The sequence below is a fragment of the Dendropsophus ebraccatus genome, chromosome 11 (assembly GCF_027789765.1).
Source record: "Dendropsophus ebraccatus isolate aDenEbr1 chromosome 11, aDenEbr1.pat, whole genome shotgun sequence".
NCBI classification, from domain to species: domain Eukaryota; kingdom Metazoa; phylum Chordata; class Amphibia; order Anura; family Hylidae; genus Dendropsophus; species Dendropsophus ebraccatus.
The window spans coordinates 62093305-62237483 of record NC_091464.1 but is presented as its reverse complement, the minus strand read 5'-3'; the positions used below and the strand labels follow the sequence as shown (position 1 = coordinate 62237483).

General features: G+C 44.1%; 1 long non-coding RNA gene across 1 annotated transcript; it reads right to left on the bottom strand.

Annotated features, from left to right (window-relative positions):
• Positions 1-31904: 31904 nt before the first annotated feature.
• On the bottom strand, positions 31905-114728 carry LOC138768003 (uncharacterized). Its single transcript, XR_011358904.1, has 3 exons — positions 114644-114728; positions 105226-105347; positions 31905-32530 (listed from the first exon to the last, which is right to left on the bottom strand). It is a non-coding gene; the product is annotated as an uncharacterized lncRNA (long non-coding RNA).
• Positions 114729-144179: the final 29451 nt, after the last annotated feature.

Sequence of the window (144179 nt, the reverse complement as noted above, 5' to 3'; positions counted from 1 at the left end):
TGGTCAGCGGTTGGATGCAGGCTCTGTCATTTCGCTTGCTGACCACAGGTTCTTATTGATCACTTTTAAATTGGATTATTGTTGGGGGTTAAAAGCGCCTGAACAGCAGAAAGTGGTTGTGGTAACTGGCAAACAGGAGATTGATGGCGGAATAAGCAAAGAAAGTGACAAGATATGAGACTGAATTGATCACTGTCATCGGCCCAGTGGTCAACTGTCTGCCCTTTGCTGCCCAAACCAAGCATCAGAATAATGTTTAGACAAACCTATTTGATTTCTCTAGTAATGGGTATGTCAACCAAATTACAGTCCTCACAAAGGTCAAAGGGAGATCATTTTTCAGGCTCTTGGAGGTATTAATGCATTACATTTAGGGCAGAGCTCCTCGTTCCCTCCTCCTCCGAGCAGGCCAGGAGATGAGGAATGGCTGCCGGAGTCTTGTGTATATAAGCTGATTTCCTGAATATAACATGATGGGGTAATGCGGAGTCCTGCTCTGCCCCCAGCCCCATACCCAGTAATGACTCTGCATGACACTGCAAATAGAATGGCCAAAGCTGTCTCATATATTAAGTATTTAAAAAATTAATAGTATTTATTACTATTAAACCTGTAGATAATCTGTGTACAAATATAAAAATATAATACATGATGAGTGTTGTGTAGACTACATGTAGTGATCTTATATTGTATATACTATCTGTAATATATGTATGTGTGTGTGAGTGTGTGTGTGTGTGTGTGTACTTTAAATCCTGCATATTATGAGTGCTGCATAGATTGTGTGTAAGTATTGAGTATTTTATGTGAGATATTGTAAGTGCAAACTATAGTGTAGTGAAAAGTAAGTGTATATTGTATATGGGCTGTCCCACCACGGGTGTTTCCAGTGTGGGCACCTGTCGCAAAGGTCCTGTACTACAAAGTATAAAGTGGTAATGAAGGTGCCTTCTCAGGTTTTACCACAAGATGTCACTGTATATATTTATGTATCTTGCACAGCTGTAGTAAGTCAATGGTTATTATTGTATCTTGTGATTCTGTGCACCAATGACAGATGCTGTTCTTTTTTCTACCTATCTCTACCCTTTTCTCTTCTATACAATCTCTTCTCCACCATTCACAGGAGCTGTTACACACACACTGTAGGAGGTAGTCACATGGGGAGAGGAAGTGTAGGACCACACTTAGTCAGTTCTTCTCTGATTCTCTGAGGAGTAGGACACACAGATCATGCATCCCTGCTGAACTTATTCGGGAGCCTGCCTCTGCCAGGTTTCCTGTCTGGACAGACCAGCTGTAGTGGACACATGTATGGAGAACACAGGGACTTTCTTTCTCAAAGCAACACTTTTACTAAATATGCAGTGCTAAACACTAAAGAGAAGACAAGTCAAAGAACACCTCAACACACGCCGTGAACATCTCTAAAGGGGTAGGGCGGTATCCTAGACAGAGGAACTGACCTGGATAGAGCAAAGCAGCGAAGGGCCAACGTAATCTCGCAGCGCAGGTGACACCGGAAAACTTTGGACACTTTGCTTAACTCAGGTAACTAGGACTGGGGCTTGTTTTACCCTCGTAGGATGGGTACCCCGACACTGCAGGGCAAAAGCTGGTTATAGCGACAAAGGTCAAAACAAAGGCACAAGTATACTTCTTTCAAGTATCTCTTCTACCAAAGTTCCAGCAGAGCGCGGTACTAAACTGGGTTAGGGCTCTCCCGACAGAATCCTCTACTCTCCTGACAAACTCCTCTCTACTGTTCTGAACTCTCAGCACCCAACTAAACTAGCACTACCATTCTACCTCAGCACTTTGGCAACTCTCAGTACAGATCCAGTGAAAGCAAGTCTGTATCAGTCACATATTATTCTACTATCCTGTATTATCAGAGATTTGTCAGTAAAGATCAGTTTATTTATTCAACTGGGGCTCAGTAATAATTGCACCAGCACCTGTTAACACAGGTTACACCATCCTTGGGTCACATTCCCCTTTCTGTGTGTGGCGGTACCGACAGTCCAGGTGGGTCATATCTCCACTCTGGACCACTGTAATAAGAGCCCAAGGGACCCATCATAGCCCAGCAAGTCACTGACCATTGGGGATCAATATAGCCAGCCACACACCAAAGCAGGTATACCATCCCAACTGTGTGCTGAACTAGCACTGGCGTCACAACAGAACAATAACCGTCTGAGCTATATTCCACCGACCAACCACCATAGAAGTGACATCGACCGGAACAACTTAACAGGTGACCGGTCGCAGAGATGCCACATATAGGCTATGTTCACACTACATATTGGACCGGCCGTTCTGTGACCCTGCAACCGGCCGTTCCGCCTCTGCAAAGATCATCCCGGCCGGTACTGCAGTACCACCTGGACTGTCGGACTGCTGTCTCAAAACGCCTTGGAATGTTTTTTTGTTATTTTTTTGTTACTGGGGACCACCTATTACAACTAAAGAGCACACTTTGAGCTGGACTTTTTGTATATATTTATGGATGAATATACGCCACACAACACAGCCTGCTTGTGAAAGAGCCACACTGGCTACTTTACAGAGAAAATGCAGAATAAGATGGCGGCCATATATACAATATTATGAATCTGCTATGGTCCATTGAAAAAAGGGGACAATAGCTGATCCCATGCCTTTGCTTCTCCCCTGAGGATCTGTAGATCAAACAAGGGGCTATTAATGGTTCATGTAAAAATGGGTAAAACTATGCCTTGTGCCCTAAGTGACAAATTCTACAACATAATTGGGTGCCCATTTGTTATGAAATTCATGAAATACATGGACAGGCTACCCCCCCCCCCCTCCTTCATTATCAACACCATCACAACCAACACCATCACCACTACCACCATCACATTACCACTGTCATCACCACTGTCACCAACACCACAATCACCACCACCGCTGCTGCTGCTAGCACCACCACCCCCACAGAGGAGATACTCTTGTAGGGCCTATAGACAAGGGTTGACTAGATGACACACACCCTTAATGTCAATGTGGAAAAAAGTTGATAGCATATTTACCAAAGACAGTTACTTTTTTTTATTGTCCATGAAGACAATAAAATATTCCTAGATTTAGAGTTACATTTATACGTCTTATAAAAAGTTGACTTTCGAGCCGCCTCTGATTGATTATGCAATTTCATTTGTCTTTTTACTTTCCTCTGAGGATAAAATCACTTTGTACAGAGCAGAGCGGGCGTTTTGTCACAGTCCGGGCCAACGCACGGAGCGAGTGTTGTTCCTAATTATGAAGAACTGTTTATCACGTTGCCTCGATGTTAAGTTAAAAGCAGCAATACGATAATGAAATCTGGAGGCTGCCAATTATGGATAAATGAGTCTAAATTCAATAAAAAGACGCTCAGCTCTAGACGCAGCATCTGGGAAGGATGCTCGATTATCAATGGTTGTTTTACCATGGTTGTATTCCATTTAAAGTATCATCAAATATATAAGGACTCTGGGTAAGCACCTCACTTACAAGCACCTACACCATGCTGCCAACCTATCGCCATACTTTCCTCTACTTGAGTTTGACGTACCTCCAGGGGAGGTAAGACAGGGGTAGAGACACAGCTGCCGAGGGTCGGAAACAGAGGGGGAGATATGCAGCTTTCTGACCGTGCTTAGCAGGCTTTTCTTGCCATGGTTTAATGTGGGGGGTTTTTTTGAGTGGGGGGGGGGGTAGGCGCAAAAGCACAAGAAGAAACGCTCCAAATAGCCCCTTGTCCCATTGAAATCAATGGCAATTTTTCTTTTTTTTTTTTTTTTGCTGTGAAAAAGAGCGCGTTTTGTATGCAGTTTCTACTCCAAAAAAGCCTCCAAATATACCAAGTAGTGCAGCTAGTTTTGTTGTTTTACTGCGGTTTGTTTATGGTTTGGACCAACCAGAATTTTATGCCAAAAATTTGCGAACCTGTCAAATCGAACTTTTAAAAAGTTTACTCATCTCTACTGGTATTCCTGCAGAACAATGACATTACCCAGTGGCATCTCTATCAGGATATATGGCTGTGGTTCTGAAAGCCAATGGGGGGGGGGGGGGGTCTATCACACTACTAGGTGGGGGCTGTAATAAAGTAGCTATAAATGAGTCTGTAATTAATAGGGGACATTTTAGCCTTTTTTTTTTCCCTTGATGTGACTATGAAGGGTTAATGACTTAAATGTGTTGTAAGCATTAAAAGATAAGAAGGAAATACCTTCAGACAAAACAAAGTGTGGAAACTTTCTGGCGTAGTAAGGAAAAGTGTCAGAGGTGAGAGGAGCCGGTCCGCTCAATCTTCCCTCTAATTAGCCAGGATCTTGGAATCACGTTAATGCTTGAATCAAGGAAAACGGTGACTGATCACTCCTCAATGTGATAGAGCGCAGGGCAGGAAGAACACAAGACACAGAGAGTACAAGAGTGTTAACCACTTGTGGTCTACACACAGACCTCCTGGTACGGCCAATGAGAAGAAAATCCATTACGATACTTTTAAAGTTGAAGTCAAGTTAGAATGATGTTTGATATGATAGAGTAAGGGTCCTATTCCTCAGAGCAATAATCGGCCAATCAGCACTGGTTTACATTATTGATTGGGCCCCCATCGGCCCGTGGAATAGGACCCTAAGAAGAACTAAGGTTGACACCAACTGCTCTCAACTCCATTGGAGAAAACTGCCAGGGAAATTATTCACGCCCTCTGGGGGAGATTTATCAAACAGGTTGTAAAGTTAAACTGGCTCAGTTGCCCTAGCAACCAATCAGAATCCACCTTTCATTTCCCAAACAGTCTGTGAGGAATGAAAAGTGGAATCTGATTGGTTGCTAGGGACAACTGAATATGCAAAAGAAGAGCCTGTGGAGCCTCATCAAAAAGTCTCAAAACACAGGACTAGCCAGATAGCCCTCCGGGAAGGAGCCACCCTTGGCTGGGTCCTTCCCGGAGGGATATCTGGCTAGTCCTGTGTTTTGAGACTCTTTGATGAGGCTCCACAGGCTCTTCTTTTGCATATTCATGTTTCCCAGGGTGCAATGCTTTGAGCGCTTTTACTAGCAGCCGGCAGTGTTGTCATTTGGCTGGTCTCCCTGAGATCAGCAATCTGTTTCTCTTATGGCTCTACTAGGCATTGTTTCAACCTAGCCAGAATCCTGCTCCAAACTGATGAGGGGCAACACCCCGAAACAGCTGTATGTGGATGGTTACCTAGCCTTGGTTTTTCCCTTGTCAATACATTGACTTATAGGGCCACTTAATATGGTGGTTTTGGTGGTTTCCTTATAGGAGCCACCCCTTGGCTGGGTCCTTCCCGGAGGGATATCTGGCTAGTCCTGTGTTTTGAGACTCTTTGATGAGGCTCCACGGACTCCTCTTTTGCATATTCATGTTTCCCAGGGAGCACTGCACCTAGGACTACACTGCTTTGAGCCCTTTTACTAGCAGCCGGCGGTGTTGTCGTTTGGCTGGTCTCTCTGAGATCAGCGATCTGTTTCTCTTAGGGACAACTGAGGCAGTTTTACTTTACACCAGTTTGATAAATACCCCCCTCCCCCCTTTTTTTCTCTTCAAATACTGATAATGGAGCGGGCACAAAGACTCCTCATCTTCATATAAGGGCAATTTGGGGGCAGATTGAGTCGGTCAATTCATGTAGGCAGGCCCCCCAGGAGTGTCCCATAGCTAGGGACAGAGTAGGGCCATGTTCACACAACGTAAGTTTTGTATTAATTACGTCCGTTGTTGCCGATTTGCAACAACTGCCGTGAGTAATACAAAACTTGCGTGCACTGCATTCAGAGGGAATCCCAGCTGGAGTGTATACACATAATATAGGATTATTGCTTCCAAAAGAAGGCATATCCTAGTACTGACTCTTAATTGCAGAAAGGATCACTATTGTTCAATGAATAGGTCAGTGGATTGCAGACAACTACAGATGAAGTATGGTCCATAATTGCAGGTCAGCAATAAGGATAATGTTTTCTTCCTACAGTACAGCTCAAAACTAGACAACTGTGTAATATTTATGAATTTTTACATTATGAGGACAATTACCTTATATACATACACTGTCCTGTGTGTAAACATGAGGAGTAGCATGTTTTTTGGCCATTATAATTTGTTTAATGTATTTTTTCATCGGTTTTCTCCTCTACAGGTTTTACATGTTTTTCTGATAAGATATATTTCATTGTTTCTTACATGCACTTGTACTACAAAGTTTGTTAAAATGACATTGAGCATTTCCAGACTGTTATATATGACCCTCCCTGTCTACAGAGGTTAAACTGCGTGGGATGCAAGGATACAATCATACATAAGCCTAAGGGGGAACAATATGTCCGCTGCTTCAATATACTGGTACTATATAAGTACTATATACAAGTATTATAAGTAACAAGTAGTACATGGGGCCCTGTAATGTAAGATAATGTCTCAGGCTTTATACGAATTACCTCTTCAAAGGGTTAATAAGAATAAAAACTGATTATTTTTCATAGTGAGAACCAAATGATCCACTGCGCTAAAGTCAGGTAAGCAAAACATCCTAGAGACTGATCTTATCCTATAAAGGCTGCGCGTAGCTAGAGAGAGGCGAGCAAAGGGTTTCATACGGCTCATGATTAACCTAACAGCGCCACCTAATGGTCACAGACAGATATTATGAGCTCCTATGGGAGCCCTATCACACTTACTCATCCCCAGGACAGCACTTAGAAGACTATTCTCTATGATCAAGTATGTCTCACGGCATGAATAATTTATCCGCTCAGCAGAAGTGCTGTGCATTATTTCAGACTCGACAAGGGGTTTCGTCGTTTGATTTGACATCACTTTGCAACCCATCTGGCTTTATCTGAAAGTTGTACAAGATTGTGGGAAAGAAATTCTTAGCCATCTATAGACATTTACGTAATTTATTATGTTTAAACCGATTCGTCTGGGGGTCCTGCAATCGTCCCTTTTTAATAAAAATGCCACTATGGTTACAGTTAGATCTGCTCCGGGAAAATGACAACCAGTGTGTGTGCAGCCCCCACTGGGGTTGTCACTGTGGAGTGTAAAAAAAGGAATTCTAGAATTTTCTAGAATCTATTTATCTCCTATCTATCTATGAATCTATCTATCATCTATGTATCTATCTATCTCCTATCTATGACTCTATCTATCTATCTATCTATCTATCTATCTATCTATCTATCTCCTATCTATCTATCTATCTATCTATCTATCTATGAATCTATCTATGATCTATGTATCTATCTATCTCCTATCTATGACTCTATCTATCTATCTATCTATCTATCTATCTATCTATCTATGAATCTATCTATCATCTATGTATCTATCTATCTCCTATCTATGACTCTATCTATCTATATATCTATATATCTATCTATCGATCGATCTATCTATCTATCTATCTATCTATCTATCTATCTATCTATCTATCTATCTAATCTATCATATATGTCTCTTGTCTATCTAATCAATCCAAACATGTCAGGCATTTACAGCACTTTTCCAGTCAAATCAATAGGAATTACAGGAACCTACAAGTGGGGGTCCCAGGTGTTCCTAGCCATCCCCTTGACCCCTCTGGCAGGACTGATTGACTTCATCGGAATACTCCTGTAATGACTATTTACTCCTTCTGTCAGATCTGATGACAACTGCTCTTAACCACAGATCTGCCTTCCACACAAGTGGACCTGCAGAGCGGAACAGCAGATTGTATCAGAACAGTGCAATGTGCAGCCTGTGCCTGCAAGAAATTATGGGAATTCCATTAGCAAATCAGGGTTGACAGGCATAGATTAATCTTTCACCTCTGGGAGAATTTGCTGCTGTAAACCATTCCACTGCATCCAGAATAACCTCCAGAAAATAAGAGGTTCTTGTAAGTGGTGACATTTCTTTAATTACCAGGAAAATAGTGTGAGACTGACAAATATTGATAATGTATTATAGAAAGTATTGGAAATCTTATGGTTATCTATCAATTAAGTTAAATATATATATCTGTCTTAAATCTCAGTCATATCTAACTCTCTATCTAAAGTAATGAGAGACAAAACATAATGCCAAAACTATATAATATATATCTGAAATTAGGATATAACAAAAATCTAAGTACTATAATACTACCCGCTATGTACAAGAATAAAACTACTAAGATACTACTCCTGTATACAAGAATATAACTACTATAATACTGCTCCTATATACAAGATATAACTACTATAATACTGCTCCTATATACAAGAATATAACTACTATAATACTGCTCCTATATACAAGATATAACTACTATAATACTGCTCCTATATACAGGAATATAACTACTATAATACTGCTCCTGTATACAAGAATATAACTACTATAATACTGCTCCTATATACAAGATATAACTACTATAATACTGCTCCTATATACAAGAATATAACTACTATAATACTGCTCCTATATACAAGAATATAACTACTATAATACTGCGCCTATATACAAGAATATAACTACTATAATACACGAACTGGAGAGAATGGAACGGCTGCACATCCCATCTATGGCTGATACTAATGCCGCTAGGCCTATATTAAAAATCAACACCAGAGTGTCTGTATATGAATTGATCAAGCCATATTGCCCCGTGTACCACCGCGCAGGTCCTCTGGTCCACACGGGTCCCTACGCTAACTCCACACCGTGTCGGTCAGCGACCGCCAACCCCGCAAAGCGTGCACATGCAGGGAAGGGAGGCCATGGAACGGCCCTGCAACCCCAATGTCACAGGACCAGACCCAAAAAGCCCCACCAAAACCCAGCCAGCACCACCGGCGGGGAAGGCTGCCCCCAAACGACACCAGTATGGATATGGTATTACACTTACCATTGCTGCTCTCACAGAATGGGGAATACATAAGGTCCAGACATGTGAGCACAGGCATATCCTGCTAATTTTGGTCATGTGGGTCTTATAAAGGAGTGCGAGCTGTTCAGAGAGGGAGAACTGTAAAACATGAACTGGAGAGAATGGAACGGCTGCACATCCCCTCTATGGCTGATACTAATGCCGCTAGGCCTATATTAAAAATCAACACCAGAGTGTCTGTATATGAATTGATCAAGCCATATTGCCCCGTGTACCACCGCGCAGGTCCTCTGGTCCACACGGGTCCCTACGCTAACTCCACACCGTGTCGGTCAGCGACCGCCAACCCAGCAAAGCGTGCACATGCAGGGAAGGGAGGCCATGGAACGGCCCTGCAACCCCAATGTCACAGGACCAGACCCAAAAAGCCCCACCAGAACCTGGCCACACCACCGGCGGGGAAGGCTGCCCCCAACGATAACTACTATAATACTGCTCCTATATACAAGAATATAACTACTATAATACTGCTCCTATATACAAGAATATAACTACTATAATACTGCTCCTATATACAAGAATATAGCTACTATAATACTGCTCCTATATACAAGAATATAACTACTATTATACTGCCCCTATATACAAGAATATAGCTACTATAATACTGTTTCTATTTACAAGAATATAACTACTATAGTACTGTCCCCTTTATACAAGAATATAACTACTATAATACTGCTCCTATATACAATATAAAATAACAGAATTCAAACATGCCTGGGAAAAACATGTCTATCCTAAGATAATAAGAATGGAAATACTAAAAGGGAGACTAGATGGACTCAGTGGTCTTTTTCTGACGTCAATCTTCTATGTTTCTATACAAGAATATAACTACTATAATGTCTAGTTGGTAGATAAATCAGCACTCACCCGGTATCTTGTATCAGCTCACTTTATTCCATATGCCACGGGTAGCCGGGACGCTATCACCTGGTCTACAAAGGGGGCGTGTCCCTGAAACGGCCGTCCCAGTGCACGTCCACACCTCTCCCTCCCCGCTACCCGTGGCATATGGAATAAAGTGAGCTGATACAAGATACCGGGTGAGTGCTGATTTATCTACCAACTACACATTGTACCTCTGCTTTACCGTCCTGCACCCCCGGTCGTCAGCCATGCACGCCGCGGAGTACCCTGCATGCTCATATCCGTGGATTCTTGGGCACTGGAGCTTGTTCAGCATTGCGGGTCAACTGTATCTTCCTCTCGCATAACTACTATAATACTGCTCCTGTATACAAGAATATAACTACTATAATACTGCTCCTATGTACAAAAATATAACTACTATAATACTGCTCCTGTATACAAGAATATAACTACTATAATACTGTTCCTATGTACTGTACAAGAATATAACTACTATAATACTGTTCCTACTGTATATACAAAAAAACAATTACTATAATACTGCTCCTATGTACAAGAAAATAACTACTATAATACTGCTCCTATGTACAATAATATAACTACTATAATAGAAAAGGAAAAGATATTGGCACCACTGTAGTAGCAGAGCAGCTAAGTGTAAAATGCGAGTGTCAAGTACAGTAGGCTAATGCGGAGGTGCACCAATGTGACAAATAAGTACAGGAATTCAGGTAATGCATGAAATATACATGGGCATTCACTAATATAGTTGCTTGCTTTATTCAGGTATGGTGCATAGCAGGGAGGGAGGACAGGTGGAACAGTGGGCACGTACTACCCCTGAGGTAGTATGTGCCTGCTGTTCCACCTGTCCTCCCTCCCTGCTATGCACTGTACCTAAATAAAGCAAGCTACTGGATTGGTGAGTGATCATGTCTATAATACTGCTCCTATGTACAAGTCTATAATATAATACTGCCCCCTACATACAAGAATATAACTACTATAAAAGATCAGGGTCAAGAAATAGAGTCTCGCACTTACCGGACTGAAGCTGCAAGTGGTTTATTTCCGATACATCAGAATAGGCTTGGCGGGGAGAGGGGAGATGGCAGAGCAGGTGTGTTCAGCAGGAGCAGCAAAATGTTTCACGCCTACAGCGGCGCTTCTTCAGGCTAGGAACGTCTTGTACGTGCAGGGGAGGTGCTTAAGTAACAATGCAGTTAACAATAAAGTTGTTGAAAAACAATCAATAAAGTTGTTACAATGAACATAATAAAAAACAAAGACAAGTATACACGGAGCTCAGTTAAAGCAAGGTATTAAGATCATTCCTCTCGTTGAGGCCGCTTGGCCCTGTAGTGTCTAAGCGTAGAATCCATCGGGTTTCTCGCTTGAGGAGAAGTTTTAATCTATCTTCCCCATTGCTGGGGGGATCAACTCGTTCTAAACCTATGAACCGTAGTGACTTGGTGTCACTATTGTGGGCAGTACATATATGATCAATTAGCCTAGGGACCCCCTTACCCGTGCGGACAGAGTACTGATGTTCTTTAAAACGTGTCCACAACGGACGTTTTGTTTTACCGACATAGTACCTGCCGCACGGGCAAAGGATGGCATAGACGACGTGGGTCGTTCTGCAAGTTATAAAGTCGCGGACAAAGCATTCTCTGCCCCCAAGGTTGACATATGCTTTGTTCAACAATTGGGGGCAGTAGTGATAAGTGCCACATCGCTTGTTGCCTTCCGGCAAGTTGCGATCCAGCCAGCTCCTGTTTTGGGTGGCTCGATTCTCAGTCAGAGAGTCAGCTATAGTAGTGCTTTTTTTGAAAGTGATAAGAGGCTTACGGTCAACCACGTCCTTAAGGTCACTGTCATGTTGTAACAAGAACCAGTGTCTTTTAATGATATTGGTCACCATATCATTCTGGTTGCTTTTCTGCAACGCAAAAGAAAACCTTTTGTTGCTAGGGTCCAAGACTTTTTTAGACGGGATTTAGACGGGACTTGTTTGCGGGATTTAGCAGATAAGAGAGAGGTTCTAGGGAGGGTATTGGCCCTGGCATGTGCCTCATCTAGAAGGTGGGCAGGATAGCCTCTATTAAGCAAACGGGCTTTGAGATTGGCGGCTTGCTGCTGAAAGCCTGCTTCTGTGCTATTAATGCGTTTTAACCGTAACATCTGGCTAAAAGGTATTGACCTTTTGGTCTGCAATGGGTGGGAGCTATTAAAGTGTAGTGAAGAATTTCCGGCAGTCTTTTTGCGGAAAACAGTGGTGGTCAAACCTTGGGGTGAGGCTTCAACTAAAACGTCAAGAAACTCAAGCATATTACCTCCAAAACAATGTGTGAAAAACATATTACGTGAGTTATGGTCATTCAGAAAAGAAACAAAGCCCTGAAATTCCTCCTTGGTGCCATTCCAAACAACAAAAATATTGTCCACGTAACGGTGGAAAGAAACGATACCTGTGATGTAAGGATTGCATGGAGCAAAAACTAAATCCATTTCCAACTGTGCCAGAAAGAGATTGGCATACGTACAGGAGACCGGCGTGCCCATTGCCGTGCCGGTCTCCTGACGGTACCAATCTCCTCTGTAGGTGAAACAGTTATTCCCCAAAACAAAAAGCAAAGCGTCCCGCACAAAATTACGAAAATTCAAAGGCTTCTCGAGGTGACCGAGGATGCGATCGACAGCCTCCACACCCGCATCGTGTGGGATGCGGGTGTAGAGGCTCTCTACATCCACGGAGGCCAGAGCAAACTCAGGTTGCCAGTGAACATCGGCCAGAACCTGCAGGAAACCGTTAGTGTCCTTGAGGTATGTGACAAAACACTGTAGGATAGGGCGAAGTGCCCAGTCTAAGTACTGAGAGAGACCCTCGGTCACTGAGCCGACCGCCGAGACGATGGGACGACCCGGCGGGCGGCTCAGCGACTTATGGATCTTGGGGAGCAGATACCATTTGGGAATACGGGGGGACTCGGGAATGAGCCGCTCGGCCGTTTTACGGTCTATGGCACCGGTCTGCACGTGAGTGTGCAGCAGGGAGCGCAACTGTTTCTTGATCGAAACTGTGGGGTCTCTACTCAGTCTACTATAGGTAGTAGTATCCTGTAGTTGCCGTGTAGCCTCTAGGTGGTAGTCTTCCTGGGTCATAATGACGGCTGCGCCGCCTTTGTCCGCACGGCGGACCAGCAAGTCGGGCCTAGATTTAAGCCACATTAGGGCTCGATGTTCACGGTCCGTCAAGTTGGAGGAAGGTGCCGGATAGGAGAGTGCCTTGACATCCCTCAGGACAGCCTTATGGAACAAATCCAGTGGGCTTCCTGGGGTGACTTGGGGTGAAAAAGTAGAGGGGTTTCCCCCAGTGAAAGGGGCATCTGTGGACACCGTAGCGTTGGGGGTCAAATCGGCTTCGATGATGTTATCTGTCATAGAGACAAGGTCCGCAAGGCATCCCTGTTCACGGGTATCGAAGGTGGTTGGAGGAAAAAACCCCAGTGGGCCGATATGATATTGTATGTCGGAGGCACTGTTGGTGGGGCCTGTTTTCTTCTGCGTGGCGAAGAACTTGTGGAGATTGATTTTGCGTATTGCTTTATGCAGATCGCTCTCAAAGGTTGTAAAAGAGAATTTCTCGTTTATGCCAAAGTTAAGTCCTTTGTTAAGCAAAGATTCACAGCCGTCCCGGAGGGTGATACCTGTCAGGTTGACCACCATTGGAGGGTCTATTGTCGCCGCCATGAGACCTGCTTCCTTTTGAGTGGACCCCGATTGGGGCCGTCTCCTCTTCTTCCCACCCCTGCAGGTCGGCCGCCTAAAGGGGCTGACGTTTGGGGATGATTCGAACCACTATCAGACTGGCTCGACTCGGAGTCGGTTGTCCAAAAGTCGGATGTTCTCCGAGTCGGTTTTGGCTTCCTTTTGCCTTTTGTGTTCCAGTCAAAGATCCTCCCCTGGTCGTAATCGGCTTTATCTCTCACAAACTTCTCTCTTTTCCGGTCCTTGATGTCTGTTTGGAGAGTTACTAGGCGTTTCTCGAGCTTATTCAGAAAGACCGTGGACTCGTTATCAGGGAGTCTAGTGCGGTATTCCGTTTTGCTTTTTAGCAGCTCAGTGGTGATCCGTTCATATTCAATCTGGCTCTTTCTCAGCACAATTTTGGTGAGGTTCAGAGCGTGTAGGTGATGTGCCTCTTGCCATTCTCTCAAGAACGCATCGTCATCCTGGTATTGTGAAGGCGACTTGTAGGTGCGAAGTCCGCGAGGGACTCGGTTGCTATCCACATAGGACTGCAGGGAGTTCACTGTCCAGAATGATTTAATTTCCTTTTCAGCTAAAGAACTGATCCGATTCTCCAAGGACCTAAGTCCTATGACCTGCACCTCCTCCTTGCTGTTACAGGAGGTAAAGAACACACCTGCGCCCACTCTCCCTGCACTTAGAGCCTCTGTAGAGCCACTTGCAGCTTCAGTCCGGTGAGTGCGAGACTCTATTTCTTGACCCTGATCTATATATCCTGCTTTACTTGCCTCTGCACCGCCGTTCTACGGTTCGGATACAGCTTGTGTGCTCTAGACTTCAGTCCCGGGTTTCCTACATTGGGTGTACCTTGCAGTTAGTGCCGGCCGGAACTCTCACCACGCCAATAACTACTATAATACTGCTCCTATGTACAGTGGAATTTTATACTCACCGTAAATTCTCTTTCCTGTAGTCCGAAGCAGCAGCACATAATGGGGAAGATTCTATCTTCCTGCAATGATAGGACAGATGGTAACAAGCAATAAAGAGTTAATTGCCCCGCCTATAAGGCCCTATGCTGACCCAGCCTCCTTGTGTACGTCTAACGATCTAGGAAAACATGGCCCAAAACACTCAAGGTATGCTGCATAAACTTTTATAGGGAGGGTTAGTTTGTGCTGCTGCTTCGGACTACAGGAAAGAGAATTTACGGTGAGTATAAAATTCCACTTTCCCTTACGTCCTAAGCAGCAGCACATAATGGGGATATAGCAAGATCACATAAAGGGTGGGAGAATCATACAGCAGCCATGAGAACAGGTTTACCAAGATTGGTTGCCCAGAGGTTCTAATGTCCAAAAGCATAAGAAAACCACAATGCAGTTCTGCATAACTGATCAATGAGAATGCACATCTCCTCCACCCAGGATGTAGACATTGCCCTTCTGGTAAGGGCCTTAATGGATTCAGGTACTTGGACTCTCACCTCTTGGTAACACACAGAGTCTACCGTATCCATCTGGATAAAGTGGCTTTTGAGGACTTCCAATCCTTGTTCCTTCCTTAAGGGTAAAAGACAAAGTCCTGAAGGATAACAAGATATGGTTCAGTGGCTCCTAATGTCTGAACATACTCCTGCGTTTAGCAGATGTAATAGCTACTAGGAAGCATACCTTGAGGGTCAGGTATTTTAACTCAAATAAAGATAACTCAAAACAGAGCCGTGCAAGGTGATTAAGGACGAGTCCCGGATCCCACCTGGCAGTTGGATCCATTACAGTTGCTTTAATCCTTTGCGTAGCTTTAATAAATCTCTGTATTAGGGATTTATGGAACAGTCAGCTGTCTGGAAGAGCATAAAGAGCAGAGACATGTACTTTGACGGTCACAGCTTCAGCCCATTCTCAAACCCATCCTGGAGAAATCGAAGGATCGCCTTTATAGACAGTGATATTGGAGAAGTCCAATTCTTCACACCAGGATAGACAATGTCCTTCACCCTCAGGGAGGTTCTCTTTGTGGGTTCTGCTCTTAATAGCAGAATCATGTTTACCACCAATTCTAAAAAGCCTCAGCTCATCAGGCCTGTCAATCTTCAGGCCGTCAATCATAGGTGGTCCAGACCCAGACACAATCTGCCCTTCTGTGACAGTAAGTGACGATTCTGGGGAAATCTCCAAAATGTCCTTTTGGACACATGCATCAGGAGAGAACAACCATGCCTTCTTGAGCTATTAGGAGTAATGAGGCATGATTCTGTCTTGTCCTTACAAGACTACTACGGGTTGTTGTCCCTAGCAGTTTTAGGGAGTAAAAACCACGTATTCTGGCGTTATCCGAAATGGCCATTAGGTCCACGTAAGGGTCGCCATAATATCTGGTGATTTGCCAGACATAATCCGTCCTCATGGGGCAGTAGGTGAGGAATCTGGGCAAGTCTCCAAAATGTCCTTTTGGACATATTCATCAGGAGAGGACAACAATTACCACAATGACCTCTTGGGCCAATCTGTGGCTCTCAGGATTAATGAGACTGATCCTGTATTGTCTTTTTACAAGACTTCTACTTATTGTTGTCCACAGTAGTTTTTAGGAGTTAAAACCACGCATCCTGGTTTTACCCGAAATGGCCATGGGACCAATGGGTCGCTGTAATATCTGGCGATTCACCAGAACATCTCCTGGTCCAGAGACCATTCTTCTGTCAGGGTAATATAATGGCTTTAGCCTTTTACATTAAGGTATTGTGACTTCCCTTGTTGCTGGATAGATCTCTTGGTCCATGCAAAAACAGCTTCTGCTTTTAACAGTAATGCTACTGGTCACATGCAGCTCTGAAGATCGATATGCACCACTGTAGATGTGTTACTTACTTCGATAGCTTCCCCATAGATGGATATGCACCACTGTAGATGCATCCTTGAGCTTACTCCGATAGCTTCCCCATAGATTGATGTGCTGAAGTGGATTTGAGCTTACTTACCGCACTCAAATCTCACATGTTGGATGACAGCCACTTCTGTTAGGAACAAAGTCTTCTTCGCCTGTATCACCCATTCTTAGATGGATCGGTGGTTGCCTCCACCCACTTTGAGGGAGAGATTGGTCTGCCACTGACTGAAGAAAATGTTGAGGCCCTTGTATCTGTGGGTATAAACCATAACCCAATGTAGGCTGTTTATTCTTTGGTCCCATACTGACAGCATCTGCTGCAAGGGGATACATATGCCAACCTGCCAATTCAATTCGTTGCTTGCAGACGTCATGAGACCTGACAATCATCATTGGGTGAAGATACACCAATTGGGGAGTTCTAGGACTCCTGACCCAGGAATGGTTACGGGTAGGTGAAAATATAGTACTGTAAGTTTTTGACAATTAACAATCACTCGTGCAGGAAGGAGACAATTGTGATCTTGGATTCTCTCCAGATGGTGACTACAGCTGACATAACATAGAAGAGTGTCCCATCTACTTCCCTTCTTATCTTAGGATAGATATATGTCATCCCAGACCCGGCAGGTAACCTTAGTGAATGTAAAGGGAGCTGAGGTGATTTCAGAAAGATGCAAAGGAATATGCAGTCTTCTCTGTAGCCAGGTATATGCAGGTGTATGCAGTCTTCTCTGTAGCCAGGTACATGTAGATATGTGTCTCTCACAACTAGCATGGTTAGTCTCCTTTAGGAGGGGGAACACAAAGCATATGTTCTCCATATGGAACCTTCTTTGCTTAGAACTGTAGATCTATGGACGTTCACCAACAACTTACCTTCTTTGGATCGGAAACTGTCGAGAATATGGCATCATAAGGTAAACCCAAGGTTGCTGCCAGAGGAGCTTTAGTCACAAGCTTCTTTGTCCCCCATCCACAAGACCTCTGAGATGGATGATCCCTTTTAGTGACTGATCCATCATTTCTTCCAGTACCTTCAATGCTGGAAACTTCTATAGAATGGGGAACAAGGGAGGATTTCCTTCTCCTTTTCAGACTGGGGCAGAGATTGTACCTTTCTGTAAGGAAGAGTCCTTCCTCAGAGTGTTCCCAATCCATTCAGGTGGATTCTCATGGTACAGAGAGTATTATTAGAAAGAACATCCATCTCTGGCAAAGTCTAATGCTCCTTTCCAAGCGTGGAGGGGCCATGGATCGGGAAGCCAAATGTGGAGTGACACGCATACTCAGAAGCAAGCACTATCTGCTTAAGATATAGCATCTTCTGTAATGGTTTACAATGAAGATACAATCTACAAGCAAAAATAAATTCCACTGCCATCTGGATGTGGAATCTTGCAGGATACACACACATAAGTGACTGAGCTTTCCCAAAGGTTTCCTCACCCTGAAACCTTGGACATTAGATTCCTGCATTAAGTGAGATAAAATGATAATAAACCTGTGCCAGGTAAAGAGGCAACAGACTGCTGTGTAGTACAAGAAAACCAGATACTCAGAATAGCTGATACACAACTAGCAATTCTAAGGTTGTGTTCACACAGTGCAGCCTCATTGTTTTAATGGATCATTGTTTCAATAGCAGAACTAATGTAAGACAGCCACCAGGTATACTCGGTACACAACTAGAAACTCTAAAGTTGTGATCATACCCTGCAATATCTTCGTTTTACTATTTTAAAAATAGCAGTACTATACATGTAGCAACTCTAGGCGTGTGTACACACAATGCTGTTTCATAGCTTCAATGCAACATTAAAATATCGGTAACCATGCTAGAAAAGACCCCAGATGCACTCAATACATAACCATGAACTTTAGGGTTGTGTTCATACAATGCAGTCTCATAACTGCACTGCATCAAACAAAAAGCAGAGCTATAGATGACATTAAGGCGCAATCAATACACCACTAGCAATCCTAGGGTTGTGTTCACACAACGCAGTTTCATAACTTTACTGCCTCATTCCAGTGTAAGAAAGATACCAGGTGCAATCAATATACCCACGTGCAGCCTGGCAGCGGATGGCACCATAATACTTACTGACCAGAGCATAGAAGCCTAGCGATCACTGAGATGGCGGCTGCTTCCATAAGAAAAATAAAATCTTTGCTCTGTACACAACAGGGCAGGATAGAAAACCAAATACATATACAAAAAAACTCTCCCTCTCCACACGACCATGTGGAAAAGAAGAATTACTGGAAGGAGAGCAGAGAAACACACATAGGCTTGCTCCCTGCTCTCCTCCTACCACCTGTCCCACAGAAGGACAGAAAAAAACACAAGGAGGCTGGGTCAGCATAGGGCCTTATAGGCGGGGCAATTAACTACTATAATACTGCTCCGATATACAAGAATATAACTACTATAATACTGTCTCCTATGCACAAGAATATAACTACTATAATACTGATCCTATATACAGGAATATAACTACTATAATACTGTTCCTGTATACAGGAATATAACTACTATAATACTGTTCCTATATACAAGAATATAACTACTATAATACTGCCCCCTATGTACAAGAATATAAGTACTACAATACTGCTTCTGTATACAAGAATATAACTACTATAATACTGCTCCTGTATACAGGAATATAACTACTATAATACTGTTCCTATGTACAATAATATAACTACTATAATACTGCCCCCTACGTACAAGAATATAAGTACTACAATACTGCTTCTGTATACAAGATTATAAGTACTATAATACTGCTCGAAAATACAAGAATATAACTACTATAATACACGAACTGGAGAGAATGGAACTGCTGCACATCCCATCTATGGCTGATACTAATGCCGCTAGGCCTATATTAAAAATCAACAACAGAGTGTCTGTATATGAATTGATCAAGCCATATTGCCCCGTGTACCACCGCGCAGGTCCTCTGGTCCACACGGGTCCCTATGCTAACTCCACACCGTGTCGGTCAGCGACCGCCAACCCCGCAAAGCGTGCACGTGCAGGGAAGGGAGGCCATGGAACGGCCCTGCAACCCCAATGTCACAGGACCAGACCCAAAAAGCCCCACCAAAACCCAGCCAGCACCACCGGCGGGGAAGGCTGCCCCCAAACGACACCAGTATGGATATGGTATTACACTTACCATTGCTGCTCTCACAGAATGGGGAAGACATAAGGGCCGGACATGTGAGCACAGACATATCCTGCTAATTTTGGTCATGTGGGTCTTATAAAGGAGTGCTAGCTGTTCAGAGAGGGAGAACTGTAAAACACGAACTGGAGAGAATGGAACCGCTGCACATCCCATCTATGGCTGATACTAATGCCGCTAGGCCTATATTAAAAATCAACACCAGAGTGTCTGTATATGAATTGATCAAGCCATATTGCCCCGTGTACCACCGCGCAGGTCCTCTGGTCCACACGGGTCCCTACGCTAACTCCACACCGTGTCGGTCAGCGACCGCCAACCCCGCAAAGCGTGCACGTGCAGGGAAGGGAGGCCATGGAGCGGCCCTGCAACCCCAATGTCACAGGACCAGACTCAAAAAGCCCCACCAAAACCCAGCCAGCACCACCGGCGGGGAAGGCTGCCCCCAAACGACACAAGTATGGATATGGTATTCCACTTACCATTGCTGCTCTCACAGAATGGGGAAGACATAGGGTCCAGACATGTGAGCACAGGCATATCCTGATAACTACTATAATACTGCTCCTATATACAAGAATATAACTACTATAATACTGCCCCCTATATACAAGAATATAACTACTATAATACTGCCCCCTATATACAAGAATATAACTACTATAATACTGCTCCTATACACAAGAATATAACTACTATAATACTGCTCCTATATATTAGAATGTAACTACTATAATACTGCCTCCTATATACAAGAATATAACTACTATAATACTGCTCCTATGGACAAGACTAGAGATATAAGCCATAGGCAGACATTCATATCTGACCATCACTGCTACTTACACGTGAAACAAACATTATACCATATACTCTACTGTATATAATGTGCTCGGGCTCCATCAGACAGTTATTACTGCTCATTGCCCCCAAAATAACACAGATTGCATTACTATATCAGACGCACACACCTGGCTCTTCTTCAATTAGCATTGCTGGAAGATCAGGAAATGGACGATTCTTGGTTTGAGACATCAATAATTGAATAAAATAAGTCATAAAAGAGACTTGTTCTTCCTGCAGTGTAAATGAATGGGATTCTAAGTGTATAGTAAACACACAGTAATTGCCTGTAAATTAACCTTCAATGAAGATGAAGAGGAGAATCTGTTTTCTTTCTCCGGGTTGTAGAGTGTTTCCTACTAAAGTGATTTTATTGTCACCCATTAAGAGCTGATAATGATAAGCTGCACTGTATGTACTGTACGCATTTGTGGTGACCTGCATGTCAGTAATGTTATCCTGTATACGCCGGTCTCCCCTGTGTTAATGAATAATCAGACTCTTACAACATTTAGCAAACAGAACAAAGGGGGGGGGGATTGCAAAAAATCATCTACAGCCTGTGCATATGGTTAATGGATATCTTTCTTTAGTTTGTTCACTAAATGATACACTAATAGATATTCTTCATATGGTAATCCCCTTTAACCAGACAGGTTTCCCACATTAACCTATTTAGCCCCAACATGTTTCTCCCTCATTGTATATGGAGTCAGCAGGGGACAAATATTCAGGAACAAAGATAAAATAATGCTAAAGCAAGATAGCAGTAGATAATGTTGTTTAGACAGTTCTGCATCAATTACCCATATGGGGTGACTCAAGGATCCTGCATACCAACTTTGTTAAGACAGTAATGAATCAATTGCCCTTGGTGGGGTAACTTAAAGATCATGCATGCCACTGAATGTTATTCACTTTTGGTTCTGTTTTGCAAGTTGCTGCTCCTCTTGGGCCCACACTCTTGGGCTTGATGGTCTTGGTATTCTGGGGGAGGCTAAGATGGTTGGCGCCTCTTCCAGAAAGTTGCACCCAAATTTACAATACCTGTAAAGAGGGATGTATGGTGTGAGGGGCTGTTGACACAGTTTTGTAGGGGCTGTTGACAGAAGTTTTGTAACGGAGATTGGTGAAGACTAAGCTGAGAAAGAGTGAGAAAGCCGCCTGTATGTTGTAAAGAAAGTGAGGTGCCACTCTGGTGCTCCAGATACTGCAAGAGTCCTGTAGCAGTAATGTGTGTGAAGGGTGTGATAAAGACAGCTAGAGCATTATTAAGCCTGCACCTGCTCAACTCAGCACCTTAATGCCCCCACTCAGTGTTAATGCCTCTTTAATTCCTAATGCCCCCATTATTAATGCCCTGCCCTACCCTCATTTAGTATTACTGTGCCCCCACTCAGTTGTAAAACCTCATGTGCCCCTACTCAATATTAGTGCCTCCTGAGGCCCACTTAGTATGCAATTCCACTGTGCCCTCACTGTGCCGTACTAATGCCCCACGTGCCACCCACTAAGTATTAATGTGCCCTCCCGCTTAGTATTAATGCCTAACCCCCATGCAAAATTAATGCCCCCTGTATTTCCTTCTGTTTCCAACCTCACTGTTATGTATTAATGCCCCTTCATCATTTGTTTCCCCGATATTGTGACAAAATAGAGAAAAAACACTCACCTCCATTTTCACAATGTTGCTCTTCTTCTTTTTACAATGTTAGCCTAGAAAATGCTGGAAGGGATCTCTGGGTAGGCCTGATGATGTCATATTATCATCATGCCCATTAAGGGAATCTCGTCTTGGTCAAAACTCTGTGTTCTGCTATTGGATTCTGCTTTGTCTTTCTTGCACGCACACAGCCCTGTATAAGGAGTTAGCTCCATGTGGGGGAAAATGTGGGGAGTTAGTTGTTGGAGGTCCTTGAGGACAGATGTAGGAGAGACTAGTTCTGACATAGAGTTCCTCTAAAGCAACCACTATTTCTACTAAGCAACAGAAGGTGCAGAGAGTGGCCACCAAAGAATACCCTAGCCCGTGCCAGTAACTCCTCAAAAACGTGCAGGGCAGACTCCTGAAGTAAAAGGTGCCCAGTAGGACAAAGGTACCAGTATGAAAAAGGTCTACGTATCCTACTGCGCAGTGCTGGCCAACTAGGAAAATTCGGGCACCTCGCTACACCCAGATAACCAACGACTGAGTCTTGTATTAACCTAGAAGGACAAGTAGCTCGCAACTGCAGAGCAGAAGGCGGTCAGACACAGGTCTAAACGTGAATGCGAGGATTACTTCACTTCTTATATATCTCCACTATAGTTCCGGCAGAGTGCAGAATCTACACTAGGCAAGGGCAAACTCCTCTCCTCTTCTCTCTACTTTTACCAAGCACTACAACTACTTTTACTCAAGCTTATAATCTTTTCAAGCACCTACTTCTAAGCACCAAATCAGCACTTGAGTCTGTGTCAAGATTTATACTGCCTACAGAGCGTGTACTGTTATTTTGCCAAGTTCTACAGTAAACTGTTATATACTGTTATATGAAAATAGGTGTAAATATTAATAGATAGTGAAATGAAGGTGCCCAGTGGGATAGGTCTCCTGGCATAGAGGATTAATTTAATGGAATTTGTTTTGCCTCTTGACTCCTGTGTTGTGAGCTGTCTATGAAAGCATTTAGACAGATACAGTGGTGTCTTGGATTACGAGCATAATTCGTTCCGGGAACGTGCTTGTAATCCAAATCCACTGTTAAACCAAAGCAAATTTTCCCATAAGAAACCATAGAAATGCAGACAATTGGTTCCACACCCCAAAAATAATGATTTATTATTCTGAATAAGATAAAACAGATGAAACAATGAAAAAAACAGCTGAATATGTGATATTACAAGTTACTGTACAGTAATGGAGAGGATGGGAAACACAAGGGCTGACAGAGACTGCAGGGAGCATGAAGGAATGAGCAGGGCAGATGTGGGCACAGTATAGCAGCACTCTCTGTCTGGGGAGAGAGGGGTTACAGCTATGGAGAGATTACCCCCACAGTCCTGTCCCCTGATGCAAGCCCCAGCTTGAAGTGGATCTGCTATGATTTGGAAGGTGAGGGAGACTTCTTGGGTCAGAGTACAGTGCTGTAGACTCCTCTATGGAGACCATGCCCCTCCTCCACTCTCCCTCCCACCCAGTACAGGGAGCTCTTAAACCAAAGCAATGCTCTTAAACCAAATCACAATTTTGAAAAACGGTGAGCTCTTAAACCAAAACGCTCTTAAACCAAGTTACTCTTAAACCAAGGTACCACTGTATATCGGTGGACTAATGATGTCGTCTAGGTTGTGGCCTTTTGGTCGGTCCTTTTTGTATTGATGATTATGTGATTTTTAATATGGTATGAAAATTAAAATTTCTTAAATAAAAAAAAACTGTCATATTTTTATACAAGACGCACAGCACCTACAAAACACCCACTACCGCAAACCTTGGGTAATTTTTTCCCTTCTCTGTGGGTGGCGGTACTGACATCCCGGGTGGTCAGTTACCACTCCAGGTTGCTGTGACAAGAGCCCAAGTGACCCACAACAAACCCGGAGGTTACCAACCATTTGGGCACATAAACCGGCCATATACAAACTGGTACCAACATCACACCTGTGTTCTGAACTAGCACTGGCATCATGACAAATAACATCTACATCACTGGCCGAGTAGAGCTGTGCTACCACAATGGTCTTTGTAACCTTCCATGTACAATTTATGTTACTGTCATCCTATGTAGAAGAGGGGCTCCTTCCTCTCTTTATGCCGCAAGGTCTGGATATCTACCTGCTGTCTACAGCTCCGTTGTATGACCATGTGCATAAAACCTCAACTTGTCGCCTTTACCATTGTTCTGCTTTTATGTTTTTATTTGTGATATTTCTTTTTTATTTACACTATTGTTCCCATCTGTGGTATCTTCTCCTTATCATCAGGGTCCTCCGTCCGGGCCTGGTAACAATCACAGTCTCCTGAGATATTGCTGAATAAGCCACTTTTACATTTTCATTGTTTCCTGGAGTATAACTTTTTTTTTTTTTTTTTTTCATCCCTGACAGGGACATCTTTGTAAAAGCTTTGAGTTGTGTCAGTGATTTTTTTTTTGTCATCGTAATAGCTGGATCCATCTTAGTATATGTCTCCCATAATTGTCTCAAGCCGATTCCTTCTAAATGAATTAAAAATGCAAATCTAATCCCATAATTGTGTAATATGATAAGGTTGGCAGCTCAATCAATACCATCTACCTCGGTCAATAATAGGTCTATGATGCATGTTTGTCAGAACTGACCAATCTCACTTTATCACTGGCTCTGCGGCCCGTCTACATCTATAAGAAATGACATTTTATTGCCAGCCTCCTATCAATCAAGTCTAATTTTTGTGTATCTCGGAGACTCGTGCTGTCATCCTGCAGGCTGCTGGCCCTGGCTTTGCTCTTTGTAACCAGGCTTCAGTAACACAATGCGGAGTATATTCTATCAAGGACTCTTAAGTGCTGCACCACAAGGATTATCCCCACCATTCCCAGGTCTCTCGCCATTCCTCAGCCCATCTCAGAAACCACACGGTGGTTACAAATACAGCTCTAACTGTTACATAAATGCAAATAATTACTTAAAGTGGTTTTCTGAACCCCCTAACCCCCCCCCCCCCAAAAAAAAGGGATTTAAAACATTTTCCTAATATATTACAAAGAATTCCATATCACTATTTTTTAAAGGGGTTCCTCTAATGGGAATCTCAGCAATCAGCTGTAACCTATGGGATATCCCAGTAATGACTGTTTAAATTCCCTGCAGTGCCTCCACAGGGGAGACTGAGCATTACACTGTTCTCAATTAAATCAGTGGGATGTTTGTGCAATGCAGGGCAGGACAGGACCTCCAGCAGGGGCGTTGCTAGGGTCCTAAAACATACAGGGCACGTGCCCTCTGAGCGCCATCACAAGCTGTTGGGGAGGAGCCCAGTGCAGAAGCTAGTAACCCCAATGATCGCTCTATTAGCCCAGCTCTATTACCGCCACTCATAAGAATTGTGGCTAAGCAGACACAGGCCGTCACCTGCCCTTGGCTCCTGACAGGGTCACGGTCATCAGTAGTGGTGCAATCCACTGCCCAGGCAGCTCCTTCACAGCTCCCCGTGTACACACAGCTTCTGGGAGGTCTGCCCTAACTCCTATCCTCTAGGCCAGTGTTTCCCAACCTTTTCTACCTCGGGGAACTCCTACCAGATAACGTTCTATAAAATGCAAAAACCTCATTCAGTGACTCACAGGTGACTTCTTCTTTTCTCTTTCCCTTTTCCTCTCCATCCGGCCCAGACCTCCATGATGATTTCTTCCAGCTGCAATTCATCTCCTCAGAACCTGCCAGACAAACATATTAGGCTACGCAATTTTCCTTCAACCTCCTTCCCTTTTCCCCTCCAATAGGCTGCCAAACTGTAGTAATGCCACTGCTTGGTGTCAGTGGATGGATGCCTAGCCTTGGTAACCCTTGTCTTATGTCGTTATACTCGCCACAGAGTTAGACTTTGACTTACAGGGGCCACCCTGGTGTTTCCCTATTTAGGTCCCAAAGCTCGCAACAGAGTGAGGACCTGAGGGACTACGTATCAGGGTGGTTTGGTGCTCTCCCCACTAGGAGGCACCCCTTGGCAATGGGCTTCCTTCTCTGAAGAGAGGGATATCTGGCTATTCCCGTGTTTTGAGACTCGTAACTGAGGCTCCACGGACCCCTTTTTTGCATATTCAAATTTTGTATGGGACAATCAATGGAGACATCGTAAATGAGTACTCCATTGGAATTTTTCACTGTTCTCCCTGAGTTCAGTGATTGTTGTGTTTTGTAAGTGTGTTGCCCCCTGTATGTAGGATCTCCTGCTGTGCCCCCATATAGTAATAATGTCCAGCGTTGTGCCCCATAGTAATAATGCCTCCTGCTGTGTTACCCCACATGTCCTCTACTGTGCACCCTCATATAGTAATAATGCCCCCAACTGTGCCCTCCATATAGTAATAATGTCCCCTGCTGTACACCCCCATGTAAAAATGTCTCCCGCTGTGCCCCCTATATAGTAATAATGTCTCCTGCTGGGCCCCCATATAGTAATAATGCCCCCTGCTGTGCACTCCACAGAGCCTTGCGATGTGCCCCCATATAGTATTAATGCCCTCATATAGTAATATGTCCCCTGATGTGCCCCCATATAGTAATAATGTCTCCTGCTGTGCCCCCATATAATAATAATGTCCAGTGCTGTGCCCCCTTATAGTAATAATGCCATCTGCTGTGCCCCATATAGTAATAATGTCTCCTGATGTGCCCCATATAATAATAATGTCCAGTGCTGTGCCCCTATAAAGTAATACTGCCCCCTGCTGTGCCCCCATTAGATAAAAATGTCCCCTGCTGTTCCCCCATATAGTAATAATGGCCCCAGTGTTCCCCCATATACTGTAGTAATAATGCCCCCTGTGTGCCCTCCATATAGTAATAATGCCCCCTGCTGTGCCCCCTTTATAGTAATGATGCGCATGCTGTACCCCCATATAGTAATATTGTCTCCTTCTGTGCCCCCTATATAGTATTAATGCCTCTTCTGCTGTGACCCCTATATAGTAATAATGTACCTTCTGCTGTGCCCCTATATAGTAGTAATGTCTCTTTTGCTGTGCCCCCTATATAGTAAAAATGTAACTTCTGCTGTGCCCCGTATATAGTAATAATGTAACTTCTGCTGTGCCCCCTATATAGCAATGATGCGCATGCTGTACCCCCATATAGTAATAATGTACCTTCTGCTGTGCCCCTATATAGTAATAATGTCTCTTCTGCTGTTCCCCCTATAGAGTAATAATGTAACTTCTGCTGTGCCCCCTATATAGTTATAATGTACCTTCTGCTGTGCCCCCTATATAGTAATAATGTGCCCGCGGTACCCACCATAGTTCCCCACCTGCCTGCAATTAACCTGACTGCCATCCACACACACACACACACACACACACAACCCCACCTGATTCCACACACACACACACGCACACTACCCCACCTGAACCCCCCCCACACACACACTACCCTACCTGATCCCCCTCCCACACACACACACACACACACACACACTACCTCACCTGAACCCCCCCCCCCCCCCACACACACACACACACACACACTACCCCAACTGACCCTCATTCCTTCACACTACTGCACACACACTACCCTGGCTGGGCCCAATCTTAACCCCCCCCCCCCCCAACACACACACGCAACCTTACCTGATCCCCTCTACACACACATACTACACCACCTTACCCCGTCCCCTACACACACACACATTACCCCACCTGGGCCCTATCTTAAACTCCCTTCCCCCAACACACACACGCTACCTCACTTGAGCCCCCCCCCCCCCCTCGGGTTATAATAGTCACCAGTGTCCAGGTCATCCGTGTCGCTGTAAGGCAAAGAAGTGCGGCGGGGCAGAAGTTCAACACTTGTAGAACCGCCGCGTGACTTCTCCGGTGGCAGGAGAGAGGCTGGGTAGGAGCGTGGCGCGGCTGTGGCCAGCTGCGGTGCACGCATCCAAAGCACGAGTGACGGGTGACGTCACTGATGCACTGTCTGAGTGGTACGTGAGTGCTGACCCGCACCTTGCCCACCCTCACATACTGCTCAGTGCATCAGTGGCCAGGGATCAGAGGCCGCAGTTGCTGTTCATCGGCACTGGCAGGCATGAGTTGGGACCTAAAATCTTTCGGGGCTAGGCAGAATTTATTCAGGGCTTGGGCCCCGAATCATAATGCCTGGCGACCCACTGACCTCCAGAGAGGGAAACACTCTAATAACCACTCCACTCTCTGGTGAAAGAGACGAGGGTCCTAAACTGAGTTCCCTTATGGAAGTTATTCTCTTACCATTTAAACCAGTGATGGCATGTTGCCCAGTACCATGTGGCCATAGAAGCCATTTGGTAAAAGCATTACATAGATCAACAAAAATCTATGATGTTTGACCCTTCTGTTGATGGAGAGTTGGGATGCTGCCATATACCTTAGACAGATATCTGAACCCACTAATGGCTGTGGTTTTTGATGACTATAATCTAAGGTTTATTGGGTACTCTGGAGGGGGGGGATTAAATCAGCTGATGTCAAAAAGTGATACAGATTTGTACATTACTTCTATTTTAAAAAAACTCACATTTTCCAGTACTTATCAGCTGCTGCATGTCCTGCAGGAAGTGGTGTATTCTTTCCAGTCTGACACAGTTCTCTCTGCTGCCACCTCTGTCCATGTCAGGAACTGTCCAGTACAGGAGAGGTTTTCTATGGGGATTTTCTACTGCTCTGGGCAGTTCCTGACCTCTGGTCAGCAGAAAGCACTGTGTCAGACTGGAAAGAATACACCACTTTCTGCAGGACATACAGCAGCTAATAAGTACTGGAAAACTGAAGATTTTTAAATAGAGGTAATTCACAAATCTGTATAACTTTCTGACACCAGTTGAATTAAAAACAAATTCTCCAGCGTATACCTTTACATATAAGGCTTGCGAGACAGACCCCTGTCTGTGTTACACCACTACTTACACCAAACTCACACAAAATCTAATTATGTATCACAGACAATAATTTTGACATCTTCTACCTATAACATAAAGGGGGTATCCAGGATTAGAGAACTGTAGCTGGTGTTTTGCCAGAAACAACACCACTCTTGTCCTCATTTTGTGTGTGGTGTTGCAGCTCAGTTCCATTGATGCGAAATAAAGCTAAATTGTAATACCATATACAACCTAAAGACACAGGTGGCGCTGTTTTTTAAAAAAAATTGCAGCTGTTTTTTAAAATCCTGGATAACCCATTTAAACCACTGTGCTCTTATAAAGGAAGAATGCCGGACATCAGAAGATAAGAATACATGATCCATCTCCTGACATGACAATATGCCACCAAAATAAAGAAAAATGTCATAAACTACTAATGAAAAATTGGTAGCGTAAGATACACAAGATATGTCATCCTGTCTCATCCCAGCATTGAGTTTCCTTACAGGATACAGGCGGAGTAAGCCAACAAAAGGAATGTACATGGAGTAAATCTATTAAGCCATTACATCCAGACTCATCTGACACAATGACCAATGTCTGAAGGAACTGAGCAGGAAACTGAAGGAGGGCAAAGGAATCGGGGAAAAAGAAGAATCTCTTAGTGCGGCGGGCATTTCCCAGTGTACAATATGGGATGACCTTGAGGAGAATCTAAGCCACAATGTAATTGAGAAAATATATCAATCATTGTGAACTAAGATACTCTCCAGGGGGAGCAAAGTGTAATTCAGAATATCACTGGATTTAATGGTTTTCTATTAAATGATGGAAAAATTGTGATAGTCAAGAGTTGGCGGGTATTGTGCCTGATGGAACGGTCCCTCGCATCAAGCACATACAGTGTTTAGGGAGGATAAGCAGGGCTTTTATAAGAAAATACCTCATTTATTAAATCTAAATAACTTTCACATTTTGTAAAGATTCTTTTTATCATAAATCTTTCTTTATACTAATCAGAGTTTGTTTGTTTTTTATATGCAAAGCTTCAAATGTTCCATTTCCCTCTCGACCGCCATAGGGTTATATGAAAAAATATAATGACTTACAGCTGTCTCTAGGAGGAGCTCTAGAGCATACTAAAAACTTACAGCTGTCTATAGGAGGAGCTCTAGAGCATGCTAAAACAGATTTATTGTTTAGGGCCGGTTCACACTGAATAAACACGGCGCAATTCCGTGGCGGAGCTCTCCGCTGCGGAATCCCGCCATGCTCAGTGTGCTGCTTTGAGTGAATGGGAGAGCGTGCACCTGTCCGCTGCCGCCTTTCTCCACTCAAAGAATGAACATGTTCATTCTTTGAGCGGAGAGGAGAGGAAAAGGACGAGCGCGCGCTCTCCCATTCGCTCAAAGCAGGACACTGAGCACGGCGGGATTCTGGAAATTCCGGGAATTGCGCCGTGTTTACTCATTGTGAACTGGCCCTTAAAGAGCAACTGTCATTTAAATGTAATTTTCAGAAATCAATAAATATCAATAGTACAAGAGATTTTACGAAACTCTGTAATAGGTTTTATTAAGCAAAAAGGTTTCCTTCTCAAAAAGCTCTTTTCCTACCCCCCCCCCCCCCCCTTCAGTAGAAGCAGGATTTCTGTGTCAATTACACTCTATGGAGAGGGGAGGGGTAGAGGGGGTTGAGTGAGCCCAGAGAGGAGAAAAGGCCGCTTTGCAAAACACAACATTCTGCAATCTTCTCTCACCAAGCATCCACTGTTTTATATGCCCGGACAGTCTTCAAACTGCTGGGCTGCTTCTCCCTGCTCATTTATCCCCCTTGACCAATCCATAGGTTATAATGGACTCAGCAAACCCGTCTTCACTTTGCTCCTCTGCAATGAAGATGACTTTACCTGATAATGGGCAGATAAGAAGTGGGTGGTAGGGGGGAAGCTGGAAAACAGCTTTTTGAGTACAGAAAGAGGCTTTTTGCCTAAGAAAAACACAGTTTCTTAAAATCGCTTGTACTATTGATTTCTGCTAAAAAAAAAAAAAAAAAATTAAGACTCCAAAGTTTGTTTGTTTTCAAGTTTTTTATTAATATTTTCAACAGTTTAACAGAAAATAAGTAAGTGTTTTTTGTTTTGCATTTTTAAGGGACAGGTTCATTTTCATTTAAACGGGTTCACCAGGATTGGCCTGTGCTTAAGTCATTAATGTCTCATTCTTGGCTCACCTGCCAATTAGAGCTGGCTCAGGCAAGAGCTGCACCCTCTTCACTTCCCACCAGATGCAGCTCCATACGCAGGGTAACCGATGGACCTGGCATTGTAGATTGTACCATTGAAGTCACAAAAATTGAAAGAAGTGGAAAGGGGACAAGCAGCTTATGAGATGATCCCTTGTCAAATATTTGCGGTGAACATGCCTTTGGATTGCCTTGGCTCGATCAACTTGTCAGCAGACAGCATGACTAGCTATGAACAGGGTTGCTGCCTCTGAATGTTGACAAGCACAACCCCTCTACCATTCCAGATCAGCCTCCCAGGTCTTGAGGATGTGTGCTGTCTTCGAAGAGGACTTCCTAACAAGGCTTAAACCCAAGCTAAACCAAGCTGTTCCTTTGGAGGATTCTATCACATCCTGGTGACCCTAGTTCTAGACCAGGGGCGTCAAACTCAGGCCCTCCAGTTGTTGCAAAACTCCAATTGCCATCATGTTTGCACAGCTAAAGCCTTAGTTTTGGCTGTCCATGCATGCTAGGAATTGTAGTTTTGTAACAGCTAGAGGGCCTGAGTTTGACACCTGTGTTCTAGAAAGAGCAATAAGAAAAAGAGAACTATATCCATAGACAACGAGTGTGGAAAAAGTAGGGCATACCCAAGACTAACCTAGGACCCTTTAGGGCTTCAAGCTGGGCCTACAAACCAAGGTGCAGCCCCAGCTATACTTCTTCAGAAGCCTGCACCCCACAGTGGGCATTGCAGCACCAAAGTGAGCAAGCACTTCTTCAGGAATTCAATGGGAGCCAACCAGTTTTAGTATATAAGAGAAGAGAATCCAGGACTAGGGCTGCAGTCTGGGTGTTCTGGTTTTCGTTCATTAGTATCCATAACCATAACCAATAAGCAAACCCACAAGTGTTCTTCCCATCTGCAATATCTGTGCACCCTCTGGGACCACAAAGTGGTCTTACAAGTTTTAAGAGCATCTAAACATAAGATAGTTTAGATAGGTATCATATAGAAAACTGTTTGCATTTCCTTCTTTCTATGATAATTGACTTTCCAGGGTTCTTCGGCTACGACTTCAGCAACATGGAAGCACTTGTGAAGATTCAGAGGTGAAATACATCTTCACTTCCATTAGTCTCTAGCATTTACATTGATGGCAATGTTATTGGACAGACCAATCCCGTACATTAGACGTGCTCTGGAAGGTAAAGGAATACATATCGTAAAAGGCAACTGGGAATATCAGATGTAAATATATTTTAGATTTCGGCTTTATCAATTATAATGTGAGTCTGCGAGGACAGGATGACCAACATAAGTGAAACGGAAACGTATTTTACATTGAGCAGTGGGGATCACTTTCCTCGCGAGTCAATAACATTTACTTCATGGAGCGCATCACAAGAACATTAGCTGCAATGTTGCCATTGTGTTTGCACACAGTTGACATTGTAAAACCCATTAAACTCCATCATATATCTCCAACATGTATACAGAATATATTTATGGGAATTCTTTGTATGTTTTGCAACATTTTGAAAGTGACAGGGTATTCCAGGTTGTCACCTATCTACTGCATAGATGGTGACAGCTAGATTAGTACGAGTCTGACCACCGGGACCCCCACTGATCACTTCTTACTGTCCCATTTCCTGCATTAGAATGGAGCAGTTGTTGATACTGGGCCTTTTTGCTTTGCTCAAAGACTATGGGGTAGATTTATCAAACATGGTGTAAAGTAGAATTGGCTCAGTTGCCCCTAGCAACCAATCAGATTCCACCTTTCATTTTCCAAAGAGTCTGTGAGGAATGAAAGGTAGAATCTGATTGGTTGCTAGGGGCAAATGAGCCAGTTTTACTTAACACCATGTTTGATAAAACCTCCCCCAAGTGTCACGTCCGCAGCGGCATTCCCGTGCTCCAGGCGCTGCCGAATCCACTTTCCTTGTCCTCTATTTTCTTTCGCTGGTACCAACGTGCCTGGGCCCGGCGCCACTTCCTCTTTAGCCCCAAGGGCTGCCCCGCACTCCCCTCCACGCTCCGGCTCCTTGCTGTCCCAGTCGGCACGTGCATCCCCGTTTCTTAGGGCAGGCGCTCTGGCTGTCACAGATTTAAAGGGACAGTGCGTCCTTAATTGATTAGTGCACCAATCACCCTACCCTATAAATGCTACTCCTGTGCTGACATTCCCTGTTGGAGCCTCTGCATGCTTCCTAAAGTGTGGCCCAGCTCACCTGTGATTCCTGCCGTGGTTCCTGCTGCCCTTAGTTCCTGCTGCCTGTGGTTCCAGCCGTGAGTCCTGCTGTGTTCCTGCCCGCCTACCTGTCACCAGCTGCACCTTGCTCGCCGCCGCTAGCAAGCCAAGCCAGGGGTAGTGACCTGGGGGTCACCCTCCATAGCAAGTCCATCCCGCCTTGCGCTGGGCACTGGTGAAGACTAGCGTCCCATTAGACTCTGCTCCCTATTGCGGCTTATGTGCAGCTAATTCTAAACATTGAATTATTTACACTCCACTGTCAGCATTCTACAGAGAGCACTGTGAGGACTCCATTGTGATCATTTCATTATGTGTCCCCCAGCCTTACATTTTGACCACCCTGCATTGTATGCTCTCCATTGTGGGCATTCGCATTACCACATTCAAGATGGCGACCGGACTGAGTGATGATGTGCGCATGTCCGGGATTGGCGGGGTCCCGGGACACACTGCGACTGGCTAACGGCGCAGTGCGCCTGACGTCTCTTCCAGTTGCGCTCGTCGCACCGTGGGTTCACGGCAACATGGAGGACATTGCTCCCTATAATCATGCAGCCCAGGTGTGTTGTTATCTGCAGCCAATCGTGGCATGTATGGTGCATATAAATTGTCCCCTGAGCCTCCCTGAGGAAGCGCAAGCAAAACTGTGTTGGAGTGAGGTGGGAGGCCAGCGGACTGGAACTCATTATATCATGTATAAGTGATTATTTTTTTGCATGTGGCTTACTGGATTGCATTTTGCATATACTCTGTCCAGCGTACTGTAGCATTTGAGGTGTGGCACTTGCACTTAATTGTTATTTCATGCATTTATGCTGATGAGTTTACAGAATGCTTATTCAGGGGCAGATTAACTTTACCATAGGCCCCGGGCTGTTCACCAAGCCTGGGCCCTCCCACCCCACTGTAACTATGGAAGCACTAGCCTGGCGTTCATAGTACAGGATAGATAATGTCATGATGTCCTGATTTGTGCAAAATTGCCATAAAAAAACTGTGATTTTTTGCAAATCATGGCAGAAGTGTAGCCAGGAGACAGTACACCATTGAAAGTATAAGTCTTTTTGGGTGGTCATGGGCCCCCCAGGAGCTCAGGGCCCCGGGCTGCCGCCCAAAATGCCCCTATTATAATCCACTACTGTGCTTATTCATTATTTGCACATGCACTTTACACTTTTGTGTCCCAGTAGTGGGGTCTTCCACCTCCCAGGTCTTGTTTTTAATAATTTTTGTGGTAGATCAAATAAAGTTTTGTTATACTTTCCTATACATTGTTATCATGTCTTAATATTTTGGGCTTAGCTTGCTTGATAGGTGTATACTATTTGCTCGCTAGGGTAATTTGAACTAATTAATTGCAGTGTTAAGAAATAGTAGGCTCCTAGGAAAATAGATGTTTTCATTCTCATGACCTATTTTAACTCATTGTTGTATCTATCATTGTGTGCACTTGTGTTCTCTCTTGTTAGCACTCTAATTTGCTGTAACATCATTAGGGTGAAAATACATGTGGCTAAAATGCGGCATCCAACCCTTACAGAAGTTTTCTGTGTGTTTCACCCTTAGGCTGGGTTCACACACAGTATATTTCAGGCAGTATTTGGTCCTCATGTCAGGTCCTCATAGCAACCACAACCAGGAGTGGATTGAAAACACAGAAAGGCTCTGTTCACACAATGTTGAAATTGAGTGGATGGCCACCATATAACGGTAAATAACTGCCATTATTTCAATACAACGGCCGTTGTTTTAAAATAACAGCAAATTTGTGCCATTAAATGACGGCATGATACTGAAACCTACCCTAGCTTTGAGCTGGCGTTGGTTTCAAAATTTTCACACTGACGGGCTCCGTGCACTCGGGATTTATGTAAGGGCAATGGACCTCTACATAAATCTCCTGAGCTCCGAAGCTGCGGGGACATATGTAAAACCGGCATAAAAAAAACGCTGGACTTTATAAATGTCCCCCATTGTGTGTTCTCTATTGTAAGGTCTTCCATTCTATATACTCCATTGTAAGATCTCCATTATGTGCACTCTATCCCTCCATTCTATACACTCCATTGAGCGATCAGAACTTTCAAAATCTCTAGAATGGGGAGCACTTTGGAATGGGGTGGTGAGTCGCTTATTTGACTTCCCGCTTCATTCCAAAGAACAGTGTGCATTCCAATTCTCAATATCATAGGGGGTCCCAGCAATCAGATCCCACCATGCACTCTGACACTTAACCCCCATACTGTGAATAGGAGTTAAGTACTGTAACTCAGAATACTCCTTTTTTGATAAAGTCCATAAACATAATGATCCTGCACCAGAAACTGGTGAACTGCACACATGGAACCTCCCTCAGGTTTTCTCTTGTGGTTTTATTGACAGGCAGATTATGCTCTTTCTCAGATAGATAGATAACATGATTTGGTCTGTTTGAGGATCAGAAGCATGACCACAATCTTACCAAAATCAATGGCCCGGGCCGGAGTTACCGGGGAGAACGCTCTGCGTGCAGACCACACTTCCATGCGTCCGGGGAGGCCTGCACTTTAGGTATCACTGACCGATGCGCAGTAAATCTGATTACAATGCTCATCGGAGTAAATATCCTCAATGTGATAATGGTTTAACATTGGTGAATATAATGGCTGCTAGATGAATTAGCATTGATTGCTGGAGCATTTGCCTTCTCCACAGCAGCAATTCTCATATAGTTACAATTACACATGGTCGAAATTTTCCACATTTTGCATAAGGCAGTGACGTCTATTACCAAACTCCAACTCTCATCATGCCCTGACAGCCTTCAATGATGGATCGTATTGCTGGCCATCCCCCTATAGCAATAGCTGAGGACAGAGGAGCCCAGATTACAGCAGTGCAACCGGTGATTATAAAGGGAACACCAAGATTACATAAATATATATGATATAAGTTCATTGGGGTCCAATCACAAGAAAGCAGGTACTTTGTTAAATGCACATGTTTGAAGGTCATATAGTTAATATAATCATCAGTCTAGTCCTATGGAGAGTGGATGGAGTTGAGGTCAAGTATGTTCACTGAGGGGGAAAAGGTCATTAATTAGAATCTCGGGATAACCCCTTTAACCATGTTACCAACCCATCCGAATTCTCATTTTTGGCTCACGTTTACTTCCTTTAACATCCCCCATTGATGTTGATTGACAGGGGTTGGTAAAATTATTAATATTTGAGTCAGAGAACTCCTCGGATCCCACTCCAGAAGGCACATTAACACCCCCGCCCTGTAATGTCTTCTGTCAAAGTCTTTACATAATATGAGAATTTTCTTGCATTTATTCAAGTGGATTTAAAAAAAAAATCTGACCCTTATTTCCACAGAGGTCAGGCCGTTCTGATTAACTTTCCTTGTTATTCCATTAAATAAAAAAATGTTTTGACACCCAGGGAGAGAGCCATCTTAGAGTTAATACAATAACCTCATCCATTTGTTCCAAATTGAGTTGCAATAATTCATTTTGGTGACCATACATATTTGTTATGTGTAATATGAAACATTGGAGAATGAAATCAATAGAAATGTTTCTTGTTAATGAAGATATACTGTGCTGTTATGTTTGGCTGTATACTTAATACCACAGAAATCCTATTTGTATTATAAATTTCACCATGTCATGCCGCTTGGATATGAAGATCATATTGCCGCTAGAAGCCCTTGTTCATTTAGAAAATTGTACTATAAATTTATTGCTGTCTTTCAATTATCTCAAGGGGAAAGGGTAATATAGACGTTTCCAAAAATTCCGGATCTCCTCATTTACTAATGTGAAGAGGAAGATTGGTTTAGTTTGTTAGGTTTCCTATCTGAGGATAGAAGAGGATAGAAGAGATGCTGAGCTCAGAGAGATGGAGATTTCTTTCAGCTTATATTGTGTTTTATGCAAAACACTGTTGAACTGATGCTAGGACCCATAGGAAGAGCCTGTAAGTCCTGCCTCCCCCAGTACTCATAGAAAAAGCCTGTGAGACCTGCCTCCCCCAGCACTCATAAAGAAAGCCTGTGAGACCTGCCTCCCCCAGCACTCATAGAGAAAGCCTGTGAGTCCTGCCTCCCAAACCACTCATAGAAAAAGCCTCTGAGACCTGCCTCCCCAACCACTCATAGAGAAAGCCTGTGAGTCCTGCCTCTCCCAGCACTCATAGAGAAATCCTGTGAGTCCTGCCTCCCAAACCACTCATAGAGAAAGCCTGTGAGACCTGCCTCCCCTACCACTCATAGAGAAAGCCTGTGAGTCCTGCCTCCCCCAGCACTCATAGAAAAAGCCTGTGAGACCTGCCTCCCCCAGCACTCATAGAGAAAGCCTGTGAGTCCTGCCTCCCAAACCACTCATAGAGAAAGCCTGTGAGTCCTGCCTCCCCCAGTACTCATAGAAAAAGCATCTGAGACCTGCCTCCCCAACCACTCATAGAGAGAGCCTGTGAGTCCTGCCTCTCTCAGCACTCGTAGAGAAAGCCTGTGAGTCCTGCCTCCCAAACCACTCATAGAGAAAGCCTGTAAGTCCTGCCTCCCCCAGCACTCATAGAGAAAGCCTGTGAGTCCTGCCTCCCAAACCACTCATAGAGAAAGCCTGTGAGACCTGCCTCCCCCAGCACTCATAGAAAAAGCCTGTGAGACCTGCCTCCCCCAGCACTCATAGAGAAAGCCTGTGACACCTGCTTCCCCCAGCAGCACTCATAGAGAAAGCCTGTGAGACCTGCCTCCCCAACCACTCATAGAGAAAGCCTGTGAGACCTGCCTCCCCCAGCACTCATAGAAAAAGCCTGTGAGACCTGCCTCCCCCAGCACTCATAGAGAAAGCCTGTGACACCTGCCTCCCCCAGTACTCATAGAAAAAGCCTGTGAGACCTGCCTCCCCCAGCACTCATAGAGAAAGCCTGTGAGTCCTGCTCCCCCACCACTTATAGAGAAAGCGTGTGAGTCCTGCCTCCCCAGCACTCATAGAGAAAGCCTGTGAGACCTGCCTCCCCCAGCACTCATAGAGAAAGCCTGTGAGACCTGCCTCCCCAACCACTCATAGAGAAGGCCTCTGAGTCCTGCCTCCCAAACCACTCATAGAGAAAGCCTGTGAGTCCTGCCTCCCCCAGCACTCATAGAAAAAGCCTGTGAGACCTGCCTCCCCCAGCACTCATAGAGAAAGCCTGTGACACCTGCTTCCCCCAGCACTCATAGAGAAAGCCTGTGAGACCTGCCTCCCCCAGCACTCAAGGAGTTTTGGTGCCCTAGGCAGAGAAGGGCAAATGGCGCCCCCTGCCCCCCAGTGTATAGCCCCCACAGACAGTATAGCCTCCTGGCTGCCCCCACATAATGTAAAGGAAGGGTCCCCAAACTTTTTATACAGGGGGCCAGTTCACTTTCCCTCAGAGCGGTGGAGTGCCAGACTATATGCTGCTGCTATATCTGGTCTGTGGGGAGCTAATGCCGCTGGATTATCGCACTGTCTCTGCCCATGAGGAGGAAGTGGAGTGGAGGATCATACTTTTCATCTGTCTCTGATCTGGGGGAGGAGCATTGGGGGTGGCTTAGGATGACGGAGTTGTAGTTCTATCACAGCCACACTGGATCATGCTGGGAGTTGTAGATTAACCACAGACATACAGGAGCATGCTGAGAGTGGTTGTTCTATCACAGCCACACAGGATCCTGCTGGGAGTTGTAGTTCTACCTCAGCCAAACATGTGCATGCTGGGATTTGTAGTTCTACCACAGTCACACATGTGCATGCTGAGAGTTGTTGTTCTACATCAGCCACACAGGTGCAGAAGTTCTACCTCAGCCACATAGGTGCATGCTGGGAGTTGTTGTTCTACCAAAACCACACAGGAGCATGATGGCAGCTGAAGGGCTACCACAGCCACACAGGATCATGCAAGGAGCTGTAGTTCTACCACAGCCACACAGGAGCATGCTGGGAGCTGTAGTATTACCACAGCCACACATGAGCATGCTGAGAGCTGTAGTATTACCACAGGAGCATGCTGGGAGCTGTAGTTCTACCTCTGTCACACAGGAGCATGCTGGAGGTGGTTGTTCTACCATAGCCACACAGAAGCATGCTGGGAGTTGTAGTTCTACAACAGCCACACAGGAGCATGCTTGGAGCTGTAGTATTATCTCAGCCACACATGAGCACTAACACACACACACATACTCCATTAGCACACATTCCACTAACGCACACACACACACACACACACACACACACACACACACACACTCTATTAGCACACACACACACACAGAGATACATACATCACCCACAAAGCAGTAGCAGTGGAGAGTGACAGCAGGGGATCAGCAGAGGATCAGACTCCTCATCTGTCTCTGTTGGAAGGGGGGGGCAGGGGTTGTCTCTGCACTTCTCCCCTCTCCTGATTGGCTCCAGACATCATGTCACATTGGTCAGAAGCTTTTCTTCAGCTCTGGAGCCAAGCAGAAGAGAGGAGGAGACGCTGCAGGGCTGGAGCCTTCAGCTTCAGAGCACAGTGGGGAAGGGATGCTGCCATGGGTAAGGTCAGGTGGGGGGATTTTTACTTAAGCATACATTGCGCCCCCTTTAATTTAGCAGGAGATGACCTACCCTTTGTTTCCTGCCTGTGAGTCCTGCCTCCTTCAGCACTCATAGAGAAAGTCTCTGAGTCCTGCTTCTCTGACCACTCATAGAGAAAGCCTGTGAGTCCTGCCTCCCCAACCACTCTTAGAGAAAGCCTGTGAGTCCTGCCTCCCCAACCACTCATAGAGAAAGCCTGTGAGTCCTGCTTCTCTGACCAATCATAGAGAAAGCCTGTGAATCCTGCCTCCCAAACCACTCATAGAGAAAGCCTCTGAGTCCTGCCTCCCCAACCACTCATAGAGAAAGCCTGTGAGTCCTGCTTCTCTGACCAATCATAGAGAAAGCCTGTGAGTCCTGCCTCCCCAACCACTTATAGAGAAAGCCTGTGAGTCCTGCCTCCCCAACCACTCGTAGAGAAAGCCTGTGAGTCCTGCCTCCCCAACCACTCATAGAGAAAGCCTGTGAGTCCTGCCTCCCCAACCACTCATAGAGAAAGCCTGTGAGTCCTGCCTCCCCAACCACTCATAGAGAAAGCCTGTGAGTCCTGCCTCCCCAACCACTCTTAGATAAAGCCTGTGAGTCCTGCCTCCCCAACCACTCATAGAGAAAGCCTGTGAGTCCTGCTTCTCTGACCAATCATAGAGAAAGCCTGTGAGTCCTGCCTCCCCAACCACTCATAGAGAAAGCCTGTGAGTCCTGCCTCCCCAACCACTCATAGAGAAAGCCTGTGAGTCCTGCCTCCCCAACCAATCATAGAGAAAGCCTGTTAGTCCTGCCTCCCCAGCCACTCGTAGAGAAAGCCTGTGAGTCCTGCCTCCCCCGACACTCATAGAGAAAGCCTGTGAGTCCTGCCTCCCCAACCACTCATAGAGAAAGCCTGTGAGTTCTGCCTCCCCAACCACTCATAGAGAAAGCCTGTGAGTCCTGCCTCCCCAACCACTCATAGAGAAAGCCTGTGAGTCCTGCCTCCCCAACCACTCATAGAGAAAGCCTGTAAGTCCTGCCTCCCCAACCACTCTTAGAGAAAGCCTGTGAGTCCTGCCTCCCCAACCACTCGTAGAGAAAGCATGTGAGTCCTGCCTCCCAAACCACTCATAAAGAAAGCCTGTGAGTCCTGCTTCTCTGACCACTCATAGAGAAAGCCTGTGAGTCCTGCTTCCCCCACCAACTCATAGAGAAAGCCTGTAAGTCCTGCTGCTTTTTAGCAATAAATATAAATGAAAGACTAATGTATATGTACTAAAGATTGCACCTACATAAAACACAACCTACCTGCTACAAAGAAAAAAGCCTCATACACCTACTGCATGTCAGATATAACTTTGAACTTTGTGAATTGATGGAGTACAAAGAGGAAAAATAAGACAAAAATGTCATCCTTAAAGTGTTACTCTGACATCAGGTAAAAAATAAAAACATGCTGCAGTAGCATATAGCTTTGCTTACCGGTCTGCCCCAGTTCTAAAACTTCCATAAATTCAAAATTCTAATTTGTTTCTGTACCCATTGGTTGTATCCCCTTTTTGAGCAGTTGCTCAGCATTACAATTCCCAAAATGTATTGCTTTACTTCAGATCTTAATTACAGTCCTCCCACCCTGCCTACTCTCCTCCCCAAGCACTCCTGCCACTTCCCAGTCCACAGCCGTTGGAAAACATAATTTCACTGCAGATTGTTCCACAATCAGTTAGTTTGCATCACCTGCTCTGCTTATTTCCTGTCTGCTCCTCTTTCTGTGGCAATGGTAAGCACAAGGCAACATGTTTTTATCGCAAATCATCCTCTACAAAACCTCTGGCAGTAAAGGGAGGCAATAATCTGACAAGAATGATTGTTATATTCAAGTGATTATATATCCTTAAGCCATGCCAGTCACACTCTTCTTTGTACAAGGCACATGAACCACAGTTTTGGATCCATTATAGGGTTGGTTTTGTATATTATGCCTGCGATGACCATGGCTTCTACTTCTTCCAGTCTCTCAAAAAAGAGAGGCTTCTTGCAAAAACAGTGCCAACTCTGTCCTCAGATTGTGTGCGGCATTAAAATTCCGCTCCATTCACGTCAAAGCCACTGAGCTGCAATACCCAACCCAAACAGTGTGGCGCTGTTTTTGGAAGAAAGAGTCCACGTTTGTCTTGGATAACCCCTTTAACTGATCAGATTGCTTTAATCTTTTTGCTTTGGGCAACTGCTTAACTTTTTCTTTGCCCCATTTTTTGGTGATTATTCTAATATTTGTTGCAGTGTCCGTAGGCCTAGGAGGTTAGTATTGCTCCGTAGCGCTTCCATTTGTTTTTCATTAATGATAAAATATTCCACATCAGCAGCAATGTACTCGCGCTGACAACGACCCTGACATGTTTATCAAGCAATAAATTAGGAATTTAAGATGTATTGACTAAGTATGGCCATGTTTAAAATCTTCCTCCCCATGGTGAATGGATTCCTTTGAAATGATGGATTAAAATTCAATAAAGACTTCCAAGTATTCATGGGGAAATGTATTAAAACATTCTCTAGAATTCTTATTAGTCTCTTGCGGACAAAAATGAAGGATTTTTTTTTCTCTATAAGTGTAATGCTGCAGAGATGCATATGTAAATGATTGGAAAGGGATACACACAGTTCTGGAATATGATTTGTTACCATGATAAATATAATCTATATTTTTAAAATAGTATTAAAAAGGGTTTCCCATAATAAAAGAATAAGAATTGCTGATGAGTAGGGATATAAATGCCGAGACCCCCACCAATCCTTAGGCTAAAGAGAGCTATCTGATTTGGATAATCCCTACTATTTACAAGGGTTCCTTGACAGTTAGTGACCCCAAGTGATTACTTTAATCTGTGGGAAAACCCTACAGTAAAGGCCCTATTCGGCTGATACCGACTGTTACGGGAGATAATCACTTTGTGTAGTAGAAGACAACGATCAGCCGACATGCACAATGTCAGCTGATTGTTGTCTTTCAACAGGCTAAAACGCCAACGATCAGCCTGTTAACAATCTGCTGTCGTCGCTCCCTGTAATAGGAGCTTAGCGGCAGCAGACCGCCGGTTTCTCCTTGACGATCACCTGGGCAGCCCCCCGCGGCCCCTCCAGCCCTTAACCGCTCCACCTTACTCCTCCTGACAGGTCGGCACTTGCTCGCTCTCCACATCATCCTGTGTAACAGGGTCTTAAATGTTCAGTTTTCTTGCAGTGGCTCCACAGGGGAAATGAAGTATTGCACAGAAACTCACATGAATGGGAAACAGGCAGGTCCTCCAGAGTGAGATACATTATTTGTATCAGCTCTCCACTCTGGCCAAGAGAGGGGTATCTTGAAAGGAGAGACCCCTTTTATATCTAAACTGGAAACCACCCCAGGAGTTGGAGCCCCCTCACATTTTTTCATACAACGCAATGCTGTCCACTGGTCCATTGGGCCCAATAAAAGAACATTAATTTGATTTAGAAGGGGTTCCCCAGTGCCTTGGGAAGACAAGGTACTCTGGGGATTAACAATGGTCAGCATACCTTGGCACAGTACGGGAGTACAACATGTTTCAAGTTTCTATTGGACCTGAGGTGCTGGTGCGGAGGAAAGGATGAGTCCCAGTAATATAAAAATATAACAGTTTTACTGTACAGTCTCTTTACATGGATCGTAGTGCTTGAACTGTGCTGAGGAGATGCTTGAAGAAGTAGAGTAGAGGAGAGGTAGCATAGAGGAGAGGAGTTTGTCAAGGGAGTCCCAACCCAATGTAGCAATGTACTCTGCCGGAACTTGTGAGAATACTTTAGAGTGATACGTTTACTTGTACCCATGTATAGACTATAGTCTGACCACCTTCTGCCCTACAGTGTCAAGTGACTCATCCTCCTAGGGTAATCCTGGGGCAGCCGTGGTTACCTGGGTTAAGCTAAGTTCCAGGGCGTCTCAGTTACCTACACTGTGAGATAGGATACGTAGACCATCTGGTAGCTTTGTCCTATCCAGGCTAGTTCCTCTTTTGTATCAGGATACCAGGACCAGGATGTTGCTAGACTCTTCTCCCTTAGTAGAGTTTAGCGCAGCATAGTTAGTATAGTATAAGTACAGAAAGAACTAAGTGTCTCTAGTTGCGTCTGACCACACATGTCTCAGACTAGACCAGACTGAACTGCACTGAACTAACTTCCTTCTACACAGGAGTGTGTGTGTGTGTGTGTGTGTGTGTGTGTGTGTGTGTGTGTGTGTGTGTGTGTGTGTGTGTGCGTGTGGTGTGTGTGTGTGTGTGTGTGTGTGTAGAGCAAGGATAGGCAGAAGAAGAAAAAGCATCTCCTATAGGCTGGCACAGAACACATGGTATAACAATAACATTAACCCATTGCTAACTTCAGCTGTGCATGAAATAACAAGACTTAGAATTAACACTGACACCTAGTGGTTAAACTACAGAATACTACCTTCATAACCACTCAACCTGGAGTGAGAACTTTATGACAGGTGCCTAGGACACTTAACAGTGGGACACCACTACTGTCTTTAACAAATTTATACAATAGGGTACAGGAGGTTGCTAGACATAGTAGAGAATACATGGGCCTTTTACAAGGTCTGGCCAATGGTCTGTCCACACTAAGAGTATTGCGACAAAGAAACCAACCAATCTTCAACTCTTTTCTTGGCCAATATGCGTTCTGATATTTATGATGGCAGGCCTGGCCACAACAAGCCAGGAACAAAAGTTAATAGTCATAACAAAAGTAAAAGTCATAGCATCAAGGATATAGAGCAAACCTCTACAGTTGCCAAGGAGCCTAAAGTAATAGCCTGCAACCTTTTATATATTTTGACTAGTGCACAAAACGTTTTACAGTTGCCAAGAGTGGGAGAGCCACACAATAGTGACAGGCAGCTCCTAAGCCACAAGTATGGGGACAGTAGTCTATGGAAAACTAGCAGCCAGTATGTGGACAGTGGTCTATGGAAAAGTAGCAGCCATGGGAGGTACTGTAAAATCCAGGTTGCACTACCCTCACCGGCTACAAGGGATTGAAATAGTGAAGAACCATAATGCGCTTGGTCCATTTACGGAGGACTGAACTATGTTTTTTAGATAACAGAATACATGTGTTCAGCAACACATTAACTTTCATGTCATTTCTAAGATTATTTGGACAATAAGGAGCCAGAGTACAGTAGACAACAGAAAGATTTATTGGTTTCCATCCAGTTTTTATGATCAGAGCTTCCAGATGTGATTTGGCTGCTCCAAGTCTATGTTTCTGTAAGTTCTTGTAGCCTGACTCGTATTAGTGATTTCTCGAGGGTCAGTTGCAGGTGTAATCAGCAATGTCTGGTAGAGACGTGGACTGAGTGTCATATTGGCTGGCACCCTGATAAGCTCCCTTTGTCCCCCTTTCATCATTGCTAAGGGTGTGGAGCCGAAAAATTCCATAATTTCAATGCCAGTCCCAGGCTTGAATTTCTTATTGGGAATACTTGATAAATTCTACCAGATTTAAAGTGTACAATCAAATTAGACCGTGCCTCAGCTTAATGCGACTTGACAGGTACTTTGGTATAGTCAGATGTTTAGAAATGTCAAAATGTGGCCCTGATTGCGTCAAAAGTGTAAAAAAAAAAATGACACATAAAAGTTAAAAAAAAAAAATCCAAACACTGATAAGATTTAGATTTTAAAACTAAAAATTAATAATATAATACAGGAATATTGAACCAATCCTCTCCCTGAGGGGGTGTGACCTGGCCCAATACCTTATAGCTGCCAGGCAGAACCCTCTGGTACTGTGCATGGCAATCTCTGGCAGTATAGGCCTTTAATCATTAATCAACTTTTCAGCGTGTGGATCTCACCATGCCACCCCTTGAACAACTCATTGTCTGCCCCCTGTCATTCAGCAATTGGCCTAGTCCTTAACACTGTCTGTCAATCATTTGTGCCCCAAAAAAAAACCTTTACTTTTTCCATAAATGTAACCATATGAGGTTTTTTTTCTTTAAGACAAAGTGTGTTTTTTAAAAAGATAATTTGGTAGTACATATGCTATATAAAAAATGTCATAGATTTTTATGGAGGAATTAAAAAAAATGTAGTTCTACCATTATTCTTTAGGTTTTGCTTTCACAAAATTGATGTTCCAGTTATATGTACAGTACAGTTAAGATCTCTTCTTATGGCATTCTCATCCACCTTGATCTCTAATACTTGACCCACTGGCCTGTTTACTTCACTCTAGAATCCTTGGCTTAGTGCTCTACTTTGTCCAGTTTCAACCTTGTCGCCAAACCATTCCTAGTGTGCTTTGGCAACATTTCCTATAAGTTATCGAGAGAGTTAAATACCTGAGACCAGCCAAGTATCTTGTCCCTAACGCAATTATAGGAATGGGTGCATTGCTTTCTATTTGGTTCTTTATCTGGGTAACGCATGGGCCAGAATATTACAGTATGCTAATTCAGCTGCTTTCACAGAGATCACTGGGTGCTCAAAGTTCAAACATAAAGAAAGTTCAAGCAAAAAGAATTCAGAAACAACACAAAAAAGTTCAAAAACAAAAAAGTTAAAACAAAAACTGAAATTTGAAAAACTGAAATAATCTACAAGCTATAATTTGTGGGGAGACCTGGCTAAGTCTTTGATTTCCCAGCAGCACCTCCCCAGGGAAAATGAAGTATTACACCATGCCTATATATAAAAAAAAAGGGCTCTGGAAGGCTGGGGAGACACGGACAAGACAGTGAGCCCTGAACTTTCCCCAACCAATGTCTCTGCCTACTTGCCACTCACGGCCCTAAATGGCCGGGGACAACCACGGAGTCGGTCCCTACGCTGAGTAGGTGAACACACAGAACATAATCAGACAAACAAACAAAATGGAGGATAGACAGCTAGCCAAGTCAAACCAAACGGACAACACAGTACAAAATCAGAAAGAGAGTGGATAGTCGGAGGTCAGGCAAAAGGTCAGAAAACTGGCAGAGCAATAGTAAGGGTATTAAGACAGGGGAACGCTGGGAAAGGAGCAGGGGAGCTGGGACTAGTAACAACTAATAGCCACCAGGGAAGTGAGCAACTGACTGCTTTTTATCCAGAATCAGAGCCTAGGTCCAGCAGCTGATTGGAGCAGCCCTGATTCCATCACCAAGTTCAGCTGAACAGACCTAGCAGTGCAGTAACCCCTGCACCGCCAGAAATCTGACAGGCAAGGCAGGTGTGGCTGGAAAGTAAGACACAATTCAGACAACATTCAGTGTAAACAAAAATCTCAGCGCCTCCTCGGCTGCCCGCCATGGACCGAGGAGCGCAAAGTCACATTCCTAACAGTCTCTCTGTTTGATACAGGATCCTCCAAAGTCATTCTTGGTATCTGCTCTTGCCTCACACAGATGAGGACCCTGACCCTGATCCTAAGAGATGGGGACCCTGAAAAATGGACTCCTAGAATTTCCAAATAAGGTATATGAAATTCACCCAACTGGGAAACACCTTAAAAAATAAAGAGATCTAAAGGAGAATAGGAGCAAAAATTTATAATAATTATAAGAAGTAAAAAAAATGTAACTTTATTTGCTGAAGGTAAAAGGAATTTATAGCGTCTATTTTCCCTGAACAGTATGAAAATACTTTTCTCTTACTCTCAGGGGAAATAGAGAAATAGTGACAGATTTAATATCAATAAACATAACAATAATTGATTTCCTGGGGGTGAAAAATGTGAAATTAGGAGGCTTTTCAGCCATGAGTACATGATGATTAATTTAATGTTCATCTTGTCTTTTGCTGTTGGATTGAACGGTTTTGTTTGTCAGCAATAACAGCCAATTGCTCATTTAAATCAACATCCAGGAGAAAATAGATTAGTCCGGACGCATAATATTAGAGGCCGTAAAAGTCCGGACACAGGCAAACTGAAGGCTGAGTCAACTTCATCAAGCAATTTGCTCTATAGAAATTAATCATATATAAATGTATGCAATATATATACAGTATATATATATATATATATATATATATATATATATATATATATATATACTGCAGAAAATTAAGTGATGTATTGTGTATGTAAATTTATATAATATGTCCCGAAATAACTATTCCAGGTGATGCGCCTGCACCTCCACTGATCCACCTTTTCCCTCCCTGCTATGGTTTCCACGCAATAAACTTTTGAAGACATCATCTGGTGAGTGCTGGACTTTTCTCCTATTTACATATATAATATGTATTGTAGAAATCCTCCTGCTATTTAATCTGATGTGAACACAGGGAGCCAGACCACTGTCAGCCTAGGGCCCATACTAGGCCTCTGTGACTGCCATCCCTACTTTGCCTCTACAGTCTAACATGGGCAGATGGCACTAGCAGATCACTGACTGCACTGAACTACTGTATAGTATTACACTGATCAGTATGAGCAATCAAGTGATTGCCCATACAGGTTCCCTCTGGGGACTAAAAAAATGAGTTAAAAAAATTTAAATGATTAAAAAAAAGTTTAACTGAGAAAGTGAAGGAGAAGGGGAAGGGGTGTCTGCTGTGACTACTAAGGGAGGGGTGTCTGCTGTGACTAATAGGAAAGGGTGTCTGAGTTTAACTGAGAAAGTGAAGGAAAAGGGGAAGGGGTGTCTGTTGTGACTACTAAGGGAAGGGGTGTCTGCTGTGACTACTAGGAAAGGGGGTGTCTGCTGTGACTTATAGGAAAGGGGGTGTCTGCTGTGACTAATTGGGAAGGGGGTGTCTGCTGTGATTACTTGGGAAGGGGTGTCTGCTATGACTACTAAGGAAGGGGGGTGTCTGCTGTGACTATTAAGGAAGGGTGGTCTGCTGTGACTACTAGGGAAGGGGGTGTCTGCTGTGACTACTAAGGAAGGGGGGTCTGCTGTGACTACTAGGGAAGGGGGTGTCTGCTGTGACTACTTAGGAAGGGGGTGTCTGCTGTGACTACTAGGGAAGGGTGTCTGCTGTGACTACTTGGGAAGGGGGGTCTGTGGTGACTACTAAGTAAGGGGGGTCTGCGGTAACTACTAGGGAAGGGGTGTCTGCTGTGACTACTAAGGAAGGGGGGTCTGCGGTGCCTACTAGGGAAGGGGTGTCTGCTATGACTACTAAGGAAGGGGGGTCTGCGGTGCCTACTAGGGAAGGTTGTCTGGTGTGACTACTTGGGAAGGGGTGTCTGCTGTGACTACTAAGGAAGGGGGGGCTGCTGTGACTACTAGGGAAGGGGTGTCTGCTGTGACTACTAAGGAAGGGGTGTCTGCTGTGACTACTAAGGAAGGGGTGTTTTCTGTGACTACTAGGCATGGGGGTGTCTGCTGTGACTTCTAGGAAAGGGGTGTCTGCTGTGACTACTAAGGAAGGGGTGTTTGCTGTGACTACTGGGGAAGGGGGGTCTGCTGTGACTACTAGGGAAGGGGGTGCTGCTGTGACTACTAAGGAAGGGGTGTCTGCTGTGACTACTAAGGAAGGGGGGGTCTGCTGTGACTACTAAGGAAGGGGGGTCTGCGGTGCCTACTAGGAAAGGGTGTCTGCTGTGACTACTAAGGAAGGGGTGTCTGCTGTGACTACTAAGGAAGGGGTGTCTGCTGTGACTACTAAGGAAGGGGTGTCTGCTGTGACTACTAAGGAAGGGGTGTCTGCTGTGACTACTAAGGAAGGGGTGTCTGCTGTGACTACTAAGGAAGGGGGGGCTGCTGTGACTACTAAGGAAGGGGGGTCTGCTGTGACTACTAAGGAAGGGGGGTCTGCGGTGCCTACTAGGGAAGGGGTGTCTGCTATGACTACTAAGGAAGGGGGGTCTGCGGTGCCTACTAGGGAAGGTTGTCTGGTGTGACTACTTGGGAAGGGGTGTCTGCTGTGACTACTAAGGAAGGGGGGGCTGCTGTGACTACTAGGGAAGGGGTGTCTGCTGTGACTACTAAGGAAGGGGTGTCTGCTGTGACTACTAAGGAAGGGGTGTTTTCTGTGACTACTAGGCATGGGGGTGTCTGCTGTGACTTCTAGGAAAGGGGTGTCTGCTGTGACTACTAAGGAAGGGGTGTTTGCTGTGACTACTGGGGAAGGGGGGTCTGCTGTGACTACTAGGGAAGGGGGTGCTGCTGTGACTACTAAGGAAGGGGTGTCTGCTGTGACTACTAAGGAAGGGGGGGTCTGCTGTGACTACTAAGGAAGGGGGGTCTGCGGTGCCTACTAGGAAAGGGTGTCTGCTGTGACTACTAAGGAAGGGGTGTCTGCTGTGACTACTAAGGAAGGGGGGGCTGCTGTGACTACTAAGGAAGGGGGGTCTGCTGTGACTACTAAGGAAGGGGGGGCTGCTGTGACTACTAAGGAAGGGGTGTCTGCTGTGACTACTAAGGAAGGGGTGTCTGCTGTGACTACTAAGGAAGGGGTGTCTGCTGTGACTACTAAGGTAGGGGGTGTCTGCTGTGACTACTAGGGATGGGGGTGTCTGCTCTGACTTCTAGGAAAAGGGTGTCTGCTGTGACTATTTGTTTACACTGGAGCCAGTTATAGGATTGGTTATATAGCTGTATATCTAGCACACTTGGAAGCATAACATGTAGCATTAGAGAGTGATTTGAGGTCGTTGGCTTCCATATGTTCTCTGTATATTACTTATTTTACAAAGATACAATTTTATTATATAACTCTAGACATAAAAATATCCCAAGTCAGCAAAAACCCAGATTTCCTCTGTAAGTCAGTAAAATGCATTAACATTTTTTACTTATAAATAAGAGATGTTTGCTGGTTTATGGTTGTCTTTCATGGGTGTAATTTATTTCGAGTACAGAAGGGAAACGGTTCTAGAGATTTTACAATGATATGCCAATGAAACAGCAAGGATGGAGCCAGTTGTCCTGTATTATTTGGATGACCCCTGGTTATCTGTCCTAATACAAAGAGGATTGACACCCAAATAACGTTCAGCCAAGTCTCTGAGCCAATATATATATATATAACAGCAGAAATAAAGCAAATGTGTCCACCAACAACATGTAGCGTCCTAAATCGCAAACAACAGATACATACAAACAGATGTTTATTGTTCTTATACGGATGTAGCAGAGCTGAATGACTCGGAACAAATCCAACTAGTTTTTCCATCAAGTTCTGATATGGGAAATGTGAAACTTTAACCACAAAAAGTAACAAAATTGGAGAGCAAACTGTTTTCCTCATATATAAAAAAAGCGGCAAATGTAATAAAATCCATACTCACTAACAGGGGCAGTGTTAACTGTCAGTGGTGCTCCGCATCCTTCCTCTGAGACTTGGAGGGGGGAATCATGTCACAAGCAGACCCTCCCGCACTTGATCTCCAATAGTTAACTATTTGAGGCGACATGCTGTAAGTTGGCATAGTCACAGCAGGAGGATGAAATATGGCTATTTTTTCTAATTATTGTATAAAAAACTGAATTTTAAAACGATTTTGTACCTGATTGGTAACTCTTTGCACTTGTAAAAATGATACAATAATGAGAAAAAAGAAAAAAATATATCACTATATTTAATTTCCATTAGGGGAATCGAACCAAGGAAAAACAAATGTTGTTGTTCTCTACACAGATGATTCACCCCTAGACCTCAGCTCCAACACATATGGGCTAGGAGATTCAACTCTGAGTGTTTCTTTCAGACATAAACTCCCTACAGAGGACTGATCTGCAATCAGAGACACTGGCTGACAGCTTAGTGAGCAGGAGGCTGGGCAGCATTGATTATTCATGAAGAAGAGGGAGAAGGAAAGAGTGGTGAGGTGTTCTAGAGTGTAGCACACACACTGAGCCACAACTTCTCTTTGACTCTTCATGACAGCAGAAGACCTGAGATTGTGCATAATCCCCTCCACAAACAAATTACTAAATGGTACCATGCTCACAAGGGGACTGTCAGCTACAGCAAAATGTCAGCACCTTAGGTAGTTCCCGGGGTGCTGACAGATTCACCATGAAGGAAACCTTGATCCAAAAAAGACTTCAGGGGAGATTTTTTAAGCAGCCTTATGGTAAGAATGTTCAATGTTGCCTATAACAGCAAATTACAGCTCAGCTTTCAAATCTTCACAAGCCCTGGTAAAATGAAAGCCGAGCTGTGAAATCATCAAAAATACTGTATATTGTCTATAGATGTTAAAGCGAATCTATCATCTGAACAATGCATATAAATCCAAGAAAAGGATATGGATGAGACCTATAAATCCTCTTAGCAAGTGTTTGTCTGCCAAACAATGCATTTTCTGGAACCAATAAAGTGTCAAAGAGGCGTGGCCCTGGGCTGTTGTGTAAATTCCCGCCCTCCTGCCGACTGACGCACAGGCAGAGCTTGGCCTACACAGCTATTCATTGCAGCAACTAAACAATTAAAGTGTACCTGTCAGTAGAAAAAACTTCTGATGTTATATCAATTTGTCAGAGGTTTGCATCGGTCAGGGTCTGGGTGCTGAGTCCACCACCGATCGCTAGAATAAAGGGATAGAAGCGCTTAGCAGCACATGCTCTGCCTCTTCATCTCTGCTTTCAAGGCTAATGTTGCAATTGACGGAATTATAATGGAGCCTATGGAACTTCTGGCAATACCAGAAGTTACCAGCATTGAGAGCGGAGATGAAGGGGCATATCATGCGCTTCTAAGCGCTTCTGTCCATTTGTCTTAGCGATCCGAGGGGGGATCTTAGTACCCAGACCCCGACTGATAAATACCTCTGACATGGCTTTACCATGTCAGAAGTTTTTTCTGATGACAATTACACTTTTGGGCTAGGTTCACACTATGTATATGTCCGGCCGCATATTTTTCGCGGCCTGACATATACGTATGAAACTCCGGCCGGGACTTTACGCAAGTTGCGGCCGGATACGTACGGACCGCGAACTTACGCCCGTAGCGTACTTACACTTCCCGAGCGCTCTTCGTAGCGATCTCACAGCGGTCTTTTACTTGGAAATCTTCGCCTAGCCCCGGACACCCCACAGAACCTTTTGGATCGGAACAAAAAGCTGGCAAAATGAAGAAACTTACGTAGTGTGAACGTAGCCCCCATGACAAGCATCTTGTTTGTGCTGTCTGAAGATGGCAGCTGGCACTAGCCGAGTATCATGTGGGCCCAGCTCCTGAACCTGCATCATACTCCTTCACCTGACTAATGCCGTAAGTGTGCATCATAGGTCGGGAAAGGGTTAAAGCTCCCTATTTTTGACCTAGGGAATAGAGTTGCATCAATAAAATGGAAGGTTCATACTGTACAATGAAACATGTGTCCCTCCGTGGTCGTCCAAAACTTGGGAGGTATATATGGATCCAGCCTCCTCCAGTAGGCCCAACCTTGCCTAGGTACCATGCCAGTCCTGTCCTCATTCGATATAAAACAGATGATACCATGCTGTATATGATAATGTGCTGAAAAGGCCATTTGCCCCCTCCGGACCACTCATTTCCTCTCTATGTAGCCTGGACTTATCTGTATTTTCAATGTCACGCTTTGCATTAAAGCAATGTTAATAAACCTTCAACCTCCATGTTAAAATCTCAATTGAGATCCCTGTTGTCAATACATTGAGTGATCTATAAATGATACGGACTTCATCTGCATCTGTTTGTTAGGGATAATTTATCTTTAGCGCACTGGTCACCTTATAGGTAATCATTAATCTTCACGCTGTGACTGACTGTCCCATTAGGCAAATGCATGAGAAAATTCAGCTTTTCAAGGAATATACCAGCTACAGAGTTCCTGTTTCATGTCCCTTTAAGGCTGTATACACACAAAATATTCCAGTCCATTTTTTGAGCTGTAAGACCACCCAAAAAAATCCTTTTATGGCCCAGTGGACCAAAAAACTGTTGATCTTCCATTGAACTCAAAGTTAATTTCAGTTCAGTTAATTTCAGTTGTCGACGGGGGTCGACACAAATCAGGTAAGTATAGAGCACTACACTTCCGGGGGTGGCATGGGTGGGGGGAAACATGGGGAAGGGGGCCATTCACTAACATACAACTTTGTAATATGTGTTATTTAGCAGAAATTGATTACCGCCGCACTACCCCTTTAACCCTTTGAGGACCCGGCCAATTTCAATTTTTGCGTTTTCGTTTTTCCCTCTTTGTGCTTAAAAGGCCATAGCACTTGCATTTTTTCACATAGAAACCCACTAATTTTGCTTTGCAATGACAGGCCGAAATTTTTCATAAAGTACACCGTGATGCTGGGTTCACACTACGTATATTTCAGGCAGTATTTGGTCCTCATGTCAGGTCCTCATAGCAACCAAAACCAGGAGTGGATTGAAAACACAGAAAGGATCTGTTCACACAATGTTGAAACTGAGTGGATGGCCGTCATATAATGGTAAATAACGGCCATTATTTCAATATAACAGCCGTTGTTTTAAAATAACAGCAAATATTTGCCATTAAATGGCAGCCATCCACTCAATTTCAACATTGTGTGAACAGATCCTTTCTGTGTTTTCAATCCACTCCTTGTTTTGGTTGCTATACAGCCTCAAATATACAGCCTCAAATATACGTAGTGTGAACCCAGCCTGAAACCAGAAAAAAATTCAAAGTGTGGTGAAATTTAAAAAAAACGCATTTCTTTTATTTGGGTTTTTTTTTTTCGTTTTTTACGTTGTTCGCCCTGGGGTAAAACTGACTTGTTATATATGTTCCTCAAGTTGTTACGATTACAATGATATGTAACATGTATAACTTTCATTGTATCTGATGGCCTGTAAAAAATTCAAACCATTGTTAACATAAATTTGTTCCCTAAAATCGCTCCATTCCCAGGCTTATAGCGCTTTTATCCTTTGGTCTATGTCATTTTTTGCGTTATGATGTGTTCTTTCTTTTGGTACCTTGATTGCGCATATGCGACTTTTTGATCGCTTTTTATTACCATTTTTCTGGATTTGATGTGACCAAAAATGCGCAATTTTGCACTTTGGGATTTTTTGGCGCTTACGCTATTTACCGTGCGAGATTGGGAATGGGATAAATAAATAGTCTGGGCGATTACGCACACAGCGATACCAAACATGTTTGTTTATTTATTTATTTGTTTATTTTTATTTATAAGGGCTGCTTCAGACTGAGGAATTTCAGTGGAATTCCGTCAGCTGTCTGCTCGCACATCTGGGCGCTTTTCCGCCGGTCTCATAGACACCATTCTATGGGCCGCGCGTATTCCGCTACACGCTGAAAGTGTCATGTCACTTCTTTCAGCGGATCGCGGAATACGCCGGCCCATAGAATGGTGTCTATGGCGGGTGATTTATACTTTTATTAGAGGAGGGGGCTTTTTACTAAGAATAACACTTTTGTTTGTACTTTTATACTTATACTAGAAGCCCCCATGCGGGACTTCTAGTATAAGTGCACTGATCTCTCATTGAGATCTGTGCTGCATAGATATGCAGCACAGATCCATGAGATCGGCACAATGATTGCTTCCGGCTGCTGCAGCCGGAAGCAATCGATTGCCGAGCCGGGATCAGCGCCGTTACGGCGCTGACCCCGGAAGGGGTAAGATGTGTGGATTGCTCCTCTGGGACAATGGAGGAGTGATCCTCCCCACTAGACACCAGGGAACGGCTGCATTCGGTAATCGGCTGCAGCTGTCAACTTTGACAGCTGCATCCGATTACTGTATTAGCGGGCACGGCAATCGGACCGTGCCTGCTAATACCCGCGGTCCCGGGCTACGAGGGGCACCCGCGGCGGTTCAGAGCGCAGCCCCTGCGCGGCCCCGCTCTGAACGCAGGGAGGCGGCCCTGGACTTATGGGTACGTCCAGGATCGCCTAAGGGTTAAGGACTGTTCCATTATACTTTTCCCTTCTTTATCAGCAATAAATAAAAATAACCATATTTGCTATTGACACATGCAAAATCATTCGAAATATTAAATTATGGCATTCATGATCTGGCATGGCAAAACATTGAAAGTACAAAAAAAATATTGCTGTTTTTTGGTCACATCACATCCATAAAAGTGATCAAAAAGTTGCGTATTCAGTACCCAAGCAAGGTATCAAATAGTCCCATAGACCAAAAAATAAAAGCGTTATAAGGATGATGATAGAGCAATTTTAAACACATTTTGGGGGACATTTATCAAACTAATTGCGCCTGTTTTTAGTCTAATATATTTAGTTTGCGCTCATAATAAATCTAATATGAATTTATGAAGATTTTTTAGACAAGGCTATCCAAATTAAATGCGACTTTTTGAATTAGATTTTTTGTTGTTAATTAGATCAAAAGTGCGCCAGAATTCTTTTTTAGCTAAATTTATTAACTGCGCAATTATTAAAAAAGTCGCATATATTGGCGCATCGCTATGTCTGCTCCGAACCAGGTGAATTTATTAGACTAATTAAAAAAAACATTATTTTTAAGACACATTTACTATGCTATTAGACAATTTACATAAATTTGACTAAACACATTAGATTGGAAATTATGCCAAAACATCTTTGACAAAATTGTGTTTTTAGATTTGTTAGTACATATCCCCCATTGTCTATCGCTAGGGCATTTTAAACCCAAGGAGGAAAAAACAAATGCAAAAATAAAAACTGGATCTGTCATGAAACGGTTAAAGGGTTACCAACAGCAGGTTTGCACATACCCACTGCTGTTATGTACCTGTAGATTAGGAGAGGTGATTCCTGCACTGCTCTTCTTAGCTTCATCTGTGGTTCCATTTTGAAGAATTTTTATTTATCACAAAAATGTAGATTAGCCTTGTAAAAAATGTAGCGCACCGGTTGTTTTCCCTGGCCCCATGGTGCACTAACCTGCCCAACGTCCCCTCCTACTTATATTCATATACTTATATACATATTCATATATGCATAAGTAGTCATGTCTCCTTCCTTAGAAATACAAAAATGAACAGCGCTCCATAGTGTAGAAATCAGGCAGAGGGGCATCAGGAAAGAGAGAAAATGGAAATTCTCACCGGATGGTGCTGTGCAAATACTAGGCACAACACTGGCAGGAATATGAACCGCAGCCACTCCCAGGCAACCACAACGGGATAGCAACAGCAACGAAAAAATCCTCCACTCCACAACTGGGTACAACGGATGCAGGTCGTGGTAAGACACTTGAGAAAGGGATCGGTGGGATCCTAAAACGCATCATGTGGTTATTTAATAAATTTTAGTACTTCATTTTGCTTTGCTTTTTTACCTGGACCTGCGCCTATTGGACCCAGTTGTGGAGGATTTTTTGTTGATGTTTCCTTCCTTGCCCCAGTTCTTGTGCAGTAACAGAGCCTGTACAACGCCGAGCTGCGGTTACTGCACAAGTGTGGATCTGGGCAGTGGAGTGAGAACATGATAGGCCATCACATTTCTAGTTATGGAAAACCCCTTTAAATTTTAGATTTTTGATCACACTTCAGAAATTTCAGTTGTTTTTTTTTTCATTTCAGAATTCATTTTGGAATCTACATAAATGGCGCAGAATATAGAACTTGAGAAAATTGTCTGGTTGTTCCAGTAGGAGCTCGCTTCTTTCAATAATAAGACAACAAGACTTGGCACTCCTGTAATGGAGGTTAAATGTTATAGGAGTGCCAAATCTTGTCTTGTAACTTACGTAAAAAGTTAAACTTATCTTCATCATTAACCCTTAGGGGACACAGCCAGTTTTCATTTTTGCGTTTTCGTTTTTCCCTCCTCGTGTATATAAGGCCATAGCGCCTGCATTTTTCCACCTAGAGACCCAAATGAGCCCTTATTTTTTGCGCAACTAATTGTACTTTGCTAAGACAGATGTAATTTTTGCCTAAAATGTGCCGGGAAACCAGAAAAAAATTATATGTGTGGTGAAATTGAAAAAAAAAACGCATTTCTTTTATTTGGGGGAAATGTGTTTTTACGCCATTCGCCCTGGGGTAAAACTGACTTGTTATGCATGTTCCTCAAGTCGTTACGATTAAAACGATATGTAACATGTATAACTTATATTGTATCTGATGGCCTGTATAAAATTCAAACCGTTGTTAACCAATATACGTTCCTTAAAATCGCTCCATTCCCGGGCTTATAGCGCTTTTATCCTTTGGTCTATGGGGCTGTGCGAGGTGTCATTTTTTGCGCCATGATGTGATCTTTCTATCGGTACCTTGATTGCGCATATATGACTTTTTGATCGCTTTTTATTACAATTATTCTGGATTTGATGCGACCAAAAATGCGCAATTTTGCACTTTGGGATTTTTTTGTGCTGACGCCGTTTACCGTGTGAGATCAGGAATGTGATTAATTAATAGTTCGGGCGATTACGCACGCGGCGATAGCAAACATGTTTGTTTATTAATTAATTTATTTATTTTTATTTATAAAATGGGGAAAGGGGGGTGATTCAGACTTTTATTAGGGGAGGGGATTTTGTGTTATTAAAAATACTTTTTTCTTTTACTTTAGACATATACTAGAAGCCCCCCTGGGGGGCTTCTAGTATATGCACTCTGATCTCTCATAGAGATCCATGCAGTATAGTTATACTGCATGAATCCATGAGATCGGTGTTCTATTACTTTTGGCTGCTGCAGCCAAAAGCAATAGAATGCCGAGCCGGGATCAGCGCCATTACGGAGCAGACCCCGGCCCGGTATGGATGCAGGGATCGCCCCCCCGCAATCGCGCCGCAGGGGGGCGATCCCCCCACTAGACCACCAGGGATGTATAACCGCAAGTATTTAGAAGCAGCTGTCAACTTTGACAGCTGCTTCTAAGTACTTAATTAGCGGGCACGGCGATCGGACCGTGCCCGCTAATAGCCGCAAGCCCGGGCTACACGCGGCACCCGGGATCGCGGCAGTTCAGAGGGTGGTCGCCGCGCGACCCCCCTCTGAACTCCCATAGCGGCACGAGGACGTTAAATAACGTCCTGGTGCAGCTATGGGTTAAGGGCACATGCCAACAAATTCCCTGCTTCCACCACCCACCCCCAACTTCCAATAGCCATGTCCCAAGTGTACACTGTTCATATCTTTTTACTGCTTTTCATTGGAAAGAAAACAGCAACTTCTGCTGCATTTTGGGTTTGAACATCGACATAACTTTTTGGAGTGATAGTTCGGTTGAACATGTGGTTTCTGTGGGATCCAGTATGCGTGACATGTTCCCCGTCTTACTAAGCACATTCTACCTCCTCCTTTGTCTTCAATTGTGCATTAAAAACTAGAAGAAAACCAAAAACATTATCTGCTGGATTTAACGGCTTCCATCTTCCCATTGTGCGGTTTTAGAGAGGAAACAGAAAGCATTTAGAGTGACTAAAATCAACCAACAAATACCAAGCTTTCTCATTAAAAGCCATACGAGTGGGTCGGGGTTGTGCTGTTTATTTGCTCATGCAGTGATATCTTTCTACCATTTGGGCCTTTAATAAATTATTAATGTGCTGGTTAATAATTGATGTTAATTGGTGCTATAAGCTAATTTTCACCAACAAACGCGAACAAAGGTCACAACTTGTTAACAGCTGAGGTGCAATCTTTTTTTCCCAAGAATTTTTTTTCCATTTTGTACTAATGTAAACCCTTCTTCTGTGTCCGATAAACAGAAGGGAAAAAATAAAGGGCAGAGTTAGTCGATAAGATGAATTGTAGTGACTTCGATAGTGCTAGTAGAGGAACCATCGGGATTGTGCTGATCTCGACTGCAGAAGAGCAGGTAAAAGTACGCTATATAAGATTTAGTTTAATTTTTGTTTTTGTTGTTTTTTTCAGGTATTTTAGGCTACATTTAGGGCCATACTACTGCCACAAAATCTGGACCAACTGTGGGTCTACTGAACCAAACCTGAGGTCACTATAGGGTTCAGAACAGTAGAATGATAGAAGTGCAGCCCTAATACAGATACTAAAATGCCCTCTAATTTGGCCATCCACAAGGGCCTTAAAGAAGATATATCAAGATTGCCATAGCAAGATAGCGATAGATCATTAGCAACAGTCCATCCGAACCCGAGCATGCAGCATTTGATTAGCAGTGGCAGAAGAAGTTGGATGCAGCCTTACGGAGTCCTGGAAAACATGGATACAACTTTAAGCTGCAAGATGTGTTCTTCCATTCTTCTATCCAGATTCAAGCACTGGATAGTTTGAATTGTCGGAACCTCTGGAACGATGAATATATATGTGAAGAGGGGCCTTAAAGGTATAGTCCCATATTACAAAGTCATTACAGATCAATAGGATATGTCATCTATGAGGGTCTGACCTCTGCCCCCTGCAGATTATGCTTGAATCGAGCTGTGCTGAAGGTTCTTAGAGGAAGATGCTGGGTGGGGGTGGACACATTACTAAATTTGCACTGCAGCTGTGTGATTTCCAAGATTGTTGGAGGTCCCAGAGTTCACACCCTTACAAGTGATGTCACTTTGAATACCTCTTTCAGTCTTGTTGGACAGTCCCTACGTAAAAGTCTTTTTGGTCTAGGTCAGACCTCTTGGTTCACAACCCAAAGAAGATGATATTAGGATTTTTTTTTTGCTTGTTCTTCTAATACTATTACTACAAACTAAATAGTTTAGGTACAGCTAACTTACTGGCTACCTTTTAAGTGAAATATTATTAAATATTTTCTATGGATAAAAATGAAAAGACAATGGGAATTGTGATATTGGTGATAAGTAGAATAGCCAAATATTCTTGATGAGTATGAGGATTACAATTAATAATTGTATTTTATAAAATTGAATGGTTTTTGCAGTACTATAGCTTTTGCAGGTTGAGATGAGTTTTAAGGTGGTCGTACACATTAGATGAATATTGGCCAAATCCAATGCTTTTGGTGGGACCAGCTAACCATCTAATGTGAAAATGAGTACCCCCCTCCCCCCCCCCCCCCCCCCCCCCACACACACACACTTAATTTTTTCTCTTGCTTGCTTATATTATGCAGAATAGGCTATCATTGCAGAATAATGTAGAGTTTTTTGTCTAGGTCTTGTGTTTAGTTAATGTGGGGCCATAATGATTCCTATTTCCACACTGAAATGATTTTATAACTTTACCTACATTTCCCATAAAGTGGGTGGAGTCTCCTTACTGCAGTGTAACATTTCTGCTGGTGCTGGAGTTCATCAAGGTGAACTGATTAGACTCACAAATGAGTTCAGTTCACACTGTGCTGAGTTCTGATGCATTTTCATATTCAATGTGGGTTTTTACCATAAACAATTACGCGCTGACTGATAAAAACTTTTAATGTGTCTTTGTGACAAGTCAAAAGTTTCTTCTCATGGCAGGTACACTTTAAGTACTACAGTATACTGTGTAAGTGATTAATAATATGTGTAAGTGATAATATATGATTAAAAAAACAATAAATCCTTTGATAAATGAAAAAACAAAAACATATAAATCATTTACCATTACAAAACTTTCATTATTACAAAAAATGTTAACATCCTTGAATTTGTAACATTCTGATCTATTAAACAATTGTGTTATTCTGCATAATGAATGTCATAAAAAAGAAAAACATTTCCAGAATTGCTGTTTTTTATTGTCTTTCTCCCAAATAAAAGAAAAAGGGCGATCAAAAAATCATTTGAAATCCAAGATTTTACCAGTAAAAAATACAAATTATCCAGCAAAAAACAAGCCCACATCCAGCACCACTGATGGGAAAATACAAGTGTTACAGGTGATGGAATAAAGCAACTTAAAAAACAAAACTTAGATAAAACAGAATTTTTTTAAAAAAAATTACAGAATCAGTGTTTTTGTGTGTTTGGTGTCCTTATTAGTGTGGATATTGTATTTAGAATACTATAATTGTTTCATTGATTACAGTAGAGTTCTTTTTTTGCAGCTAAGATACATCACTGGCACTGTGCAAGTATTTTGAATGGGGAAGCTCTTCTGTTTTTTTTACTTTTTATTGCGTTTGTTATTCTTCTTCCAGGATTCAATCCTTCATGTGTCCTCAGACACGTGTCCATACTTCTATTTTTTGCCCTCAGTAACAAGGATTCAGCCTTGTAATCGCTAAATAACCAAGGGAATCTTTGTCACTAAGGCCAATTCATAGCAGCGCACAAAAGAGACACCAATGTGTGAGTCTATATACGGTTGTAAGAAAAAAGGAAGTGAACACTTTGGAATGACGGCAATAATTTCTAATAAAACATGGTCAATGCTGGGGTCTGGATTACACACAGTAAGACTACATTCACACATTCAGTAGTTTTTCAGGACTGTATATGATGTCTGCAATCATCTGCAATGCTCAAAAAATCCATCCATATTTTATCTGTAATCTAAACTTTTTTGTGGGAATGTTTTAAAATGATTACTCATTTTGAATAGATATACTGCTGTTTCAGCTGTAAAAATTACGGATCCGCAAAAATGACAGACGCTCCCATAGAATTCTATGGAACTATCTGTTCTTTAATTCGTCAACTATGGAATGTTTAACAAATATCGTTTAGAAGTAAGATTTTCCTTTAAGGCTTGTCCTGTAATTTGCCCCTTCGAGATTATAACTGGTTCAGTGCCTAATTTTGCTTTATTATTAATAGGCCGCAGTGATTCCAACTCCAGCGTGGACTCGTGCCAGTGAAATGTTCAAGTGATGAAAGCACCTTCAGATCGAATTTAAGGTCATCTTCCCTATTATCACGCATGTTACCGTCTGCCCCCCCTTCCATAACATCCATTCTAAAAGTTGAAATGAGAACTTCATTATTGCAGCTAGTGATGTCATGACTTGGAACGAGGTTATCAGCATCCATCTGTATAATGGGACAGTGTCCACCTCACTTATTATAGGACGCTGCTTTATAGGCCTGACTTTATAAAGTATTTTTTAACCTTTTCAATTTTGCAGAAATAAAGATACCTACGGGCAGTGTATCATGCATCAAGCTTGTTGCCCTGAGCCTGAACCATGTTCCTTATGTTATATTACAACAATAGAGCAGAACTGGGAAAGGGAGGGACGGATGGACTGTGTAATCTGAACTGAGTAGCAAATGTCGTAAAGACCCTTTTACAAGGGCTGATTATCAACCAAAAGTGTTGCTAGAAACATTCGGCCGATAATCGACCTGGGTAAAAGTGACAGTGATTACCCAAAGATTGGGAAAATGCAGATTCTCGGCTGAAATACTACCAAATGAAAGAAAATTCTAAAATATACCTTTTAATAAATATCCGCTAAAAACTGATACATATAAACTACTCACAGTACAATATTAACAAAGCTGCTCTGCAATGGTAGCAGTAGACACGGATATGCCACGTAGTGATAGGTGTGCTATGGCGATCCCTACTGTGTGTACCCCAAGAGGTAAGTATGTGTGGGTTCAGGCGTCAGGAAGGGGCTCGGGTCAAAGATGGAGGGCGGGACCTCGTACACCCTGTACTCCTTTCTCCCACTATACCCTCTCCTAGGCGGAGTATACGCCCTGATAAGGACGGCCCCGCTCGGGATCCTAACCTGCACTCCTGCGTATCCCTATACTAATAGATGAGCTAGGCTATCTCACTAGAATGATAGCTGTCTAAGCTGATGTGTGCTAGTGATCGGAATGATACCTACTCATAGGAAGGGAAAGGGTGTAATCTCACCACTGGTAGGTGGTAGAGATCAGGATAGAGGGTACAATCACACATACACACACAGATACTGAGATGTGAACATAAATGAAAATATGTCACCACTCGGGTCTAATCCTACGTATACCCCAGATAATGTGGATAGACCTGTCTCCTAGATATAAGGGTATGTGTGTTTTAAACCATACAAAACAGGCGAAGCGTAGCTAATAGGGATACCAGGAGATAGTACATCGACCCATATCTCCCTGCTAACCGGGATTGGTGCACACTCAGTTCAATACCACACAAATAATTAGATGTTATTCAAACCGGCACCCTAGCTGGAGCTACAACGACGTGGCAAGCTGCCACATTACCAGGCCGTCCAGTCCAGGTGCCTACAGATAGTGCCGATAGATAATTTGGTGGTATGGATCACTCCGGAGGTACATAACACATTCAGTTACCCCAGAACACAATGACATAGTTTAGGATAGATCATTCCTAGCCATCCAACATATTGGCATAGCCAAATATCCTTGATAAACAAATTGATAAAAAAATCACTGATACATCTGGGTGGAAACGAACGGCCAACAAGGGCTCTTTATACTCATCGATTCCCCAGATGATGGTCTCAACGCGTTTCAATCCTCAATCGTCAGGAGACCCGATAATAGGAGGTGGATAATCGTCCATAGTCAGAGATCACCGCAAGGACGTGATAGACGCCCGGTGATGATAATGCGTCTACAGCTCTGAGTTCTTCCCGCGCTGTTTTAAAGGGGAGGTACCGCCCTCCCGTACACGTAAGTGGGCAGTGTCTCGGATCACGAGATCTCCCAGCGGTCCGCCTCTCTAGTGACAAATCCCAAGCCGGACCTCTCCTTAGCCACGTGATGAACGGAAAGGGGGAGGGAAAGGGGGCGTGCCGCTGGTGCGTATAAGGGCAGATACGCCCCTCATATGGAGTTGGAGCGCTGGACTCTCCACTCCCAAGCCGTATACTGCCAACAAAATGGCGTCCTCCGCCTCAGCGACCAAAATCCCATGTGATCAGAGAAGGCGTCTAGAGGATGCGTCGAAGGGCAGATACGCCCCTTATATGAAGTGGGAGCGCTACACTCACCACTCTGATGCCGTGTATAACCAAGAAAATGGCGTCCTACACATTGGCGACAGAGTCCCAATCCCGATGTATAGCGATTCCATCTGCATACAGTTGTTAATGTCGATATTATTATAGACACCCATGCCCTCCCAGGAGGGGGTAATTAGTCGATCTAGCATAGTCCCGCCTAGGGGGTGGAGAGGGGGAGTACTCGACCGGTGGAGAAAGTAGCTGGAAGAACATAAAGGTAACACATAACCTATAAAGAGCATAACGCCTGACAACACAGACAATGTGAATGAAATGAAAGCGGTAATTCAAAAATACAAATAAAAGGGTGGATAACTAAAGAAACCACCCAGATAAACTAGTAGATAATCCTAGCCCGTCCAACTTTGGAGATAGGGCTTATTGTTACGCTTAAGTAGCACTTTCACGTGCCGATACCTAGCAGGACACAGAGTCTATAATTATGCTAATACAAAATACATATGTCCAGGACCCTAAGATGGTCCTGATGATTAAGGCAGGTGGGTCAAATGAAGCATGCATAGGATAGTGCCTCATTTATTCCGTTCGGAGACATGGACTTACACTTGAAAATCCACTGACTCTCTTTCTGGAGAAGTTTCCTATCAAAATCTCCTTTCCTTATTGAGGGTCGAACAATCTCCAAGGCCGCAAAGCTGAGTTGGGCGGTGTCACCCCCGTGTGTCTCCCTCATATGGCGGGCAATGGGGGTGTTCCTGGCGTTTTTAACGTCATTAATGTGTTCACACACCCGTCTCCTAAACTCGCGGACGGTTTTCCCAATGTAATCCTTAGGGCAGGTACACTGAGCCAAATACACCAGACCCCTTGAGCGACAGTTGACAAAATCACGTATCTGAAAGGTTTGGCCTGTAGCTGATGCCACGTTCGTTTTAGTGCGTCTCATATAAGCGCAGGCCTTACAACCACTGCATGGAAAGTTGCCTATAATAGAGCTACAATAAGGAAAAAAGAAAAAAGAAAAAACGTGGAGAAGACTACAATGGTTGTAGATACTATGTCGACAATTTATACACAATTAAAACATAGGGTAAAAACATCAAAAGGTTTTTCAAAGCATACAAAAATACAAAAATACAAAAACAGCAGCATAAAATGTCCCAAGATGGATAACTGTGATTGCGAGCTGATGTTTGCAAAAGCCAATTTTACTCACGCTATCCGGCCGGATAAGCAGCTATAGTTCAAGAGCCTAGTCCATACGAATGGAACAACCAGATGGTATAATCCTCGGCAGCTGATCTCCCGGACGTCGTGCCGTGGCCACAGCACGTGATGTCCGCTCGTGGTATAATTGGTTGTTCAAGGCGCAGAAGTACTCCCAACAGAGTCGTATTGGAATCACAGTTAAAGTCGATTCAGTAGGTGTATGATGGGGGTAGTTGTCCACCCGACTGTACTGTGCTAGACGCGTTTCGGAAACTCTCTTTCCATCCTCAGTAGCGAAATGGTTAATTCATTATTCAAGGAGACAATTTATAGTAACGGGAAAATAGAAAAAATGTAAAAATGTGTAACGAAGTAAAAAGCAAAAAGATGAATGGACGAATATGACCTGGGTCTTTGGTGGATTCTAAAACCTGGATCCTGGATAATTACAGTAATAAACATTTTTTAGAAAGACGACCATTATCCCCCAGTCCGCAGAAAACCAGACATTATCCTACAAATCATACAAAACCACACTACACCAGACCACAGTACAAAAATCAGTATCCAACAATACAACAATACAACAATCAGAATTACAACTCTACGAAAGCAATATACACACGACAGCCAAAGAATTATACATATCAAAGGACACATCAACAGACACAACCGATACCGAAACCAAGAGAATCACCACCAGCAGTAGAGAGAAGACCACAGACATATCAAGGATATACGAGTCCAATTCAGGTTTCCGTGAGACCAAAAAAAAGAGGATTAGAAATAGAAGAAATAGAAGACAACGTAGAGTTAATAGAGTTAGAAAATCCACAATCACAGAGGAAGAAAACAAACAAGAGGGAATACTAACGATAGAATCAAAAGACAAAGAACCAGCAATTATTAATTTATCTAATACTATTCTTACAAAAGAACAAATGTCATTGTTGGATAAAGGACTTAAATTTGCACCTAGTCAAGGCTTAAATAAATTTGATACATATGTAGGCATAGAAAAATACATAAGAAAACTGTGCCTACAAAAATATTTCAGCAAAAAAGAATCAGTATCGATTAGAACTGGAGATGATGACTACAAACACTCAAACTTAAGACACAAATCTATGTTCTTCCCTAGACAAGAAATTGGAGGTGAAATAAATGCTTTCAGATATGCGGTAGAAAATGATATTAGAAGATTAAAACCAAATAAATATCAACCCAATCTGAATAGACAAGAATTCAAAGCTATGAAAGAATTACAAAAAAACAATAATATAGTAATCCGGCCAGCGGATAAGGGGGGAGCTATTGTTATTTTAGAACAAGAAAAATACCTAACTGAATGTAACCGTCAATTAAATGATAATACTACATACAAGAAATTAACTACAGACCCCACACATCCTTTTACTAAAGAATTACAAATACTTTGTTCTAGAGCACTAGATGAAAAAATTTTATCTAAATCAGAACATGATTTTATTATGGGTACAGATAAAAAGATTCCTTTATTTTATATACTCCCCAAAATTCACAAACATGCTACAGAACCTCCAGGCCGTCCTATTATTTCGGGGATTGGTTCACTTACCACCAATTTATCACAATATGTAGATGAATTTTTGCAACCATATGTAAAGAAAGTCCCCTCTTACCTGAAGGATACGACAGATACAATTAAGATCATAGAAAATATTGAATGGCAGAAAGGATGGATATTATGTACACTTGATGTCAGTTCATTATATACAGTAATAGAACATGATTTGGGACTTTTAGCAGTTTGTTTTGCACTAATGGAAGAAAAGCAATTATGTGGTACCCAAATTGGTTTCTTACTAGAAAGTATAAATTTTATTCTAAAACATAATTATTTTAATTTTAACGATAATTTTTATCTCCAGATCGTTGGAACGGCCATGGGGACCAGGTTCGCCCCCAGTTATGCCAATTTATTTATGGCATTTTGGGAACATAACATCATACGACCCAAACTGGGGGGGAACCTGGTCCTATGGAAACGCTATATTGACGATATAGTGGCCGTATGGAGGGGTAGTAGAGAAGATCTGGATGCTTTTATCTTGGAGTTGAATGATAATATATTCAACCTTACCTTCACCCCAACAATTAGTGACACTTCAATAGAATTTTTGGATCTACAAGTGTCGGTGGTGAATGATAGGTTGGAATGTACTACTTTCAAAAAACCAATGGCAAGAAATTCATATATATTACATTCGAGTTGCCATCTACCTAGATGGTTACTAAATGTACCACTGGGCCAGTACAAAAGAATCAGACGAAACTGTACTAAACTCAGTGAGTTTGAAAAAGAAGCAAGACAACTCACTGAAGAGTTTAGAGAAAAACTATATCCAGATGAATTACTAACTAAGTCTCTTGATATAGCGAGACAGATGGACAGAAATAAATTTTTCTTGGAAAAAGAGGTGACAGTACCAATATCAACTGATTCAGCTAAACTTGTTCTACCATTTAATGCCCAGTATAAACAAGTAGAAAAGATCATACAAAAATACTGGCCATTACTAAAGGAAGATAAAGCTCTAGCAGATTCTCTTCCAGCTAAAGCTCCAATAGTATATAGAAGAGCCTCTAATATTGGCCTAAAAGTCGCCCCAACGACTAAGAGAATGAGCCAACCGATTATACGAACGGAATCTTGGCTAGCATTAAAGGGCTTCTTTAGATGTGGCAAATGTAGTAGCTGTAAAATTACTACTTTTCCAAAGTGCACTAAAGTAGTGAAATCAGCCATAAGTGACTTTCAACTACCTATAAAAGAATTTTTAACGTGCAATAGTCAATCAGTTATTTACATTATAATCTGTCCATGTGGTAAACAATATATTGGAAGGACCATCAGGCCTTTGAAGAGAAGAATAGCAGAACATGTTAGAAATATTAAAATCGGTTTTGAGAACCATTCATTATCTGCACACTTTAAGAAATGCCATAACCAAGACCCAACAGGCCTGTCATTCTCTGCCCTATTTACAGTCGGAAAAAACTGGCGAGATGGCAACCACATTACGAAAATGTCTCAATTAGAATCGAAGACTATATATGAGTTTCAGTCATTGGCCCCTCATGGGCTTAATGCAGATCTGGAGATTTTTGGTTTCCTTTAATTATTTACTCCAGAATAGATGACACATCATGTGCCAGGCTGATTATCAGCACCATGATGTGTCCTCTGTTGGACTATTTTTCTTTCTTCCTTTATTTTTATTTTTCTTTATATTATTATTGTTTGTATCATCTATCTTATGAGAAATAATGATTCACAATTTTGAACCATATTCACATGATATGCGTTTTTGGTGCGTTTTATATGCGTTTTTTATCATTTTGTGTGTTAGAGTATGTATTTTGGTTCCTATGTATATTAGGCTACTTGTATCTCATTTGAACTATACTAATTATTAATTTTTAGGTATCAATTAATTTTTAGGTGTGAATTCTAACCGAACAGACAGGATCCAGGTTTTAGAATCCACCAAAGACCCAGGTCATATTCGTCCATTCATCTTTTTGCTTTTTACTTCGTTACACATTTTTACATTTTTTCTATTTTCCCGTTACTATAAATTGTCTCCTTGAATAATGAATTAACCATTTCGCTACTGAGGATGGAAAGAGAGTTTCCGAAACGCGTCTAGCACAGTACAGTCGGGTGGACAACTACCCCCATCATACACCTACTGAATCGACTTTAACTGTGATTCCAATACGACTCTGTTGGGAGTACTTCTGCGTCTTGAACAACCAATTATACCACGAGCGGACATCACGTGCTGTGGCCACGGCACGACGTCCGGGAGATCAGCTGCCGAGGATTATACCATCTGGTTGTTCCATTCGTATGGACTAGGCTCTTGAACTATAGCTGCTTATCCGGCCGGATAGCGTGAGTAAAATTGGCTTTTGCAAACATCAGCTCGCAATCACAGTTATCCATCTTGGGACATTTTATGCTGCTGTTTTTGTATTTTTGTATTTTTGTATGCTTTGAAAAACCTTTTGATGTTTTTACCCTATGTTTTAATTGTGTATAAATTGTCGACATAGTATCTACAACCATTGTAGTCTTCTCCACGTTTTTTCTTTTTTCCTTATTGTGGTTGTTGAAGTGCATTTGGTATACACTTTGGAGTGTGGACTCTGGTTGTAGGCGGTTTTAAGTGAGTGGGACGCTGTTTTTTCTTTTTTCTTTTATAATAGAGCTACGAAGCCAGCTCGTCTCTGGCTTAGGACGCACATAGTGGCTGTGAACCAAACGATCTCCCAGACTACGACCTTTCCGGTATGTAACTAGCACACATCAGCTTAGACAGCTATCATTCTAGTGAGATAGCCTAGCTCATCTATTAGTATAGGGATACGCAGGAGTGCAGGTTAGGATCCCGAGCGGGGCCGTCCTTATCAGGGCGTATACTCCGCCTAGGAGAGGGTATAGTGGGAGAAAGGAGTACAGGGTGTACGAGGTCCCGCCCTCCATCTTTGACCCGAGCCCCTTCCTGACGCCTGAACCCACACATACTTACCTCTTGGGGTACACACAGTAGGGATCGCCATAGCACACCTATCACTACGTGGCATATCCGTGTCTACTGCTACCATTGCAGAGCAGCTTTGTTAATATTGTACTGTGAGTAGTTTATATGTATCAGTTTTTAGCGGATATTTATTAAAAGGTATATTTTAGAATTTTCTTTCATTTGGTAGTATTTCTGTCGGGGAAAGATATATATCTATTTTGGCAGTGATTTTTTGTTGCTTTTTTGGAGTATGGCGGGATTCTTGGACTCCACGGCTAATACAGAATCTTGGTTATCTAAGGCAGGCGAAGTGTTCTCAGAGGACAATCTGGTTCAGGATATTACCCACACTCCTACACTCAAGAACACTTTCAAAGAACTTACCCAGTGTTATAAACAGAAAACAAAATCGTGGTGGGAAAATCAGGCACTAGAAAATTACATCAGGAACAGGATTGTTCCAAAGGGTCTGAGGATCCCTTTTAGACCAGCGGATAGAGTGAATTCACCAGCCCTTATTGAGAAGTGGGAGAAAGAGGCTACTGACAGCTCCATCAGGTTTATGAGACTCCTATTGGAAGGAGAAAAAGAGATACTGGAACGGACCTCCAAGCGTTTAAGAGAAGTGGCCACAGTTGCCCAGACCTTCAAGGAAGATCCTGAGTTCAACAAACAGGAGACGTTTCTACAAAACACGGTTGAGAGATATCAAAATCTCATCCGAGAAAGGAAACATAAGCAATTTGTCCGGGATTTGACTGAATTCAGAGACAAAAAGGCGTATTGCTTCACGGAAGAACAAGTCCAGGAAATAGCAATCACGGATTACTCATCATCCGAGCAAGAAATATCGGATAACGAAAGATCAGAACGTGGGAGAGGCAACGCAAGAGGTGGAGGCAGAGGAAGAGGTAGAGGAAGAGGGAGTGGGAACAAGACCTATAGACGTGGTACAAGATGGTCAACACGGCAGGTACAATCTGGCTCATCCTCACCCTCCTCACAACTACCTCCCCTTCCTTTTTTGGACAAAGGAATGCCGATGCACCCTCTCCACAACCGATCCGGCAAGAATTAGAAAGGAGCAATAACGACCTGGAAGTCATAAATTTGTCTTCACGGGTCCTTTCAACTGAAGAAATACATCTACTTCAGAAAGGCCTGTCCTTTGTCCCTGTGACAAGGTTTGATCTGTTTACTTGGACAAAGGACCTACATCTGTTTTGTAGGAAACTTAAATGGAAACGCTTCTTTCATTTTCATAACCAACGGCAGTGCTTAGAATTAGGTATCTCAGAGGAGGACCTTCCTGGGCTTCAGGTCCTAACGGAACTCCTCGAATCAGGAGAAAGGGAACCAGGATTGGGACCTTTTACCAACCTTAAGCCTAAAAGCACTGCTTTTCCACCTGTTGGGGATACGACCAGTGTGGATATCTTCCTTGAAGTTGTACTACATAAGCTGGAGGAACTATCCAACACCCCCCACAGACGTAATTACAACCTGACGGCGGAGGAACAAAAGGCCCTATTGAGTCTTGAGAAGGATGAATCCATAATCCTGAAATCGGCAGACAAGGGGGGTAATCTAGTGGTCATGGACCATGAGACCTATAGGAACATGTGTCTTGCTATTTTGACATCTACAGACAACTATAGAACTCTGGACGTCGACCCAACCCCCTTATTCTCCAATCAGTTGAAGGTGATTTTGGAACAGGCAAAAGAAGAAGGCCTCATTACATCTAAGGAGTACAAATTTATGTGCCCCATGTCTCCTCAAACAGCCACGTTTTACAGTCTCCCCAAAATTCACAAGGGTCTATCCCCCTTGAAAGGGAGACCGATTGTGTCAGGGATTAATTCCATCTGCCAGGGAGCGAGCCTCTACGTCGATCAGGTCCTACGCCAATTTGTGTTATCGCTTCCCTCCTACATCCGGGATACAATGGACCTGTTGAATAAAATCGAAGGGGTGTCCCTTGAGGAACCCTTCTTATTGGCTAGTATCGACGTAGAGGCACTGTATAGCTCCATCCCACATGACAAAGGCCTGAGAGGAGTGAAGCATTTTCTCCAAACAAGAGGTACCTTTTTTCATAGACACAATAATTTTGTTCTAACATTATTGGAATTCATCCTTACTCATAATTTTTTCCTGTTCGATGGAAAGACGTACCACCAGCTCAGGGGGACAGCAATGGGGAGCCCTTGTGCCCCCACATATGCTAACCTCCTCCTGGGCTGGTGGGAGGATACCGTGGTCTTCCCATCTGAGGATACTGAATGGACCTCCAAAATCATAATGTGGAATCGTTATATCGACGATGTTTTTGTGTTGTGGGCAGGTACCAGGGAGGAATTTACTTCCTTTGTGGCTTGGCTTAATGCCAACGATCTAGGCCTACGGTTCACTTTTGAGATCAGTGAGGATACATTACCCTTCCTAGATGTCAAAATATCCAAAAATGGACTTGGGGGACTTTCGACCACTCTCCATAGGAAGGAGACGGCGACTAATAGCCTCCTCCACTGGAGAAGCTATCATCCACAGGCCCTCAAAAAGGGGATCCCCAAGGGACAGTACTTGAGGGTCAAACGTAATTGCTCCTCGAGTGATCAGTTCTTTGGGGAATCAAAGAAACTACAAAACAGATTCCGGTCTCGAGGTTACCCACAATGGGTTTTGAATAAAGCATTTAGAGAGGCAAGGCAGTCCAATCGAAATGACCTCTTGATCCCACGGAATAGGGACGAGGGTGACGGTTTTATGAGGATCATCGGGACATACGATGAAAGATCGTCCGACATATACAATGTATTACAGGAGTTTTGGCCTATCCTCAGGGCTGACCCTAGCCTCAAGAAGGTGATACCGACGCGCCTCGGTTACATACCGGAAAGGTCGTAGTCTGGGAGATCGTTTGGTTCACAGCCACTATGTGCGTCCTAAGCCAGAGACGAGCTGGCTTCGTAGCTCTATTATAGGCAACTTTCCATGCAGTGGTTGTAAGGCCTGCGCTTATATGAGACGCACTAAAACGAACGTGGCATCAGCTACAGGCCAAACCTTTCAGATACGTGATTTTGTCAACTGTCGCTCAAGGGGTCTGGTGTATTTGGCTCAGTGTACCTGCCCTAAGGATTACATTGGGAAAACCGTCCGCGAGTTTAGGAGACGGGTGTGTGAACACATTAATGACGTTAAAAACGCCAGGAACACCCCCATTGCCCGCCATATGAGGGAGACACACGGGGGTGACACCGCCCAACTCAGCTTTGCGGCCTTGGAGATTGTTCGACCCTCAATAAGGAAAGGAGATTTTGATAGGAAACTTCTCCAGAAAGAGAGTCAGTGGATTTTCAAGTGTAAGTCCATGTCTCCGAACGGAATAAATGAGGCACTATCCTATGCATGCTTCATTTGACCCACCTGCCTTAATCATCAGGACCATCTTAGGGTCCTGGACATATGTATTTTGTATTAGCATAATTATAGACTCTGTGTCCTGCTAGGTATCGGCACGTGAAAGTGCTACTTAAGCGTAACAATAAGCCCTATCTCCAAAGTTGGACGGGCTAGGATTATCTACTAGTTTATCTGGGTGGTTTCTTTAGTTATCCACCCTTTTATTTGTATTTTTGAATTACCGCTTTCATTTCATTCACATTGTCTGTGTTGTCAGGCGTTATGCTCTTTATAGGTTATGTGTTACCTTTATGTTCTTCCAGCTACTTTCTCCACCGGTCGAGTACTCCCCCTCTCCACCCCCTAGGCGGGACTATGCTAGATCGACTAATTACCCCCTCCTGGGAGGGCATGGGTGTCTATAATAATATCGACATTAACAACTGTATGCAGATGGAATCGCTATACATCGGGATTGGGACTCTGTCGCCAATGTGTAGGACGCCATTTTCTTGGTTATACACGGCATCAGAGTGGTGAGTGTAGCGCTCCCACTTCATATAAGGGGCGTATCTGCCCTTCGACGCATCCTCTAGACGCCTTCTCTGATCACATGGGATTTTGGTCGCTGAGGCGGAGGACGCCATTTTGTTGGCAGTATACGGCTTGGGAGTGGAGAGTCCAGCGCTCCAACTCCATATGAGGGGCGTATCTGCCCTTATACGCACCAGCGGCACGCCCCCTTTCCCTCCCCCTTTCCGTTCATCACGTGGCTAAGGAGAGGTCCGGCTTGGGATTTGTCACTAGAGAGGCGGACCGCTGGGAGATCTCGTGATCCGAGACACTGCCCACTTACGTGTACGGGAGGGCGGTACCTCCCCTTTAAAACAGCGCGGGAAGAACTCAGAGCTGTAGACGCATTATCATCACCGGGCGTCTATCACGTCCTTGCGGTGATCTCTGACTATGGACGATTATCCACCTCCTATTATCGGGTCTCCTGACGATTGAGGATTGAAACGCGTTGAGACCATCATCTGGGGAATCGATGAGTATAAAGAGCCCTTGTTGGCCGTTCGTTTCCACCCAGATGTATCAGTGATTTTTTTATCAATTTGTTTATCAAGGATATTTGGCTATGCCAATATGTTGGATGGCTAGGAATGATCTATCCTAAACTATGTCATTGTGTTCTGGGGTAACTGAATGTGTTATGTACCTCCGGAGTGATCCATACCACCAAATATCTATCGGCACTATCTGTAGGCACCTGGACTGGACGGCCTGGTAATGTGGCAGCTTGCCACGTCGTTGTAGCTCCAGCTAGGGTGCCGGTTTGAATAACATCTAATTATTTGTGTGGTATTGAACTGAGTGTGCACCAATCCCGGTTAGCAGGGAGATATGGGTCGATGTACTATCTCCTGGTATCCCTATTAGCTACGCTTCGCCTGTTTTGTATGGTTTAAAACACACATACCCTTATATCTAGGAGACAGGTCTATCCACATTATCTGGGGTATACGTAGGATTAGACCCGAGTGGTGACATATTTTCATTTATGTTCACATCTCAGTATCTGTGTGTGTATGTGTGATTGTACCCTCTATCCTGATCTCTACCACCTACCAGTGGTGAGATTACACCCTTTCCCTTCCTATGAGTAGGTATCATTCCGATCACTAGCACACATCAGCTTAGACAGCTATCATTCTAGTGAGATAGCATAGCTCATCTATTAGTATAGGGATACGCAGGAGTGCAGGTTAGGATCCCGAGCGGGGCCGTCCTTATCAGGGCGTATACTCCGCCTAGGAGAGGGTATAGTGGGACAAAGGAGTACAGGGTGTACGAGGTCCCGCCCTCCATCTTTGACCCGAGCCCCTTCCTGACGCCTGAACCCACACATACTTACCTCTTGGGGTACACACAGTAGGGATCGCCATAGCACACCTATCACTACGTGGCATATCCGTGTCTACTGCTACCATTGCAGAGCAGCTTTGTTAATATTGTACTGTGAGTAGTTTATATGTATCAGTTTTTAGCGGATATTTATTAAAAGGTATATTTTAGAATTTTCTTTCATTTGGTAGTATTTCTGTCGGGGAAAGATATATATCTATTTTGGCAGTGATTTTTAGATTCTCGGCTGATCATCTTTTTAGCACTGTGGCAAAATGTATCGCTAGCATGCCGATAGCATTACATTTAAATGGCCGCACAAACGATATAGTGATCATTCGTGCAGCCCAGCCGATCAATTCATCGTGCCTTTTAAAGGCACTGCAAACATGCACAGATCTTGCTGATTGGCACTCATTTGTAGTGTCAGACAGGACGTAACTAAAGTTTCCTTTGGGTTTGAACACCCCACCACTACATATTTACTCATACTTGAGCCCAGCTACTGTTAGTTAGGTTGCCTGACCCCTTTGTTCTGGATGAGATAAGCCACAGTTAGAGCTCTCTGGTTGTGGCTTAAACCTCGGCTCCCCATAGAGATCACAGGATCCCTCGGCTTTGCTGATCGTTTCAGTGTATGGGGAGGACAGGAGCAAGACAGGAGAGTGATTGTTTGGCCAGCAGTTATTAAAAAAGTGTATGACATGTTTAGTTATATGCTTTTGCAAGGTCCTGCATGACCTATATTTTGCTGACATGCTCTGTGATATGGTGTATACTTTTCTGTTTAATAACATTTGATTGGAAAAAAAAAGTGTATGACAACTATTAGCCCTGGAAGAATGCCAGCTAGGGGGTGAAACCTTTGGGAAGACAGGACCTTGCACTGCCACAGCCAATCACGATCGATTGGGCTCAAGGGCTGGGACAAAGGGCTTAGAGGGCTGCACTGTAATTAATTGTCTTGGTTTCCGCGAGGGCAATCCTTACTGTTGGTGCCAGGCGTGGTAAAGATTGGGCCTCTCTAGTGTTGGTGCCAGGTATGGTAGAGATTGGGCCTCCCTAGTGTTGGTGCCAGGTGTGGTAGAGATTGGGCCTCCCTAGTGTTGGTGCCAGGTATGGTAGAGATTGGGCCTAACGAGTGTTGGTGCCAGGTATGGTTGAGAATAGGCTTTTTGTGGTCTTAGTATAAGTAAAAGTAGTATTAAGGTTTGACCACTAGATGTCGCTGTATTATGTATTGATGTATGGAAGCTGCACAGCTGAAGGATCGCAAAGGGTTATTGTGTTTATGTGTACCAGAATCTTTGAACCAGTAGGATTTCTGCTTTCTTCTCTCCTATCATCTCTTCTCTATATTCTTCTGTTGCACTCTTTTCACCCAATCACAGGGCATTATACACGCTGTAGAGGAAGTTAGTCCCTTGGGTAGGGAAGGAGCAAGAGCTTTCTGTTCAGGACAGCGAGGAGGAAGTACGCAAGCTAGATAGCTCTCCACAGCAGTCTCGTCTAGGCCATAGCCCTCTGCCAGGTTCCCACAGTTCAGTTCAGTCTTAGCCAGTGCCCCGCATGGGTAGGACGCTAGACAGCACACTGCCATTTACTTTTTTTCAAGTAACCACACAAGGCACTATGCAGTGTTAAACCTCTTAGGAGAGGACGAGCCAACAGATAACCTCAACCCATACCGTGGAAAAGGAGAAGTAACAGTGCAGGACAGTATCCACTATAAAGCCAAAGAGCTAGGAACTGAACAGGTAGAGCAAACTTTCAGTAAGCCTATGAACTCCATCTCACAGCACAGGTGTCAGCAGAGAACCCTCAGCATTCCGCTCAACCCAGGTAACAAGGTTTGGGACCTGTGTAACCCATTAGTATGGTTCAGCCAACGCTGGGGGTATAAGGTGATGTGAAGACTAAAGCAAAGGTCAATACACAGGCACAGGTGTTCTTCTCATTCTTCTTCTACAAGTATTCTTCATCCTCCAACAAACCAGCGGAGCACATCACTACATGGGTTGAGACTCTCACGGCATCCTCCTCTCTGCTTCTCTACCTCAGCAAAACTCTACCAACACAACTATCTCCTACTCAGCACTTATCTCACAGATCTAGTTGTTTTATGTGCAAGTGTTTATTAGAACTTTTGTCAAGTGTACGTCCAAGATCTCCTGTATTACCTACTGCAGTTTTACAAGTAGTAAACCAACTTAACGTTATCTCATAGTCTGTGTTTATTTATCACCACCTACACAGCATATACACCACAACCTTGGGACAATTCCACTTTCTGTGGGTGGCGGGTCTTACTATCCGGGAGGGTCATTACACCGCTCTGGACATCTGTGACTATACCATCTGTGACATCATCCCAAGGGACCCGGTAGCAACCCGGCAGGACACAGAGGAAAAGGGTACAACTGGCCTTACACACTAAAAGCAGGCGTGCCATCACATCTGTGTGCCCACCAGGCACTGGCGTCACGTGAAAACATAATAAGGTCCGTCTGTATCTTGGCCATCCACTACAGGAGTGGCGTCACACTACAACACCTAGCAAGTGACCGGCCATCCCACCGCTATAACACCATCTGGGGGCAACACCACACCTAGTGTTGGTGCCAGGTATGGTAGAGATTGGGCCTCCCTAGTGTTGGTGTCAGGTATGATAGTGATTGGGCCTCCCTAGTGTTGGTGCCAGGTGTGGTAGAGATTGGGCCTCCCTAGTGTTGGTGCTAGGTATGGTAGAGATTGGGCCTCCCTAGTGTTGGTGCTAGGTATGGTAGAGATTGGGCCTCCCTAGTGTTGGTGCTAGGTATGGTAGAGATTGGGCCTCCCTAGTAATGTTGGTAGGTATGGTAGAGACAGGGCCTCCCTAGTGTTGGTGCTAGGTATGGTAGAGATTGGGCCTCCCTAGTGTTGGTGCTAGGTATGGTAGAGATTGGACCTCCCTAGTGTTGGTGCTAGGTATGGTAGAGATTGGGCCTCCCTAGTGTTGGTGCTAGGTATGGTAGAGATTGGGCCTCCCTAGTGTTGGTGCTAGGTATGGTAGAGATTGGGCCTCCCTAGTGTTGGTGCTAGGTATGGTAGAGATTGGGCCTCCCTAATGTTGGTGCTAGGTATGGTAGAGATTGGGCCTCCCTAGTAATGGTGGTAGGTATGGTAGAGACAGGGCCTCCCTAGTGTTGGTGCTAGGTATGGTAGAGATTGGGCCTCCCTAGTGTTGGTGCTAGGTATGGTAGAGATTGGACCTCCCTAGTGTTGGTGCTAGGTATGGTAGAGATTGGGCCTCCCTAGTGTTGGTGCTAGGTATGGTAGAGATTGGGCCTCCCTAGTGTTGGTGCTAGGTATGGTAGAGATTGGGCCTCCCTAGTGTTGGTGCTAGGTATGGTAGAGATTGGGCCTCTCTAGTGTTGGTGCTAGGTATGGTAGAGATTGGGCCTCCCTAGTGTTGGTGCTAAGTATGGTAGATATTGGGCCTCCCTAGTGTTGGTGCTAGGTATGGTAGAGATTGGGCCTCCCTAGTGTTGGTGCTAGGTATGGTAGAAATTGGGCCTCCCTAGTGTTGGTGCTAGGTGTGGTAGAGATTGGGCCTCCCTAGTGTTGGTGCTAGGTATGGTAGAGATTGGGCCTCCCTAGTGTTTGTGCCAGGTGTGGTAGAGATTGGGCCTCCCTAGTGTTGGTGCTAGGTATGGTGGAGATTGGGCCTCCCTAGTGTTGGTGCTAGGTATGGTAGAGATTGGGCCTCCCTAGTGTTGGTGCTAGGTATGGTGGAGATTGGGCCTCCCTAGTGTTTGTGCCAGGTGTGGTGGAGATTGGGCCTCCCTAGTGTTTATGCCAGGTATGGTAGAGATTGGGCCTCCTTAGTGTTTGTGCCAGGTGTGGTAGAGATTGGGCCTCCTTAGTGTTTGTGCCAGGTATGGTAGAGATTGGGCCTCCTTAGTGTTTGTGCCAGGTATGATAGAGATTGGGCCTCCTTAGTGTTTGTGCCAGGTGTGGTAGAGATTGGGCCTCCTTAGTGTTTGTGCCAAGTGTGGTAGAGATTGGGGTGCCCTTTATGGTAATGTGTAAAATGATAATACAATGGGTTACATTGAACAGACACATGTACAGCTTCTCTTCACTGGCTTGGAAAGGTTGTACCCCTTTCGGCTATTGGCACTCTTTCCAAGAAATTGTAATCCCTTTGATTACTGGCATTTCTCAAGAATGGCATATTGGATTTGAATAGAAAACACTGTGCTCAGGATCTACGCAGCTATCAGCACGTTAAACACTAAAAGGTCCCTATGTATAATGTTGATGATATTTTCCCCTTAAAGAACATTCCAGTATATAACATATATACACTTTGCACTCATTATGCCTAGTGTATGCCTGAATGGGGTGTGGCCTAACACAGGTATTAAAAAAAAACCATAGAAGGAAGTCATGCCCCGCCCCCTCAGGCCCAGCATAACATAGTGCAAGTAGTCTCTCTTGAATTTTCCTTTAAGGTGACACAACAAAGTGGAAACATAGTATAACACAGGTGACAATCCCGTCTGTACATTCCGTCTTCGCTACCCGGATGCATCAAAGTGACTCCGCACTCTTGGCAAGTTTATCCTCTCGTCATATTTCACTTTAAGTGTTTATGTCTGGACACCCTGGATCATGGAGCGGAACAAATGAACCTTCCTCTCTATGTTCACTGTTACATGCCAATGGCTTTATATTGGCACGGACAAAGCATTTCTACATTCCAACATTCTGCAAAGTTTACAGGTTTTCTCTGCTTATAAACTTACAATACAGAAAAGACATGAAATTCTATACAGCCTCTGGAAAAATGTAAGTGCGATGCCCTGGCCCCTGGGGGCCACTTCCGCAGTGCTGGTGTTATGAGCGGGCAATGACCGGGGCAGCTGCAGGGGTTATACTTGTCACGGTATAGGCCTGAGGGCAGCACAGCTGTAGGGCCGGTCTGTGGAATCTGCGGGTGATGATGGGCATGCGATTCTTCGCTGCACCTAGTCAGGGCACCAGTTAGTGGACACCAATGCCAGGGTTCAGTAAACAGCGGTTCTATTATAGATGAGGTAACTAGTAGCAACAGTTCTGTCCGGATGCAACCGGGTATATAGCAGGCTTTGACAAATAAAGCAGGAGTGGTGCTGCATAGGCTGTGAGAATACGTGCCGGATGATGGGAGTAGGAGTATGAGAGAAATAGCGTTGCTGGGTGGATTAGCTTGAGAATAATACTTGCTGTGAATCCTTGTAGCGATGAGGAGAGATAACGGAATGACACCCAGATGAGAGAGAAGAATCCGGTCACTTGAGCAGGCAGATACAGCCGAAGACTGGTATATAGCAGCAGACTTAGTCACTCTTCTTATGGTGAAGAGGCTGCAGAGAAGAAGCCCAACTCCTCTGAGGCAGGAGAGGGACGACACACATCCTCCTTGCTTGGAAGCAGGGGGAAAACTAACTTGTTAGGAGGAAGTGGGAGGTCACATGGTTGCTCCTGGCCAGAACTAGTCGGCCATTGGAGGAACCATGGTTACAGGTCACGTGATCAACAGCCTTGCATACCACTGTACACTGTAATAATACACAGGAATACATGACAATACACATGAAAATGCACATTACCAGAGAATACTAGGGGAAAACCAGCAGCAGTTGCAGTGCAAACACTTACCAGAACAGGCATTGACACAGCAAGAGAAATGGCCATAATAGGAGTAGTAGTCTGCATGTTCTGGGACACTGCATACCTCCCTAGCAAATTTGAGCCGACCTCGGCGAATCTACAAGGCAGCAAACATGAATAGACTGGACAATCAAACGACAGGAATGAATGATGAGAGTGAGTGTGATGAGGTGTGTGTTTCCCACGCCCAAGGCACAGGTGAGAAGAGAGAGAATGAGAAACCCTAGTGGCAGGACTTCACCTAGGGGTGCCTAACGTACTCTGGCGACCAGGTAGCTAGTGCGTGAACCATCTGACGTGTAAGCCAGGACAACTTAACTGCTGGCGGGTGACCCTCAATATTCCAGCCAGTTAGACAGTAGGTTTTCTGTTAAATGTGTTACCCTACTGGAAAAGAGAACTGTGAAGACCTGTGTACTACCTTGGCGTGTCTGAGTAGTGTCTTGGATACCTGGAAGAGAAAAGAACAAAATAATAAAAGCAAACATACATGGGGAGCTCCCTTTCATACCACTCAATCACACACACAAGCACTCCACAGGCCAAACACACGAAAAGGCATCCAAGGTGCGATATGTATGGACAAGTGTGAAGGTTAGGTAAGACTATGTGTGATAACTACTGTGTTGGGACAAGACAGAGGCGAACAAATACTGGAAACAAAAGGAAGGGAAACACAACAGACAACAAATATTGCGAGGTCTTGAAGAGAACTGGCTCACATGAATCTGAATGAAAATCTGAGAAAAATCTGAATGAAAATCTAAGAAAAATCTGCATATGAACTGGCTCAACTAAATCTTTCCAGCTATAGATATGATAATAATACACAATACTGAGACTGGATGAGAAAATACACTCCTACATAAACTGGACTTTCTCTGAGGTATATGTAAACTGACTTCTCTTACTCAGAGGAGGAGCTATCTGACTTAGACACTGGAAAATATACTGTTTTACAAAAGAGGCGCTCTACTCTGAGGCAATCTATGTAACCTTGTGCTTACTCAGAGGAGGAAATACAATGACTTTGATAACACTGGAATACAATAGTACAATAAGTGCAATAATGAAATAAGTGCAATAATACCCTGTGTGGAACACACAATCACAGGAAAGTGCATGAGGAAGGAATGGGTTAAGTGTCTCTGTTAGGTAGAGTCTCTTTTAGGCAATTGGAACATCGTCCATGTAAAAGGCTCTGGGACAGGCACTAGAGAACCTTTTGTTATTGTAAGTGTCCATCAGCTCATGGCTGGTTAGTACAGGGAACTTGGTCAGGAGGACCAGGCACGAACCTTGAACGTTGCATACACTAGAATGGTGAAACAGTTAAGGACTCTGGTCTCTGTAGCGAAGTGGAGGAATTCCTCTGGTAGAGCGCTCAGACCGTCTCAGCGGAGGATCCTCTTCAACAGTGATTGGTGCAGGTACAGGTGGAAGATCACCCCCAGCATCTGGTTGTAGAGCTGGAGTTGTTGGAGGCACAATTGGAAGTGGAGGGGCCACTGGAATGTGTACAGGGACCGCTGGATAGCCTATGGCCATGAGGAACGGTTCAACTTGGAACATTTCTTCCAGAGAGAGAGGTTTAGCTGGAGCTGCTGGGGGAGCCGGAGGTGTGGATGCAGGTACCGGACACGGTGCTGTAAGGCCCTGTAGGTCCTCCTTAGTGCAACGTTTTATCCTATTCCGGTGCACCGTCTGCGGGGCTAGCCCTGGCTTTTTTACTTCATACACATCAGTCTCTGGGTAAGGGATAGAAGAGATGACATAGGGCTCAGGCTCCCAAAGGCTTTCAAGTTTGTGAGAGCGATGATATTTCTTTAGCCAAACTTTATCTCCCACTTGTAGTGGTGTGGCATTCGCCCTTTGGTTGTAGGCATCCTCTTGGCGCTGCTGAGCTTCCCCCATCCTCCGGTCAACAATTTCCCGGGCATCCTGGATTCTCCTCTGATGCTCCCGAACCCAGTCAGTTTCAGGTAGGGGGTTGAAGGTGTCAGGAGCTTGGACTCCCAGAGCACGGTCCTGAGGAAGTTGGCCTTGGCGGCCGAACATCAGGTAGAACGGGGAGTAGCCAGTGGAACAATGAGTGGTATTGTTATAGATCTCCACTAGTTCATCCAACAAGTGGGGCCACTCTACTCTCTTCGTCACTGAAGCCGTTCGGAGCATGTTGATAAAGACCTGGTTAACTTTTTCACACAGACCATTCCCTTGAGGGTGATAGGCCGTGGTACGGAGCTTCTTACATTCATGGTAGGCACACAGCTCCTGGAAAAGTTGCGACTCGAAGGCCGGTCCCCGGTCCGTCAGCAGAGACTCTGGGCACCCATAGTGCTTTACATACTCCTTGTAAAAAGTAAGGGCGGTGGTCTTGGCGGTCAAGTCCCTGACAGGTACCACGACTACCCACTTGGAGTAATGGTCGACCATGGTGAGGGCGTAGGTATACCCGCATCTTGTAGGGGCCAGCTTCACATGGTCCAGGGCGACTAGCTGATTCGGCCGGTGGGAGGTGATTGGATGCAAAGGGGCCCTGACTTCTCTTCCCCCAGCTTTGGAGATATTACAGGCAGGGCACTCGGCACACCAGTTCTCGATGTCAGCCCTCATCCCGATCCAGTAGAACCGCTGTCGGATAGTGGCCTCCGTCTTGTGTACCCCGAAATGACCGGACCGGTCATGGTAGGCATCTAGCACCATCTTAGCGTCTCGTCGGGGAATGAGGATCTGGTGGCACCTCTCCCCGGAGACCGGGTCAAGAGAGTTCCGCAGGATCAGTCCCTTCTGTAGGAAGAGCCTCTTTCTTTGCCTCCAGAGTCGCCTTAGCTCGACATCAGGATAGGGCCTCTTTATCCGCATGGGGACCCGACCAGTAGAGAGGTAGTCATAGATCTCCCCCAGGATGCGGGACTCTTCCTGGATGGTCTGCCACCTGGCCAAGTCTTGCGGGGCCCTAGGTGGAGGCGAAGGCGTTTCAGGCCTAGCTGCATCAATAGCACTCTGGGTAGCGAACCTTTGGTAGAAGGGAGGCATTTCTACATCTTCCCAATCGCTGTCCTCTGGGGCCTCTTCGCCCTTGGGTAGTCGGGACAGGAGGTCTGCATTGACATTAGCCTTGCCACTGCGGTACTTAATTTCAAACTGGAAATTGGCCAGTCGAGAAGCCCACCGCTGTTCCAGGGCGCCCAGCCGAGCAGTGTTGAGATGCGCCAACGGGTTGTTATCCGTATAGATGGTAACAGGGGTGGCAGCCAGGTAGTCCTTGAACTTTTCGGTGACGGCCCACACTAGGGCTAGTAACTCCAACTTGAAGGAGCTATAATTGTTGTCGTTCTTCTCAGCGCCCCGAAGACTCCGGCTGGCATAAGCTACAACTCTCTCTTGGCCATCTTGAACCTGGGACAGCACAGCTCCCAGGCCTTGGAAGCTGGCGTCCGTGTAGAGCCGGAAAGGAAGGTTATAGTCCGGGTAGGCCAGGATAGGAGGCGTAGTCAACAGGCGTTTCAGGGTTTGAAAGGCAATCTCCTGCCGTTCGGACCACTCGACGGGGAGCCGTCGGTTGTAGCTTTCTCGAGGGCAACCCCGGAGTAACTCATTGAGGGGCTCGGCCACTTGGGCAAAGTGGGGAATGAAGCGGCGGTAATAGCCGGCAAATCCCAGAAAACTTCTCACCTCCTTGACTGTCTTAGGGGTATCCCAGTGTTCCACAGCCGAGATCTTCTCTGGATCGGGTTGTATCCCCTCAGCACTCACAACATGCCCCAGATAGTTCACTTGGGGTTTGAGAAGGTGGCACTTGGAAGGCTTGATTTTCAGGCCGTGATCGATTAGGACCTGGAACACTTCAGCCAGATGATGGACGTGATCTTCGTAGGTACGTGAATAGACAATCACATCATCTAGGTAGAGCAGGACACTCTGAAAGTTGAGATGGCCGAGACACCTTTCCATCAACCGCTGGAAGGTAGCGGGGGCGTTGCACAGACCGAAGGGCATGCTGGTGAATTCAAAGAGCCCCATGGGGGTGGTGAAGGCCGTCTTCTCACGGTCTTCGGGTGCCATGGGCACCTGCCAGTACCCACTGGTGAGGTCCAAGGTGGAGAAGTAGGCGGCTGACCCCAAAGCAGCAATAGACTCTTCGATCCGGGGCAAAGGATAGGCATCCTTGTGGGTGATTGTGTTTATCTTCCTATAATCCACGCAGAACCGGATGTTACCGTCTTTCTTTTTCACAAGGACAATAGGGGCAGCCCACGGACTCTGACTTTCTTGGATAACGTTAGAGTCTTTCATCTCCTTGAGCAGTTTCTTGACCTGCTGATAGTTGGCAGGGGGGATTGGCCGATGTTTCTCTTTGATAGGCAAATGGTCCCCAGTGTTGATCCGATGCTGGACCAGATTGGTCTTTCCGAAATCGAGAGAGTGTTTGCTGAAGGCCTCGTGATACCTTTTGGCCACCTTGAGGATGCCGTGGAGGTATTCAAGTGGGGTATTGGCATCGCCAATATGGAGCTCGTCCCACCAAGGGGCGAGAGCCCTGTTTGAGTCCCTTTGAGTGCCACGGATGGATCTCTGATAGGCAATGGTCTCCTCACAGACGATGTCCTCAGGATCGAGTTGGTATAGCATGGCCACGGTGGTGAACTTGGGTAGGTCAGCTGGGGAGTCTCCAAGGTTCACCAGACGGACAGGGACCTGACCATTGGAGACGGTCACCAGGCTTCTAGCGGCCCTGACAAGAGGTTGCCCCTCAATTTCAATAGCATCCAGAAGGGCCACATAGTCAGCATTGTTAAGGCCCGGACGGACCCTGCACCAGATGAGGAACTCACTGTTAGCTGGGATGATGATCGGACGAGCATCTCTAGTGCGGACACGGCAGATTTCTCCTCGAGGATTGGCAAACTTCCGCTGAGCGGTGAGCACTTTAATGGTCTTCTGGACGGCTTGCCTGTACTGAGGAGAAGCACAAGACATAGAGGCATTCAAGGCATCCAACACTTCAGTGAATACATGACGGATAATATTCATGCCTAATACCACGGTCCTACTATCTCCCTGAGCCTCAGTAACAATGATACCCTGACGTGCTAGCTCTTGCTTCCCTATGCAGACAGTGGGTTCCCAGTAACCTAGTTGCACAATAGGACGACCATTACTAGCAATAAGTTTCAGACGGTATTTCTCAACTGGACCTAGGGTTCTCAGATCCCAATGTTCTTCAAACACATGCCTCGGGATAGTGGTAACCTGGGAACCTGTATCTACCAGAGCCTCCAGGGGGACTCCGTCCACCCAGAGAGTCACATGCGGGCATTGTGAGAGGAACCTTGAGAACCACTGTGCTTCCTGCGGGCCTGGATCTCGACCTCCTGGGTATTGGCCCTCGGACCCAGGGGTAGCCCCGTTTAACTGATAGCATTGGGAGCGGTAGTGTCCATGTCGCCTACAGTGGCGGCAATAGGGGCGCTCAGGGGATCTAAGTCTCTGTGGAGGAGGCCGATCGGGAACTGCATACTCAGGGCAGGGGTCCTGTGGTGGTGGAGGTGTTGGATAGGCCCCTTGTAGCCCCCTTAGGGCTTGGCAGAGAGAGTCAACCACTTGCGTAAGGAGAGCAGGGATCGCTGGTGAGCTAGCCGGGATAGACTGTTGGGCAGCTTGTATAGCGGAAACCGGCGGAACCATATTGGGCACTGGAGGTGAGGGTATAGATCCCACCGGGTCCGGGCAATCTGAACCTGGAGTACAGCCGGCACAGGGATTGTCAATGCCAACCACCCTCAGAGCCAGAGTCTTGAAGTCCAGGAAAGGCATTGTAGGGTTTTGGGCAGCTAGCATACGCAGTTGGCTCTGGATGAGTCTAGAGTCCACCCCCTCTATGAAGCGGTCAGTGATCATACTCTCCACAGCCGAGGGGGCTATGGTATCAACCTGTCTCAGGGCCCGGTAGGCAGATTGGAGGGCTAGTGCATAGTCTCTGAGGGTCTCACCTGGCCTTTGTCGTCGGTCATAAAACTTAAGGCGGACCTCCGTGGGTGACTGTACCTCAAATTCTTTACTCAGCCGGGCCAGGATCTGTTGTACATTAGCTTTCTCCGTAGCTGGCCACGACCGCACCTCCTCTGCAGCGGGACCCTCAAGTTGTCCTAGCAGCAACTGCACCTGCTGAGTGGGAGAGAGTGAGACAAGTTCAAGGGTGCGGGAAATTTTTTCCTTGAAATCAGCCAACGTGTGGGGTTCCCCTTTATAACTGGGAAGATTGTTGGGCCCAATGAAGAACGGGACCGCTGCGGTAGCCATAGCAACGGGAGCCGCGGGAAGTCTTCGCCGGGCCATCGGCGGACTGCCGGACCCGTCAGAGTCACTGTGATGGCCGGTGGACATGATGAGGGGTTCTGGTGTAAGGCGTCTGGAAGAGAGCAGAGGTGAGGAGAGCTTGCGGGAACAGCAGGCACCGATAGGCAGGGTGTCCGGGACCGGAGAGGGATAGGGCGGAAGTCAGCACCAACACTTCCGGCGGTCCGGGCACAATCTCCTTCCCTCCTGCAACAGAGGCTTGGATACTGCAGGGCCGGGGCGGAGCTTGAGTGGAGCGCGCGCGCGCGCGAAGACAGTGCGTCACAAGCTGACTTGACCCCTTAGCAGGCCGCAGCGCGGCAATAGCAGAGTCTCTGAGGATGATGAGGGGTAGCAGTACAGTTCTGGGGACACTGACAGTTGGCACAACACAGTCTGTATCCTGTTCGTGACGCCAAAAATGCGATGCCCTGGCCCCTGGGGGCCACTTCCGCAGTGCTGGTGTTATGAGCGGGCAATGACCGGGGCAGCTGCAGGGGTTATACTTGTCACGGTATAGGCCTGAGGGCAGCACAGCTGTAGGGCCGGTCTGTGGAATCTGCGGGTGATGATGGGCATGCGATTCTTCGCTGCACCTAGTCAGGGCACCAGTTAGTGGACACCAATGCCAGGGTTCAGTAAACAGCGGTTCTATTATAGATGAGGTAACTAGTAGCAACAGTTCTGTCCGGATGCAACCGGGTATATAGCAGGCTTTGACAAATAAAGCAGGAGTGGTGCTGCATAGGCTGTGAGAATACGTGCCGGATGATGGGAGTAGGAGTATGAGAGAAATAGCGTTGCTGGGTGGATTAGCTTGAGAATAATACTTGCTGTGAATCCTTGTAGCGATGAGGAGAGATAACGGAATGACACCCAGATGAGAGAGAAGAATCCGGTCACTTGAGCAGGCAGATACAGCCGAAGACTGGTATATAGCAGCAGACTTAGTCACTCTTCTTATGGTGAAGAGGCTGCAGAGAAGAAGCCCAACTCCTCTGAGGCAGGAGAGGGACGACACACATCCTCCTTGCTTGGAAGCAGGGGGAAAACTAACTTGTTAGGAGGAAGTGGGAGGTCACATGGTTGCTCCTGGCCAGAACTAGTCGGCCATTGGAGGAACCATGGTTACAGGTCACGTGATCAACAGCCTTGCATACCACTGTACACTGTAATAATACACAGGAATACATGACAATACACATGAAAATGCACATTACCAGAGAATACTAGGGGAAAACCAGCAGCAGTTGCAGTGCAAACACTTACCAGAACAGGCATTGACACAGCAAGAGAAATGGCCATAATAGGAGTAGTAGTCTGCATGTTCTGGGACACTGCATAAGGACAAAACAGGCCAAGGGCCAGGCAAGGCCAAGCAATACCTAGGTAGGACTATATACAACTATACTTCTGTATACTAGCACATTGACTAGGTAAGTCATTTTTCTATAGTGGTCTTAGGGTTGCCTCGGCTTAGAAACACGTATTCCCTTGTTTAAATGGCCATAAAATATATTTTTAAGCCCAATCCCATTATAACACTATGTTATTACCATATCATTATTCTTATGAAGGAAATATGGAAAATAATGAGCCCTAGGTCTAGGACACGGAGCCAGACATACCAAGACATGCCAATAATGTCTTCAGGTTTTCCCTGCAACCACAACTTGGTGTACTTGGTGCTCAAATAGGAATGCAGAGGTAGAAAGCAATTCTATACCAGTCCATATTATGATAGCAATGTATACAGTATGTATCACTGCCAGGGGCAGGAGCTGTGGCTATAGATTTACTGATGTAATTATCAGCTGAACAAGCCAGTATGGCCTGTGTGATCGGCCTAGTGATCTGCCAGCAAACATGCAAAGCAGCTTAATGACAATTCCAAGACACTAAAAAATGTATCTGGTTTCAGAAAGTTATACAGATTTGTTAATTACTTCTATTTAAAAATCAAAAGTCTTCCTGTACTTATCGGCTGCTGTATGTCCTGCAGAAGATGCTCTGTGTTCTCTCTGCTGCCACCACTATGCATGTCAGGAACTGTCCAGAGCAGGAGAGGTTTTCTATGAGGATCTGCCATAGACAGACAGAGGTGGCAGTAGAGAGCACAGTGTCAGACTTAAAAAGAATACACCACTTCCTGCAGGACATGCAGCAGCTGATAAGTACTGGAAAATTATGTCTGTTAAGTAGAAGTAATTTACAAATCTATATAACTTTCTGATACCAGTTGATTTAAAAACTTTTTTCCTTACAGAGTACCTCTTTAAGACTCTTTCACATGGACCAATGATTCCTTAAAATGCTCATATCCGACAATCAGCCAGGATAGGAGAACTAGCGATTAGGGATGGTCCTAACCGAGTTCGGTTCGGGAACAATTCCCACTGTCTGCCCGCTCCGTGAGCGGGCGGATCCAGCGGGAGGACCGCCTGGAAAACTGGGATACAGCCATAGCCATAGGCTGTATCCCAGTTTTCCAGGCGTTACTCCCGCTGGATCCGCCCGCTCCACGGAGCGGGCAGACAGCGGGAATCTGCTGCCGAGCGTTCGGGTTCATACAAACCCCGAACCTCAGCAGGTTCAGACCATCCCTACTAGAGATCACCCAATGAACAGGCTGATTAAGTGCCTCTTTAGAACTATCTGATTGTTGGCTGGCTTCTCTAGACCCAAATCTTACTGCAATGGTGGCATATTCTATTGCATTTAGGTCACCCTCCTTAAAACTATACCAAATCTCTCCATAAGCTATGCCTCTTGCTAGGAGAAATTTGTCTAAGATTAGATGCACCAAAATACACTAAATTAGGGGGTTATCCAGGATTAGAAAAACATATCTGATTTCTTCCAAAAACAGCACTACACCTATATCCAGGTTGTGTGTGGTATTACAGCCTGGCAGTATTTACTTCAATGGTGCTAAGCTGCAATACCAGAGACAAACTGAGGACAAAATTTGGTGCTGTTTCTGGAAAAAAGCAGCTATAATATGTTTTTTGTTTGTTTGTTTTAACTCCTGGATAATCCCTCTGAAGACAAAGTCTATGTACAAATATATGTTATCCTCATTTGTCGATATTTGGCCTGTCCATGGTAGAATAGTCGCTGGGTATGCTGTTAACCAGCCTGCGGCAATCTTGGATGGTCTACGTTGCCCAGTTCATAACCAGGTGTTTCCTGGCAAACCATAATATGTCCTTAAAACTCCTCTTAAAGCACCAAACTTTCTGGATAGCAAGTACATGTAATTGTATGCTAGGAAGCATCCAGGTTTATTATAGTCGGTTTAGTTACTAGCCACTTGTCCATCTTGCTCACAAAAGTTTTTATATGATTTACACCCATCAAAAATGTTCATGGCTTCCACCAATTTGCTTCCAAAATGTACCATGCTGTAAGCATCTAAAGCATATAGGGTTGGCAAGAAGTCCTGATAGTATAGCAGAGGCGTAGTTGGAGTCTATGCTCTTAGCACAGGCCATCCAATGACTACCCTAATAACCTAGTTCTCTCCAGTAATGATGTTTTACCTTTAAATCTTTGCACATCTGAGCCACAACATGCCCAATTTGGTAATCACCATGTATCCATGTCACCTATATCATAAGGACATGGAATTTCCTATTCCCCCCTGAACTGGGTTGAATTGCAATCCCAGGCCCAACCTAGTAGGGTAAGGGGGGCACTGTTTTTGAAATTCTAATCCTTTACAGCCTTGTTTATTTGAACGGGAAGAATCAAATGACTCCACAGCAAGCTTTAACTAGACTAGAAGTCTTGCCAGTAAATCTCTCATTGGACATCAGGCTAGAACTAGCAAGAGCAGGAAACAGACTTTATGAACGAAATAAAGACACATAACTACTCTCCAGTGATTTCTTCTAATAGGTGATGAGGGTATTGAGCTAAAAAAGCTCACATAACAGCTTGTTCTTGGCGCTGGCTACGACTAATTTTTTTTGGCTCGCGTCGACGACTTAAAAAATAGAAGGGCACTATGAATCAGGAAGGAAATTTTTTCGAGAGATTAAACTATTATTGTTTCCTATGAAGCTGTCTTCATGAGTGTATGAAAAAAAAAACGCTTGAAGAAAATGGTCCTTGAAAAGAGATTTGTCTTAGATGAAATGATGTGATTCATCCCGGTACTTCAAACAGCCAGAATCTGACCAATTTCCTCACAGAAGTGGCTGATTACGCGGGTAGATTTATCCGGGGCTTGAGCTTAAGCTGCCGTGGAGGTGATTAATGGCGAACCAGTCACGGGAGGAAGTGAGCAGTTTATTACGGCTATTTTAAGATCTCAAGAAAAAAAAAGCAGTGTTGATGTGCCAATGGTTTTCTTTTAACAAATTTGTTATGTTTTTTCTCATGGTTTAGTAACACCTTTAGAGAGAACATGCTGATATTTCCCAGAAGCCACCTACCTCCTCTTTCCAGCGTTGCTCTTTTTATCTCTCTATGTCCCGCTGTTTTTGAGAAATTCTGCCCAACAGAAATATGTAATTTAGTTCCTTAGGGCATTGGGGGCATTCCTCGGCCCCCCAGTGCACCGTTCTGTATCAGTCTGCTCATACATAAAGCCCCATTACATGGGGAGACCCTATTACATGTGGAGAAGAAGCAAGCGCCAACCTGTCTGGTTAGTGCTCATTTTCTCCTCGTTCCCCTGCCCGCCGCCAGCGCTATTACACACACCAACAGCTAGCAAGGGAGAGCGGATGAGGGGGGGGGGGTGCAGAGAGGCTGCCTGGGCAATCGTCGAATCATTCGGGCAGCCCATAGGGGATAGCGGCAGTCTGCTGCCGCCATTCCTCTTACAGCGAGCGACGGCAGCAGATCATTGTCAGACTGATCGTTAGCATTTCAACTTGTTGAAAGTTCGCTTCTATTAAACAAACAATTATCTGCAGTAACGTCCGATATTGGCCAAATACAGCCAATAATCAATTCTGGTAATAGGACCTTAAGTGGTGGTGGGCATCAGAAACAGTGGGCAGGCAGAATGGTGCACTGAGGGGCTGAGTTTCATGCCTTCAAAATTTTATTAGTTTGGCTCTCCAGCGTTTGGCCTGCCCGGTGTCCCTTGGTCTGTTGGGCCAACTACCACACACTCTAGGACCACTCTCAGTGGTAGCATACTGGTAGCCATCTGTAACAAAGTGCAGATCTCCATACAGGGGTTAAAGGATGAAAACCTGGTGGTCTATTAAGACAACTCCCTCGAGAGTGGCCCTAAGCCAAACTGGTTGGGTAGCACAGCCAACCATACCCATTGCCGCGATATCTATACAGAAAATTTATTTCTCTGTCTCAGAAAGAAGAAGCCTCGACGACCCTAGAGACCTCGCCCACTCGAAAGACATAGTAAACGGCACAGAATGCTCTACCTACTTAGATAGTGATGTCTCCATTCTCTTCTAGAAGATGGGTCATGGCATGAAGTGGCACCAGGATGCCCCATAACCGTGTGTGTGTCTATCCTAAATATACTCCAGCATACGGCTATAAAAAGAATAATGACATAATTTACAGCTCGGTGTTTGCGCTCGTGTGCAAACACTATAAGGAAATTGTTCGCATAGGTTCTGCAGAACAAGGATGGGCTCTGTACATAGTAGTTACACGGTGGACTGTATACTGACTACAGTCATTACAAGTCCAGTGTGTCAACAGAGACAATTCTGCAGAGTGGAACTCTCTATAGACTGTGTCCAGACATATATCTTGATAATGATTAATATCATTTGCTTAAGCTATGGGCTTTGCTACTAGATGGAAAAAGTCAACAAAGTTGTTGAAAAATATTATCTGGATGACAGAACAACCAGGTCAGCACGCTCCATTAGGTTTTGTGATTGCTACCATTTTGTTACCATAGATGCACAATTTAACCAAACAAATGCATCTTAACTCTTTCAAGACCAGGTTTACTTTCACCTTTGCTTTTTAATGTTTTTTTCTCCTCACCTTCTTAAAGCCAGAAATTTTTTCATCTACATAGGCATATGAGAGATTGTTTTTTGCGGGGCCAATTGTAATTTCTTATGACTCTTGCAAGCAGGGCCCTTACTCCTTAAGTCTGACTTGATGGTTAATGTGTATTTCTGTAATGTTTGAGTTTGTCTATATTTGTATCCTCAGAATTGTAAAGTGTTGTGGAATTATTATTCCTCTAAGGCAGTGCTTTCCAACCTTTTCACCTCGGGGCACCCCTTGGAAAAAAAATTTCCTCGGGGCACCCCTACTAAATAATGTTCTACAAAATAAGAAAACGGTTATACAGTGACTCACAGGTGACGTCTTCTTTGATCTGAGGCGTCACTTTCCCTTTTCCTCTTCATCCAGTCCAGTCCTCCATGATGATTTCTTCCATCTACGTTTCATCCCCTCAGAACCTGCGATACAAACAATTTAGGCTCTGCATATTTCTAGCAACTTCCTTTCCTTTCTCCCTCCTGTAGGCTCCCAAAGTAACTGCGCTGTTTGATGTTATGTGCAGTAAAGCGAGTAGGAATGTGGGATGCCCCCTGTATGTAGGATCCCCTGCTGTGCACCCATGAGCTAATAATACCCCCAGAGGTGCCCCCATGAACTAATAATGCCCCCAGAGGTTTCCCCATGAACTAATAATGCCCCCAAAAGTGCCCCCATGAACTAATAATGCCCCCAGAGGTGCCCCCATATACTAATAATGCTCCCAAGGGTGCCCCCATGAGCTAATAATGCCCCCAGAGGTGCCCCATGAGCTAATAATGCCCCCAGAGGTGCCCCCATGAGCTAATAATGGCCCCAGAGGCACCCCGGTTGGGAAATGCTGCTCTAAGGGAACTTTCATAAGCAATTATATTGCTTATACTAATCCCTGCAATGCTATGACACTGCATTGCTCAGTTAGATCAGTGTTCTGTTAGTGGAGTCTGTCTGAGCCAGACTTCATTAGCAGAGTCACTATATCAGGCATGAAAGGGTTAGTAAAGGAATTGATCAGACACCTTACAGATACGGCATCTGTCATTTATTCATTTTAACACCACAATCATTATTGATTGTGCAACTTAAAGAGTTAAATGTCTGACATCAGCTGGATCGCTGATGTCAGTCTTTAGTCTTCTGCACCTAGCAATAGACACCTGAGCCGACTCCATAGACCACCTCATGCAGGGCCGACCTTATGGGTGTGCGACCTGTGCGATCACACAGGGCGCATCACCCTGTCAATCACAAGGGGGCACCAGCACCTGGTTAACCCGCACAAATGCCGGGGCCACTATCTGCACTTTACTTGAAGAATCGTCAGTGCAATACAGCTTAATACTTTTCAGTAGGACGTATGCCAAAAATAATCTCAACAGATGTCCTTTCTCTTGATAGACAACACAGAACGTTTAGCTTGGGTGCTTGAAGTGTAGATAGTTGGTTAAGAAGAATAGCTAAGTTAGTTGGTAAGGAAGTGTAGCTGAGTTGAGTAGGTTAAGGCTTGTCTTAGAGACCTTGCCTAAGTAGTGCAGTACCCTGCTGGGATGGTTTTGTAGTGACTTTGTGTAGAAGAAGACTCTCATACTCACGGTTATAATCAGATAGCAGATGAAGACCGCCTTTTGCCAAACAAGTCCAGCGAGTGCTAGGTTTGCTAGTACAAGTCCAAGGCTTGAACAACTGGGCAAAGCTAACTTCTCAAGATTGTCCGAGTAGGCCAAGCAAGGTTCAATGGAGTACTTCAGCTTATGTTATTTGCTCCACTGCAGATCAATCCCTTCCTGGTGGATTGTCCTGACTAGTATAAGAATCCCTGGTGTAGGAAAGGTTGAACTACAGTGACAGTTACCCCACCTTTGGGTTTATCACTGCATAGTAGTTTTCTCAAAGTCTTTCATAAGAAATCTGTAAGCTGTGGCTCCTGAAAGGGCCCTGGAATGAATGTAGTGGTCGGACCCACACACACAATCTCTTAGTTATGGCTTATCTCGTGAATACTGTGGATAGGGCATAACTTGTCAAGATGGAAATACCCATTTGAGGAGTTAACAGCATTTCCAAGCACATCTATAGGCAATGGGCTCATGAGATATAGCCCCTGGATCACATTGCCCTATACAGTGCTATAGTACGCAACCACTAAATCTAATACCCACACGTAATGGAACGACATGACATATTTTGAAAGCGATCATCTCTGCGGATTACAATACTTGTCTAGAGTGGAAAAAAAAAAGTTCTTCTATAACTGGTATGTTTTCATTCATCATTTTTTCCCCTATAAGACGCCCCGGTAATTTCATTTTTCCTGCCTTCTATTAAAAAGATCAATACCTGTGATTCCAGGGAGTCTCGTCTCATAGAAAGATGGAGTTGGTGGGTAATCATACATGAAGGTATTGGTTATCATTAGCTGAGGGATTGATTGGAGCCGACAGCATGTGCTGTACCGGTTAGTGGACTCCAGCTCCACGGCTCTGCCCAGCAACCTTTCACCTTCCCAATAATTAGATTTAGAGAACAGATCACTGTATTAGGGAAAAAAATTGGATTGCAAATATCTAAAGCATGCATCTGTACTAAAGCAGCGACACGGGCCCCGGTAATGGCTTTGTGTGGATGCAAAATATAATGCGTTCTGACAGCCAAGAATAATTAGGACTGTAACAGCTAAAGTTATAAATGTCATCCTATTGTTAATGGGGGGAAAAAAAATATCAGTGACGCCCAATGTGTATAAATCAATGGAAGATTATAGGAGAAATGAACCAGAAACAATGGACATCAGAAGTGATGCAGTTTTCGGGTTTAGTTCTCACAACTTTCTAGTGTGTGTGGGGGGGGGGGGGAATTGGCCACTCCGCTGAGAGATGTTGTTGCGGGCAGGAACCGGGGCAGCTGCTAGCTAGAGGGTTGTCACGGTTTAGGCATGAGGGATCACAGCTGGAAACCGGGCTCATGGCCGAGCGGAGACTAGGCATGCAATTCTTCATTGTCCTTAGTCAGGGCACCAATAATTACACCAATGCCAAGGTTCAGAAACAACGGTAGTTGTGTATTTATTGTAACGGTGGTAACTAGTAGTAACAGTCTCTCCGGATGCAACCGGGAATAAGGCAATCTTGAATAAAGCAGAGTAATGGGTGATGCTGCAATAGGCTGTGCTGATAGCGTGCTGAATGATGGGAGTAGTAGTGATACTGAGGATAAGATGCTGGGTGGAATGAGACTGAGATGAACACTTTCTGTTGATGAACTGAGATGATGAGAAGAATGACTGGAAGCGACACCCAGATGAGGATTTTGAAACTTGAGACAGGAACACAGCCAGTGGACTGTAGTAGCAGAGCACACAGAGGCTCCTCTTCTGAAGGTTAAGAGGAGTCACACACACAACCTTTCCCCTCTGTGGTAGGAGATAGACTGAGGTAGAACAGGAAGTCACATGGTAACCCCAGCCAAAGCTCGATGACCATTGGGGGTACCATGGCAACAGGGCACAGTCACGTGATACACCAGCCTTTACATCATCACCATTAAGACACATACAGAGAAATATAAATGAGATATGAGCATAACAGTAAACCTGAATACTGCAGGGGGTTACACAATACACAGTTGCAGTGGACCATAGCTTTCCAGAACAGGAATGGTTATAACAAAGATGTAGGGATAGAATTACAGACAAGATGGCCTGTTCTGGGACACTGCAGATATCCCAATTTAATACTGTTCAAAAATAGCAAATTTTTGCCACTTTTGGCACTTGGCATCTCTGGGGAATAAGCTTTCAATATCCCTGCAGCGCCTCTGCAGGGGAAATGAATAATTACACATTGTCTATTCATATTATTCTGCAGGTCCTCCACAGAGACAGTCTTGGAAGTTGTTCCAAGACTGCGGATTCTGAACATAGGACATCCCCTATTAGAATGAGTATTCTAATCAGGACTATGATGATCGAACATCGGAAAATCTTAGTTTCGATCGAACTCAAACCTTCTTCATTTGATTCCCGACGCCTTCTCATTCCGTGGGGAAGGTGGAGCAAGCCCAAGTACCACCTGGAAAAAAGGGATACAGCCTATTACCTAGGCTGTATCCCTGTTTTCCAAGCGGAACTTGGGCTGTCTCCACCTTCCCCATGAAACGGAAAGGCGTGGGGAATCAAATGAAGAAGGTTCGAGTTTGATCGAAACAAAGATTTTCCGATATTCGATCATCTCTAATCAAGATAGCCCCTATAAAGGGGTTATCCAGGTTTAGAAAACATTGCCATTTTCTTCCAGAAACAGCACCACTCTCCCCTCCAGATAATTGTAATACCACAAAGAACCTAAGGACAGAGGAATAGTGCTGTTTTTGGAAAATAAAGAAAGTAGCTGCACTTTTTCTTGTACTCAAAACCTTGTTTTCCTATTATAGAACTACAAAATAGTCTTGACATATTTGAAGGGTCCATGTCAATTAAAAAAAAAATTGACATGGCAAAAGGTTTAATTGTTTGGGATCTGGTGTGTAAACCTCCATCTCCGGATATAGCCAGGAGAAGAGCTTAGCAAAGTGCTTCACTCCCCGGCTATCTGCAATCTCTGTATCACGGCAGGGTCATGCTTCATATGAGTTCTATGAAGATAGTTACCTGCAGCAAGTCATGGAGTGAAGCACCTAGCTTACTGCTTATAGCGTGTCAATTTTTTTTTTTAAAGTGACAGTGTCCACATACGTTTTTTAGGGTGTCTAATATCTCAGAGGCCACTAATGCATAAAACAAAGGCTTTTTGGAATTTTGGAATTTCAAACATGCCTCTCCCTAGGGTAGGAAACTTTACCCAATAAGTGTGCAGTGGCTCCTGCCAGCAGAAGATCGTGTAACTATGGATACAACCATGACACGTGAGTTCCGTTTAAAATAACTTCTGAATCATTATAAGGTTTGTGTATGGAACTCACCCAAAGTGCTCACATCCACCATTACTCAAGCCTGTGTTATCAGCTTTATAACAGAGAGGTCACTCCTCACTGTGATCCTGTGTTATCAGCTTTATAAATGTAACACCTGGAGTAGTGGATCCACTGGACCGTCACCAGCGATGGCACTAACCTCACCAGGGAGCGGAGTCTAAGGGGCCGCTGGTTTTCACCAGAGCCCGCCGCAAGGCGGGATGGACTTGCTGCGGCAGGCGACCCCCAGGTCGCTACCCCTGGCTTGGTTGCTAGTGACGGCAGACGAGGTGTAGCAGGAGCAGCAGACGTAAGATGGTGCTGGCAGAGGTTAATATGCGTAACCGCAGGCAACTGGCTGAACACAGGAGAGCAGTGACCAGGAACTGGGACTGGGGGCCAGGTATCGGACAGGAATCAGGAACAAGGACTAGGAATCAGGAACAAGGACTAGGAATCAGGAACAACAGGGAGCTGGGCCAAACGCTATGGGAAGCATGTAGAGGCTCCAACACTAAGGACAGGGCATGCTGGGATTTATAGGGGAGTGATTGGGTGCAACTACCAATTAGGAGCGCACTGCCCCTTTAAATCTGAGACAGCCGGCGCGCGCGCGCCCTAGGAGGCGGGGACGCGCGCGCCGGCCGGCACAGCGGGAGACAGGAGCGTGGAGAGGTGAGGCGCCCCCCGGGGCCGAGGTGACAGCAGCGCCGGGTCCCCGACTATGGACACCGGCTGCTGCATAGGGCAGGTAGCGGTCGCGGCGGCGGCCCGGAACGCGGGACGCCGCCGCGGCCGTAACAGTACCCCCCCCCTTTGGCCTCCCCCTCTTTCTTGCCTGCAAATGGCACAGGAAGCCACAAAGTCTTTGACATCTTGGGATAGGCTGGGCCACCAGTAGTGGCGAGAGATCCGTTGGCCGGTCTTACGGACTCCCGGGTGCCCGGCCTCCAACGAGGAATGTCCCCAGTTCAAAATACCTCTTCGAAGCGCAGGGTGAACATGAGTCTTTCCGGGGGGTACTCTCTGAAGAGTGGAGGTGACGACTGGTACTAGGCGATCAGGCGGTATAACGTGGCAAGGGACCTTCTGTAAGTTCTTCCGGTGGTGAGAGGACACGACCTTAGTCTTGGGTACGGGGAGAGGGTACACCTCGGCAGAGAAGGCATCCGCCGAGTCTTGGTCTTCTGCCGGTAGGCCGGATAGAGGCTTGGCCGGGACAGGAAATGACAAAATACACTTGGTCTGAGGGGACTTGAGACACTGGTGGGAACAGTCCTGACCCCAACTGAGAATCTCCCCGGTTCTCCAGTCCAGCTGAGGGGCATGTTCTTGTAGCCACGGGAGTCCCAGGAGGACCGCGGGGGAAGAATGGGGCAGAACGTAGAAGGATATCTCCTCTTGATGTGAAGGACCCACCTGGAGGACTAAAGATGCGGTCTGGTAGTACACACGGTCGGTAAGAATTTCGCCCGTGACCGAGGAGATAGTCAGGGGCCTGGCTAGTCGGGTCACGGGTAGCCGCCATCTTTGGACCAATGTTGCCGCAATAAAACTGCCTGCTGACCCAGAATCGAGGAAGGCAGTAGTCAGATGATTTTGTCCTGAGGGAGTCCGGATGGAAACTGGCATAGACAGACTTGGAATGGTGGCATTTACACCTAGGGACACCTGTCCCACCGGACCTAGGTGCGAGCATTTTCCGGATGTTTGGGGACGTAGGGGACATCCCAGCCGGAAGTGATCGGAACCACCGCAATAGAGACAGAGATTCTGCTCCAGGCGCCGGATTCTTTCATCAGGCGTCAGGTGAGCCCGTTCCACCTGCATAGGAATCTCAGGAGAGGGTTGGGACATCGAAAGGTCAGGATTCTGGAAAACTGGCGCCAGCTGGGGATGGCGACGGGAACGGGTTAGTAAATGTTCATGCCGAACCTCCTCCTCCCTCTCCGAAAAACGAGTATCAACTCGGGTGGCCAGTAGAATGAGTTCGTTCAGGGAGGTAGGCAGGTCTCGGGCAGCGAGCACGTCTCTCACACGACTAGACAGGCCCTTCTTGAAGGTGGCCAATAGGGCGGCCTCGTTCCAGTCCAATTCAGCTGCCAGGGTGCGGAACTGGATGGCGTAGTCACCGACAGAGGAGCTGCCTTGAGAGAGGTTGAGGAGAGCAGTCTCGGCCGAAGAAGCACGGGCAGGTTCCTCAAAGACGGAGCGAAACTCGAATAGGAAGGCCCGGAGATTGGCAGCAACAGGATCATCACGGTCCCACAGTGGCGTGGCCCAGGCCAGGGCTCTACCCTCTAATAGGCTGATGATGAAAGCCACTTTAGAGCGCTCGGTGGAAAACTGACTACTCAAAAGTTCAATGTGCATGGTGCACTGAGTCAGGAATCCTCTGCACAACTTAGAGTCCCCAGAGTACTTGCTTGGGAGAGCCAGTCGGAGTAAAGAAGCAGCGTCAGGAGATGGTGTGCGCTGGGCAGTAGTCTGCTGCTGTAAGGCGGCAGTGAGTTGCTGGATCTGCTGTGACTGTTTCTGGATTTGTTGAGCCTGTTGCGCGACCACTCTGGCGACGTCACGGAGATCTGGCACCTCGCCGGGATCCATGGTTGGAGCCTACTGTAACACCTGGAGTAGTGGATCCACTGGACCGTCACCAGCGATGGCACTAACCTCACCAGGGAGCGGAGTCTAAGGGGCCGCTGGTTTTCACCAGAGCCCGCCGCAAGGCGGGATGGACTTGCTGCGGCAGGCGACCCCCAGGTCGCTACCCCTGGCTTGGTTGCTAGTGACGGCAGACGAGGTGTAGCAGGAGCAGCAGACGTAAGATGGTGCTGGCAGAGGTTAATATGCGTAACCGCAGGCAACTGGCTGAACACAGGAGAGCAGTGACCAGGAACTGGGACTGGGGGCCAGGTATCGGACAGGAATCAGGAACAAGGACTAGGAATCAGGAACAAGGACTAGGAATCAGGAACAACAGGGAGCTGGGCCAAACGCTATGGGAAGCATGTAGAGGCTCCAACACTAAGGACAGGGCATGCTGGGATTTATAGGGGAGTGATTGGGTGCAACTACCAATTAGGAGCGCACTGCCCCTTTAAATCTGAGACAGCCGGCGCGCGCGCGCCCTAGGAGGCGGGGACGCGCGCGCCGGCCGGCACAGCGGGAGACAGGAGCGTGGAGAGGTGAGGCGCCCCCCGGGGCCGAGGTGACAGCAGCGCCGGGTCCCCGACTATGGACACCGGCTGCTGCATAGGGCAGGTAGCGGTCGCGGCGGCGGCCCGGAACGCGGGACGCCGCCGCGGCCGTAACAATAAAAGAGAGGTCACCCCTCACTCTGATCCTGTTTTATCAGTTTTATAATAGAGAGGTCACCCTTCACTGTGATCCTGTGTTATCAGCTTTATAACGGAGAGGTCATCCCTCACATTGATGCTGTGTTATCAGCTTTATAATAGAGAGGTCACCCCTCACTGTGATCTTCTGTTATCAGCTTTATAATAGAGAGGTCACCCCTATCCCTGTTAGTGTGTCACTCAGTGCCCACAGGTTAGCCAAGGCAGACATTCATCTCTGTGGAAGCAGGTATTTTCTATTGCCCCTCCCATGGTGGTTAGAGACCCTTCTTGTAGAGAATCTTCAGGTCTGGATAACCCCCCTTTCCTCAAGTAACGACACTGCACCAAGCTAAAGCCAAGCCCTGCATAGACAGACATAACAGCATCTCGCTACAACATAACCTTAGCCACCTATTTATACCCAAAGGTCAACTCCCATTCAAGGGATCTCAGTAAGCAAGTGTGTTATCTACTGTACCATTTACACTTGTATTCAAGAGTTCGCATAAGATGTATTTCACAACAAAGTTTTCTTCAGTAAAGACTTTACTTGGTTAAGTTGCTTGGACTCATTAGCTCATTAGCGTTCAACACTGCACAACGCCAACCTCTACAAAACAAGAGGTGCCATGTCAGTGTATGCAGGGGTGGGCAAACCTACCACCCTTGGCCATCAGTGCCTCAGTGGTACTCCAACAACTAACCCAGCCACATAACACCTGCCCCCCTGGGCCACTGCAATAGAGAGGTCACCCCTCACTGTGCTCCTGTGTTATTAGCGTTATAATAGAGAGGTCACCCCTCAATGGGCATTTTGTGTTATCAGCTTTATAATAGAGAGGTCACCCCTCACTGTGCACCTGTGTTATCAGCTTTATAATGGAGAGGTCACCCCACACTGTGCTCCTGTGTTATTAGTGTTATAATAGAGAGGACAACCCTCACTGTGCTTCTGTGTTATCAGTTTTATATTAGAGAGGTCCCCCCTCCTACCCATGTTGACCATTAATTACGCTGACCCCGGCCCCCAGTGTACACAGAACCAGCTGAAAAGCTCTAGAAATGCAGAGAATGTCGCCAGGCTGTACAGCCGGGTTACAAAGATCGCATCACTTGGCATCCTATAACCAAAAAGACTTTAAAGTGACATTTACTGTAAATCACAATATAATATATTCCAAGCTCTATTTAGGCAATAAAAGAATGATTTACAATGCATTTTTTCCTTCAAAACGAATGCGGAGACTATTTGTTCACTGTAATGAAATCAATGTAATTATAATTTTAAAACAGTTACATCAAATGCCAAGTTTTCTCTTTAAAAGGATTTCTAACAATCCATTTCTCCTGTAAGCAAAAAAAAAGGATGAAAACAATGATCAGCACATTAGTTATGAAGCTGATCTGTCACTGGATATAACACTGTACTCGGAGTAGCTGCAGGAGCGGACTGGCCTTGGAGGTGTCCTACAGGACACTGCGTCTGCTGAGGGGGGAACCACAGATGGGTTCAGAACAGGAAATACTTGATGGTTACAACACACAAGTTGGCACACAGACTTAGGGCCCTATTCCACCGGATGATTATTGTTCAGATTATCTAAATCTAAACGATAATCGTTTGTCTGACATGCAGGTAACGATTAACGACCGAACGAGAAATCGTTGATCACTTTATAAGACCTGGACCTATTTTTATCGTTGCTCGTTCGCAAAACGTTCATAAATCGTTTGCATTGAATAAGAAATCGTTCGGTCGTTCGCAGTAGATACGAACGCAATAGCGAAGAAAAAAATGATCGCAAATACGATCATAAGTAACGATTATCGTTCCATGGAAATGAGTGAACGTTTTCAGGTCTTTCACAACAGCAGTCGTTTAAGATCATTAATCGTTAACGATTATGCGAACGATAATCGTCCGGTGGAATAGGGCCCTTAAAGGGGGTATTCCAATTTGTAATATAACAATGGTGAGCTGAGGGATGACTATAGGGTTTGTTATTTTTATGATTTATTTCAAGACCTCCTTCAAGTGAACCTGCCTTGTGCCCTATTTACTACCCACAGTACTCACTATATGCGATAAACAGCGTTCTGATACTTTTTTGGTATGTTTTCTGCAATGCCACTGTTTCTAAAAGACAACTTTGATCAAGGCTCTTCCTTGGTTGTGCCCTTCTCCATCCTAGTCAGGTTTGGATCACATAAAGAAGAGGTAAGAGACATAAAAACAGCAAAAGAAAGAGAAGACAAATACCGCCTGTACATCTCTGTATGCATATAGCTCCCCCTAGTGGTGATGGCAGACAGCCAGGATGATTTGTTTACCAAGTTAGACAAATTGTTGTGTTCACCTCTGATCATTCTATGTCTCTGTGTACCTAAGTTCATTCCACCATGTGTGTATTTACCTGTGTTAATTCCACCAAGTCTATGTACCTCTGATTATTCCACTATGACTCCATATACCTCTGATCATTCCACCATGTCACTGTATACCTCTGATCATTCTACCATGTCTCCGTATGTGGCGCTCTACTACCGGTCATGTACTGAGGTGTTAACGGTGATGCCACTTCTGTAGTGGTTGGTGGTGTGGTACAGCTCTGCCAGTGATAGAAATTTTGTGACGCTACTGCTAGTTCAGCACACAGGTTGGGTGGTATACCTGCTTTTATGTTATGGCTTGCTGTACTGTTCCCCAATGGTCTGTGACCTGCCGGGCTGTGATGGGTCGTTTAGGCTCCTGTCACGGTAGTCCTGAGTGGAAAACGACCCACCCAGACTATTGGTACCGCCACCCACAGAAAGGGGAAAATGACCCAAGGAGAGTAGCGGATATGTGTATAGGTGCTGGTGCTGGTGTAATGATGACTGAGTCCTGGTAGAATGAAAATAATGGCTTTACTAAACAGTCTCTAAGAATACAGAATACCTTGGCAATATCTTGGTTACCTGGGTGTAGCTAAGTGTCCAAAATTATCCGGTGTCACCCGTGCTGTGAGTACGTAGACCTTTGTTACAGTTGCTTTGCTCTATTCGGGTCAGTTCCTCTGTCCTAGGACTGAACTGCAGCCCTGCAATACATACACAACACTGACATCTAGTGGTGAAACAAAGAAATAACTTCTGAACACTTTATCTCCACTTGACCTTATGAAAAGAGCTTTTTGGACAGGTGTGTGAGACACGAAAATAAAAGAAAAAAGAACCACAGTGGTGGGACACCACATGTATACCTCTGATCATTCCACCATGTCTCCGTATACCTCTGATAATTCCACCATGTCTCTTCATACCTCTGATCATTCCACCATGTCTCTGTATACCTCTAAACCTTCCACCATGTCTCAGTATACCTCTGATCATTCCACCATGTCTCTGTATACCTCTGATCATTCCACCATGTCTCCGTATACCTCCTACTACAGCACAATTACGGCCCAGTATTAGGAGTTCCACCCTCGATACACCACACATTATAACCTCCTGCTGACTGCAATTAGCCTGAAAAACTAGACCTGACATTACTGTATTATTAAAACTGGTAAAGTGTATGCACATACAGTTTTTACACATAAAGGAAGTGAGAATTAACCACAATAAATATCCTAAGTAAGCAGTGTGTGCACAAAATTTGTCCCAGAGGCTCTGCTATATCTCCATGTGCATTACTGATCCGCTAATGTATTAAAACATATGGAAAGTCCATTACAGAAATTCAGTGATACCCAGCAACGGCATATATACATACATATATATATATATATATATATATATATATGTTTAATGGTCTTCTTATACCAAGCCTATAAAAGTACAAGAGGACATTACCGCCATTTGGAAAAGAAAGGATATCACTGAGAGCAATGAACCCTGTGTGTAGGTGACATAAAATGGGCTATAAGGGCTCCCAGCTATGTATCTTTCCTTATCCCTGAGCCATGTCTCTTCCGTGTAAGGGTTGGTTCAGACTATGGAATTCGTGCGGAAGAAATCCGGCGGATTACGTTGCTCGTACGCGCTCACGGAATGGTGTCTATGGTACGGGCGGATTCTGCATTCCGCATTTCGTCTAAAGAATTGACACGTCAATTCTTTGGGCGGATAGTGGAATTGGCAGGCCCATAGAATGGTGTCTATGGAGCCAGCGGAAAGGCGCACGGCCATGAGCGTGTTCGAGCAACGGAATCCACCGGATTTTATCCGCGCGAATTCCGTAGTCTGAACCCGCCCCAATAGTTAAAGGGTTTCTCCAGGACATTAACATTGATGGACCGTCTTCAATGTTCAGTGCGGGTCTAGCCTCTGGGATTTTGGTTGATCAGTACATGGCGGGGGGGCAAGGGCAGCTTCACACCTTGTCCTAGTTTTGACTAGTGTGGTGTCCCACTATGGGTATTGCTATTATTTACACCCCTAATAAAAGTCTGTATTTGTCTGTGATTTTGCTATAGCTGTTGTGTTACTGAAGATGACCACACCTATAGTGTGTAACTAAGGTCTAGAAACTGCATGGCTGAAGTAAACTAAAGGGTTATTGTTTGTATATGTACCAGATTCTGTTGTCCAGTAGGATTTCTCCTTTCTTCTGCCCTATTCTCTCTTTTCTATACTGTTTCCTTATTGCACTCTTTCCATCCAACCACAACACAGCACACGCGCTGGTTAGGAAGTTAGTCCCTTGGGTTAGAGGGAGTCTTAGCTGAGCTTTGGAGGAGAAAGGACACAGCTCAGATAGCTTTTCTCAGTGGTTTCACCTGGGCCCTGGCCCTCTGCCAGGTCCCCTCTACAAGCAAGTTCTTAGTCGGGACGCAGAACAGACAGCTAACACAACCCTCTTTCTTGAAGCACCAAACACACTGTATGATGCGCTGCTAAGTCCTTCAGGAGAGGACTAGCCTACAGATAACCTCAACCCACGCCGAGGACTAGGAGTCAGGACAGTCTCCACAGAAAAACCAAAGAGCTAGGAACTGATCCGCATGGAGCAAAGTTACTAGAAAGTCAATGAACTCCATCTCGCAGTGCGGGTGTACTTAGGAACTCTAACCATTCCACTCAACCCAGGTAACAGGGTCTGAGGTCTGTCATTCATTAGTATGGTTCAGCTAAAGCTAGTGGGCAGAAGGCGGTGTAAAGACTATAGAAAAGGTCAAAACACAGGCACAGGTTATTTCTTCTTCTTCAAGTATTCTTCTAAGCACTCCAACCTCCCAGCAGAGCACATTACTAATTGGGTTGAGACTCTCAGTAAACGTTATTATTAGGTCTGTGATTATTTACCACCACCTGCACAGCACTACACCGCAACCTTGGGACATTTCCCCTATCTGTAGGTGGCGGCTCCAACCACTGTTCAGGAGGGTTACTCCACCACTCTGACCACCTGTGACATAATCCCAAGGGACCCTGCAGCAACCTGACAGGACACCGACCACAGGGGAGAAGGGTACAACCGACCTTACACTATAAAAGCGGGCGTGCCATCACACCTGTGTGCCCACCAGGCACTGGCGTCACGTGACAAAACCCTAAAGGTCCGGCTGTATCTCGGCCATCCTCCACAAGTAGTGGTGTCACACTTCTACCTAGCAAGTGACCGGCCGTCCCACTGCTATAACATCATCAGGGGTCTCCCCACACTAGCACAGCAGCTCTGTTTGGTGCTGTACTTTGCTTCATTTAGTCACAGCTCTTTTATTAAATTTTTTTCATCACATTTTGGAGATACATATAACATAGTAGTCAGGATTTTGGCAAAATAGTAGGCCTATTCACAAAGTGACACAAGATCCAGAAATGCAGGGTAAGGGCCCATTCACACTGAGTAAAACTGGCGGAATTCCTGCCTGCCTTTGTGTCACACAGTGTCTCTATGGGATGGCTCGCACGCCTCCGTCGATCTCCGCTCAAAGAATTGAAATGTCAATTTTTTGAGCGGAGAGAAGTGAAAGCGGAGGTGTGCGGGCCATCCCATAGAGACACTGAGGCATCCCATAGTGACACCGACGCGTAATTCCGCCTGTTTTGCTTAGTGTGAACATACCTTAAAGGTGGCAGTCGGGAAGACCCCTAAGGAAACCTAGCGCATTGCAGCAGAGTTCTCGGCTTAAATTGCTCTTACCCTGCTCTTACCCTTTAAATGCTTTAGTTTGTCTCAATTTTCAGGAAGAAGAAGAAGATAGCCGCCAAGCATGAATAGGGTTTCCCGTTTTTTTTTTTTCTGGCCTAAAGCAGCCTCACTGCATGACTTACTAGCTGGACATGGCTAGGGTGAAGGGTTAAGACTATCATTTAAATTTAATTTAAACTTAATGTTTTCCTTTTTACTTTTCTCCCCTTTTATACTGAACCAAAAACTTCCCACAACTAATTTACCACTATTTTAACCATGTCTTCTTCCACAAGCTCAACCCACGTCCACATTATTCCACAAGTAGTAGAAATTTCCGAGGAAGTAGTAGGCCTTCTGAATGCAGACAGTAAAGAAAGTGTACCCCATCCCTGCATCTCCCTAGATCTCTGCAGACAATCGGCTTTCTGCAGGGCTGAGATCTCATGTTCTACATGGCCTTGAGACATCTCTCGTTTTACTGAGATGTAGAACGTAAAAGAGAAACATGAAATCTATGTGAACACTTTGGAGCTGTCAGCTTCAATTTGTGATGACAGCCCCAGACGCAGCCATGTTGCCACGTTATTGAGCAGTTGTGACTGTGTCAGAGAGCTCGCCTGAATTAGTCTGTAACGCTGAGCTCCTTGAGAAATCCACTTGACAAGAACAGCCAGTCTGGGATCAAATTCTCCAGCAGTCCAGACCAGGATGTCTTTAACCAGGGGAGAGAATGTGACTTGTAATAAAACACATATTTCTCAGTGGGTGGATCAATGTGCCCCGGCAAAACTAAAAGAAGACAAAGTCTTTTGTAGTTGTGACTTCAAGGCTTAGCGAGTCATCTGTAGCCAAAGCAAACAGAGGTAAGAAAAGGAGATAAAAAACAAAAACATATGCAATAATTTATAGCACCTCTGGATTTCGTGAGAGGCTCCGTTCAATGAAGTTCTTGCCACAAGGGATATATTGAATGAAGCTATTGTTTGGAATGAGGTGAGGGCCAACGTATGGATAAAGCGCCAAGATGAGAGCAGAGACTGGCATAACAAGGACATGTTCTACTACATAATAAGAGCCATGGAATGAAAACAGAAGGGAAGAGTATTAGATCCACATGACACCTAAATGGAAGAAGAAGTCAACATTACACTTAGTGCAAGAATATTTCTGGAGCCCCCTGTTTGAGGAAATATCTAGGGAATGTCACTGTCTGTGGATATTTAGGGCAGCCAGAGTATGAGTCCCCTCCATGTGGGGACCCCACTGCTATTATATCCATATGCTGTATATTATAGAAAGTGGTTGCCATGGTGAGATTATCCAATTTACCCATAAAAAGCGTTGGGCTGCTATAAAATGTATATCCTAATGAGATATAATGAGCAAATTTTAAGTAGTGATCTGTTCCCGCAGGGATATTTTTTATCCATATGCTGTGCCAGCAGCCCCTCTGCTGCCACCAATGGCCGTGTCAGGGACTGCAGAGCTGGGAAGCTGTTTGTGTGAGCAGCAGGGACCCATTATGTTATGGGACCCATGCAGTTCCCCCTGGCAGAGCATGGCCTGCCTCCATGGTACAGCCCAACCCCCCCACTGGGATGGCACTTAGGCAGCCCTCATGGTGCAGCAATCACCCCAGCCCTCCCCTGAGGGAGTAGCACTCAGAGCAGACCTCATGGCGCAGCAATCACCCCAGCCCTACCCCAAAGGGGGTAGCTCTCAGAGCAGACCTCACGGCGCAACAATCACCCCAGCCCTCTCCCAGACAGCACTGAAGGTGTATGGCCACTTTTACACACAGGGCTTCACACATTTCAGCTCTGTAAATCCTTGCTGTTATGCTCCCTGGCTTTAGTATCTGCACACATATGGTCATGTGACTATATCTGTGTATGTCCAGCCGCCTTTATAACTTTAGAGATCACTGCAGATCACAGTAAAGGCCCTATTACACTAAATTATTTTCGTCCCTACTTACTACCTGCCCGCTGCTGAACTACTACCTGCATGCTGAAACGCATCGATCAGCCAACTGATGCATGCTGAAAGATCACAATTTTATCAGTGACGGTCTGCAGCAGACCACCGCTGACTTCAATGGCCCATCTGAACAATCAAGGGGGAAGTGAGTGGTGAGCTGTCATGTCGGCGCTCGCTTCCCCTGGGACATCAGGCCATGTTATTCAGCCTTTGCGATTTGTTCTATCCTTGAGTCATAGATGAGGATCCAGAATAGGAGACCAAGTTCACTAAAGAAGTTATCCAGGATTAGAAAAAGCACAGATACTTTCTTGCAAAAACAGTGCCACCCCTGTCCTTAGGTTGCGTAGTATTACAATTCAGCTCCATTCACTTCAATGGAACTAAGCTACAAAACTGCAGGGGAAGGTGCTGGGGAGGTGCTGTTTCTGGGCGGGGGGGGGGGGAGCAGCCATATTTTTCTAATTCTGGACAGCCCCTTTAACTTTGTAAATCTTTTTTTTTTTTAGATTTTTTTTTCTTAAGGTAACAGGAATACCTAATTTAAACTCCATTAAAAAAAATTATGGACAACACCATTTACCCATCACAAATCTATCAATGAATCGATTAATTTGGGAACATTTCTAAAAACACCAAGTGATATTCTCTCGGATTACGCGCACGCTCCCTCCTTCCGCCTCTCATCCCAACATCAATAAATAAGTATTTCATTGTTGAGCAGCTCCGATCTGTCTGTGTGATACCACAAGTTAAAACTCAATGATATTTATACAATAAAACACGGCCATGTGGTGAAAAAGAAACGTGTTAAAGGATTTTGTTACATAAAGAACTCAGGTTAAAAGGCTTTCCGGTTCCCTCAGTCATTGTGGACAGTAACCACAGTTCAACCACGATCGAATGTGTTCTCTCCGATTGGGTAGGCAGCTGTAAAATAATAAAGGTCTCCTCCGTCAATCAGATCAGAGGGTCAAAGTGGATGTACATTAGGAGGGGAAAGGTGTTCTTTGTGCCGTTCTCGGACATCAAGTCACGGTCGGTCTGCAGATTGTATAATTACTTCAACAATGGAAGCAGCACAATATCCTAATGCACAGGATCTGATATCTCAGCACAATGGATAGCCGGGTAATAATTCCAAGCAGTTAGGCAGCAAACCACAGTCTTCAGAAAAAAAAACCACATAACAGGGAATGGAATGCCGAGAGGAGGCCGCATAATTATTTCTGATAGATAACTGTATTAAAAAATCAGATATGAATGATGGCGGGCATTACAATGCTGGCACGCGATAAAACAACAGCATTGTGTCGCTGAGGAGATCCGAGTCAGTGTCTATAAAAAAAGAAAAAAAAAGAAAAAAATGAAAAGAAAGCGTAAATGGAAATCTGTTATGAATACGAAGGATATGGTAAGGAGACAAACAGCCATCACGCGGTGCAATATAACTAATGGAGGAGGAGGACTTCAAGCAAAGTTTTGTAGAAAAAAGACTGAACAGATGCCAGTGTTCTCGTAATGGACTCATGAAAATGTATTCTGTTTCCCGCGATCCATTTACTATGCACCGAGTGAGGACTTCTTAAGTGTTTCGGTTTGAAAAATGGATTCCATCTTCTTTTCTTTTCTAAAAGGTTCAGGAGAAAAATGGTGGAGGTAGTGATTTATACTGTATGTTGGTCCAAGAGTTTGGTGGGAAAAGGTGGGGTGTTTTTGTATTAAAGGGGTTGTCCGCTTTAGGAAAATTTTGAACAACTATGGTGGGGTGTTTGGAGTTGAAGAGGGTTGACTCAAGAATAAAGTATACCCGTGTCAAAAAAAATTTTGAATTACCTTTTAGAATTGTGACAAAGCAAAAAGAATATCACTGCTCTTGTTAGTTATTATTTATTCATGAAATAACACACATTACAAAGTTATACAACTTTGTAATGTGTGTTATTTAAGTGAATGGCCCCCTTCGCTGTGTTCCCCCCACCCCGGAAATGTGGTGCATTATACTCACGCAATCACTGTCGACCCCGGCCGCCATCTTGGGTCGAACATGTCATCTTCAGGAGGCCTGCCGGACCATTCGAGCCACGCGAAACGTGCGTAGGGTGAGTAGGTGAGTGGGACTTGTTGCAATGCACGCATCCTCCTATGTCTTTTTATATATACTGTATAACTATTGGTGATTTCACCTATATGTTGCTCACTGAGCAACTGCGGCTTTGAATAGGGCTCTGCCTGTTTACATCTAATTTTTGCTGCTATTTACATTATTGCTTACATTGTTTACTATATAGTGGAGGTTGCCTGTATTGCCACAGATACTTTAGTCATTATTAATCTTTATGAATGTGCAATATATGACTTCATAAAATATGTTTACATGTCCCCTCACTAATTTATGTATTATTTGGTTCTGTTTCACTCCCTTCATTTTTATGAAATTTTAAATAAGGAATATTCAAATAAAGATTATAATTATATTCATTTGTGATTGTCCTGCATTTTTTGTGATCCCCTGTGGATCTCTGTTTTGGTTTGGTATACACATTACAAAGTTGTATAACTTTGCAATGTGTGTTTTTTAGTGAATAAATGTTGAATGCCACACTACCCCTTTAAGTCCCTGAGGGTCCTCTCCATGGTGCACAACTATATCTCTATTGTCTACATTTCATGAGGCGGTTTGTCAGTAGTACTCACACAGCCATTCCTCTCCTTACTTCTCTGGCCAATCATAGCACAACAGATATTACTCACTACTATGCAATAATATAATGCTGGAAAATAAATGCATTGGACTAAACAGACTGTCACTGCATTGAGCAGATTAGTTACACAACATAGTGCTATAGAAGGTATGTGAAAGGAGAAAGGGTTACTGATGCTCTGGCAAGGTGCTATGTTAGCAGTAATAAAAGAGACAGCATGGAAGGAGTTAAGCCCCTATTCCACGGGCTGACAGTGAGGAGGAGAGTTACTCCTCGTTCCTCGCTCCCTGCCGCTGCTATTTCGCGCAGCAGCAGTAAGCGGGTGAGTCCAGGGGGGCCGCGGGGAGCTGCAGGGGGGCTGCCCGGGTGATTGCTAGATTGTCCGGGCAGCCCATAGGGGATAGTGGCGGTCTACGGAGCAAGGAAAGCAGATCACTGCTATCCTGGTCGTTTGTCTTTCAACATGTTTAAAAGACAAACGACGCAACAATCAGCCGACATGAACGATGTCGACTGATCGTTGCCGTTTATTCCACGGGACGATTATCAGCTGTAACGGCAAATATCGGCCGAATACGGCCGATAATCGTTCCGTGGCCTTTACACTAAGCACCTTACTGCTTGAGCTGTTGCTGGAAGCTAAAGGGAGGGGGAACAGTCAGCTCTTATGATCATGATCAAGACAGTTGCCTTCCCTGATATGTTCCTGAGATGGGAACATAGCTATAGGGTGTCATAAAAAAAGTGCACCTTTGTGTTTGGGTTTTTACCACGTTCACCATGCAGTGTTAAAAAGCTGTTTTTTGCTTTTTTAATCCTGGATAATCCCTTTACAGGAGAAAACCGTCTATTTTTTTATTAAAGTATTGTATTGCGCCGCAAAAGTTATACAAATCACCAATATACACTTATTACGGGAAATGCTTATAAAGTGCTTTTTCCCTGCACTTACTACTGCATCAAGGCTTCACTTCCTGGATAACATGGTGATGTCACTTCCTGGATAACATGGTGATATCACAAGCAGACTCCCAGAGCTGTGCGGGCTGTGGCTGCTGGAGAGGATGATGGCAGGGGGACACTGAGGGACACAGGGCACTGGAGGGACACTGAGCATCCCCCTGCCATCATCCTCTCCAGCAGCCACAGCCCGCACAGCTCTGGGAGTCAGGTTGTGACATCACCATGTTATCCAGGAAGTGACATTGCCATGTTATCCAGGAAGTGACATCACCATGTTATCCAGGAAGTGACATCACCATTTTATCCAGTAAGTAAAGCCTTGATGCAGTAGCAAGTGAATGGAAAAAGCACTTTTTAAGCATTTCCCATAATAAGTGTATATTGGTGATTTGTATAACTTTTTGGGGTCAATACAATACTTTAATAAATATTTTCGCCAGACTTCTCCTTTAAACTCTATTATTAAACCATTGTTGCACACAAAGCGATTCATTAAAATGGCTCCTTATTGTTCTATACTACGTTTGTTCAAAAACTGCATTTTTGTTGGCACACAGAGTGAAAGCCAAACCCATCAAATTCCTTTCTGAAATTAAAGAAATCTTACACTGCCGATTCTTCCACCCACACAAAGTGCAGCTTGCCAATACAATCAGACTGTGGGGAATTACTGACATGTGCTCATCTGCTGCTCTGCATATAGAAGACAAAAGAACAAGACACTATTCATGCAAAGTGACAAGAATCCTCCAAAATTTAGAAGACCAGAGGGGTAAATAAATAATCCTACAAAGTGGAGGGATACAGTAACCTCTCACAGGGACCATTAGGTACAATAGTATATGACTAATATGTAAGGCGAATTACCAGACCTATAAAGTACATGAAAAAAGTAGGGGCAAGTGCAGGGTTTGCCTTGTGTAGCTATGTTAACACAACGTTTTTTCAGCTCCATTTAAAATGACGTCCGTTATTTTGAGTCTAAAACATCGGACGTCATTTAGCTGTCTGGCCTCCCCTTAGTGCAATGACTGGTGTTTGCACATTATTCTAGTTGGGGTTACTAATTGGCCTTTGTGTGCGGCTTAATTGAAAAGTCCATTGAATTTATTAATAAAAACGGAGAAAGAACGGTGACAAAAGAAAAACTGTGTTTGAACTACTAATAAAAAAGGTCAGCTGTTTGCAAAAGACGTCCGAAAATAAGGATCATGTTCATTATTTTGACGTCCACGGTAAAAATTTCTGTTATTTAATGCATTGTGTGCATTGGACATCCGTCTTCCCATTGACTTCAATGTATTACCATTGCAGTCAGTTAAGTTGTGGCAAAAACTGTCTTTTTTTAAAATATCAAAATCGGACGCTTTTTCTCTATTTTTGACGTTGTGTGAACATAGCCTATTGCTCATAGTCCCCAAGGAGGGCTACAAACAAGTTAGGGGGACTACAAATATATATTTTTTAGAAAGTTTTTTAATATATATATTAAAAAAAGCACATCCCATAATAAAAGTTTAAATCACCCTCTTTTCCTATTTCCTATCTTATCTTAAATAAACAAAAAAATAAACATACTTTCTATCACTGTGTGTGGAATCGCTCCAAAATATTAAATTCTCACATTCCTTGCACGATAAATGGTAGGAGCGCAAAAAACCCCGAAGTACAAAATTGCTGATTTTTGGTCACATCAGTTCCAGAAAAATTGAATAAAAAGTGATCAATAAGTCACATATATGCAAGTAAGGTACCGATAAAAAGTACAGATCATGGCGCCAAAAATGCCTATCATTGTTATAAAAAATTAACATGAGGAACATACATAACATGCAAACAGATAGATAGATAGATATTTTAATATTTAAAAATATAGGCAGCACTCCGTACCAATGAATGCGGTGCCTGCAGACGGGTCCCGGACTCCAGAACCAAAAATGACTAGTATAGAAAATACTCCGCAGCACTCCCATGTAGTTCAAAAAACGTGATGTGAATTTAAAATGGAATAAATTCACATCACGTTTTTTGAACTACATGGGAGTGCTGCGAAGTATTTTCTATACTAGATAGATAGATAGATAGATAGATAGATAGATAGATATCAAAAAAAGAAGTATCCGTAGCACACCAGCGTATAGTGAAAAATGGAATAGTATTTATTGCATGTGGCAAAAAACACAAAACAGGGATGCAACGTTTCCGTCTACTCCAAGACCATTGTCAAGCATGCTTGACAATGGTCTTGGAGTACACGGAAACGTTGCATCCCTGTCTTGTGTTTTTTGCCACATGCAATAAATACTATTCCATTTTTCACTATACGCTGGTGTGCTACGGATACTTCTTTTTTTGATACTTGTTGGGATCCCTAGCCAAGGGACTTACTCCTACAGCACCCGCTATCTGGAACTGGAGGTGCGGCTTCTCCCCTTTTTCTAGATAGATAGTAGATAGATAGATAGATAGATAGATAGGAGATCAGTTTGTAGTTTTTCACTTGAAGCCTGGAGTGCTGCAGTCATTTTTTACATAGACAGATAGATAGATATTTTTTAAGTATATTTTATAGAAAACTGGCCAGGTCAAACAATGGCCGATGTGTGTGATGTTCACTCGGCCGATACTATAGTATATATATTGGCCAGATGAACATCTCTTTATTTGAATTGGAATGCGGGGAGCCTACTTTACCAGGGAGCCTACTTTACATTGCGCAAGTTGCAACAACGGCAGTTGTTTAATAAAAAAATAAACTGTGTGAACAAGGCCTAAAGGTATTAATCAGGAAGATAAAAAAGCACTGCTTCTTTCATGCAAAATCAGTGCCACCCCTGACCTCAGCTCTATTCACTTCAATGGGACTTAGCTGCAATACCACACCCAAACTGAGAACAGGAGAGTGCTGTTTTCCGGAAGTAAGTGTCCACGTTTTTCCACGGAGGTGTGGATCAATGTGGTGCTTAAAGTTACCCCCTAAAGTAAACCAAATAATAGCATGCATACACTGTCTAGTCTAAGGTTGTACTGTCAAAGCATTGGTCAGTTTCCAATTCACCATCCACATCAATGTCCACATATATATACATTTAACTGTTATTATTTAAGACAAGGAGGATGTAGATATTGATGTGGATGCTACTTTGGTTACATGTTATGCCTGTGACACTGTACAGATAGTAAGCAGGGAGCTTTATCAAGCTGTCTTACAGTAGGAATGTCCATTGTGGCCCATAGCAACCAATCACAGCTCAGCTCTCAGTTTACCAGAGCAATGGGAGAAATGAAAGCTGAGCTGGGATTGGTTGCTATGGGCAACAAAGAACATTACTGCTGTACTACTACAATTTCCATCATGCCTAGATAGCTAAGGCAAAAACGAATCCACACCTTGTGCAGAACACTAGGCACGCCATGTTAGCACGGCCACCCTGCCACGTGCCAGAAACAATGCACTGCTGTACCCAGCCAGCCCTGCGCCAAACCACCACACGAAACTATGCGGCTTCACTGACCGCTCACTCTCCAGCCCCAACCACTAATAAATCTGCTATGTAAAGTCATAACTTCATTAATTCCCCTTTAATTTTATTAGATGAGCAGTTGCGGTTATTCGTATTCCTCCCCGGTCTACTATAAGGGCCGTACATAATATAAAACATCCCTGCATCAATATGACAGATGAGGCTCGGTGAAAATGTAATTTTCGAAAATGGGTTCCAAGCCGTCTCCAACCATAAAGCAAAGTACAATCAAAGGCGGCCACTAGTTTTTGAATTCCTCATACGTGGCCCCTTCATACGCCATCATGTAGCAGGCCCTCTGTCCTATAAGACAAGTAACCTGGCCTCAATATGTTGCATTATAGTGCTGATAAGAAGTAACACTAAATCATGGCGGCATTAATGTGTATTATAGCAGGAACATGCCTGGGAGCGCAGACTATATCGCTTATTATAATTTACAGAGAGAGCTTATTTCTATAGGACATGATTTATTTATTGGCTTAGCAAATGTAAGGCATTCCAGAGACCATTTGTTTCCTTGGCAAATCCTAAGTAAAATATATTATCTCAGATCGGATTCTAAATAACTGAGCTAATGCTTCGGTGTGTTTGGGTATTAGGAAGCCTCATACGTACAACACATTCTATTACAGTCATACAGGGGAGCTTATGCAGACATATAGATGTAGCAGAGCTGAATCTGTCCTGTAATAGTTGTATATGTGCAAATGGAGATTAAGCTAAGTTCGGAGGCACTTTTTATAAGCCAGAATACAAATCTTAAAGGGGTATTCTGGTATCTAAAAATAGTTTTTAAATAATAATACACTTAACATAACATTGTGTTATGACTAATAGTACTGGCTGCAAGGTGTTTTGCTTAAAGGGGTTGTCCGGCGATAAAAAATTATTCACAGAATAACACACATTACAAAGTTATACAACTTTGTAATGTATGTTATGTCTGTGAATGGCCCCCTTCCCCGTATTTCCCCCCACCCACGCTAGACCCGGAAGTGTGGTGCATTATACTCACCGCATCTCGTGTCGTCCACGGTCTCCGATCGTCAGCAGTGACGTCTTCTTCGGGAGGCCGGCAGATCTTCCCGAGTGCCGGCCGCCCTCTGCAGCGTCATCCGTCATAACTGTGCTCAGCCAATCGCGGCTGAGCTTCGGATGACGCTGCAGAGGGCGGCCGGCACTCGGGAAGATCCGCTGGCCTCCCGAAGAAGACGTCACTGCTGAGGATCGGAGACCGTGGTCGGCACGTGACAGGTAATGTATAGCGCACCACACTTCCGGGTAGACGGGTGGGGGTGGTGGGACACGGGAAAGGGGGCCATTCACAGACATAACATACATTACAAAGTTGTATAACTTTGTAATGTGTGTTATTCTGTGAATAATTTTTTATCGCCGGACAACCCCTTTAATTCACCCCCAACAGGAAGTTGTGTGGTTCTTAATTTTTAATGTGTATTGTCTCCAGCTCCCTGGCTCCTCCCTCTCTAGACAACACATCACCCGCTGCTGTCATAGGAGGCTTAGCTGGATCTTGTCTCTGAGCTCTGAGGCTACCCCCTTAATAATGTTATCATCTCTGAACAACCCCTATAGCCTACATCACCATTTCTCTGTTATACATATACAGTGGTACCTCTGTTCTCGAACTTAATTGGTTCCGGAAGGCAGTTTGAGAACCAAGCAGTTTGAAAACCGAGCAGTGTCTTCCCATAGGAAATAATGTAAATGTGATTAATTGGTTCCAGCCCCTACCAATAATTACCTACAATACTCATTTATTACACTGATAAGTGCTCAGTATAATCACTACAGTACAGTACAGAGCAGCACTATACTGTACAGGACATTAAACATAAGAAATGTTCATGAGAACCAGCAATTATAGTACAGTAGTCACCAACTCCTCACCCATCCTTTACTGTATAGCGTCCCCCCCATCCAAGCACTGTAATGTATGGGAGATGGTGGTGCAATGCCTGTACTACTACTGCACTGTATATGCACTCCAGCAGTCTTATACAGCACTGTACAGGATGGGAGATGGTGGTGCACTGACTGTACTACTACTGCACTGTATATGCACTCCAGCAGTCTTATACAGCACTGTAATGTATGGGAGATGGTGGTGCACTGACTGTACTACTACTGCACTGTATATGCACTCCAGCAGTCTTATTCAGCACTGTACTGTATGTGAAGCCTCACCCCTGCTTAACTCGCCAGGTACAACCCACCATCCATGCTCACAAAAATGTTCGAAAACCGAGCAAAGTTCAAATTCCAAACACTACTTCTGGGTAAATTTTCGTTCGAATACCAAGCAGTTCGAGTTCCAAAGCGTTCGAAAACCGAGGTATTACTGTATATCTTTATTGGGACATTTAGGGAAGGTGGAGGTGTTATTTGTAGAATGCTGCCTTGTGCTGAACAATGCCACCGGCAGAGGAGCAGACAGGGAATACAGCAGCTCCTGTACACTTGCTGTGTGGAGAGATAGTCTGCTGTATACAGCAATGTTCTGCAGCAGCTCTGATGAATTTGAGGATAAGCAATGCATTCTGGGAATTGTAGTACAGAGGAACTGCTTAACCAGGAAGCACAGTGATTATCGGTCAGAGGAAGAGACGCACAAGACAAATAGATTTTTTTGTGGTTTTAGAACTGGGATAGACAGGTAAGCAATACTGTATGCATCTACAGTACTGTAATTATTTTATTTTTTTTATTTTATTTTTTTTTAATAATAAATAATAAAAAAAAAAAAATAATAAAAAAAATGAAAATAAATAAATAATAAAAATAAGTATATAAAAGAGGCAAAATCCAAACCACAAATATTTACACTTTAAATATCTTCCATTTTTCTTTCTAAACATTAACCTCTCAGATTTTCTCTCTGCCATTGATTCCCATTACATAGACATTGAGTTGATCTTTCATTGGTCTATTCCTATACTCAATTACCATAACATTGTACAACCTACCAGAGACTGTTTCGGAGGCCCCCCCCCCCCCACTCCCCTAATTACCCCCTACTAGTTATTTACCCATAATGAAATCTAGACAACCCCAAAAAAGTAGAAAGAAAAGCACAGAAGAGAAAAACCCTCCTCTAATGAGAGAATCCTATCCCCCCAAGTTGGGCCGGAGGACGGAAGGACACGGACCCACAGGGTCGCAAGGTCGAGTCAGGTCACCATTCTGACGCCAGGTACCCCTAGTCACTTGAAATACACGTTATAACAACTATTAAACAAAAAAAACAACAAGTACATGTACGCATATATATAGGGGATATTCACTCCGAGGCAGAAGTGCATATATAATGAACCACTAAACCCCGTTGTTACTCCCCCTTAAATCACACTCCAGCTTATCATTATGAACCTTAACTGATATCAATAATAGTAAACTCCCAGACTCAAGGGCATCACTTCAAGCCCCGATCCATATATAATGAACCAACAGCTCTCAGTATCACCCCTATTATGCTTTAACCGGAAGTTATCAACTGATATTAAAAGGTACTCATTATTTAAATTTCTTAGGTAATCAAGCGTCACAGGTCCATGGCTCCTCCCATAGTATTCCGCTCGACCTCACGCCTCCAACTAGGCCACTACCACCCCGTCCCCCTTCCCCCCAAAGCGGGACCAGACCCCTCCTACACCCCTTATCCCATCATTATGCTCTTTCGGGGGTCTCCGATCCAGTCTCCAGTTCACAATCACCAAATCCTTAAATCACTAGGCTTTACCTCTTTTCACAAAAAAACAAATAAATATAAAAAATAAAAATAAAAAAATAAATAAATAAATAAATTTATTTTTAAAGTAATCTCCTCTCACTCCCTCCCTCTCTCCCACCCCTCCCCTATTCATCACTTATATCAATACCCTTATTTTTTGTTTTACCTGACATGGGAAAACCCCTTCAATCCATCGATGTATTACTTAGGCAGCCTTTTATCTGATTGGCCAACATGTCAATCCACACTTGTGGAAGAAATGTTTGTATCACAACTAATAAATTCAGCACTACAGCATATAGTACATTCAGAAGGGGTGTCATGGTGCACTGATCCTAGCACGTTGCAGCAGAGTTCTCAGAGGATGAAGAGAAGATAGCCCCCCAGTTTAGATTAGGCTTGCTTGCCCGGTTTACAGTACAACAAACTCTTTCTTGGCTCTTTCTTTGAGACAATAATGGACTAATCCAGGCTAATCTAATTCAGCTAGCACTACCTCACACTATATAACCTTCAGGGAGCAGTTTGGAGGAAAACAATCAGTAGACCCACTGCACTCGCTTGTGATAGGCTAGAACAACAGAGAAGGGACAAGTGTGAGACCAGACACATTCACAGTTAACCCCCAAATAACTTTTCCCCATAGCTGTGTTATGTAGTGCCTAGAAGACAGTGACATCTAGTGGTGAGAGGGCAGACTGCTACCTTCATCCCACAGCATATAAAAACTTTTCAATACCGACCTACACACCGACACAGCAGTGACACACCTGCTCTGGGACACTGCAAAAGGGATAGTCTGTGGAGAAACAACCTCTTTATGACTGGTGAAACTGAGCATATGCCAAGACATATAAAACAGTATGTAATTACATCAAGTGGCACACATCGCTACCACATTGCACATCTGACAAACTCAACACTGCAACTTCAAACTTCAGCACAACTTCATCTGAAAGATCTGCTTCATCTGTAAGATCATGGATTGTTGTAACAGGAATAGAAGGATCCCCCTCAGGCTTTACCTGATTTAGAAACCTCATTATCAAATACTCTATTAGGTCATTTAAAGGGGTACTCCGGCCCCTTTAAATGTCCTTGGTGGTGGTTATGGACAGCAGAGGTCACTTACCTCCCCGGTTCCAGGCAGGACTCCGCTATGGCCACTGAATGGCTGAGCTGCCTTGAGACGTCACGTCTCATGAGGCAGCTCATACCAGGAAGCGGCCGCGGGACGGGTGTACCGGGCAGCGCAATCTGGGACTCGGCGCTGGAACGGGGAGGTAAGTGACCTCCGTCATCCATAACCACCCCCTCCCCGGCCATAGCTTAAAAATACCCCTGGGCCAGAGTACCCCTTTAAATGACCTAATAGAGTATTTGATAATGAGGTTTCTAAATCAGGTAAAGCCTGAGGGGCATCCCTCTATTCCTGTTACAACAATCCATGATCTTACAAATGAAGCAGATCTTTCAGATGAAGTTGTGCTGCAGTTTGGAGTTGCAGTGTTGAGTTTGTCAGATGTGCAATGTGGTAGCGATGTGTGTTACTTGATATAATTACATACTATTTTATATATCTTGGCATATGCTCTGTCTCACCAGTCATAAAGAGGTTGTTTCTCCACAGACTATCCCTTTTGCAGTGTCCCAGAGCAGGTGTGTCACTGCTATGTTGGTGTGTATGTCGGTAAAAGTTTTTATATGCTCTGGGATGAAGGTAGCAGTCTGCCCTCTCACCACTAGATGTCACTGTCTTCTAGGCACTACATAACACAGCTATGGGGAAAATTTTGTGTGATCTGTCAGGGATGTGCAGCTGCTATTCAATGAATAGCGGCCGCACAAAATTGACAAGTCAGATTTTTGTACGCCCGCTAGGGATCCCGGCCGGAGTGTATACTATGGGGGACATTTATTAAGTCTTGCGTTTTTTACGCCGGGCTTACAAATGTCCTCACAGCTCCGGAGCTCAGAGGCTTTATGTAGAAGCACACTGCCTCTACATAAATCCTCTGCACACGGAGCCCTTTCGTGCAAATAAATTGAAACCCTGGAAAAACGATAAACGTGTCGCACGCAGAGGCCGTGCCCCCCATAATGCTCCCTCTATGCCCCACTGGTGCAGATGGTCCCGATGCAAATAGAAGACTATAGACTATAGAATATGCCGATTGGGCCCATTGGGCATTTTAGCCTTTTAATAAGTTTCTCCCTATGTGTATACACTTAGAATGCAGTGCGCGTAAGTTATGTATTAATCACGGCCGTTTTTGCACATCGGCAACAACGGCCATGATTAATACACAACTTAAGTTGTGTGAACATGGCCTTACACTGCACCTGCCCAAAAACAATGGGCAGTCCATTTAATGCTTGGACTTGCTGGGTCCTCCAGACTGAGAGACACTCTGTGCAGCTGCTCTCTATTCTGGCTAAGAAATCTGGATCTAGAAGATCAGACAAACTTCTTATATTAACTTATTGAAAGGTATAAAAATGGACTTTCTCATAAAGATTACAAACTGGAAAAATATGATATGTGGATGTGTTATCCTGAAGGTAATAAACAAGCGATTATTGGAAGATAATAGGGAGTAATACCACACTTGAGGGGCCATATAACACGTAGAAGATTGTTGGCAGTTTGCATATGTTTACATTCACTTACAGTAGATTTACTAACCACATCTGCTGCATGTTTGCTCCAAGTATCTACTACTCTTTCAGCAAAGTAATATTTTCTCACAATCCCCCACTATCTTCATATTGTGGCCCTTTGTTCTTAGACTATAGGACATAAGGAACAAGCACAATCATTACAGAGATGAACACACAGTCAATACTAAGGTGAAGCTTTTTTCTTTACCTTTCCTCCATAGAACAAGGTCAAAGAGATAAGATAGATAAAAAGAGCCAGAAATACAAGGAAAAAAAAGTTCTATGAAAGGGGGAAAAATGAGCTGATTAAATATTTAGCAAGAGGAGGGAATCCATCCGAGGGAAAGTGCAATAGTGATGGATTGCATGGAGAAAGTCTAGCAGTTAGCACTAAAATACGCTACACATGCTATCCAATTACCACCTTATTGATGTGACACCCATTAGTGCTTGATGCGATAATTTCTTTAAAAAAAAAAAAAAAACACTACAAGCATGCAAAGTGATCTGGCAAGTAAATGTAGCCCCCTCCATGAAAGCCCTTGTATGATTCTCGTCACTTCCTGCAAAAGGTAATATGTTGAGGGGGAAATACTTCAATGCAAACTTTCAGGTAATGTTCCATTACAAACCTCAAAAAAAGAAAAAAAATCAGCTCCAGTCATTATGTACAATTAGCACCTTGGCTTCTAATGGGGCTGTTTAAGCCTATAGGCCATGACGGAGGGGCGGCGGACTAAGTGCATTTCTTAGCAATTAGGCAATGAAATGCTTTTAACAATGGTCTGAACTGGACGCCAAAGCAAAGCCGCAGTCTACCTTTAACTCGTTTCCCTCCGAGATAGCAAGCATTCATTAACCCCTACGGTGTTGCATGATAAAGAATGGCATCTGTTGGCGTCCATGGCCCGAACGAAAAGAAAATGGATTATTTATGAATTTTTTCCTACCTCCCCTCATGTAAAGTGGAGTCTATCGATTGACGGGAGTGACTTATGTTGTGGAAATGAAGTTTTGCCACCGGATCAAGTCAATGATTATTATGGTTATTATACAGGGTGTGAGATGCTTCTATGTGGGCAAATGGAGATAATTGTCTGTGTTTTGAGTAATAATAGTAATTGTCTATTGTGGTGTTTGGCAGCACAAATCCAGAAATCATGAATTGGGATAGGGATCTGGCTGATTCCACTGCCCAACACCACAAGGTAGAGCTAAGCACCCATTTTTTAAATTATTTCCAGATATCCTGTGTGATTCTAACTGTGTCATAGCAGAATATGGTCTTAGACTACAACCATCCTATGTAAAATAAAAGATCCACTTCTGCACTGGTTAGTAAATACTGACGTCGAGAAAACTGACCAAACTGAGTTTGGCAACATTATCAGAACCTGAATGCTCAGCAAATAACTCCCAGCATCTGGAGAAGTTGGATGCCATTCTTGGGAGTCCTGGAAAACATGGATATAGCCTTAAGACGTGTCCATGTTTTCATGGCAGCTCTAAGACAACATCCAACTTCTCCAGACACCAGAAGTCAAATGACGAGCGCTCGGGTTCGGAAAATGTTTCCGAACCCAAACAGTTTGTCAAGTTTGCTCAAAACTAGTATATACTAACTTAGAAGACCTCAAAATGGTAGTAGGTGTTGCAGTGATAAAGATCCACTATGACACTTAAATGGTTTGACTTTGGGTCATCTCTGAGGGCATTTGTGGTCAGAGAAAGCTAAACAGGTCAGGGCAGGTTTGTAATCAGAAAGAGTTTGAGGCCAGAAACAGGATGTCTGGCGGTCAGCCAGGGTCTGAACACTAAGACCCTGACCAATCAAGACTTTGCTCTTTGGTACCACCTATACAATGTAGTGTCTCCGCATGTCAGTGCTAAGCTGTTTATGGAGCCTTACCTAAGCCAGAATCATCTCCTCAGTTACCTATTTGTCATTACCCATGTTTTGGGATTTGTATTTGTTTCTGGTCAATAGGAAAACAATGAAAATCCTCCAGCCCACCAGGCATCACACTTGGTCACAAGGACCACCAGGTTTCAGGCCTCAACTGAGGGACTACTTGGTTTTATGCATCTCATCTCTGGAGCAGTAGAGCCAGTGTTGGTCAACCCTTCTCAAAGCATCTCAATGTCAAATATCTTAGTAGGACATAATGGGGGTCCCAAATTGGTATCAGGCCTATAAAGCCATATTTGTCAGAAGGAGCTCACAAAAATTATCAGATTTTTTTCAGTAATTCCCTGAATTAATATTGTACAAAAATAACATAAAACATAAAACAATATATTCTATTTAACAAAAGAAAGGACTAAGATCAGAGTGCACAAATGTGAGACTCGGGGCAATCCATTAAGAGTCAGTAAGCTGATAACTAGATGTCCTATCAACTAGGAAATCTAGCGATCAGCTGTAAGTGTTCAGTTCTACTACAGCACCACCATAGGTTAAATTAAGCAGTACACAGTACTCATTGACAACTATTCATTTGAATGCCTGGACTTACCAGGTCCTCCAGAGCTAGAGACACTCTTTGAAACAATTTTCTTCTATAAAAAATAAGTCAGAGCCCTGAATTGGGAGGGAGGAGCTTCTCTATTAACTCGGAAACAGGGTATCTATGAATATATTGTGGCTAAGTCCATCTGCACAATGGACACAATGCAGCGGATTACAGAATGACATACAATACGACATACTAGACATCTGACCACTTAAACAGGGAAGTGAGAATTTATGGTCGCAGTGAGGATTTAACAATTAATGTTTTAGCCATCATTAACACGGATCCCAATGGCCTGTGTCATGTCTATATCATGGCTCTGAGGGTGATTGACACTTTTATTGAGTAATTGCCCATCATTTACAGTTCCGCTTCCTGAGGCTGGACAGGCAGAGTTGCTTGTATCCCTTAGGTATAATTTACTGCAACCTTCAGGCAATGCCCCATGGGGGATATATATACAAATAACCTCATGTTACCATACATAAAGTAGAATTGGGGCTTTGTATAGATGTGAGAACTAAGATATAGAGTCGATAGGATGTGCATCGGGATCATTAAACCGATGTCCCATATTTTCCACAATCTACAAATAGGGAAATTTAATCTTATAGCTGATTCTTATTAAGCTCTATTATCAAGCTCGGCATACTTGTTGTTTAAATGGTCCCTGTCGTTTCAAACAGCTTCCCTTCATACGACACACTATGTGATTCCTAACATTTTGTAAATAACCAAAAATTACTCCTTTAGGCCAGGTTCACACTACGTGAAACACTGTCTGTTCTGTGACCTGGCCGGATTATCTTCATTTGTGCAGAATGGGGATGCTGGAGCCGCACCCCCTATTGTGTGATCTGTCAGGCTTGTGCGGCCACTATTTAGTGAACAGCGGCCGCACAAAACTGACATGTCAGTTTTTTGTGCGGCCACTAGCGATCCTGGCTGTAGTGTATACTATGTGTATACACTCTGGCCATGATTCCATGGAAGGCAGCACAATATGTTTCCTACTAATCACGGCCGTTGTTGCAAATCGGCAACAACGGCCGTGATTATTAGGAAACTTACTGTCAGGATGGTATCTTTGCGGAGTGTCATGCGTCCCTCTGCTCATGCTGTGCGGCCGAGAAGGTGCTGATTTTCTTGCATTCTGTTTCTGTGTTTTGTTTTGTAGTGTGTGAACACTGGTTATTTGCTCACCTTGAGAGACACACCCGACTTTACCTGCTGAGTTCTGTCTGGCCATGTCATGGTTAATCTGTGTTTTGGTTCTGCTGTGACTGACAGGTCATCCTGCCAGTGGATCTGTCTTGTTCTCAGCTGTCTGTGCTTGGAGATCAGGGGGATGGTCCAATTATGTTCTGGATCAGAACCCTGGCCTCCTATATAACCTCCTCAGTCTGGGATATCTTTGCCGGATATTGAGCTTGTCTCTGCCTGGTTCTGTGTTTCTATTCTTGCTCTGTTGATTCTGACCCTGCTTTGCCTTTCTGACCATTCTTGTTTGCTGCCTGCCCCTGACCATACTGCCTGTATATTGACTTTGCCTTCGGATTGTGATTTTGTACTTTTGCTGCCCGTTTGTTGTGACCCGGACTGTTGACCATTCGTTATTGTGTTTTGTCTGTTTGTCTTGTCCTTGTGTCCCACCTAGCCAGTGCAGGGACTGACGCCCAGTTGCTCGCCGCCATTTTAAGGGCGGATTGTGGCAAATAGGTAGAGGACAGTGGGCGGGGCTGAGCTTAGGGCTCACTGTTTGTCTTGTCCTGCTGTCCGGTTCCTGACAGAATATCCGGCCTAAAAATTTTTTACTCCTTACCTGAGGCTAGTATGGACTCAGCACAGGAGTTGTCTGGCCTCTTTGAGGGTCTTGCTACCCTCGTTTCTGAGCTGACCAAGCAGGTCCAGCTATTGGCCCAGCAGCTACCAGCTACCACTCCTGCCATCCCAGTGGTCACGCTCAAGGAGCCTGACAAGTTTTCAGGGGACCTGAACACATATGTGACATTCAGAGATGCTTGGGTCAGTCACCCCACCCCTAGCTCCCTTGAAGAGGCCATTTCCCTGGCGATTACCATTGATCGCACACTAAGACCACGCCTAGACCACCCATGTGTCATTAATGTTCCTTCTTCTGTCCCCTCCAAACCTCTGCCTACTATGTTTCGTCCTCTGGTCACCGTGGAGGAACCTTCTGATCTGGGCAAAATAAATAGATCCCTGGCCCGTAAAGAACACAGAAGACTGAATGGACTCTGTTTTTACTGCGGAGAAAGTGGACATTTCATCAGCTATTGTACCAAGCGTCCCCAGAGGCCAGATCATCAGCGTCCAGGTGACAACCAGGATAGTCATCTGGGCGCAAAGGTACTTGTTGGTGTTTTTGACATGCATTATCCTGTTGATGAACCTACCAATGCTATATCTGTGACTTCATGTAATGTGGATGTTGGCTCGGTGTATCCCGCTGAGGATGCAATATCTGTGAATTCATGCAATGTGGAAGTTGGCTCTGTGTGTCCTGCCGAGGATATCATGTCTGCCAATTCGTGTAAGGTAGAAACTGGTTCAGTATATCCCACTGATTGTGCCATATCTGTGTCTTCATGTAATGCTGAATTTGGTTCTGGGACTGGTACCGATATGAGCGGTTATGGGAGATCTGTCAGGAGACCAGTTATCCATCACTTGGAGTCGGATTCTGATGAATGGGAGACGGACGATGAGATCTCTAGCGATGTTGAGACATGTATTGTAAGAGGTCCGTTTCCTCCCAGGTCTGGTTCGTCTGGTGAGGGTCCTGAGGCCCCTCATAAAAGGGGGGGTACTGTCAGGATGGTATCTTTGCGGAGTGTCATGCGTCCCTCTGCTCGTGCTGTGCGGCCGAGAAGGTGCTGATTTTCTTGCATTCTGTTTCTGTGTTTTGTTTTGTAGTGTGTGAACACTGGTTATTTGCTCACCTTGAGAGACACACCCGACTTTACCTGCTGAGTTCTGTCTGGCCATGTCATGGTTAATCTGTGTTTGGGTTCTGCTGTGACTGACAGGTCATCCTGCCAGTGGATCTGTCTTGTTCTCAGCTGTCTGTGCTTGGAGTTCAGGGGGATGGTCCAATTATGTTCTGGATCAGAACCCTGGCCTCCTATATAACCTCCTCAGTCTGGGATATCTTTGCCGGATATTGAGCTTGTCTCTGCCTGGTTCTGTGTTTCTATTCTTGCTCTGTTGATTCTGACCCTGCTTTGCCTTTCTGACCATTCTTGTTTGCTGCCTGCCCCTGACCATACTGCCTGTATATTGACTTTGCCTTCGGATTGTGATTTTGTACTTTTGCTGCCCGTTTGTTGTGACCCGGACTGTTGACCATTCGTTATTGTGTTTTGTCTGTTTGTCTTGTCCTTGTGTCCCACCTAGCCAGTGCAGGGACTGACGCCCAGTTGCTCGCCGCCATTTTAGGGCGGATTGTGGCAAATAGGTAGAGGACAGTGGGCGGGGCTGAGCTTAGGGCTCACTGTTTGTCTTGTCCTGCTGTCCGGTTCCTGACACTTACGTTGTGTAAACAGCCTTTAACTGAAAAAAAAAAACAGCTTTAAAGTCTTGGTCGCCAGGTATTTCACTTTGCTGCAATGTCTACTAATTGTTGTTAGGGGAAATCTGTCTCTAGGATCACTCAGAGCAAGACATAATACAGAAAGTGGTCGTGGTTTAGCATGTGCTATGTTTAGTAAGCCCTATGTGTGTAGTACTGGGAAACAGCCCAGCTCTTGTCCTGCCATTGTAGAGAATGAGAATTAGCTTTGCTCCATGGAGGGGGTCTCTCAGGGTCTCAATAACAGCAATGACAGAACTAACATCACCTTGTCACCACTCTGAGGGGTAAATCTAACAAAATCCCTTAAAATGTTAGGTCCATTTTACCCTTACATGCAGTATTATTTAGCCTCTTGCATATGATGGGCACAAGCCATAAACAGTGGAATAGCTATAGGAAGAACAAAGCTAGCACAGTTCCACTGCTGTCAGAGGGGTCTAAACAGCAGTACACCTTCCTTTTTAGAAGTTGTTCAACCCCTTTAAGTGAGGTACACACCACTGATACGTCTGGCTAAGCGTGAAAGACTTACATAGACTTTTAGTACAGATGGAGAAGTGGGGACAAAATGACTAGATCATATTTCATAGCGATTTACTGAAGACTTGTATTTTTGGGATAGGCGTGTTTTGAATGGATGTACTTCTTTAATATCTAGGCTACATGGAAAATTCTCTATCTTTGACATCTATGTGAGTTTATGTGATACAGATAACCTGTAGCAAGATGTCGTCATGTCTTATCTGGGATCACTTCAGAAGATTTAGATATGAGTTCATAGACTTGATATAAATTGTTTTAAGCTGAGCCCATAAACATAAGTCTCGTAAAGTTGATGCTTTGGACAGCAGCTAATAGAGTGTAAGTCTTTGTGAGTCCATCCATCCTCCTGCTTTGATTATGGTGGCTACAGTGTATCTGTATGACACATGTGCGTGATGTGGGATGGAACATTTCTCTCTGTTCCAGTATACAAGCAGCAGTATCACAGGGTAACATATAGGACAACAGTTGGCCATCCTAGATAGCATTTCATTACCTATTGAGGAAAAGAACCCCTACCACTTTTCCTGTGGTCCTTGGAGAGATGGGGACCATCTTGTCCCCAGTGTAATAGATGATGCTCCAATGTTAGAAATTAAGAAAGTAAGTGGAAAATGTAATTAAATAATGACAATAGGATGGGAGCACCAAGACTTCCAGTCCTAAGTGGTTAAGAGTGTGATATTGTCAGGTATATTTTTTATAACGATTATTTTTATAGGGATTCTTATCTCTATGCAACACTGTATGTCACACAATCAGCATTCCCTTCATCCAGCCTATGTCAGGACGTTGTATATGCCATGGCACATGATAGTGGAGAATCTGTCCTGGGCCCTGAAGTGTTGGTTGTGGCAAGTGGGCTCCTTGGATTAGAATCCACAAATGAATAAAAAAAAGCCACTCACCGCTGCTGTCTGACCCTCCACACCTGTGCACAGAACTGCTGCAGGCCACACAGCCAGCGAAATGTGAAGAAATTGATTGTCCAGCACCGGAGCAGGAGTTCCAATGCAAATCGTCCTTTACTGTTTAAAACACGAACACTCCCTAATCCATGATCAACATGTTTCGGGCCGCAGGCCCATAGATGTGGTACCATGTCTTAGGGCCTGTTGCCTGAAACATGTTAGTCATGGACTACGGAGTGTTCATGTTTTAAAGAATAAAGGACAATTTGCATTGGAACTCCTCTCCTGGATTATAGGTCTAATCGCAAGTGTGATCGCTGAAATACCACTACATCCAAACCAAAGGAAAGAACCATGCACATGCTGGCCTCATCCCAACCTCTATTTGGCATGATAAGATTTACAAATCAACATCAAGAACAGTGGGCAATGGAGACCCACAGACTTGTGCCCAATGTTCCCTCTAAGCTACAGCCACTACTGAGCGGAATGGCAAGAGAGTTGGGCAATGTCCAAGAAAACCAAAAACCTAACACAGAAACGTTGGTTACTTAGTCCAAAAGCTAATCTAGCAAAGCAAATTAAATCTAGTAGATATAGTGATAGATAGGCATGCCCTACAGGTAACTACCCAATAGTAAGCCCCCAGTATGCAGTATTTCTCATATAAGTAATCCCCCCTGGTAAAAAACAGGAGGACGGGAGAGGGAGCGACCACTTGTGGTCGGAGGCAGAATGCTGCCTGCGGCTACAAAAAAGATTGGCACAGCAGAGAGCCAATAGCTCCTCGCTGTTTAAATCTTTGCCAGCCACCGCCAGCGACTGTCGGCAGTGAGCAGGGCTTTCCCTTCCGTGCAGCTTAAAGGGAACACTGCTTGTGCCCCAAGTCTAGCTCTCTATATCCACCATATAAGTTCTGTCTGATATAGCTTATATTTTTTAAAAATCTCAATACAGGTAATAAATTTATAATACACAGAAGTCAAGTGTCTCCTTTTTAGCGGTTGGCTAGTAATGTCTAGAAAGTTGGAGCAAATTTCGGTGTCAATCCTTACTAAAGACTAAATACAAGGGTGCACAGGCATAACTTGAAGGGTTTTTTTTGCCACCAGTGTTAAAAATGAAACCACCTACCAAGTGGCATTTATAAAACTGGGTATCATTTCAATGACTGTAACCACTGCAAATTCTAGAGCTTTGCCCCTGGTATCTTGTTCATACCCTTACAGCATTTGTAACAGTAGCACACAACTGATAAATCACTGTAGATGGGAATGCAAGATCTGCTACTGATGCACGTGGGACATTAGTAGGACCATCTCCTGGTGTGAAGCATAAAGTAGAAGAAGAGTGATCTCTGGATGATTTTTGACACTTGTAACTTTATTTTCACTGAATACGGAAAATAGCACAACCGCACTGTATGCCTTAGGCAATAGTCCTCACTACAGGTATCCACAAAAAAAAAACGGGTTCAAAACACCTGTAGTCAGGGCCGTAGTCCTCTGTATCTGAAAAGAACAGACTCCACGAACTTGATAATTAGTCCATATGGATTTTATTTCTTAGTACTTGGTACACAACTTTGCTCACAGGCTGTTCCATACACCCAAGCGTCCACCTGGGGTCCCTGCGCAGTTTCAAGATCATTCATAACTGGAGATCAGTATACAGTAGCAGCTATTACACCTTGAGATTATCCAATTAAACTTTACATAAGGTGGACAAATAGGTGTAAAATAATTTCTTCATGCATCATCGATGTTCTACAATACGAGCCAATCAGTCATCATTGATAAATGCATAAACTTCTCTTAATGCTCAGAGCTCTGCTACTCTCAGCCATTTGCCATGTTGATCTACAGGATGCACTTACCATTAATATAGTAGCTACATATCTTTTTAAGGCATCCCTGAAGACTCCCAAAGAACCCCTCTGGGATCAAATCCTCATCGGGGGAAATCCTTAAAATCGCTCTCTGGCTCTTCATTATCAATAGCGCAATTGTTAAGTATATTTCATTAAAGTTGATGAAGAACACTGTAGAATGCTTTCAACTAATCCAATAAATAGGCTCAGTGAGGCAATATATACAGAATATATAGCAGGGAATAAAGCCTGGACTGCGGACTGATACATTGTATTGTACATAGCTAGTCCTGCTATCAGCTGAGAAGTGATATAATTGTACCCAGTCTAGACAATGCTCTGTGAGCTCTACAGCCTGGACTTCAGACTGATACATTGCACTCACACATGTTTTGCATCTTTCTTATTGCTTACCAGCACAGCTCCATAAATTTGTATGGTGGCTCTTCCCCATTTATTTTAACTGCAATATCTAAAGCAGATGCAAAATGCATAGACTTGTGCCTGATATGCACACAGAGCTTTATCTGTTTGTATAGTGTTAAAGCCCTATTACACCAAACGATAATCGTCTTGTGTAATAGAAGACAACGATCAGCCGACATGAACAACTTAGATAGCAGTGATTTGCTGCCGTCGCTCCATGTAAAAGGAGCAGCGGCAGAAGGCTGTTGCTATCTTCTATAGGCTAGCGATCACCCGGCAGCCCCCCCCACCCCCACCCCGCAGCTCCCCACTGCCCCCTCTGCTCTTACCCTCTCGCTACCAATGCGTGTAATAGCGGTGGCAGTGAGTGGGGAATAAGGGGTTTTACTCTCCCTCCCTGTCTATAGCTTCAGCATTACAATAGAGCAGCCATTAATTAACCCACTCTCTAATGATAATTAGATGACTCTGCTTATTCTGCCCAGTATATACAGCAAAGCTGACAAGTGATCTGCTAAATGGAGTATGTCAGCCGATTATGTGTGCTCTATAGGCCAGTGTACAAGCTGCAATCTTAAAAGGATATATATATATATATATATATATATATATATATATATATATTTTTTTTTTTTATGTAAATTTTATTTAAATGAAAGGTCATTTTCTGCAGATAACTTCCCTCAATTAAGTAACCTGAACCCCAGAGATCGGCCTCCGGGTTAGCACTGGCAGACAGCAGTCTTCCGCAAGCAAAGCCATTTGGATGATGGGAAGACGGAGGTTGTAAATTGAGGAACATTATTTATATTGAGTTGGAAATCTAACAGGGACAGACAATTACTGTTGTGTTTAGAACCTCTGCACTTTCCTATTACACTTCACCATTAGCCCGATGACTTTTAAATCCTACCCTATACTTAAAGGGCTTTTATTGGCATCATCCAGCGCTCATTCCGTAATAGAACAATAGGCTTCACATTCTCAGATGCATTTTGTCAAATGTGTCTTCAGTGCACTCATCCTCCAGGAGATTGTAAAACGTCTCGGTGTATAGTAATGCTCTATGACTTTTCATAGCCAGGATGGATATTACATTGTTTTTATGGTTTGTAGCATTTACAAGCTACTTATCATACGATTATCCTCCACCGTGTTTACTTTCACTCAAGACTACAAGTTTGCAAACTGATTCCTCCAACTTTTCTCATCATGTAAGGACTAGGGATGAGCAAACTTTTGAAAAGTTTGGTTTGGTTCAATCCGGCAAACTTTCGTGAAGTTCGGATTCGTACTAACAGAACCTAAAACGAACCTTGCTATAACGGCTGAATAATTGCAGCTACAATAGTGGGAGTCTGATAGGGTATAGTTTCGTTTTGTTGCAGTTGCTATTACAATGAAAAAAGTGGGAAAAATCAAAGTGCAAAAATAGTGAAAAAAAATTGCCGGCAATAATACTGCACCCTGTAATAGTTAATATTTAATTGATAAAACAAATTTTCGTTCTAAAAAAGCTATTTTCGTTGTTCAATAGCATAATTGAAATGAATCAATGCTTTTGCAATTAAATTATACTGTTAATAAAAAAATAAACATATATATAAATGTATGTATGTATATATATCTATAAGACGGCTTTCACTAAGTCTATATAGTAAAGAAGTACCCCACACCCCTTGTTCACCATTGTATTAAAAAAAAAAAATCCAAACAACCGCTGGTCATCGACATAGTCCGCCGAATCCGTCGTAATCCACAGGATACCGATATCTGAAAAACAAAAAAGGAAGAAACACACAAAAAACACACAAACAGGAACACAACACCCAGCACAACATCCCCACTTAACCCCTTGGGGACCAGACTGATGTCAGACTTCACCCATACCAGCAAGGAAGGGGTTAAGTGACCCCCCCCCCCCCCCTTCCTTGCTGCGATTGGTGCAGTGCAGGGGAGGGGGGAGAACTTTCTACTCACCCTCCCAGGTCTTGTCTCTTCGCTGGTCCCCTGCACACTGAACTCAGAGTGTCTGCTCCTGCTCTTTATATGTCCACTCAGCCAATCGGCTAGGCGGACATATAAATCTAAATGTTTCTTCTAATTTTGCTATTGTGATAAAAAAAAAATTGCATAATTAGAAGAAACATTTGCTGTTTTAATTAAAGTATTAATTAAGTATTACACTGAACTTTATTATCGGCAATAGTAATTGCCGGCAATAATAAAGCTTCCTGTAATAGTTAATATTTAATTAATAAAGCACATTTTCATTCTAAAAAAAGCTATTTTCATTGTTCAATAGCATAATTAAAATGAATACATGCTTTTTCAATTAAATATATTGTAAATAAATAAATCTATATATACTTTTTTTTATATATTTATTTTTTTATTAACAGTATATTTAATTGCAAAAGCATTGATTCATTTTAATTATGCTATTGAACAATGAAAATAGCTTTTTTAGAACTAAAATTTGTTTTATTAATTAAATATTAACTATTACAGGGTGCGGTATTATTGCCAGGGATCGTTAACCCCGGTAATAACATTCCCTGTAATACTGCTTCCCTGTTTTCCCACTTTCTAAAGATGTCTTGGACTTGTCTATTCTGTAGTTTTATTTGTTATTGTTATTTTAACCAGATTCGTTACGAACGTTCTCAAAGTTTGGTTCGGTGACGAACCAAACTTTTTGCAAAGTTCGCAACGAATCTGGTTCATTGTTGACTCTTCCTGACCATTTAACCCCATAACTACCATACTGATCTCAGTATGGACTAAGGGATTGGACTCTCCTTGTTCTGTGTCCAACAACCCCTTTACAATGCCCTAAAGACTGCCTGGTATAAGTGTCTTTTAGGTTTTTTATTAGGTATGCTGGACTAAGAAAGCAGAACTGGACTTCTATGGCAGTTGCCTTTCCTGGCCCCTAACAGTGACTCCCAGTGACCAGACCTGGACCACTACAAATAAAAGCAAATACAACGTGACCCAAATAGAGCAAACCAGTTTAGTTACATGAAACCCACATATATCATTCATCGGACTGAACCAGTTTGCTGTATTTGGGTCATGTATAGTTATCAGCGAACGTCCCGATGTTCGGTTCAAATCCTGAACACAAACATAAGTAAAAATGATTATGATCGGTTTGTGTTCGTCGAACATTTGCTAACAAATAACGAACTACAGTAGAAGCGTAAGTTTTGGCCTAGAGTTACGCACATGCGTGCAGATTATCAGGTGCAAAGTGTAAAACACATAATTACGTAGCATTAGCACATCTTTTATTTGCCCGTGCCTATATACTGTCAGCCACTGCCACACAGCAGAGCCATAAAGAAAGAGAGGACGCCTGGTCACTACAGGGTTAAGAAATGAATCCTTATAGTGCTAAAACACTGGATTCTGTCACCCTCCCTACACTGACAATTTCACAGCTCTCCCTCCCTACACTGACTAACTACCACTGTGAATATTGCTGCCTAACTAAATTCAGATGCTGTCCCTGCTCGTTTCACTCTCCCTACTGAACAGCACAAGAATCAGGAAAGACTGCGAGAAAATTCGCCTCAGCATCGTGTTTTTATAGCATGGACATAATGTACGTAATGATGCTTATTATACACCGGGATTCCGTAGTGTGCACATACCCTTAGCCTATATTTGTATGGGATCACTTTAGTAAAGGTATATATACTCTCACAGTGTGTATTCTTATATACTTTTGGAAGTTTTGTATTTGCCTTCAGCACCTCATATGCATCAGTTATACAGTTATTTTTTGCTTTATATGACATCATGAGTCCCCATTCTCCTGGATCACTTGCTCATGTTTCTGCACAATTTTATATGTTTAGTTTGTTTTTCATGTTTTTGAAATTATTTCATGTTGTTGGATTTATTTTTTAGGTTTACAAAACAGTGGTGTGCACCTAATTACAGCATTCTTCCAGAGACATTAACGTTAGAGATGAGCAAACTTTGAACATGTTTGGATCTATCCAACCCCAAACTCTCTGCGTTTGAAAACTGGTGGATGAAGTTGGATGCAGCCCTAGGCAGTCCTCTAAAACAGTGCTTCTCAAACTTTTTCTACTAGAGCCTCACCCAACAGACAAAATGATGCCTGGGCCTCACCAGACTGACCAAGGGGAAGCTGAGGCCTCATCATTTGTAGTGGAAGTCCATGCAAATATAAAAACTATTGCTCAGTCTACCCTCCATGTGTCTCCTTATCTCTGTATAACATAAAATAAGTACAAAATGAGTCAAAAATGTTCCTAAAGCAGAGATTGTTGGAGTCAGGGAAAGGACTGTGCAGCTTATGGTTACTTTTGTGAGAACTGCCTCACCAGCAACTAGGGGGCGCCTCACTGGTGAGGCCCGCCTCACAGTTTGAGAAGCACTGCTTTAAAACATGGATATAGACTATGACCTATGGCTGTATCCATGTTTTCCAGGACTTCCCAAGGCTGCATCCAACTTTTTCAGCCAATGGTGATCAAAAATGCCCAAGTTTGCCCATCTCTAGTTAATGTAGCCCACATTGGAATAATTATACAGCTGATTTTCATTTTACTATATGTGAAAATAGCCTAAAGATGGGGAAAGTTCTTAAGTGATTCTTCTTGGTATGATTTTTTCTACCTGCACACCCCTAATTTGACCAGTGGTGTGTAGACTTTTTCTATGCACTCTCTGCCCGGAGGATTATCTGAACACTGGGTTGTGACAACGGTGCTGCTTTACAACGGCAAAGAGAATTGTGTTCCCATCAGCCATTTTGGATTAGGTATCTTGTTCTTGAGGTGCTGCCACCTCTGTCTGGGACTGCCACCTCTGTCTGCAGAGTGCACTGTGTCAGACTGGAAATAATACACCACTTCCTGCAGGACATAGCGACATACAGCAACTGATAATGTGTCCCACTAGGGGTGTTACTGTTGTTTACGTCCTTCGCAAAAGTCTGTACTTTTTGTGGTCTTATTGCAGCCAAAGTAGTATTAAAAGATGCCCACTAGATGTTGCTATATTATGTATTGAAGTGGGGAAGCTGCACAGCTGAAGTGTCTCAAAGGCTTATTGTGTTTGTGTGTACCAGAATCTGTAGACCAGTAGGATCTTTTCTTTCTTCTGTCCTATCACCTCTTCTCTCTGTTCTTATGTTGCACTCTTTTCACCCAACCACAGCGCACCTTACACGCTGGACAGGAAGTTAGCCCCTTGGGTGAGGGAGGAGTCTTAGTCTGGATTCTGTGGATGAAGGACGCACACCGGATTGCTCTCCACAGTGGTCCTACCTGGGCCCTGTCCCTCTGCCAGGTCCCCCCCAAAAGGAAGTGAAGTAGTCTTAGACAGTGCCCCGCATGGATAGGACGCAGGACAGTGCTCTGTTACAATCTTCTCTCTCATTGCCTATACCCCATATGATGCAGTGTTAAACCTCTCAGGAGAGGACTAGCCAACAGATCATCTCAACCCACGCCCTTGACTAGGAGCAACCACAGTGCAAGACAGTATCCACTAAAAAGCCAAAGAGCTAGGAACTGATCCGAGTGGAGCAAAGTTACTGTAAAAGTCTATGAACGCAGTGCAAGTGTCAGCCAGTGAACCCTCAGCACTCTTCTCATCCTTTAACAAGGTCTGGGGACTATGTCACCCATTAGTATGGTTTAGTCAATGCTAGTAAGCATAAGGTGGTGTGAAGACTATAGAAAGGTCAATACACAGGCACAGGTTTTCTCCTTCTTCTTCTACAAGTATTCTTCTATATACTCCAACATCCCGGCAGAGCACATTACTACTTGGGCTGAGACTCTCATGGCATCCTCCTCTCTGCTACTCTACCTCAGTACAACATTACTACATCCTACTGAGCACTTATCACACAGATCTGGTGGTTCTATGTTCAAGTATTTATTGGGATTTATTGGATAGTAAATCAAGTTAACGTTATCCACGGAGTCTGTGATTATTAACTTCCACCTGGACAGCATATACACTGCAACCTTGGGACATCTCCCCTTTCTGTGGGTGGCAGGTCCTACTATTCGGGAGGGTTATTACACCACTCTGGCCACCTGTAACGACATCATCCGTGACTACACTAGCTCAAGGGACCCTGTAGCAACCCGACAGGACACCATCCACAGGGGAAAAGGGTACTACCGGTCTTACACTTTCAAAGCAGGCGTGCCATCACACCTGTGTGCCCACCTGGCACTGGCGTCACATGACAAAACCTTAAGGTCCAGCTGTATCTCGGCCATCCACCACAGGATGGCCATCCATCTAGCAAGTGACCGGCTGTCCCACCGCTATAACACCATCGGGGGGCTCACCACGATAAGTACTTAATCATTAAGATTTTTTAAATAATTTACAAATCTATATAACTTTCTGACAGCAGTTGTTTTTTTCTCTGCAGTGCCCATTTACTATCATTGTAACCCTTCGCCCTAAAGGGGATGAGATGTCTGAAAAAAAGTGATCTCTAGAAAACTGGAAGTTTGTGATAAGTTTGGATATGTTCTATATAAATACTGATATGGAAAACAAAAGTAACAACTTTAAAATTAAAAAAAATATATGTTTGACTGGAAAAATTGATTTCCATAAGAGATTGCATTGAGCCTCCATTGTGCATTATAACAGCGCTTTTCCCCTGCAGAACAACAGAATATTCCTGTGCTAGTGCCTGCACCTCCCGTCTTTCATCTCACAATGTTATACAACTCCTAGAACACCGGCCAATATGTGCATCTACTTGAGAAGTCATAACTTATTCCCAACAGTTTCGTCCTTTGTGCAAGTTTAGGAAAATATGGTTTGGGTCATTAGATTTATAGTATGCATTTCCCAGTAGATGAAAATTTCAACTTGGGAAATCTATAAGCATTTTACATTTCAGGACATTCTGTGCTCGCAAAAAAAAAATAAAAAATAGAGAGGACATAACTGTGAAGAATTTATGATCCGGTCAACAAGATGTAAAATTAGAGTAAGAAAAAGTAAAGAGGATGTATGGGATGGGTGGGGAGATAATGGGGTTTCCGCTCTAGTTTACGTTGTAAAATATTGCTTTCAGGCAAACACATTTTATTGCATAGAAACGTACTTACACTTTTTGGCCTATGCAGTGCTGCATAGGCTATTAAGAGAGAATAAGGTTCATGGTTATGCCTTGTGCTTACCTATTGTACCTATTTTCAGCCATATTGATTCCTATTCCCCGCAGAAATGATTTCCTAATGCTGCCTACATTTCCCATAAATCCTCAAGATTTGCAGGGAGAAGGTTACAGAGTCTCATCACTCCCAATCCCCTAATGCAGAGATGTGGAACCTCCAGCTGTTGCAAAACTACATTCCTATTATGTCCGGACAGCCAAATCTAAAGTTCTGGTTGTTTAGGCAGGATGGGAAATGTAGATTTGCAAACCGCTGTCAAAAGCCTATACCCTTAATCTGCACTTCCTCCAGTCGCCTCAAGAATTCAAAACTGCAATGAGCTCCACACCCCATGTTCGTCATAGCAAGGCTGTGGGCCATAGGTGCAAATTAAAGTTCTTGGGCACAATGCAAAACCTGTAACAGGTACCCCACCTGCCATGTGATATCTAATAATTAGAGATGAGCGAGTAGTATAATATTTGAAAGCTTGAAAATCGTTTTGAATAAACCGTAATCTTCAAAAATTCGATTGAACATCAAAACCCATTGAAGTCAATAGGAGTTCCATGCTCGTTTCTTGGAAACCTAAATTTGACCACTTGGAGGTCATTAAGTCGACAATGACACTTTAGAAAATGATGCAAACATCTCTGGAATGCATCTGGCAAGCAAGGGAAGCATGCCTGGGTGCATCTAACAAAGTCGCAGTGTTACACCACTAGCACAACCTATCAACTATACACTCCAAACACAACAATAACCTCTTTTTAAAGTGGAGAAAATACAAGAAAACCTTCTTTCCTCTACATTAGCATGGACAGAAAGCCAAATTATAAGTAAAAAAAAATTCCTGCACCCCTTTATTGCTTATGACAACTACAGATTACATAGGCAAAGGGGGGAAATCAAACAGCACTCACTGCTAACTTTACCCTGCTTCAATTTGAATGTAACAGCAAATTGGTGAAAAAAAAAAAGGCATGACATGATCTTTTTATTTTTATATAAGTAGTGTCAAAACTTGCAATTACTACAATTAAAATGTAATAGCAAATAGGTCTGGAGAACCTATTCTTGAGAATTATCAGCTGCCTGCCTGTCTAAGTAGATGATGTGCTGGTAGATGGCCTATTCACTGTATATACGGAGCTATATGCTGTGCTGTGTAGTAGCGCTGAAAAGGGCTTTTGTGGGCTTGTCTGCCTACAATCACTTAAAATGTTAACTGTCCCTACTGCAAGATCTCTCCTGAACTTGTCCTGCAACAATTAGAATGTTGGAGCAAATAGATCCAGTGAAGCCTATTCTTCACAATAAACTGCAGCTCCCTGCCTGTCTGACAGAATGAGCAGCTGATATACAGGTAGTACGGCCTATTAACTGTCTATTAAGAACTCTATGCCGCACTCTGCATTGTAGTAGCCCTAAGAAGGGCTTTTGGGGTCTTGCCTGCCTACAATCAGCTAAAATCCTCACTGTCCCTACTCTAAGATCTGTCCCTCACTAGGTTCAAGATGGCATCTGATAACGAACAGCAGGAGCTGAGTTCTTATAGTTCGAGGTCACATGAGTAAGCCAGCCAATGATTGTAGACCTTGGTGGGGAGAGAAACAAATTTTTACTGTGTTTTCACTCTGATACTCGTTCGAAAATGAATACATTGAATAGAAAAATATTCAAATAGCTCCTTGATCAAGTACTACTCGCTCATCTCTAGTAATAATATCATATGCACAGTTAGCTAAGAAAACTATAGATGTTTATGTTGAGTATTCCACTTCTTGTTGACCCAAGTCATGTGTTGAGGGTGTGGTAGAACACCAATAAGAAGGCTTACTAGTGTTTTATATATATAAACCAGTCATGTGATCCTTCTGGGCAAACTATTTTGATGGACATGCTGTTTGACATTGAGTCTACACTTCCGGAGTGTATTGTACCTATAGTACCAGCACTATTAGGCCTTTTTATAGCTGACAGAATGCATGGCGGTCCTCATGGTGACTAATCCTATTTAATGTAAAGTAACATGAACAGTAAATGATGTGTGTAAAAAAAATAAATAAATAAACTTTAAACTTGAGAAAAAGTTTAAAAAGTTTATATTTGTTTGTACAGCTCTGGTCACAGTTGTCAAAGTTCCCACAGTGTCCTGAAAGCGAGGTTATATGAGGTAGCAGAAAGTTCACAAACCTACACCCTGTGCTATGCCTTGATTTATATGCACTTTTTACTATGCATTTAAAGCAATGGAATGTGACAGGAATGCAAAGAGAAGCAAATAACACATGTTTTATATATGGCTCTAACACTCAGGCACTGCTATTTCTGCTGCGAGATATTTACAAGAGCTGATCTGCAATACTAGATATCGCCCATGGAGAAAGTGGCGTTGTTTAGGGATAGGAGTTGGGGGGGGTCTCAAAGGGGCTGTCTAAGAATTTTATGTTGATGGCTCCTGCAGTCACCAATACACAATAAACAAAACCAACTCCTCCTATACCTATTCGATGTGTATCTTCCAAACAGATGAGTGGTGGGATTGAAGATAGGCCATTAATATAAAATGACCATAAAGCCCTTTAAAAAAAATTAAGATTTTCCCCTTTCAAATGTTGGCAAGTATGAGATTGGGCTCTATTAGACAATTATTATGGTCCAAGATTCTTTAAGTGGACCAACCTGGATCCTTTAGTCGTCTGATGGGTCATTATAGATCTTTGAATTCTCTGGTGAGCCAATACGGACAATCTAATTCTTGAACCTGAATCATCTTGTCATGTGATAGACTAAACTTCCTCATCCTTATGTGAATACACCTGGATTTTCTAGTCCTCTGGTGGGACAGTCTAGACTGTCTAGTCTGCTAGTGGGCAAATATGTGCTCTCTACTTTTGGTGAGCCAGTGTGGATCCTCTAGTCCTATGATGGACCAATATGGATCTATGAATCCTCTGGTGATCCAATATTTTGTCAGTCAAGTCTAAATCATTTGGTCTACTGATGGACCAGTCTCGGTTTCCTAGCCCTCATTTGGGCACACCTGGATCCTTTAGTCCACTGGTAGGACAGTATGGTGTCAGAAAGCTGAGAGGCAGGAAACAGTACAAGACAGTGGGCCCTGAAGCTATACCCACCCACTGTCCCAGCCTACTTGCCTCGGAC